At 31.8% G+C, this 120,027-nt stretch overlaps 2 protein-coding genes across 7 annotated transcripts; both read right to left on the bottom strand.

Annotated features, from left to right (window-relative positions):
- Nucleotides 1–22,173: 22,173 nt before the first annotated feature.
- On the bottom strand, nucleotides 22,174–61,906 carry LOC134686706 (vasorin-like). 6 transcript variants are annotated; one of them, XM_063546396.1, is made up of 9 exons: nucleotides 61,741–61,906; nucleotides 54,701–54,874; nucleotides 51,557–51,621; nucleotides 48,552–48,623; nucleotides 37,467–37,538; nucleotides 36,697–36,768; nucleotides 30,964–31,109; nucleotides 29,288–29,395; nucleotides 22,174–23,071 (listed from the first exon to the last, which is right to left on the bottom strand). In XM_063546396.1, exons 3-9 carry the CDS (start codon nucleotides 51,586–51,588, stop codon nucleotides 22,803–22,805), a joined length of 771 nt encoding a protein of 256 aa, XP_063402466.1. In that variant the 5' UTR covers nucleotides 51,589–51,621; nucleotides 54,701–54,874; nucleotides 61,741–61,906; the 3' UTR covers nucleotides 22,174–22,802. The 6 variants fall into 6 exon arrangements, 5 of the variants coding, with proteins under 5 accessions (XP_063402466.1, XP_063402468.1, XP_063402467.1 ...); XM_063546398.1 differs by lacking the exon at nucleotides 51,557–51,621 and adding an exon at nucleotides 28,213–28,309; XM_063546397.1 differs by lacking the exon at nucleotides 51,557–51,621 and adding an exon at nucleotides 28,218–28,309.
- A 43,370-nt stretch (nucleotides 61,907–105,276) lies between these two features.
- On the bottom strand, nucleotides 105,277–116,651 carry LOC134686487 (uncharacterized). Its single transcript, XM_063546152.1, has 9 exons — nucleotides 116,630–116,651; nucleotides 115,436–115,480; nucleotides 112,683–112,759; nucleotides 110,503–110,574; nucleotides 109,633–109,729; nucleotides 109,108–109,202; nucleotides 108,684–108,752; nucleotides 106,757–106,958; nucleotides 105,277–105,473 (listed from the first exon to the last, which is right to left on the bottom strand). Exons 1-9 carry the CDS (start codon nucleotides 116,640–116,642, stop codon nucleotides 105,277–105,279), a joined length of 867 nt encoding a protein of 288 aa, XP_063402222.1. The 5' UTR covers nucleotides 116,643–116,651.
- Between the last annotated feature and the right edge of the window lie 3,376 nt (nucleotides 116,652–120,027).

Genomic DNA, 120,027 nt, shown 5'->3' with positions numbered 1-120,027 from the left:
ATGTGTTCTATTCTTTTTTTATTGGTGTTTGTTGATTCCCTTATTTTTCAATTGGATCAGCAAGGTCAAGTTATTTTGTATTGATTTTTGAGAGATTCTGTACTTAGGTTGGCATAAAAAGAATAAAACTACATTATATAAACGGAAGTGATGTGCACATAAAGATTACACATTCCATTCTATTTTTTCGGATTGTTGTCCCTTTAACAAATTCCCCTTTAACATTCTCGGTTGTCTGCTCTTTAGTCAGGTTGTTGTCTCCTTGATACATTCCCCTTTTCTATGCTTACTTGTCTGCTCTTTGGTCGAGTTGTTGTCTCTTTGACACATTCCCCATTTCCATTCTCAATGTTATGATTGATTTTGATTGTTGTTCGAATACAATATTTAGCAAATCGTCCATTATGTGTTATACAAGAATTAATCACTATACTTGTCTGTTTTAATCCTCTTAAAACATGATATAAAAATATTAACACAAGCATGCATATATGATGTCGATTTTAAGATTAAACAAAGAAATGCATTCTCGTGCTGTTCATTACGTATTTATATGTATATGTTGGGATATATATCAATTAATAATTATGTATTGTTAAACATTATTAATTTGTAAATTCAAGCGCACTTTTAACCTTCGTAATCAGTACCTTATAGTCTCTTAAAACTGTGCTTGTTATCGTTTGTAGTTTTCGTTAGTTGCTTTTGCAATCTGTGCTGATCTTAGTGATTAAACAAACGCATCATACACCATTCATTGTCTCCAGGACTGTCCGAGTCGTGTTCGAGACGATACGACATATCTCTTCGGGTTTGTCAGAGTTATTTTGTTCACTGAACTGACGGGTTTTCGTTTTTGCGGAGTTCTCAGTTTTAATAAAACTTGATTGATAAGAGAGAACTAGAACGATTTGAATGTGTTTGTAAATAGGAGGTATTATTGTTATTTGCAAGATATTTACTTGACTAGCACTCAACATTAGCATAGTTATAGATTTCTCACTTACTACGTTTGAATAAAAAGAAGGAATTGTTATTTATTGTAAATTCCCAAAAAGATACGACCGATATGTTTTGATAGTTTGAACCAAATATGTCCTCTAGTTGATAGAGATCAATTGAAAATTTCAATCATTTAAAAAAAAAATTGACACCAAAATATACTCTAGCTTTTGCTATCTTTAATGGGTGATGGATAGAGATATATGTATCTAAAGTATAAATCAAAAATAGTGTAGAAAACATCCCGTTTAAAGGAAGTATAAATAAATGTTAGAAACTCATCCTCTTTGTTTCTATTCAAAAGAGAATGACAGTTACAGAGAAAAAGTACAAAACACTTGACTTCAAGTAATAGGGAATAAAACCCATAGCTCTCATAGAAACGTATTCTCTTTTTATCAAATTAATGAAGTAAGTCAATGTTACAGTTGTCTGTTGTTGAATTATAAAGAAACGTATTCTATTTTTATCAAATTTACATAGAATAATTGAAAAATATTTTTACCTGTTTTGAATACGAGGTAGAGTAAGTCAATGATACAGTTCTCCTCTGTACTGTAACAAAGACATTTGTTTGATTCGGATTTTGCACTGTGATGTTGATCAAAAACAAGAATTTAAAGCTGAATTACAACAGTTATGCACAAAAAAGTCAATTAAGCCAAGTCATTGTTTTTTTAGCTTTTTTATATCTTGATGTTTAGCTATCTGTAACTAGGACATCGACAATTAACAAGACGTAAACATTGAGTGATGATCAGGATTTTTTTCGGGTAAAATCACTGATTAAGCTGATTTCCATTTAAAACTAAAGAAAAACAACTAGAACTCTTTATTTGAAAAGGTGGAAAATGGCAAACTTGGTTATTTGGATATTTTACACCTGTGATATAGCTTTAAAAAGTTAAGTGAACGTGTAGGAACACCATTACGGACTTTTGTATCAGATAAGATTTCTGAGAAAGATGTGATTGAGTAAAAGAGGGAAGAAATATACCAATTGAACAGTCAAACTCATCAATCGAAAATAAACTGACAACGTCATGGCTTAAAATGAAAAAGAAAAACAGACAAACAATAGTACACATGACACAACATAGAAAACTAAAGATTAAACAACACGAACCCCATCAAAACTAGGGATGCAGATCCTGCTTCACATATGGCATCTGTCGTGTTGCTTATGAGATAACAAATCCGGTAAATAGTCTAATTCGGTAGGTCACATTTATGAAAGGGAAGGAGGTTGCAGTTACGACGTAAGGAATATTTCCGAGATCATTTGTGAAACGGTTATTCCATTATGGTCAACCAACTCTTGATATCGTCCATAACATTTACGGAGAGATGATTTCAACTTCATCAATTGGAACTCTTGATTTAATAGCTTCCTTGTTTTCTTCCATCAATTATTCTGTGTTATAAGCAGTTTCAAATTATAGAATAATGTACTCGGACCTGACTTGATTTAGTTTCAAAGTGTTGAAGAGTATCAGTAAGGGGTAACCCATGTCAAGATCCAGAAAAGTCTCCAAATATTGCAAAATGTATTGCTTTTACTTGTTTTTTCATGCTCACGAGTAAAACCTTCCTATATCATTTTTAAGGATTAAGACTACCTAAATCTTTTTGATGATAACTCTAGAAAGATATTTTCAACTTGTAAGTATTTAGAAGATATAAATTTTATTTGAACGCTATCTGCTTGACTAGCAAACTATGTGTGATGGATTTAAACATTGAATATCTTTTGTAAAAATAAAATGTAGCGGGGACAAAATCCCGTTTAAAGGAAGTAAGAACAATTGATTAACATGGAGAAAAAGAGATGGGCAGTTACTGATAAAAACTGAATTTAGTTTAAAAGGAAAATAATTCACAGTTCTGAAACTAATTTCTATTTTTATCAAGTTTACTTAGAACAATTGAAATATGATGTAAACTTGTTTTAACAATAATTAACGATGACGTGAAGTATGTTAATAAGTCAGTTTTCAGTATTGGTGAATTATAAAGGCATCGTATTGTGTACATTAAATGGCATGTCTCCGGTTTGGGAAGGGTTTGAATTCTGCTTATATGTTTAAACTCGCCAAAGTTCCTTATGTATGTTCCTGTTTAAAGATAGGAGTCTGTAATTAAGTGGTTGCCTTTGGTTGCTGTATATCATATTTTTTTCTTTATTGCGGTGCATTTTATTGCTGAGTATGCTGTATGGACGGTATAAACAAATTCCTGAGAGTAATATTAAAATAAAATAGTATAAAATTTGAACTGATTATATATCTGTGTATCTGAATATTATATATTTGTTCTACTTTTTTTTAATTGGTATTTATTGTTTCCCTTATTTTTCAATTGGCTCAGCAATGTCTAGTTATTTTGTATTGATTTGTGAGAGATTCTGTACTTAGGTTGGCATAAAAAAAATAAAACTACATTATATAAACGAAAGTGGTGTACAAATAAAGAATGAATGTTGTGTCCTTAACTGTACCTCGCTTCATTAAAGACCCATTTGTGGCCTTTGACTTTTTTTTTTTGTTCTTAGGTCGTGTTGTTGTCTCTTTGACTCATTCCATTCTATTTGTTTTCGGATTGTTGTCCCTTTGACAAATTCCCCTTTTCCATTCTCGGTTGTCTGCTCTTTAGTCAGGTTGTTGTCTCCTTGACACATTCCCCTTTTCTATGCTTAGTTGTCTGCTCTTTGGTCGAGTTGGTGTCTCTTTGAAACAATCCCCATTTCCATTCTCAATGTTATGATTGATTCTGATTGCTGTTCGAATACGATATTTAACAAATCGTCCATCATGTGTTATACAAGAAGCAATCACTATACTTGTCTGTTTTAATCCTCTTAAAACGTGGTATAACAGTATTACCACTAGCATGCATATATGGTGTAGGTGATTTTAGGATAGAACAAAGTCATGCATTCTCGTGCTGTTCATTACGTATTTACTTATACACCATTCATTGTCTCCAGGACTATCGGAGTCGTGTTCGAGACGATCCGAAATATCTCTTCGGGTTTGTCAGAGTTTTTTTGTTCACTGAACTGACGGGTTTTCGTTTTTGCGGAGTAATCAGTTTTAATAAATCGTGATTCATAAGCTAGAGAGAACTAGAACGATTTGAATGTGTTTGTAAATAGGAGGTATTATTGTTATTTGCAAGATATTTACTTGACTAGCACTCAACATTAGCAATAGTTATAGATTTCTCACTTACTACGTTTGAATGAAAAGAAGGAATCGTTATGTATTGTAAATTCCCAAAACGATACGACCGATATGTTTTGATAGTTTGAACCAGATATGTCCTCTGGTTGACAGAGATCAATTAAAAATTTCAATCATTTAAAAATAAATTTACTGACACAAAAATATACTCCAGCTTTTGCTATCTTCAATCGGTGATGGATAGAGATATACGTATCGTTAGTATAAATCAAAAATAGTGTCGGAAACATCCCGTTTAAAGGAAGTTTAAATAAATGTTAGAAACGCATCCTCTTTGTTTTTTATTCAAAAGTAAATGACAGTTACAGAGAAAAAGTACAAAACACTTGACTTCAAGTAATACGGAAGAAAAACCATAGTTTCTCAGAGAAACGTCTTCTCTTTTTATCAAATTAATGAAGTAAGTCAATGTTACAGTTGTCTGTGTTATTGAATAATAAAGAAACGTATTCTATTTTTATCAAATTTACTTAGAATAATTGAAAAATATTTGTACCTGTTTTGAAAATGTCGTAGAGTAAGTCAATGGTACAGTTCTCCTCTGTATTGTAACAAAGACATGTGTTTGATTCAGATTTTGCACTGTGGTGTTCATCAAAAACGAGATGTAAAAGCTGAATTACCACAGTTATGCACAAAAAAGTCAATAAAGCCAAGTCATTGTTTTTTAAGATTTTATCTTGATGTTTAGCTGTCTGTAACAAGGACATCAAAAATTAACAAGAAGTAAACATTGAGTGCTGATCAGGGTTTTTTTCAGGTAAAACCACTGATTGGGCTGATAAACATTTAAAACTAAAGAAAAACAACTAGAACTCTTTATTTGAAAAGGTGGAAAATGGCAAACTTGGTTATTTGGATATTTTACACCTGTGATATAGCTTTAAAAAGTTAAGTGTACGTGTAGGTACACCATTACGGACTTTTGTGTTAGAAAAGATTTTTGAGAAAGATGTGATTGAGTAAAAAAGGGACGAAAGATACCAAAGGAACAGTCAAACTCATAAATCGAAAATAAACTGACAACGTCATGGCTACAAATGAAAAAGACAAACAGACAAACAACAGTACACATGACACAACATAGAAAACTAAAGATTAAACAACACGAACCCCATCAAAAACTAGGGTATGCAGATTCTGCTTCACATATGGCACCCGTGGTGTTCCTTATGAGATAACAAATCCGGTAGAAAGTCTCATTCGGTAGGTCACATTTATGAAAGGGAAGGAGATTCTAGTAACGACGTAAGGAATATATTCGATATCATTTGTGAAACGGTTATTCCTTCACGGTCAACCAACTCTTGATGGCGTCCGTAAAATTTACGAAGATATGATTTCAACTTCATCATTTGGAACTCTTGATTTAATAGCTTCCTTGTCTTCTTGCAGCAATTATTCTGTGTTATAAGCAGTTTCAAATTATAGAATAATGTACTCGGACCTGACTTGATTTAGTTTCAAAGTGTTGAAGAGTATCAGTAAGGGGTAACCCATGTCAAGATTCAGAATAGTCTCCAAATATTGCAAAATGTATTGCATTTACTTGTTTTTTCATGCTCACGGGTAAAGCATTCCTATATGATTTTTAACGATTAAGAATTCCTAAATATTTTTTATGATAACTCTAGAAAGATATTTTCAACTTGTAAGTATCTACAAGGCATAAATTTTACTTGAACGCTATCTTATTGACTAGCAAACTATGAAAGTGATGGATTTAGACATGAGTATCTTTTGTAAAACTCAAATGTAGCGGGGACAAAATCCCGTTTAAAGGAAGTAAGAACAATTGATTAACATGGAGAAAAAGAGATGGGCAGTTACTGATAAAAAGTTTGTTTAGTTTACAAGGAAGATAATTTAGTCCTGAAACTAACTTTTACTGTTATCAAGTTGACTAAGAACAATTGAAAAATTTAAAATTGCTCTTTAGTCGGGTTGTTGTCATGTTGCAACATTCCTCATTGCCATTCCCAGTTGTCTGCTCTTTGGTCGGGTTGATGTCTCTTTGACACATTCCCCATTTCCGTTCTCAGTTGTCTGCTCTTAGGTCGGGTTGTTGTCTCTTTGAGATATTCCCCATTTATATTCTCAGTTGTCTGCTCTTCGGTCGGGTTGATGTCTTTTTGACACATTCCCCATTTCCATTCTTAGTTGTCTGCTCTTTGGTCGGGTTGTTGCTTCTTTGACATGTCCCCCATTTTATTCTCAGTTGTCTGCTCTTTGGTCGGGTTGTTGTGTCTTTGACACATTTCCCATTTCCATTCTCAGTTGTCTGCTCTTTGGTTGGATTATTGTCTCTTTGACACATTCCCGATTTTTATTTTTAATGTAAGAATTCATTGTTATTACTGTTCGAATACGATATTAAAAAAAACCGTCCATTATGTGTTGAACAAGAAGCAATCATTATGCTTGCTAATATGGATTCTGTTTTAATCCTCTTAAAACACGGTATAAAAGTATTGACACTTATAGGACTATATAATGTCCATGATATTAAGATAGCATAAAGTCATGCATTCTCGTTCTGTACATAACGTATATACACTTAATTGTTGGGATATGTACTGATTGATAATTTAGTGGTGTTAAACATGATTAATTTGTAAATTGTACGTTAGTTATCAGTACCTTATAGTCTCTTAGAACTGTGTTTTTGTTATTCGTTTGTAGTTTCGTTGATTTTGTAATCTGTGTTGATCAGATCAGACGAACCATTCTAAGTGATGAAATAAACTCATCATGGTTTAACTTATGGTACATTATCTGCAGGACTGTCCGAGTCGTGTCTCTGATAGACCATTCGATATCACTCTACAGGGCTGCCAGAGTTGTTTTGTTAACTGAACTACTTGTTTTTTTATGTTTTTTGGGGACAGATCAGTTTTATTGAATCTTTATTGATGAGAGAACTAGAACGATTGGAATGTTTTTGTAAGTAGGAGGTTTTATTGCAAGATTTTGACTAGCACTAAACATTAGTATCGTTATAGATTACTCACTTACTACGTTTGAATATGCCTGTACCAAGTCAGGAATATGCCAATTGTTGTCCATTTGTTTTTTATGTGTTTTGTCATTTGATATCCCAATGTGAGTAGGGACTTTCCGATTTGATTTTCCTGTGAGGTCAGTATTTTTTGTGATTTTACTTTTTACTACATTTGAATAAAATGAAAGGAGGAATTGTTATGTGTTGTAAATTCCAAAAAAGACTCATTTGTTTTGATAGTTTGAAGCCGATACAATGTATGCCATCTGATTGAAAATGTAAATCATTAAATAAATTTTACTGACACCATAAAATAATCTTGCATTTTCTATCTTTAAATGGTGAGGGATGGAGATATACGTATCAGTATTGTACTTAATCAGGAATATGACAGTTGTTTTGAATTTTCCTCGCAGTTCGATAATTTTGTGATTTTACTTTTAAATAAACATAAAAAATAGACACCATGTTTAAAGGAAGTGTAAATAAATGTTCGAAACTCATCCTCTTTGTTTCTATTCAAAACAGATGGACAGTGACAGATAAAGAGTACACAACACTTGACTTAAAATAATAAGGAAGGAAACCCACAGTCCTGATAGAAACTTATTCTATTTTTATCTAGTTTATCTAGTAATAATGAAAAAATGTTTTTCTTGTTTTGAATATGACGTAGAGTAAGTCATGATACAGTTCTTTGTATTGTTGAATGATAAAGACATATGCTGATATATTTGTGCATCTGTTTGAATCGGATTTTGCACTGTCATGTCGATCAAAAACGAAAAGTTAGATCTAAATCACCGGAGTAGAATATTGACAAAGAGACAACTCTCCACAAGAAGCCAAATGACACAGAAATTAATAATTATAGGTCACCGTACGGCTTTCAATAATGAGCAAAGCCTAAACAATATAGTCAGCTATTAATAGCCCCAAAATGACAAATGTTAAACACCTTAAACGAGAAAAATTAACGGCCTTACTTAATTACAAAAAATGAACGAAGAAACAATTTGAACAAAAGAAAACTCATGATTTTAATCATGATTTTATAAATAGCTTTCAAGTAGCAAGGTCGATCTAAGAACTTCCCTTTTACACGAAAATACATATCAATAGCCTATGTTCTCGATAACCCGGATGACTACGTTGACAAACCTGACAGTAATATTCAATTAAAATAATGAAGCATTTGAAGTTTGTTTAAAAGGATCAGATGTTTTCATATCAAACTTTTCATTGATTATTTTCACACTGATATCTTAAATAGTGTTAATCCACTCTTTGTTTAAATTAACTAATTTCTATTAAGTTATTTGTGTTCAAATGCCAGAGATTCTTTAAGTTTGTATGAATCTAAAAATTAAATGAGAATGCATTATAAAAAACTTTTTCAAGTGATTATTTATCATCGTCCAATTAGTCGGTCTTATAAAAGATTTTGTATTAAAAAAAAAAGACATTTGAATAATTTTTAAGATCGTCAGCGGCGGCCATAGTAAACGGTTTACACTTATTTTGAAAAAATCTGTTATCCGTAACCGTACCCGATTTTGATATCTGCCACTATAATTTTCAGCATGAAACCAGAACAAATATGTTGAGTGTGTTATATAAGAAGCAATAGTCATCCAATTTTTTAACTTTCTAGCAAGTCAAAGATTACTAAATATGTGTTATGTTTAACAGATATGAACGCTACTTGGACTTTATTATTTCAATGTCTGCATTTTTATAATGCGCTAAATCAGGCTCCTCTTAGGTTGTTTATAATACTTAACCTTACTTCCATAAAAAGGGTACTGTTTGTTCTTTAAGTCTAATTCAACACGATGTATTTGTGTATTATAGTAAGATTTGAACTATACATAAATATTTATCTAACCTCCTATAAATTTATAGAGATATAATTAGCTAAAGGACTAGACGTTTTCTTAAAAAATATTGGGTTAGTTATCATACATGGGAAGTTACCATATGGGGTTAGGAAGGAGTTACCTCCCTTTCAAAATAAAAAAAATGTCACAACCTTTATACAAACATCACGGGGTTCAGGAAAAATCTGAAATGGTTCAACAGACGAAGAAATCGATGATAAAAGGTTGAAATAAGTTCATAAAACATAATCGAAGCTAACAAGTTGAGGAAAAAATGATAGATGCAATGAAAGATTGAAATGAATTTATAAAACAAATTTAAAGCTAAAAGGTGCTATTTTTTGCGTTTGTTTTCTGTATAGAAAAAAATAAATCTTAATACTAAGTATTAAAGACTTGGTCAATTTGATTGATCGCTAGGCAAAATACCACATGTGAAGATAGTCGGAAGATAAATTCGTTACACGATGTGCTAGTGACCTAATACGATATATATAGGGTCAGTAAATTCCATATGGGGATTCGAGCTTCGCTCTCATCCAATTTGGAATTTACTGACCCCATATATATCGTATTAGCTCACTAACACACCATGTAAATAATAATATAGGATTCTTTAAGATCCGGGTTTTTTATTCATTTTGCGGTGGTTGCATTCTGCGATGATCAAATGAGTCGTGTCTTTTTTAAGTATTATTTTTTTTAGTTTTTATAGATGTAACACAACTGATACATATCATGATGTTTCCTTCTTCAAAAACAAAAAAGGTAAACATCGCGATATTCTCAAGTGCCTGTAATTCAGTGGTTGTTGTTCATAGCTGTATGCAATATTCATTTTATTTTGTACTCATTTAAGTATAACTAGAGGCTCTAAAGAGCCTGTGTCGCTCACCTTGGCATATGTGAATTAAACAAAGGAAGCAGACAGTTCATGACCAAATGGTGTTTAGGTGATTGTGATGTGTTTGTACATCTTCCTTTACTGAACATTCTTGCTGCTTACAATTATCTCTATCTATAATGAACTTGTCCGTGTAGTTTCAGTGGAAAATTTTGGTGAAAATTTTATGAAAATTGTTAAAAATTGATTATAAAGGACAATAACTTCTTAGGGCGTCCATTGACCATTTTGGTCATTTTGACTTATTTTTGAGTCTTAAATTGCTGTACATTATTGCTGTTTACAGTTTATCTCTATCTATAATAATATTCAAGATAATAACCCAAAACAGCAAAATTTCCTTAAAATTACAAATTTAGGGGGAGCAACCTAACAACGAGTTGTTCGATTCATCTTAAAATTTCAGGGCAGATATATCTTGACCTGATAAACAATTTTACCCCTTGTCAGATTTGCTCTAAATGCTTTGGTTTTTGAGTTATAAGCCAAAAACTGCATTTTACCCCTATGTTCTATTTTAAGCCGTAGCGGCCATCTTGGTTGGTTTGCCCGGTCACAAAGCACAATTTGTAAACTATATAGCCTAATAATGATTCTGGCTATGTTTGGTAAAATTTGGCCCAGTAGTTTCAGAGGAGAAGATTTTTGTAAAAGATTTACGAAAAATGGATACAAATTGACTATAAAGGGCAATAACTCCTAAAGGGGTCAACTGACCATTTTGGTCCTCTGACTTATTTTTAAATCTTACTTTGTTGAACATTTTTGCTGTTTACAGTTTATCTCTATCCATAATAATATTCCAGATAATATCCAAAAACAGCAAAATTTCCTTAAAATCACCAATTCAGGGGCAGCAACCCAATAACGGGTTGTCCCATTCATCTTAAAATTTCAGGGCAGATAGATCTTGACCAGATAAACAATTTTACCCCGTGTCAGATTTGCTCTAAATGCTTTGGTTTTCGAGTAATAACAAAAAATTGCATTTAACCTCCATGTTCTATTTTTAGCCGTGGCGGCCATGTTTAAATAAAAACGAGTCCTTAACCAATCCAAATATCTCAATACATTTCCTAAGACACAATTCTCCTTTTCTTGTAACAGCATAAATCTTCAGAGATGTTGAAATAAGAACGAGTCCTTAAGCAATCCAAACATCTCAATATTATCTCTAGGACACACTCTTCTATTTTTGTAACAGTATATATCTTCAGAAAATCAGTGACCTATCGTATCATTAAATACATATATAGTTTATTTTCATGTATTTAAATATTTGAAATAGTCGGTCAATATTACTATTAGTTTCGTTTTGAACTAAACTATGAAGGCAAGTATCTATTTATTATTACTTCAATATTAAAATCATACACGCATATATACGCATATATATTCAATGGTAAGAAATAATTGATTTCATGATGTAATTTCACCTGGTGTTTCGGTTTAGGTTTTATATAACCTAGGCATTATCCTCATCAGGTAACCTAGCCTTACAGCAACATGATAAAAATAAACGATAATTCTGGGGCACGACACTCGGTGAATCATCTTTCTGTTTTCTTTATATTAAATTGCGAATGTTGTGATATAGCTTAATCTACTACATTCTTTTTAAGTGTAGAAGATGTTAAATATTCTTTCAAGTTCTTGTGTTTCTGGTATGCAATAATTGGCGATTTCATCACGAGACTTGATGTGTCTGTTTTACATAGACATTATCTTAAGGTTCTGACGTTAATCTGTTTACGTTTAGTAGTAAGTTCAAATTGACCTGTTAGCAGGCAATATAATGAATATTAAGTGGATTCTGTATTACTGATCACTGTCTCTGTTGAAGAGATAAGTGTTGCAGTATGTGTTACAATAATTAAACTCTATTGGAGAGATTAATATGTAATTTAGTTGACTGGATAATTACTTAATAAACTTCGGGCCCGGTGAGCAAAAAAGGTAAATTCATATTTCACGTAGATGTTTCAAATGATTGAAGACCGATCGGCCTACGTTGTATTTATTGACCAATGAACGGTCTAAGTTGTCTCAAGGGATCTCATCAAATCGATCAAAAATTACATAATCTAAAACTTTCGGAGTTAATTTTCGGTTAAACAGCTAGATATTTTTTCACAGATGTTCAAATTTGTTTTTTTTTTAAATACTGTTGAAAAGGTCTAACTCAAAATTCAAAAAATATGTTGTCAATAAGAAACTACATCATACTGATCACGTGTTCCCCTGTGTAGCATGTTTTACCCTTTTGTTCACTTTTAACCAAATTTGCCTTATGGTATTCCAAAGTAATGATATCGAATGCTATCATTTTTATGATGAAAGGCATTGCAGATTATTTCTATTTGGCGATTTGCAATTTTACTTGAGTAATGGTGGTATACAAGGTTTAATTTTAAAGTTTTGATAGAAATAATTTCAGAAAAAAACAAGATTTGAAATGTATCAATAAGTTTTTTTGGATTTTTTCAGAATCCACATATGGTTAATACCATCAAGCGAGTAAACAGTTTCACAGTATTTCTGAAGACCCTCTTTTACTGCGGACAGAATGTTATTCGATATAGTAAACAATTATTTAGTTGAACATGCAGAAGAGCCGGAAATGTACCACTGCTTGTACGGAATTTTGTGAAGCTTAGATATCCAATACAAGCAAGGTAAGACCCCCGATTTGTTGTTCAATGTTACGGGTGCTATAAAAGACCTATGATTCTCCAAAATAGTATCCGTTTAGGAGACATTCGTAATAATACGATTTACATACACAAACAATTTTATTTGAAGCTATCTCGGCAGGAACAGCAACATACTTATTATGAAGAGACGAATGACATTTCACAGCTTCTTTGTCCCTGCAAACGGACTTTATTCGATCATCAACTGTTTTTCAACTTATGACGTTACGTTTCATCAGAGACCTGATTGTTTTAACCCATTTTGACAAAGTGTTCAGTTACATTTTTTCTCGTTTAGCCAATGCTCTGGTGTAGTCCTCAATGAAATCCATAATTATTTTGAGGTTTTAAAAAAAATCAAGATGTGGTATTCTGAAAAATCCAAAGAACTTATTGATACATTTCAAATCTTGTTAATCATGTTAATATGAAGATTAAAACGAAAATAAACGGAATTTTTCGGAGACCGCTTTGGTGACAGTGGAAAATCCTCTTGTGGTACCATCTGTATGTATGTACGTAGTTTTCAAAGGTATCAGGATTATAATTTAGTACGCCAGACGCGCGTTTCGTCTACATAAGACTCATCAGTGACGTTCATACCAATATATTTATAAAGCCAAACAAGTACAAAATTGAATGCATTGCGGATCCAAAATTCGAAAATATTGTGCAAAATACGGTTAAGGTAATCTATCCCTGGGATGAGAAAATCCTTAAGTTACGAAAAGTTTTGTAAACTGAAAATTTAATCGATCCAGTGGTGTAAATGGTTATCAAAAGTACTAGGATTATAATTAAATACACCAGACGGGCGTTCCGTCTACATACGACTCATCAGTGACGCCCAAATCAATATATTTATGAAGCAAAACAAGTACAAAGTTAAAGAGTATTAAGATCCCAAATTTCGAAATATTGTGCAAAATACGGCTTAGGTAAATAGACTAATCATAGATACCAGGACTTAATTGAGTATGTACGCCAGACGCGCGTTTCGTCTACAAATGATTCATCAGTGACGCTCGAATCCGAAAAAGTTAAAAAGGCCAAATAAAGTACGAAGTTGAAGAGCATTGAGAACCAAAATTCCTAAAATTTGTGCCAAATACAGCTAAGGTATTCCATGTCTGGTATAAGAACATCATTAGTTTTCGAAAAATTCACAGTTTTGTTAACAGCAAATTTATAAAAATGACCACATTAATGATATTCATGTCAACCCAAAAGTCTTGACTACTGAGGTTGTGATACCCTCGGGTTCGAAACGTCAACCATCAGTGGCATCGACCTGGAGGAGTAAAAAGTTATCAAAGGTACCAAGGATTATAACTTAGTACGCCAGATGCGCGTTTCGTCTCCATAAAAGAGGGACGAAAGATACCAAAGGGACAGTCAAACTCGTAGATCTAAAACAAACTGACAACGCCATGGCTACAAATGAAAAAGACAAACAGAAAAACAATAGTACACATGACACAACATAGAAAACTAAAGAATAAACAACACGAACCCCACCAAAAACCAGGGGATGCTCAGATCAATATATTTATAAAGCCAAACAAGTACAAAGTTGAAAAGCCTTGAGGATCCAATAAGAGCAACAGTATAGCGCTGTTCAAAACTCGTAAATCCATTGACAAAAAAATAAATCAGGGTAACACACTAAAACTTAGGGAAACGCTTAAAATATAAAAGGAGAACAACGACACAACATAATAATGTAACACACACAGAAACAGACTACGCATTAGACAAAATCAGATGAGAATAACAAATATAACAGCAAAACCAAATACACGAATTTGGGATAGAAAAGTACCGTGACACGTCTTATAGTAAAATAAATTAACACTCAAACACCAGAGAAAACAAACGACACAACGGAAACACAACATTAAAATGTAACACACAGAGAAAAGAACTTTAATATAACATTGGCCATATTCCTGACTTGGTACAGGACATTTTGTAAGAAACAAATGCTGTGTTGAATCTGGTTTCGTGGCATGCCAAAACTTGCACCTTATTGACTATGTTAAATATAACATCAAAACGACAACATAATATTACAGGAATACAATACAAACAAAAAGGAGAACATGTTAGACAAAGAAACAAACGAATAATATCTAACAAAAGGCATTAGGTTTAAAATTCAATATGCCAAAAACACGCCGTCCAAAATTCCCATAATATTGTGACAAATATACGGCTAAAGTTATCTATGCATGAGTTATTAAATTCCTGAGTTTTTCGAAAAATTCAAAGTTTTGTAAACAGGAAATTTATAAAAAAATAAACGATATATTGTCTAAAATTTCATCGAATTTGATGAATATTCCTTAACCAGTGGTGTTTGTCTCACAGTCATTCAAGACTACTGTCGGTTTTCTCTATATATTTAGAATATCAAACTGTCACTTTTGGCCCGCCGTAAACATAGAAGACAACAATTTATTCAAATTCATGTTAGTCTGGTTTGTATCTTTATATTACCTTGCTACCCGCATAATATTAGGACGATTGAGAGATCAGAGGTGTCTAAATAGCATTTAAGTTTGTCTCCTGTATGTTTTCACTATATATTTCGTTTTAAATTGGCTTTCCATAGTAATAAAATTGATCGTGTTTTTTAGAGTTTCTGGAAATGTAATACAAGTATATCGTTGATGTCGTTCTATTGATAAAAATCTGTATTTTATATAGACAAATGTGAAGTTTACAGAAGGGTTGATGTACAACAAAAATTTGAATTTTTTAACTTGAAAGGGTAAAGAAACGATTTTCGAACTATGAGTATCTTGCTTTTAATGCATACGAATATTTCAGTATTGATGATTTTCAAATGAAATCGAAAATTGTACATTGAATAACGAAGTTGCTGCTTACTTAACATTCATGTAATAAACGGAAAACAGGACATACGTTTTTACACAATTGCCTTCTAGATACTAGCTGTTGATCATAAACAAACTCTGTCGAAGTTTGGTAGAAATCCATGATTGTTAAATAGTTATTATTTTTTTTTTTTAATGTAGTGTTAACTGGCAGTAATACTAATATAAAAATATGTGGTATGATTGTCATTGAGATCACTCTCTACAGGAGACCAAAGGACACAGAAATTAACAATTATAGTTCACCGTAAGGCCTTTTTATTATAAGCAATACTTTGAGTGCACTGCTCTCTTAATTATGTTGTATAATTAATTTCATTAAATTTGTTATAGGCAATTGTGATATCCTATGTCTGATACAGATGGAAATGGAACAGAAAATCAATTCCCAAAATGACAATGTAAAACAATTCAGACAAAATTAACTACATTGGCATTATTTATGCCCGCATGTATGGAACAAAATGAATCTAAATCGGATGTAAGTACACACAACAAGGAAAACACATTTATACTCAAGCATGATACATGTACCAGTTACCCATTTTTTGTCCACTTATTTATTTTAAAGTTGCCTTTGTATATTTGGCTTACTTACTACATGTTTCTTATAATACCACTATACAAAACCAGTTACAGTTTAAATCGGACTATTTGGAATATACAAAACAAAGAGGATAAAACAACATGAAAAAAGGAGAATTTTGAACATGGTTTTGCAAAGTGATGTCTGTCATTTCGCTTCTTGTGTTTTTTTGAAATCTCATTTGCTATCTGCAAATTAACAAAACACATGAGAAATAATGTATATTAACAATACAATGCTAATTGTCCTTCTGCTGCATGTGCGTTCATCCTTTTGATATTTATATTGTTTATTTTGTTCAGTCTTTAACTATTGTATGCTGTATTTCGTGGTCTTGATCCTCCTTTTGTTGTTTATTGCCATGGGTTGATAAGCCTTTTGTTGACTTATCAGCGTTTAAGTTTTTGCCTTTGATTATCGAAAGGGTATAATTATTACAAAATTACCATGTATAGTGACTGAGTTTATGAAATAAAGAAAAAATTCAAACTTCTAACCGCTGACATTTGTACTCAAATTGTATATGCTGTTGTCAATCATCAAATAGAATGAACAGAGCATATCTTTTAGTCAACGGGAAAACTAGTAGTGGTTTGAATGTACAACCTTTACAGTCAGAGAGTCCAAACGTGATAAGATCAGTAGTAGGGGTATAATTTCAATAAAGAATCAATTAGTTGTAGAAGTTATACATTTATTATATGTCCAAAACAAATCAATTAATATTATCATTATAGGTAGTAAAATTATATACATGGTGAGAAAAACTACAATAAAAAAACAAAATTTGAACTGATTACAGTTGCTTATTTATATACATTTAAACTCTCATCTAGTTATTATGTAATTACACGATATATCAAGTTCAACGTAAATACACTGATCGAAAGTCACGCATAACACACCAACACATAAATGCAATAGCATCACTTACTACATAATTATAAAAGAACATACAAAATTATGTGAAACTAGTAACAGTATTTTTCGGACTGGTAAATAAACTCATCAAAGATACACATTGTGACTTGTATTACAGTATTATTCGGACTATAGGGGTTTCTATATTGCATTGACATTCAAGGTTGATATACATTCTACATTGGAAATGTGATGTCGGTTTTTTGAACTACGTATGGTTTTTATTGTCTTGTTGCTACCTTCAATTTAACAGAAACATTTGAAATATGAAGTTATGCATTAAGCACCTGAAGTCAAGATTGAAATATGAAAATATATATATTAATAAGCATTAAGATAACATGTTTATAGAAATAAGGAGATATAGAATGAGTGCCATTTAGACAAATTGCTATCCAGGTCACAATGTGGAAACTAGTATAGGTCAAATTACGTCTTTCAACATAGAGCCTTGGCTTACACCGAACAGCAATCACTAAGAAAACAAAAACGAGATATAATTATGAACGACAGGTTGCTGACTGAGGGCAGATGCAAAAAAAAATCAATTAGCGGGTTTAAACGTTTAAACAAGCGCCAACCTTAACTAACCTTAAACAGGCGTACAACATTACAACGCAAACGAACACACTATAACATATTAATTGAAATGGCTTAACTCGATAAGTTAAAGGGAAGAACAAAAAATTTGCGAAAGCAAATTTGTAGATCTAACATTGTTGGGTTCATGTTTAGACGAGTTATATATACATATATATATATATATATAAGTGCCTATAAATAGCAGCACATGACATACAAATCTATGGGAGTGTGGATTAATCAGTACATAGATTAATTCAATTACACAAATAAAATTATAGATTGCCTAACAATGTAATTTTAACACACTATTTAATATGTAAATATAAGAATGTTTAAAACATTTACAAAATGATGAAAATAAACGCAATATTTCGCTAGACCAACTAGCTTTATCAAGCGTGCATCTATCCAGGTGAAATCGGATGTAGATGATAAGAAACTTTTGCAGCTCAATGTATATGTTGAACTTAGCTGCCTTGAAAATAAGAAAAAATTTTAAGAAAATTTTGCAGCTCAATGTCTATGTTGAATTTGGATTGAGCTGCCTTAAAAATAAAAAAATAAATAAATTTTTGCAGCTCCATGTATATGTTGCTCTTAGATTTAGCTGCCTTAAAAATACATAATTGGAAGTTGAAATTAGCAACGTCCATTGGCCGATATTACGGGATAAAAAGGACGATGCTTTGTTTTTAAATTATTCTTTATCTTTCCTGTATCTTTTCTCGTCTTTTTCGTTAAGACCATCAGGTTCTAAAGTGTGGAGTTGGTGGATCCAAAAGTTTTCTCTTCTCCTTCTCGCCGTGGTGTCCCACTCGGTGTTGACTTCTATAATTTGGAAAGTGACATTTTCAAAAGGATGTTTCGTAGAACGAAGATGTCTTGTGAGAGGACAGTTTTTGTTGGTTTTGTACGATGAACGATGGTTATTAAGCCGAATATTAAATTTGTCCATTGTTTCTCCCACATACTGAATGCCACAAGTGTCACATGTTAATATATAAATTGAGTTCTCCGTTTTGCAGTTGGAATTTGAGTAGATGGTATAATTTTGTTTAGTAACGGAGCTGATGAAAGAACTGCTTGTATTGGCAGCTTTACAACGCAAACAATTCCTTCGACCACATTGTTTGTAGCAACCGGGCGATGGAGTAGGCTGCTTTACTAATACAGAAGTCACTAATTTGTCACGGATGTTTTTAGGTCTTCTGAAGGCCATGACTGGTGGTGATGAAAATACCTTTTTTAGATTTAAATCATTTTCTATAATTTTCCAATGCTTCTGAACAATGGATGACACATTTTTAAAATCAGGATGGTAAGTGAGTACAAGGGGTGTTCTGTTAGCTGCTTTATTCTTATCTTTGTACTCAAGAAGTTCTTGGCGACTAGTTTTGTTTGCTCTTTCGAAAGCGCTATCAATGATGTTGTTATTGTATTATTGTGACAAATGGACAGATTCACAAGAACATCTTAATGAATTTCTAGAACACTGTAACTCTTTCCACCATTCAATAAAATTTACATCTGAATTCTCTATGGAGAAAATTAACTTCCTCGATACTACGAGTTACATCAAGAACGGAACCATTATAACGGACCTTCATACCAAACAAACGGACAAACATCAATTCCTTTCTCCAAAAAGTTGCCATCCTAAACATTGCTCCCGTGGTATCCCATTCAGCCAGGCATTACGAATCAAGAGAATATGCTCTAATGAAAATACGAAAGATGCTAGACTTGGACAACTTCGTAAACATCTAGTTGTTCGAGGATACAATAACAACATCATTGATAGCGCTTTCGAAAGAGCAAACAAAACTAGTCGCCAAGAACTTCTTGAGTACAAAGATAAGAATAAAGCAGCTAACAGAACACCCCTTGTACTCACTTACCATCCTGATTTTAAAAATGTGTCATCCATTGTTCAGAAGCATTGGAAAATTATAGAAAATGATTTAAATCTAAAAAAGGTATTTTCATCACCACCAGTCATGGCCTTCAGAAGACCTAAAAACATCCGTGACAAATTAGTGACTTCTGTATTAGTAAAGCAGCCTACTCCATCGCCCGGTTGCTACAAACAATGTGGTCGAAGGAATTGTTTGTGTTGTAAAGCTGCCAATACAAGCAGTTCTTTCATCAGCTCCGTTACTAAACAAAATTATACCATCTACTCAAATTCCAACTGCAAAACGGAGAACTCAATTTATATATTAACATGTGACACTTGTGGCATTCAGTATGTGGGAGAAACAATGGACAAATTTAATATTCGGCTTAATAACCATCGTTCATCGTACAAAACCAACAAAAACTGTCCTCTCACAAGACATCTTCGTTCTACGAAACATCCTTTTGAAAATGTCACTTTCCAAATTATAGAAGTCAACACCGAGTGGGACACCACGGCGAGAAGGAGAAGAGAAAACTTTTGGATCCACCAACTCCACACTTTAGAACCTGATGGTCTTAACGAAAAAGACGAGAAAAGATACAGGAAAGATAAAGAATAATTTAAAAACAAAGCATCGTCCTTTTTATCCCGTAATATCGGCCAATGGACGTTGCTAATTTCAACTTCCAATTATGTATTTTTAAGGCAGCTAAATCTAAGAGCAACATATACATGGAGCTGCAAAAATTTATTTATTTTTTTATTTTTAAGGCAGCTCAATCCAAATTCAACATAGACATTGAGCTGCAAAATTTTCTTAAATTTTTTTCTTATTTTCAAGGCAGCTAAGTTCAACATATACATTGAGCTGCAAAAGTTTCTTATCATCTACATCCGATTTCACCTGGATAGATGCACGCTTGATAAAGCTAGTTGGTCTAGCGAAATATTGCGTTTATTTTCATCATTTTGTAAATGTTTTAAACATTCTTATATTTACATATTAAATAGTGTGTTAAAATTACATTGTTAGGCAATCTATATATATATATATATATATATATATAAGCCTCAAATATATGTCCGGCCTCAAATCTATGTCCTTTCCGCTAATCTATGTCCATTTTAATATTGCGTCATAGACGTTCCAAATCTATGTCCTTTATTGTCTCAAATCTATGTCCAATATTGTTTCACATCTATGTCCTTTATTTACTCAAATCTATTGCCATTTTTGGCTTAAATCTATGTCCTTTCATCGACGTAAAACATAACAAAACGTTATCAAGTAAACAATGAAAAGTTAACAATTACAGGTGTAAGAACGGCCTTCAACACGGAGCATTAACTCAAACCAAACAAACATTGTACAAGTGGTTTATATGACAAAAGCAAGGTTAACATTACATAGTAAGACCGTGCTTGAAACAATATCATAAATACCAGCTAAATAATTTAGCCGGATTTTCTTAAACGTATACTTTACTTCGGCTCTTGCACATACATGATGAACACATACCAACTTAATATTAAATTATGGTAAATTACTTAATAAAATAAAAAACCTATAAGGCCGAATTTATTAGACAGGCATAAACTTGCGCATTTTAAATTAACACAGATTTGAGACCATATCTTTTTCATAACGGACACAGATTTGCGAATGATGTCGCGATTGAAAATCGGACACAGATTTGAGGGCGAATCATTTTTTTTACATAGATTAGCAATTGACGTCTCGATTGGGCATAGATTTGAAAAACGGACACAGATTTGAGGTCGTACACAGATCTGATGTTTACATATATATATATACTGTGGGTTCATTTATTTTCGTGGGTACAAATTTTCGTGGATTAAAGAAAACTCGCATGTTCGTGGATATTTTATTTCGTGGTTTTGCCGAAGTCTGCATACAAGCCTATTGAAAATTTGTTATTCGTTGAAAATTTAATTTCGTGGTTAGACTCCTTCCACGAAAGCCACGAAAATTGGTATCCAACGAATAATAATGAATCCACAGTATACACGAGTCTAAATTGAAAACTACGTTCAAACCTATGATTGCGTTGGATAAAAACCGCAACTATTATAGGTGTGCATGTAAAACAAATTTCGTTGTAGAAGGGTCTAAAAACAGCACAAACAACATTTTCCAAAAGACCAAAAGTGAAAAAGTATATTCAAACAAAACGCATTCGACTAACAGGTCGAACAACTGATGTTCTTTAACCCTGCTGACTGCCATTGGCGATTGCCAAATAAAATTGATCACAAGATGTAACAAAATGGACCTTAATTTAAATTTAATACTAAACAGAAATTGTTTTCAACTTGTGGCCAAGATGTTATGCCACAAACATACGGTGTGAATATTTTTTAGTACACCAGATCCGAATTTCGACAATAAATGTCTCTTCAGTGATGTTATGGATCGAAACGGTATTTGGAAGGCCATATAAAAAGTACCCTCATTTTTAGATAAGACTCTTGAATTTTAAGAGTCAATATAGGATGAACGGATCATATAAACCGGAGGGAAAATATGATACAAGCCCAAACGAGTCTAAATATATTTATACGACTGAACGAATACATTTGATCTATAATACAATGGCAATACAGTATTTAAATCCAGTATGCAAAACAAAAAGATAAACAAAACCTTGGACAAAATGGCATCAAATAAAATAATGTACATAGCTTATAATATGTCATATCGGAGAGTGTTTTTACAATTTCTTCATGAACTATTCAAATATTTTACATTTCTGTTTAAAAAAATCTTACTTATTGAAATTCAACCTTGACATGCCTTAAGTAAACACATATCGTACTGATTTTGACATGATTGATCTGTCTTTTCGATGTGTTTCTCATCATTTTGTCCGGAGCAGGTTTTATGATTTGATCGTTTTTTACTGCCGATTGGTTCCTCTATAACTTCAAAATAGTGTATACTGGTACAGTTTGCAAATTGTTTTCAAACTGTTGATTTGACCGTAGAGGTTGATATAAATTGGTATATGCTTTGTTCTCTTCTCTTCTTCGGAATTCTTGTTAACGTTCAAGGGCTGCTGCAAATGAGGCATCAATGATTGATATTGGTTCAGATAGACATCGGTCGGGAGTCGAATTCTATCAGACGAAACATTTGAGTTGTCGTTATTAAACATATGTATTGACAATCAACTTAAATCTGGCATCTCAAGTTCGTCAATTTCGGCATCATCTTGACCATTTCCCCTGGATGTCGCAATGTTGGGGCTCATTTGAGCGTCTCTTTCAACCTCAGTTCCGTTATTTATATTTATAAATTGATTTCGTCCCGATTTTTTATTTATTTGTGCGCTTTGATATTTTTTGCCTACATGAAAAGAAGCTATACTGCAGCTGAGAATGAGAAAAAAGCAAACTCCACACGATATATAAACGATATTTTGAGTTTGTTGTATACCTACAAAACAGTAACAATGTTAAATAATACAATTTGACTAACATCGATAGTTTACTGGGCAACTTTTAATTCATTACTGACGTGGCCAAAGGTCACAATTCTCCCCTAGGAGGGTCATGGGTCAGATCCAATCAAATCTGTGACTTACAAAAAGAAATATGCGTACCATTGGCTATTAAACCCATTGATTAGTAATATGTTGAATATGTATATGAATATAGTGCAGCAAAGCTATGTTCTTACCTTCCAATTCTCATGCATTACTGTCAAGTTCAATTTTTTTATTCATTATAAATCGTAAATTGATCCAATCAATATAAAGGTTGATAAATGTATCTATTTTGTCAACCTAGGGTAGAGGTTAGTATTTTATATTTAGAGTCCAAATAATTTCTTGAAATTATACAAAATTTAAAAATAACCCCTAATGGACAGGTTGAATGTTGATAACTTGCAAAGGCATATGTTATAAGTATATATATGACATATGACATGAGACAGATACATACATAGAGTATGTGGCGAGGTTAAACATGTTAGCGGGATCCCAACCCTCCCCCTAACCTTGGGCAGTACAACATAAGAACGAACTATATAAAGCAGTTGAACAAGGCTTAACTGACCAGATTGATAAAAACACAAATACTACAAATACTACAAATACAAGTATACGTGGCAGGGTGCATCAAAACAAAATCAATTGTTTATCCCAACAAAATGACACTAAGTACAGATCTGAGAGTACTCGCAGTTACTGACGGCTAGTTCAAAGCCACTAATTATATATAAATATACTAAATAAATAAATGATTTGGAAAATACGTTGAAGGTATAAAAAGTCTTGAGAATTCCGAATGTAATAAGGTTCTATCCGGGCACTCTGGTTCTTAACCCTGGTTCCATCTGGGTTGTTTGGTTCTGAACCTTGGTTCTTTGGTTCAAAACCATGGTAACTGGTTCAACATCCGGGTTGTTTGGTTATAGCAACCCGAATTCCTGGTTCCATCTGGGTTCTTTTCTAGATTATTCTAATGTTCCCGTTGAACTTGAAGAAGATAACCACAAGTATCCGAATACAAAGGTAAAGTAGGTCAAAGACGCTAAAATTGTTTTATAACATTAAACATTTCAGGATCGACGGTAAAAGAAGCTGTAAGGTATTTATTTTCTCATTCTAATGATTAGGAAACTAGATAAAAATAAAGCATCGCTTAGATTTTAAAAATGAATCGAAATGGTACATTATATCGAACATTGTTTTGTTTAATTCAGCCGTTCTGTTTTATTTATTTCCGTTAATATTTATACATTTTAAACAACAAAATTTGAGACCTGTCGTTCAATTAGCCAACGATATATGCATCTAGCCACTTCACCAGTTGACGACTTGCATATATATTTAAATGCACATTTAAAGTTCGAATGCATTGTATTAAATAGCTGCTTTGTAATAATGTCAGATTTGACGGAATCTTAAAAGTCATATAAAAAGAAAGTGATGATCAATTTAATTTTAATTGAAAAAAAAAGTTATAAATATAACACAAATGTATATGTACAATAATGGAAAAGGTATAAAAAGGGCCGTTTTTGGCCCCCCTTTTTCCAGAATTTTTAAACTTTAAAGTTGAAACCCCTCACGTGTATGTGTAATGAACTTCAGTATCTGTTCGTCCCTGTCAAATTTGATACTACTTGTGAAATTAAGGCATGCATAATAATCATTATAGGCTAAAAAGAATCAAATCAAAATGGAGATTGAATATTTTTATAATAAAATTGTGTGTATGTGTGTTAATGACAGTGCTGGTGGAATGCGTAGCACCAGCACACTAGTCAGAACTTCTGTGTTGGTACCACAGAAAAGGGGCATAAACTGCGGAGTTACTCTAGTCCGTTCGTCCCAAACGTCAAAAAAAAGGTTCCGTTGTTTTAACTTTAGTTGCCTCAACCAAATACTACAAAACTTATACACAAAATAATAAGAAGATGTGTCATGAGTGCCAATGAGAACACTCCACAAAAGACTAAATGACACAGAAATTAACAGCTATAAGTCACCCTACGGCCTTCGACAATGAGCAAAGTCCGTACCGCATAGTCAGTTATAAAAAGCACCGAGAAAAGAAACGGACAAATTATGTACAAAAAATGAACAAAAACAAATATGTTGCACATAAATAAACCACAATTCATGAATTAGAGTCTCCTGATTTGTGACAGGTACATACAAACAGAATGCGGCGGATTAAACATGCTAGCAGTATCCCCGCCCTTCACCTCATGTGGCATGAGCGCCAATGAAGAACTCTCAACAAGAGACCAGGTAACACAGAAATTAAAACCTAAATGTCACCATACGGTCTTCAACAATGAGCAAATAGGTATAGAAGATGTTGTATGAGTGCCAATGAGACAAATCTCTATCCAAATAACATTTTATAAAAGTAAACCATTATAGGTCAATTTACGGCTTTCATACGGAGCCTTGGCTTTCATCGAACCACAAGCTATAAAGGACCCCAAAACTACTAGTGTAAAACAATTCAATCGAGAAAACCAACGGTCTAATCTAAATAAAAAAACGAGTAACGAGAAAAACGTATAAATTACACAAACAAACGATAACTACTCATCAGATTCCTGACTTAGGACAGATGCAAACATTTGCAGCTGGATGAAACAATATTATATCATCACAACATAGAAAAAAACACGATAAAACGAAATTCAAACGAGGAAAGAAATGGACAAATGTATAGGCCACTGACTTGCGACAGGCACATGCATACTAAATAGGGCGGGGTTGAACATGTTAACGTGGTCTTCACCATCTCCCTAACCTGGGACAATGGTTATTTCCACATACAAAAAAAATGAATTTAAAATTTGGTAGCGTCACTTTTACCGTTCAAGAGTTATCATGTTCCTTTAAAAACATAGAAAATGCTGAATTTGCGTTTTCATTTTTTTTTTAATAAGTTTGACTCATTCAAATTTTTGAACCTTATACGTAATGCTTATTACCCCATAACACAGTTCTATTAAGTTCGATATTGGGTGGTGTTTCTGTTCAAGAGTTATAAGATATAAGAAGTTGGTACTAGTACTAATGATTCAAATATCAACACGTAGACTAAAGATAGGAAAGATGCTAAATCTGTTGTTTCTGTTCTTTAACTTTAGTTTGCCTCAACCAAATGTTTTGAAACTTATACACAATGCTTATATAAATGGTCACTTAACAGTCAAAATTACGTGAATCTTGTTTCTATATGTGGAGTTTACTTGTGTTTTCTTTTCACAAGCAGGGGTATCTGTGGCCCATAGACATATTGTACATTTATTTCAGTAAACGGTTTATTTACTTCCTTTGGATTCTACTTCTATTAGAATTAACTTGCATATATTTTAGGATTGCGGTGCAGTTTGATAACAGACAGTGACCAGCATAAAACAGTGTTTCACTAGATTGAGCTCTTTGTCTAAGTGTACTTTAAAGGTTCTTCGCACTGAGTTCAGTTTATTGATATGCGTATACATTCATGTGATTTTTAAGATGCTTAAACAGACTATCCATATCAACATGTCCATCATATGAAATCCAAGGTAAAATGATTGAACCATTTTGAATTATCAATCTAACACAACTTGCAGTACATTGTGCTACTAGAGCAGTAAATATTCTTTCTAATTTTCACGGAAATTAAAAGATTTAGTTTTCATTTGATCAAAACATTCTTCATATCAAAAATTGAGAATGGAAATGAAATGTGTTTAAGAGACAGTAACATGACAAAAAAGCAAAAAGCAGTCAAAGGTCACCAATGGGTTTTAACAAAGTGAGAAAATCCCTCACCCGGCGGCGGACTTCAGATGGCCCCTTAACAAAATGTGTACAAGTTCATACTCCAATACATAAAATCGATCTTACAATTAAAAATATACAAATATATCTAAATATTTAATATAGATATAAAGATATGGGATATGAGTGCAATCAGACGATTCTCCATATACTTCAAACAAAATATACAAGTTGTACAATGACGGCAAATGTCAAGATCATATAAAGTTTCTCGTGCCACAAGACTCGCCATTTTATGACAATACATCTTCATTCTACATATTCAGAAGCAAGGTCAATTTAGAATTATACTTTAGGTCAGGGTAATATACAAAGGAACACACTGTATCATGATGACACACCCACAGTGCATAGGTCAAGAGTCAAAAAGTCAAAGTCTGGTCAGAAGTTCCATGCCAAAAAAACAAAAGCAGTCCTGCACGAAAGTTCATTACGTACCAATGTATCATGGCATGATGCACTACACATGCCGAATACAGAAAACATGGGTTAGGGACAGAAACAGAAGACATGTATCTGAACTCAATGGAACAGTACTTGTATTTCTGGTCACTATATGCACGTTTCTTCAACATAGAACATAAACTCTCGCAACAATTCAAAGTTAAAACCGTCTTTTACAAAAGTTTACGCAGAATTTTTTCCAACGATTACTTTGCCACCGTTAATTGAAAATCGGATCGTGCAGTTATGTCAATAAACTAAAACGGTAAATAAGACATTAAAACACTTAAGGTGGTATGGGAGTCTAAAATAAAAATGATAGAATTTGTTTGTACTTTGCCAAAACGTGGTATCTTATTAATATATCTTGAAAGAAAAACATAAAAATGATAGGTCACCGCACATTTTCTCAAGCTACAGGACGCGACAAAATGAGACATTTTGTAAGATTTATATAGGAAAAAACACCATTTTGTGGTTTACAACTAAACAAAATGATAGAATTGTTAAATACTTAAGGAAAAGATAGCTTTCAGACAATGCGTTGAGAATCTCAAAAGAAAAGATAGGGTCACCGTGAGTTTTTTCCAGTTAAAATACAAAATAGGAAAATTCCATGTAGAATCCTTTAGAAAATGCACTATTTTAGAGTTACATCCCCTTAAATAGTAATTTAAAAACAAATAAAAAACAAACAAAAATAATCAATTTTTGCAAAAATATTAGTATTTATAAGTAACATTCTTATGAATTGGTTCTTTTAAATGAAAATTCCAATTAAATATCTGCATTCCTGCATCAAATTTTGCTAACTTGATTAATTTCTAACCTTACCATGTGATATCACTATGGTTAACTGATGGAAACACTTGATGCAATCATGAAATCGAATATTTGCAATAGTACGACGAGAACAATACAAGAAACTGAAAGAGTAAGAAACAAATGAAAGTAATTACATAAAAAGTATACATACGAACTTTTTATCACAATGCACAAACTATGAACCGTAGTTTTCATTCATTTTATTCATTTAAAATGTACGCTCACGTTAAACAATGGAAATTAACGCTGTATATTTATATAAACGATCAATCTTGTAACTTATAAACAAATCATACATCTAAGACTAAACTGTCACTCAAAGTTTCAAGCAATTCATTTTACTTTATAGAAACATAAAAAACATGAATATCAAGTTAGATAAAAGTAAAAATATAAGAAGACAATTTGCGCAAAAGACCAAAGGTCCTATACTACAGGTTATCGTATTGACCATATTATCTATCCTTTAGTGTGTATTTAGTTTTACATCTAGATTTGTAAAATATAACAAAAAATAACAAATAAACTGAACAACATTGTATAATCTGATAATGTTAATTCAAAAAGGACGAATTCGGAAAAACTGATATTAAAATCAAACGATATTGATCAACGGATCAAATAAAAAGAAAGTCATATTCCTGACTTGGTACTTGAGATTTCCGCAGACAGTAGTGTTAGTTCTATTTTTATATCTTGTTAAACCTCATACTACTAAGATTGCGATATATATTTTGAAACAAGTCATTTCATACGCAATTGATGACAATTTTAATTTTTTTGAACGGCTTGCAGTATTGTGAATAGCTGCTTGCCACTGTCAGCAGTATCAGCAGTATATAATTTCTAATAAACATGATCATCATAGTGGTTTACTTCTTAAATTGTGATTTGTCGCATTGGCACTCACACCACATCTTCCTCTATCTATGATAACAAACTTATATCTGTTTTTTTTATATATATACTGTTTTTATTATTTATCAACGTTGGATTAAATTATCTTTTATCGTGTGTTCCATTTTTCGTAATGAGTATATATTCCTCTTACTCGTTAATTACACAAGGATCGGTCTTACCTGTAGTACTCTTCGTTGTACTGGCTTGATTACCTGTAATGCTCTCAGTTGTACTTTCTGGGTTATCTTTTCCAGCAGAAGATGGAAATGCTTCTGTCGTTATTGTTTCTGACAAAAAATGTAAAATTCAAAGTTTTATACCAAGACCAAACCATAAATGTGTTAATAGTAACTAATAACAACATATTGACGGCAAAAATAAGTTAAATGCACCTAATGACAACCACAACAAATACCAATTTCAGTAAAATTGTAACTTCAAAATATTTTTACAGAAGAACATCAAATTAAAAATTGTTGGTGCTGAGTAGTAGTTTAAACTGCTGCTGGACTCTTCTCTGAATGGTTCGAAATTTAAAAGAAAATTAAACCTAACGCGAGTATAACTAGAACATATTCAAGTGAATCATAAAGAATAGGAAGTCCATTCTTTCATCAATTTATTTGTTTTACTTATATATCTTTGTTCAAGGCAAGAACATTGACCTTTGTTTATATCCTCAATCTTCACCGTATAATAAGACGCATACTTTAACTCATTGTTTAGTTTTGGTCTGATGTTGCTCCCAACAGGAGAGCTATTACTAAGGAGACACTACAACGGTTTTTATTAAACAGAACACACCAAAGAAAACAATAGAAAAAGCAAGGGCAAACCAACAAAATAACAAAACATAACAAGCACAACTCTTTGGACAGGCTACATGCAGCAGTTAATTTTCATCATATGTCATCCGTTGGGTTTCTCTTGCCACAGGATGGATATGTATCCATTCTGTTGGTAACTAACAACACCACGTTGATAATTCGTTATTGTTGAACTGTAGATAATGCCTATGTTCATAGTAATAGCCTTTTAGGCAAAAAAAAAATGTCTTCAGACCTGTAATTATGTGGTAACAATTTAATGTTGTCTGCTCTATAGTCGGTTTGTTGTCACTTTGACACATTCCCCGTTTCCTTTCTCAATTTTAACAATGGCAATTTTAACAATGGTACAAAAAATTCCAGTTCTTTCCTGTTACCAAAGTGAATCAATTTTGAAAAGTTTCTAATGGGAATAGGGAATAAGTTTAAGACACTATTTGTGGTTTACTAGTATATCCTGCAATAGTTCATCAAATGCCAATTATCGATTTTAGCATTTGCAATAAAATAGGTTTATAAATATACTAAAATATAGTCAGATATGTCGGTAACATGAAAGAATCTTGAATAACAGGACAACGGTAACAGGACAGAGTTGGTAACAGAAAGGCTGTTTACTTAATTTAGATATTCTTTGAATGATCTAATTTTAAGAAAATAACAGGGGACACCATGGTTTTTTGGGGGATTTGAACATTTAAATCATAATATTTTATAATTAGAAGAAATATTAAAAAGAATGTTTAATTGGGTGCAGTTGGTGCATTATATACTCTACTTAATACTTAAACTTAAAATTTTCAAAAAAGATGCCTGAAAAAACAAATAATTGCTGGTGAAAGGTGGGACATGGAAATTATACTTTTTCAGATATTGTCTCATATATAAACAAAGATAATCTTTAAGTTCATGTACATTGTTAATGTCTCTAGCATTGTTTGAGAGGGGAATTCATGTTGATTACTTTTTTATTCAACAGGGACATTATTTTTGTTTCTTTATTTCAAAGATTGTCTGCATTATATTACCTTTGCAGTTATTGAAGTTGTGATAAATTAAGGGCCTGCCATCGCACGATGCACCGCCAACAAATACACGCTTAGTAGTAAGCAAAAAAGCCTTAAACTTTTTTAATTCGCATTTGGAACAGTCCAGAGTATTTTCTTCTAAGTACCTGTTATAAAATAAAAATTGAGGTAATTTTAAAGCAAAAAAAGCAATCGTTCATTTATGCCATATAAACAGTAAAACAAAATGTCATTTTGATTACTATATCGACTGTTAAATTATTACTTAGTGTTGTTTGCTTTTTTTTTATTTTCCCTTGCCTTTGTGCAAAATCCCTTCCGATGTGCATAACTATGTTAATTTGTAATTAATTTTATTTAACGTTAAAGTAGTTTCGGTAACTGAAAGTACTCTTAATAGTTTGAGTCTTTTTTCTTTTGTTAGTTTTTTGTTTCTTGTAAATCTTAGAAGTCAATCCATTTTGCAGTTTGGTCCCATTTTTACACAACTGTTTATCGGGGGAATGCTTACTGAATTTTAAAATGCGTCATAGTATACAAGTAGCATTCAAAGATATACACTTGTGATCAGGTAGCTGACTATGAGGTATGGGATTTGTTCATTGTTGAAGACCGTGTGGTGACCTATACATGTAAGTGTAAAATTTCTGTGTTATTTGGAATCTTGTAAAGGGTTTCTTATTGGCAATCATATCGCATCGTTTTTTTATATACATGGGGTAAGCTTAAATAAGTTGAAATTCATTCTTTCTTGGGTTTTTTTTTGGGGGGGGGGACGTGGGGTATAAAATATTCATATATATTTTGTTTTGTTAATCTACTGGTTCCAACATATGTTCTCTATGAAACAGCAAATACGGAACCTTCAATTCAAATTTTAATTTTCTCAAGCCTAAGCTTTGACATATCGTTATGCGTAAAATATATTTCATTGTATTAATTTTTTGGTAAACTAGAATAACATGAACAGAGTTTAAATCCTGTTCCGTGTTTTGTAACGTCTAAAAACGGAAATATTTCACAGCTTTTTTTAGAAAAACTTTCGATTATTATCACTGTTTTATTTCAAACGCAGATGATTCAATAGAGCAACTTTTTGATTTGCTGTCCCCAGCTACTTTATATTTTCTAGATAAAATAAAGTGTAATAGCATAGATTAAGTACAAAGACAAGAAATCACGATACACACCAATGTTGACAAAAAGTCTATTGTGACTGTAAAACATTTGTTAAAAGACAAGTTTAGATTTGAATTCATATATCTTCTTCACGGTAGGTTCTTTGTTTTTTATCAAAGAATTTAATTCTTTAAATAAAATTGTTATGCACTGGCTATTACTGTATTGACCCTCTTATAAATTCTCGAATTTATAACAGGGCCAATACAGAAACTGTCAGTTAATAACATTATCTTATCAATTCAACATACATATACTACCAAAATTTACCAAAAAGAACTTACGTTAACTTAATTTTAGATAAACAACAGTAGTTGTATTTTCTAGATTCAGACAATTTATTGTGTAAAGGGAAACTCCATTCTTAAATTTACGACAAACGAGACGATTTTTCATTCCCAATTGTTAACTTTCCTTTTAAAACGGCGATGTTACGTTGACTTCATCATACGGTGTTTATATATCCCAACTCGTTCGTTATGCCCGTGTGAAGTGATGACATAGATTTAAACGAACGTAATCAATGCAATACTGTTCAATTATTTGGTCAGGGATTTCGTTCCATAAATAACTTAAAACTTTTACTAAATTCTTTCATAGATACACAGATTTGATTGGTAAATAGGGCTCTACCTGTAAAAAAACTTATTTAAAATGGTATTTCACATTCTAAATTTTACGGTAATATTGTACGAAAGGCGCGGAAATCACTATGTAATCCGTATATACTCATTGCACCTTTACACTTATTTATTAGTAAAGGTTATCTTACCAATGTTGCAATAAGATCTTTGAATATATTCTGCATTGGCACATATATCGATTTTGTCATCAGCATATAAAACATAACTCAATTTATATTCTTTTCAAACGGGATGTAAAAAGATACACACACGTTCATATTATCTATACAGAGGTTAGCTCCCAACTATCCTAGTGCCTGTCGATACATTTATTTTTGACATTGCACAAGTTATTTCTTCTGTGACTGTTCACGACCTTAAAATACTAAATCCCTGGGATGTGTTTTAGTTGATTTAAGTCTCTGATGCATGATTTTGTTTTATTATTAACTGTTTTGGCTTCTTACTAGCTGTCAGTAACTGCGAGTGCTCTCGAATCGTACGTTCTTGTTAATTTGACCTATTGATACTATTTGTAATGCTTTTGTGTTATATAATAGATATAGGAAGATGTGGTGTGAGTGCCAATGAGACAACTCTCCATCCAAATAACAATTTAAAAAGTAAACCATTATAAGTACGGCCTTCAACACGGAGCCTTGGCTCACACCGAACAACAAGCTATAAAGGGCCCCAAAATGTAAACTTATAGCTGGTATTTATACTAGCTTTGATAATTGTTTGTAATTGCTGTCAATGTTCAATTCTTTGTACTATGAACATCAAATTATTTCCTCTCTCCTTTTATACTGTATATACATCACAAAAAAATGTCTTCGTGTTCCTAAACAATATATTATAAAGAGACAAGAAGAATTATACTTAATAACAAAATTATTTTCTCTTACCTGTCTAAAATTTTGATAATGCAAATGCCGTAAAAATGATGCTTTTCTGGAACTGTTTAGCATTTCACAGCGGTATAATACATTTGTACTTATAATTTAATCATTCATCCCTTATTTTTATTTACTTTGTATTCGCATTGTATTATAGATCAAATTTATTCGTTCAGTGTATGTTCATTTGTGTTACTACTTCTTTTGATTGAGTTAAGCTATTCGAAATGCTATTTTATAGTGTTTCTTTCTATTTTGTGATGTAACACTATTGTTTGAAATAAGGGTAAAAGTTTGGTACCTTTCAAACATTTAAACCCGCTGCCATTGTTTGCACCTGTCCTAAGTCTGGAATCAGATGTTCAGTAGTTGTCATTTGTAAATATGGTTCATAAGTGTTTCTCGTTTCTCGTGTTTTTTTATACATAGATTAGACCATTGGTTTTCCCGTTTGAATGGTTTTACACTAGTATTTATTTGGCACCCTTCATAGCCTGCTGTTCGGTGTGAGCCAATGCTCCGTGGTAAAGACCGTACCTTGGCTTATAATGGTTTACTTTTATAAATTGTGACTTGGATGGAGAATTGTCTCATTGGCACTCATACCACATCTTCCAATATCTATGTAATGTTATTTTCATTTTTCAAAAGAACAAAAGTAGTATATTTTGCACATTATACATACAAAATTCAAATATTCATATCACGGAAAATTGAAAAAAAGTGGCGAAAACTATCTGAAAAAGACAAAATATATTTGTCTAAGGGTCATTTTAAGTAGTCCCCAGTTAACAACATGGTCATCAAACGATACAAGATACCTGTTTTAAAGAGGCACTAGCTACGAGATATATAAAAAATCTAGTTTGATTTTTTTTTCTGTTCAATCAATAATGAAAGTGAAATAGTGAAATAACAATTCGCTTTTAGCAGCCAAAAAGTTTAAATTTTGTCAAATTACGCTTTGAAACAGTGATAATTAGTAATTCACTTGCAAGTGAATGAGTCAACCTCTTTAATCCGTATTCATGTGAACTTCAATTTATCCCCTAGCTAGAGATTGACAACGCATGCATTGTACGTGTACTGGTTACATTTGTATTTAAAGAAAAAGAATGTCAACAATGAAAGTGAAACTACGGTAAATCATTTGATTACTAATTCGATGCACATCAAATTATTCTTATACGGTTAAAAACAATGAGATACATCTATTTTTAATCTATAAAATAAAATCAAACAGACCTATAAAAATCCAATTGCACGTGTTGGTTTAATCTATTCATATCTTTATTTATGTTTACATCGCTTTTATGGTCATCTAAGGTCAAATCGATAGGTTATTAGATGGCGTCTGGATTAAAATACATACCAAACGAACCTATATATTATCTACCCTATGCTCTGTAAACTGTTTATTTTAGACTTTTGATAGTTTGGATAAATGTTTTACATTGTTATAAATCAAATATGATAATTTGAGTCAAATCGGTGACCATGAATTTGACAGCTAGTGCCCCTTTAACAAAATTCAGATAACGTGAGGTTTACAACGAAATCAAATTACCTGCATAAGTCTAGAAAAATTAACTTGGCAGTAGCTGTCCAATTCATGTTCACCGAATTGACAAAAATTCTCATACATTTGAACTTGTTTATTAACAATGTAAAACATTTATCCAAATTCTAAAAAGTCTAAAATCAACAGTTTACAAAACATGGGCATAATAAAATGTAGCTTCGCTTCGTGTTTATTTTAGTCTAGACGCCTTCTAAATACTGTCGATTTGACCTCCCAAGTACCAGCGATGCCCAAATAAGCGATATAAACATAAATACAGATATAAACAGATAGCGGAACTCATGGAATTAGATTCTCCTAGGTCTATTTAATTTCATTTATAGATTGAAAGTACATGTTTATCGTCATTTTTACCTGTATAAGAATGATTTTTTTAGGATCGAATCACTTATTCATATGATTTACCTTTGTTTCACTTAAAATCGCCAAACACGCACATAATTCATGCGACATCTATCTATAGCGAAGGGGTTAAAATGAAGTTAACATGAATACGGATTAAATGAGGTCGAATCATTCACTTGCAAGTGAATAATTCATCATAAAGCTTAATTTGATAAACATGGATAAACACTGGCTGCTAAAAGCGAATTATTATGCCGCTATTTCACTTTCATTATAGTTGATTGGCACACAATTAATTACCAAACGAATGTCGACAATTTGTTGATAAAGACTACCTACAAATTCAACAAATATATTGTCAACAAGAACCTCCAGTATCCTGATCACTTGTTTTTATGTGTAGCATGTATTATCCTTTTGTTCACTATCAACAAAATATACTTTGTGGTATCCCAAAGTAATAAACTTGTAGCGTATGACACCATTTATTATGTTGAAAAAAAATGTAGACTATTTCATTTATGCAATTTTTGTCACATTAGGGATGGTGTATACAGGGTTCAAAAATCAAAAGTTTGAATAGAATAATTTTCAGAGAAAGGTGAAAATATTTAAAATTATCCAGAAATTCCTTATAGTTTTAAGGTAAGCGTCTCCTGCTTGATTGAGTCAAAAGCCGTGCTTATTCACAATCAATTCAAAAATAGAGTCAAACGGAAAAGATACAGATAAGACGATAATTTTAATATTTATATATTCCCCATGTAAATAGGGATACGGATACATTTAATGTGCTGAATGTGTCATAAATGAAATACATGATTGACGGCTTCATTACAAGTTACATCTATATGAATACAAAACGATTTATATCTTAGTTAAGGTTTCAAAGTGAGCGCGATACTTATTTATTATAAAACAAATTTCATCAATTTGTAAGGAAGTTTAAATTTACTTTTCACAAAGCTAAACGCAATTGGTTTAGATATCAACGTTCACATAATTTACATTCACATGAACAATTTAGTATTAGTAGTGTATATGTGTATGATACAAAAGCAAACCAGTTGCACTTGGTCATATAAACATGTATGTATATACTTACAAATGTGTTAAAGCCGACAATCCGTCGAATGAGTGTCCATCTATTATGGTAATGTTATTGCCGTGTATATACCTACAAAGAACATTTCAAATTCTTTGTTGCATAACATTTATCTGGAGAAATAATAGGCAGCTGGTAGTGGCGTAAGTCCAGTTTGTTAGAAATCTGGTTTAAAACTTAACACATTGTAATTTATGAATATGTAAACACAAAGATTTATCTGTTTGACGGTATTATGCAATAGCTGGACAATTTTCAGTCAATGCAAGTGGTGGCATGCATTGAGAATATCTGACAATTACCTGCCATTTATATTTGCATAAGTTCTCCTGTGAAGTCCATTTAAACTCTTATGCGAATATGACAATGGATGCAAAAGAACAGATCCAATACAGAAAAGACAATTATTTCAGTTTATCAAATAACATGCCGCTTGTTAATCGAGACACATATACATAAAGTGTGCTTATTGGATTGGTGTCATGTGTCAACGACATACATGATTGACTGCTTAATAACATGTTTCATTTCTATGAATATACAATGATTTACATTTTGCGTAAAGTTCCAAAGTAAACGTGCTACTAAATTATTATAACAAACATTTCTGTAGTAGGTAGAGAAATTAAATTTCACTTTCCAAAAATCTAAACAAATGGCCATAGATATACCTTTCACAACATATTCATTCGCATGAGTAATTTATCATTAAGAGTGCTACTTACAGAAGCAAACAAGTAGCACATGGTCAAATGTATATATGTACTTACAAATGTGTTAGAGCCGATAATCCGTCAAATGAGTGTTCATTTATCCGGGTAATTTTATTGTCGTTAATATACCTACAAAGAACAGTTTAAAATTTTATTTTTGCATACCATTTATTTGTAGAAATCATAAGCAATTGGAAGTGGCGTAGTTAATGATACACTTATCCGGGAATTACATTTAGTTGCAACTTGTTTTAACTAATACCGAAATACTAATCATAGCTGTCGTGTTTTGTATGTCTTTCATGTATAAGTTACTCCTGAAAAAAAAACTTCAAATAGAAACCAGCTCTTGTTCGTGCTATTTTCGACGACCTTTATCAAGATGAAAATTTTAACATTATTTTATTATATCTTTCTATAAAAAAATGTCCACACTCACAGAAATAAAAAAAAAAAAAAGGTATGTACTAATTATTTCTGGCCAGTCTTTTTATAGATAAAATGTTCATCATCATAGTGCATGTAGTATGCCGAAACATTTGAGCATATTATAGTAAATTTGGAATAAAGAAGGTTACTCATGTCAAAATAATCAAATCTAAATGATTAAAGATAAATTAGAAACATTTAGATAACTTTTATCCTGCAATTGTGTGTCTAACTATACATATACAGCCCTACAGATATCGCTATGCTGTATCTGTATACTATACTTAAAAGCTCCAACCACTGCCGGACTACGTTTTTGTATTGCTGTTGACGAGTGTTGTTTGAACCTGCGTGACCTCCGAATGTGTATTGACGTATTGTTTGACCTTGTGCGAATAAACGATTACTTTTATACGTTCGGTTTGTTTTCAAACATTTCTTTAGAACAATAAGAATTAAACCAATTTTCTGATAATAGACAAACATGAACAACAGTATTTTCTACGACGACAATCTCATCGATTGCAAAACTTGAATGTGAACATGTGTAGAAAAAGTAACCAAGTCAATTTTTGCATGCATGTTAAGTGACTGTCAAGTTCAGTTCATTATTATGAAGCGTAGGACAACTCGTACACTTCTGTTTCAAATCGGCAAATAAAAATAAAAAGATAAACAGACAAATAATAGTACAGAACACCGCTATAAACGTACAATGACACCGCTTTATCAGTACAGAATATAACAGAAAAAGGATTAATAGTAAATATTTTTTTTATGTACGGCTGACTAAGTTTATAAAGTGAAAGATAGAATCACCAGATACCAATTTGATTTGAATCGTCTTCAAATAAAAAAAGATATATTTACGATAAAATAAATATTAGTTGAAAAATCTTACTTTTTGTTAAGGGACTTACTAGCTAGTTGGTTTGATGACTGAGTTAAACAGAAACATATTCGAAAATATTCTTTATAACGGGGCACATCATTTCAATCTGGAGTCTATATTAAGGTATATAAACTCATCATTAACGGATGTTTTACTTACCATCACGATGTTGTTTACTATAATGGAATGTTTATTTCAAAAATGTTTATAAACTAGCTTCAATTGTCGTGCATTGGTCGTATACATGTATGTACTGCATTGTTTTCAATTTGCACAACTTTTACCATCGATTTTAAAACAGCAAAAATCTGTCATGGATTAAGAAATTACAAAACTTGACATAGACTAGGATATTAAAAAATCTGCCAAAGAATTAGAATGGCATGACGTCACATTCGACATAGATTGGGACTTAAAATCATCTGCCATAGATTTGGAATGGCATTTTAAAATAACACAATAATTGAATGTATAAGTACACAACCACGACATATATATCAAAGAAATACCAAAAAGCATATTATCAAACGAAAGACTATAATACGAGAATCATCATAGAACAATGACGGGATGTACAAGTACCGATCCACGTCATATGCATATCAATAAAAAAAAAAAAAACAGCAAAAGTAGTATTCATAAAGTATAATAAAAGATCTAGATAGTATAACACATTATTGAGATGTTAAACATCGTCAGTACCCAGAACTTAACTTCAAGACTACCGTGTATTTTGTGAAGTTGATACGAAATATTTATCAACAAGGTCTTTGAATCTTCCGATGAACTTTTTTTAGAATAATATCGAGACGTTCTTTGGCATACCACTGGTCGTAGTTCTTTGGTTATTCATGCATAATTGTCATTTTGATTATTTTCTCTTATTATCTATTCCGATTGTAAATAGTTATCAAAGGTACCAGGATTATAATTTAGTACGCCAGCCGCGCGTTTCGTCTACATAAGACTCATCAGTAACGCTCATATCAAAATATTCATAAAGCCAAATATTTATAAAGCCAAACAAGTACGAAGTTGAAGTTGAAGTTGATATCGAACACTCGGATTTCATTTATACTGAGTTTTAAATATGCGTATTGATGTGTCTTATTTTCTACATTGGCTAGAGGTATAAAGGGAGTGGTGAGATGTCACAAAACATGTTTAACCCCGCATTACTTTTGCGATGGTCCCAAGTCAGGAACCTCTGGCCTGTATAAGTATTGTATGATTGTTAATTTTAGTTCATTTATATGTGATGGAGTTTAGTATGACGTTCATTTTTACTGACCTAGTACATATTTTTGTTAAGGTTTTCCATTCTTAGTTTCATAAAATTACTATCACTGTCTAACATCGTGTTTTAAACATTTAAACTTTCTCCCAAAGGTTATATAATGAAAACTAAATATACTGTGCGTTTCAAAAAAAAATATAACAAGTGTCAAGTAAATATTCTGTGCTCTAATATAAATCTTACGTACTATATAATTGCCCTGGTGGTAAAAAAAACCTGCCTTCCTGCAAATGCTTTGCAAAATCATCCATAATGTTAATTTATAAGGCATTAGTAGATGTAGCAGTCGGATGACCGTTCTGGAATATCCGTTTCACATTTGATATCGTGATATTTTCCTTATGTCGTTACTACAATTTCGTTCCTTTTGCACGAATGTGAACTACCGAATTAGACTATTTGCCTGATTTATTATATAAACTGATAATTGATTCATATCTAGGTTAACAAATTACCAGGATTTTGTGGGAGAAATAAATGTATAGAAAAGTTTACATTTTAAGCAAAGCTGATTGGGAAAGAAAACTCCATCATATTAAAGAACTTAACTTCGGAATCGGTAACAATCCATAGAGACAAAATCGCGCAATGTTTTAAAATAAAGCACCACGTATACCCATTGATGCCAAACAACCAAAAGAAAGTTTGACCCCGCCACATTATTTATGTATGTGCCTGTCCCAAGTCAGGAGCCTGTAATTCAGTGGTTGTCGTTTGTTTTAGTGTTGTTTTTCGTTCATTTTTTACATAAATAAGGCCGTTAGTTTTCTCGTTTGAATTGTTTTACATTGTCTTATCGGGGCCTTTTATAGCTGACTATGCGGTATATGCTTTGCTCATTGTTGAAAGCCGTACGGTGACCTATAATTGTTAATGTTTGTGTCATTTTGGTCTTTTGTGGATTGTTGTCTCATTGGCAATCATACCACATCTTCTTTTTTAATATGTAGACATTGTGGATATGCGATAGCTCATAGAAGAAATAGAAGATTTCTTGTATAAATATATTCCTTCAACAATTGATGTGTTCACAAGATTTGTTTGGTTGGGACTATTGTCTAATAAGAGCTTAAAAAAGTGGCTACTAAGCTTTGTGAGATAAACGCTGAATTTGAAGACCCAAACATATGACAAAGTGACCTTGATTCAGATATTAAATGATTTGTTACACGCCTCTGCAAATATATGAACATCAAATTGATTTACAGTTCAAGAAACCATCCACAAAGTCAGGAGAACATAGAAAGATCTCGTGGAACCTGGAAAAACAAAATTCGTTTTCATTTTATTAATTCACAATTCAGGAGCTACTGTGATTTGGTGACGAATCTCCCCAGTTTACAAAGTATTTAAGTTAACGTGGTTCACTCATTTTTAGGAATATCACCTTATATAGATATAGGAAGATGTAGTATGAGTGTAAATCAGACTACTCTCCATCCTGGACATAATTTGTAAAAGTCAACCATTATAGGTCAAAATTCGGTCTTCGGCACGGAGCCTTAGCTCAATCCGAACAGCAAGCTAAGGGGAGCTCGACAAAGTGACTAGTGTAAAACCATTCAAACTTGAAAACCAACGGTCTCATCTATTAAAAAAAAAACGAGAAACGAGAAACATTTATGAACCCCATCAAAAACGACAACCACTGAACATTCATTACAACCCAGTTACATATTGAAATGGTCTATATCCGTACTCGACTGTACTGATTTTTACTCGACCAGTCTTAACTGGTCTGAATTTCACTTGAGATTACTCCACCCCAGTCTGAACTGGTCTGAATTACACTTGACATTACTCGACTCCAGTCTTAAGCGTACTCGACTGTACTGATTTGTACTTGACCCTTATCTTTGACATTGAAAATAGTCTGAAGTATTACTCGACCAGTTTTGAACAGTGTAAACCCGTTCTGGACCTATTTGTTTTAGTCTTAACCCTACTTGACCAAAGGTTTGAACAAAACTCGACCTGTCTGAACCAAACTTCGCAAATTAACCTGTACTTGTTTTTAAATTTTAACTGTTCAAATAAATTTCTTTTTAACTGACATGACTACAATCACAATAAAACAAAGATATACATATATCCGTCGGATCACCAGCAGTGGTGGTGATACATGACTGTGTACATTATGTATATACAACTCGGCGTAACATCAACCAAACAAAGTTAGATCTGTAAATTTGCTTTCGTAAATTTTTTGTTCTTCTCTCGCGGGATTCGAACCCATGCTACTGAGATATCATATATATATACAGATCTTTACATCCTTTCACGATTCTCAGATTCAGAAATAGAGAAAGTTAAATCACTATCTTTTATAACATTTTTTTTTATTGAGAGTTTAGATAAACAAAAGATTTTAACCTACAAACTACATTTATACTGAGGGTAATAAAACCTTATTACGCTTCTTGTTTGGCATGTTTTTTTATCTTAATTTTCGAAAATATCTAAATAAAAGTACATAGGTTTCATGCTTCCATACAAAATCACTTAGATTGTTCAACCTTATATAAGAAATATATCTTTTATTATAATTTGGAATATATTATATGCAATATATATTAAATTAAAGAAAGAAGAAAGCAATTAAAAAAAAAAAAATTGTTTTTCCGATTAGTGTATAAATTATTACCGCCTGCTTGGAGCAAACTCATTAAACAGATCACACCTGGTCAGAGTATTAAATTCTAAATAACACTCATTCAAAATTGCAACATCCTGTACAACTTAAATAGCAAGGCTTTTTTGAAATTGCTACTGTAGATAAGTAATACACTAGTTTTAGCATATTAATCTATTGTCATAAAAATCATTATAGCTAATAAAATTTGTAGATTTAGCTAACAAAGTTGTAGATTTAGCTAACAAAGTCCTTATATTTGAATAAAGTAACATTCGGTTATAATGGAAAATTGTTTTAATTGCTTAACGTCGTCCAGTGACAAATATTTCATGCATATTCAGGACGAGAACAAGTTCACAAAAAATACAATAGGTCCTGTCATAATTGAGGACATTTGGGATGATGGTCGGGGAAATTTGGACTGCCACTGGAAAATGAAGGTGTATTGGATAGGGACAGAAATTTTGCCTTGCGACAAGCCAACGTCGGGACCTCAAAGAGTTGTTGCAAGGGTTATTAACGTGCAAAGAGCCTGGCACTGTCTTTTACACGAGACATCGGATTTAACGTCCCCATTCTGACCGGACATGACTGCGAACTTAATACATCCCGCACAGCCAACCGGACGCCCCACTTCGGAAAGCGTTTTACTGCCGGTCGGGAGAAGACCAAGTGATTATATTCCGTGTCCCCAGTCACCCTTGGTTGGTAATATTAACAAACCTGCACCCTTACCCGAAACAATAGTGTTACATCACAACATAAAAACACACACTATAGAATACTAATTGAAATGGCTTAACTCTATCAAAAGACATAAACAAAAAATGTCTAGTGAATATACATTGAATGAAGCAATTTGATATATAGTACACAGTGTAAATACAAAATCAATAAAATAATGGTTGAAATAATAAATAATTTCAGAAAGTCAACCATATCCTTGAACAAAATACCATACACATGGAATAACGATATAATTTTAAATGTTTATTGAGAATCAAACCAAATTTTGTGACACAAAAATGTAATTTCACAAAAACAAACAAAGACGAAAAACCTATTGAATTTACAAACGGTTCGAATATGACATTGAATCCGAGAGAAGACTAAGCAGATACAATAATGCAAATTAGGAGGTAAAACGTCAGACATTTAAAATTTCCAAAAAAAGCCAGCACAAATATGCAGAAACAGGGTAGACAAATTTCTACCATCCGAATATGAAATTGGCGATACAGTTTTTGTTAAATGTATAGGCAGAGACAAAAGAGTGTATAGAGGAGGGGTATATGTCGCAGAGCTATAAGTCTTGGCAGGAATATTCATTGCTACAAATAAAAGTCTCCCTATATATAAGGTTACATATACAACGCAGGAACAAACGATTGTCAGTGATTGGTTAAGGGTTGATATGTTCACTTCTTAAATAGCAAGTCAAGATAGAGAAAAACAACAGAGAGCAAATGAAAAAAAGGAGAAACCCAAACGTGCGAGATGTAAATTGACTCTTCATGATTTATATGATAACATTACTGAAAATAGAGTTAATACAACGTCATACAATGAAGCCTTGCATGATAAAATTATCGGACTTCAACAGAATGCAGTAAAAAAAGATTATCATGTCGACAAAGATATTCCATCGGATGGTAAATGTATGTTTCATTCGCTGTCCTTGCAACTTTAACGAGTAGGTGGTCCACATTTCTTATATATGATAACGTCACATATAAATAAATGTTTTACGTAATAATCCTGTTCTTGTTTTTTTTTTTTGGAACAGTTGGTTTTCGTGATTTTACAATGTAGACTGGCATGTTTTTTTTTGACAGGATGGATCTGAATGGAGAATGAGGCGATTATACCGGGCTTGAATTTCTCGTTACATTGAAGACCTGTTGGTGACCTTCTGCTGTTGTTTTTCTATGGTCGAGTTGTTGTCTCTTTGATACATTCCCCATTTCCATTCTCAATTTTATTTTATTGATGCTGCAGCATGTATGTGCCACATTTTAATTATAATCTGACCTTGTTTACCAAACCCTCAATAAATAAGAATAATACCACGAGATGTTGCACTAGTACTGGAGCAATATTTATACTTAAGACATGTAGCTGAATTTCATTATATAAAGTTGATACCCGATCAAGCACAGAGCATTGACAAACACTCTATTTATGCAGACCATACTCTTTTGTGCGAACTTTGCGGAACCTTCAATTATACATGCAAAACGTATAAATGTTATTTTCTTTCAGAACACTATGTCAATCTTTTGAAAAATTAATCCGGTCAAAACCATGTTTTATGTGCTTCAATGCATATAACATGACCGTCGGAAGGGGTGCGTCGGGTGCGATCACACACCCTCTTTCCAATTTTATTTTTTAAATTCAGGCATAGATGAGCACTTGCATGTCCTCCACGCTAACAGGTTACCGTAATCTTTCTGTTACAGAATAGGACACCTATGATACAGTTTGAGAGATCGTCTTTAGTATGACGTCCATTATCACTTAAATAGCATTATATATATAAATATATGTTTAGGGGCCATCTAAAGGACTCTTCTGGGTGCGGAAATTTCTCGCTGCATCGACCACATATGGGTGGCCTCCTGTTGTTATCTGCTCTATGGTCTGGTTGTTGTCTCTGTGACATATTCCCAATTTCCATTCTCAATTTTATTATCTATATTCATTGCTGTCTACAGTGAAGATCTCCCCTCTCCAGTTCTTGTAGAAGAGGAATACCAACGATACAAGGATGGTATTCTTCAAAATGAACTTGATTCTGAAAGTGTTATCCAAGATGCATGTGCAACAGCTATCAAGAACTGTGATGCATTGCCGTACCCGAATATCTACAAGTTACTTAAATTGGCTTAGTAAACTCCATCCGAGAAATATGGAATTGAAAAACATTATTTTTCAGAAGTGATTTGGTTTGTTTATTTAATTTGATTTGTTTAATATATATAAAAAGATAGTTGTAAATTGTAATGCAGGTGATTCTATATCATTGAGGTCTACATGTCTAAAACTTATATGAAGACATTCAAATTCCCCTATCTACTATCTATACCACTATGGTTTTGATCATTCTTATGAAAAAATCATCAACTCGTTTAGTAAACTCCATCCGAGAAATATGGAATTGAAAAACATTATTTTTCAGAAGTGATTTGGTTTGTTTATTTAATTTGATTTGTTTAATATATATAAAAAGATAGTTGTAAATTGTAATGCAGGTGATTCTATTTCATTGAGGTCTACATGTCCAAAACTTATATGAAGACATTCAAATTCCCCTATCTACTAAATGTAACACAACAAAGTAATTTAGAACTAGCAACGTAAACTATCTCGCAAAAAGAACATGAACTTATTACTTACAGCTCTGTATGTCAAATAAAACAATGACAGTTAAACCCAAAAGGTTATTAGTTATCAAAAGTAACCGGATTATAATTTAGTGCGCCAGACGCGCGTTTTGTCTACATAAGACTCATCAGTGACGCTCATATCAAAATAGTTATAAAACAAAACAAGTACGAAGTTAAAGCACAGCATAATTTCCCAAAATATTATTAAAAACGCTTCTTGTATCGTTGGTATTCATCTATCAAAACTTATAAAAATCAAATGCTTCGCCAATGACTAAAATGCTCCTGACTTGGGACATGCGCATATAAATGCTACCGAGGAGGTTGTTAAAATGAGATTTGTAGGATTAGAATCACCCCTAGCCAAGCTTATCATATATCCGTCAAAGGACAAAATCTTCAATTGAGAAATTTTCAGAGAGAATCAACTATGTTTTTTTGAGGATTTTAATAGACTCTTAAAGTATTCATGTTATTCAGCTGCTTGTTTTTTTTTATAATTCATCATATTGTAATAAGATACATTTACGTTATTCACAGAATTCTTCTTATTAAGTTTACTTTAGTATGATCATAATAAAAGTAAACTTAAAAGACATATGAAGTCATGTTGTCTTTAAATTTAAAATCTCTAAATAGATCATGATAAAATGCAGGTTTATGTGTATATAAGAATACTAGTAAGAATACTAGTAATATATTTCATCCGACATAATTGCGGAACAAAAGTAATGTGTGCATTGTTTATATCATATATATATATAATTTTATTTTGATAGGTATCACTGTTATATTGATTTAATATAATATTGAAATAAAAAGTACTTTCAGTGCATCAATGGTTTATACATTTTCTTCAATTAAATATCAGTCTATTAACCGTTTATTAGGCTATTGGATCAGTATGGAAAATCATGTATTTAACGTTCGAAAAACGCATAAAACCCTAAAATTGGCTTACCCATTTAAAAAAAAATATAACCTGTAGGAGGGCAGTGCCCCTCCGACACCCAACTCCTTTCGCACCCCCTCTGGACAAAACCTTCCTACGGTCATGTAGAATAATGAACTTCGTTAGATTTTTACTTTAAGATTTAATTCGTGTGATAGTTTGTTGTTGCCGCTGGGTTTTTTTTTTTAAAGGTTTTGAAAATATCGTCATTGGCCCGCATTATGAATTAAGAAACACATAATTTGATTTATATTCTTTTGAATATCACCCACTTACCTCTCAATTGAGTTGGATGAGGGGAGGGTATAGAAATAATTCAAGAGACCTGAATATCTGTTTAAAAATTATCATCGTTCAAATAAAGATTATTCTAAAGATTTCATTAGATTCGATAAATATCATTTCAATCAACAACATATCATCCATAAACTAAATTGGTACGATAAATTACTTTATAGTGACTTGCATTTTTCATAAACCGTTATCGGCTGGTAACTATTCCATTGTGTCTTACTTATGTAGTTACAGTGATGTTTTTATTGTACATAGATAATGATTTCTAAGGTCTAGGGCGTATTCAAAACTAACCGCATTAAAAAAGTGTGGTCGGTGAAATTGTATGCTTATTCTGCAAATCTTTGGAGAAAAAAATATCTTATGACGGTATACAAGTCAGATTATCTAGTAATTTAATAACTCCCGTTTATGGATTAAAATGACAACTCTTCTCATAAATGTCATATATGGCTTTAATTTTCAGTGGACCTTATATTGTTACCTCACTAATGACTATGCCAATCACACATGAATATCTAATATTTATAGTAATTGTTTAATTACCTCCCACTTGTGGAGCTTACCCCTTCCGGAAAATGATCAAACATTATATAACCTTTGTTTTGGATAAAGGTATACACATCGATCGTCGCATTATATATGACGTGAAAGTAAAGTACTTTGTATATAAGAATTATGTTGTCAACACGACTTTATAATGGAAAAGCTTTTAGAATTAAGGATGTGAACAGTTTGCACCGAATATATGAATTAGATATATATGTGACTCGTTTATTATATGCAAACTGCTCACATATTTTATACATATTTTTAAGATTAAGGGGAAACACATGAAAGATCGTAGCTACTGGCCGCTTTTCCCTGCTTCACATATTTTTCTTTCAGATTAATTACCAGGATAAGAGTAAATATGATGTGGACACGATCTTCACGGATGGCTCCCTAAATGTGTTTCTGATTATTATTATGTTCAAATTTTAAACATGTTATGCCTATCTATCGTGTTAAGATCATAAACATCAAATGTCTATCTTGTTTAGATCATAAAAGTAAACTGTCTATTTCCCTATGTTTTTTTACCATGATTCATCGATCTTGATTAGATGGCGCTGCTTATAAATAACATTTGAAATCAAACCAAAAAAAATAGGTCTTGATGGCATATATTGATGCCGATACCAATGGGACAGAGGAATCTAGTAAATTTCGTCATAATTATTCACTTTTGAATATATGTATTAAAATACTCACATAATTTTAAGAGCCGACAATCCAGCAAATGCGTAATCATCTTTCAGGGTAATCTTATTTTGGCTAATATACCTACAAAGGACATTAAAAAAAGCATTTTTACATAAATTTAATGTGAAGAAATCATATGCCACTAGCAATGGTGAACGTATAGATGTTTGAAAACATGTTAAAGTTATACGAGCATATAGTTGTAATACAAAAAAAAAGATATGCACTCAAACCTGAATAAACTGAACCCTGAATTAACCGATTTCCATTCCGGCAAACATTTGAAGTCCCGTTTTTTCCTTCAAATATAAAAAAGATGTGGTGTGATTGTCAAGAGACAACTGTCAACAAGAGACCAAAATGACACAGACATTAACAAGTTTAGGTCACCTCACGGGCTTCAACAATGAGCAAAAGTCTTTCTGGTATATATATATGGTGGTCGTGTGGTCTAGCGGGACGGCTGCAGTGCAGGCGATTTGGTGTCACGATATCACAGTAGCATGGGTTCGAATCCCGGCGAGGGAAGAACCAAAAATTTGCGAAAGCAAATTTACAGATCTAACATTGTTGGGTTGATGTTTAGACGAGTTGTATATACATTATGTACACAGCCATGTATCACCATCATTGATGGCGATCCGATGGATACATCTGTTGTAGGGTTGTCACTGACTCAGACGTACTTATGAATATAATTATTTTCTGTGACTGTATCTTACATTAATTTGTAGGATCCTTTACTATAGATAATTTAGCTGATCTGTAACCATAACATCTTCATGCCTTATATATCATGTACTGTAGTACGCCGCTAGATTAAAACTGACGTGGAAAGGTAACATATGGCCACCGAAAGCTCTTTTTTGAGAGCCCAGGTGGTCGTGTGGTCTAGCGGGACGGCTGCAGTGCAGGCGATTTGGTGTCACGATATCACAGTAGCATGGGTTCGAATCCCGGCGAGGGAAGAACCAAAAATTTGCGAAAGCAAATTTACAGATCTAACATTGTTGGGTTGATGTTTAGACGAGTTGTATATACATTATGTACACAGCCATGTATCACCATCATTGATGACGATCCGATGGATACATCTGTTGTAGGGTTGTCACTGACTCAGACGTACTTATGAATATAATTATTTTCTGTGACTGTATCTCACATTGTAGGATCCTTTACTATAGATAATTTAGCTGATCTGTAACAATAACATCTTCATGCCTTATATATCATGTACTGTAGTACGCCGCTAGATTAAAACTGACGTGGAAAGGTAACATATGGCCACCAAAAGCTCTTTTTTTGAGAGCCCAGGTGGTCGTGTGGTCTAGCGGGACGGCTGCAGTGCAGGCGATTTGGTGTCACGATATCACAGTAGCATGGGTTCGAATCCCGGCGAGGGAAGAACCAAAAATTTGCAAAAGCAAATTTACAGATCTAACATTGTTGGGTTGATGTTTAGACGAGTTGTATATATATATATAACTTGTATATATATATATAAACGAGTCTAAATTGAAAACTACGTTCAAACCTATGATTGCGTTGGATAAAAACCGCAATTTTTATACGTGTGCATGTTAAACAAATTTCGTTGTAGAAGGGTCTAAAAACAGCACAAACAACATTTTCCAAAAGACCAAAAAAGTGAAAAAGTGTATTTAAACTAAACGCATTTGACTAACAGGTCGAACAACTGATGTTCTTTAACCCTGCTGACTGCCATTGGCGATTGCCAAATAAAATTGATCACAAGATGTAACAAAATGGATCTAAATATAACTCGTCTAAACATCGACCCAACAATGTTAGATCTGTAAATTTGCTTTCGCAAGTTTTTGGTTCTTCCCTCGCCGGGATTCGAACCCATGCTACTGTGATATCGAGACACCAAATCGTCTGCACTGCAGCCGTCCCGCTAGACCACACGACCACATCGGCTCTACTAAAATAAAGTGGCCGTGTGTTACCTTTCCTCGTCAGTTTTAATCTAGCGGCGTACTACAGTACATGATATATAACGCATGAAGATGGTATTGTTATATATATATACGTTAGTCTGATAAACTATATATATATACGTTAGTCTGATAAACTATATATATATACGTTAGTCTGATAAACTATATATATATACGTTAGTCTGATAAACTATATATATATACGTTAGTCTGATAAACTATATATATATACGTTAGTCTGATAAACTGTTGTAAATACAGGGGTACATAGAAGAATATAGACATTTTTATTGTTTATACAGAATGGCTTTTAATAATAATCAATTAACAAGCTGTATTATTGAACACTATAATAGTTTCAACTGAACTATAAGATAAACCGGTTATATCTCTTATAGAACTTTCCTTGTAAGTTGGATATTTTTTTCAAATCGCAGTATAAGAAATTTACATTGTGTTTTTGAAAATCTAGGTTCAATTTTGCGAACCCCTTAACCAACGAACCTGATAACACCGAGATGAAGACGATTTATGAGTGTGGACACTGTACTACAATGTTTCGATCGCGATTTAATTTTGATAAATAAAATTATGGTGTTTATTTTACTTACGTAGATATAAATGTTTATTTCGGTATATTAGATGGGACTGCCGATAGAGATAATCGTGCATCTACATGTTAAGTTATGGCTTGCTGTTCTTAAAATGTTAATTGCCAACCGAGAATTATCTCCCTAGACTGTTTAAGTTATCTTTCCTATCTATAGGTATTGATCGTTATTCCAATTATAATATAATTATAAATGCGGCAGTAATATAATTTGCAATAACCAAGTGCAGTGTAACCTGTCGATGGACAATATTCAAATCACTTATTTAATTTAAATATCTTATGACTTCAAAGGCTTTAACATTAACATCCTTGTATTTATAATTTCTTCAAACAGCAACCAATACACTGTATTCTGTACGCATTCAACTTTATTAGAAAAACCATTAGTAGCAATATTGTTAACTGGTTCAAAATGATAAAATAAATAGTAACAGATTTACCTCAACAAAATAATAAAGCCTGGAAATCTCATCAGGCTAAACTGAATTGAAAACCAATTGTTCACCTAAAAAAAACATGCATTTTGATTTCAAAATATTGTAATAGAGTTTAAACAGACATCTACCTGTGAACTGATTGAAACAAATGTATGGTTCCTATACAATTTCTTTTGTAAATAAGGGAGATAATTTGTTACTTGAAAAATGTAACTTTCATTTTCATGTGATAGTTTAGACACTGATTCCAAAAATAAATGGTTTTATATCATGTATATACTTTTCTATTCAAAAAGTACAAAAAATAGCTACTTCCGGTTTACAAAGGGACCCTCTCGGTTCCTTTTTCAAGATCATATGGCTTGCAACTTAATGCACAAAGTCCCATAGTTGATCATGCATATATAATGATAAAAAGAAAAGGTCAAAATCTAGACCATCAAATCACCTATGATTCTGACCTTACTTTTAAGATCATAACCAAGGACATCAATCCAAAGGACCCTAGATCTTTATTATACATGGCTATTGAATTATATTACTATATGAATAAGAGGGGCTTAAACTGCAATCTATTAGTCTACATGCCCTTTTAACCGAAAGTTATGAGTTACAACATACGCATCTAACAATTCTGTTAATTTATTTTGTAAATATTCTGTACGGTTTCTTACAAAATTAAAATTAGCCAAAATCAAACTTTAGAACATGACCTAAGAGGGGTCAAACCTTTTACTGTATTCGCAAAAAGCAATACAAACGGCATGAACAGAGGCTATTTGAAATGAGGCAAAGATGAAAATCAAGTCTATTGCACTATATTCTATTTAAAACAATCCAATAAAGCAGTTGTAATGTAAGTTTTGCTGAAAAAAAACAGGAAGATTGCTCAGTTAATGGCAATCAATTGTTAGTTTTACATTCTTTGTCATCTAAGATTACTAAATACAGAATTAATTTGCTGGAAAACATTACATTCATCGATTAGACTTTGTATAACAAATATATCATACTTCCTAGTATATTGAATTAGTATTCCCCTTTTCATAATAACCTGTCCTTTTTGGGGGTTAATACATCTCCATATATCGATTTACTAATATTTCCTTTTGATTGTTTTGAACTATTTACAGATTAACTACACGTTTGTGTGCTTTCTTTTTCTGTCATACTTTCATTTATATTCCCTCCGAGTATCACAATACCTTTTATTTTGTTTTTAAAAAAAAACATTTCTATTTCTTTGTTTATCATTGATATTGTTATATTTATAAATTAACTGTTTACAAAATTTTGAATTTGTTTTAATAATAAGGCTTTTCTACCTCAGGCATAAATTACCTTAACTGTATTTGGCAAATATTTTAGGAGTTTTGGTCCTCAACGCTCTTCAACTTCTTACTTTATATGGCCTTTTTAACTTTTTTGGATTCGAGCGTCACTGATGAGGCTTTTGTAGACGAAACGCGCGTCTGGCGTATATTTAAAATTTTGTCCTGGTATCTATGATGAGTTTATTTGTTTATTTTGTGAATAAACATTCACTTAAGAGAACATTTTTCCTCAAGTTCAACCTTAATTAGAAAACAAACATACCCTCTTCATTTATTATTTTGTTTTTTAAAAAAGGGACGAAAGATACCAAAGGGACGGTCAAACTCATAGATCTAAAATAAACTGACAACGCCATGGATAAAAAAAGAAATAAAGACAAACAGACAAATAACAGCACATAAGAAAACTAAAGACTTAGCAACACGAACTCTACCAAAATCCGAAGGGTGATCTCAGGTGCTCCGTAAAAGGTTGGTAGACACTGCTCCCAATGTGACACCCTTCGTATTGCTCAAATTATTACAAACCCGGTAAACAGTCGAATTCGATAGGTCACATTCGTGAAAAGGGAAGTTGTAGTTACGACATAAGAAACATATCCGTTATTACCTTTGAAACGGTTATTCCATAAATGTCAACCAACGCGTGATGGCTCCCGTAAAATTTATGAAGGGATAATTTCAATTTCACTTTTTTTTACTGTGGAGTAGGATCTGCTTACCCTTCCGGAGCACCCGAGGTCGCCCCAGGTTTTTGGTCGGGTTTATGTTGTGTGTTCGTTGGTGTTCTGTGTTGTGTCATGTGTATTATTGTTTGTCTGTTTGTCTTTTTCATTTCAGCCATGGCGTTGCCGGTTTGTTTTGGATTTGTGATTTTGACTGTCCCTGTGGTGTCTTTCGTCTCTCTGAAACAACCCAATGCAATCTTGTAGATGGTATTGTGTGTTTAGGTTCAATTACATCAGATTGGTACCAGATAAAGCAAAATTAGTCTTAGTAAAATGTTGGGTGACATTGACAAATGATTGCCGGAAGTGATCTTGAGTAACTGGAAGTAATATTTTTTTAACTGATGTCATTGAAAAGTACTTAGAGTCAATACATATTTTTCAATGGGCATACATAAACCTATCATTTGAGACCAATAGTTATATTCTATAAACAGAAGAAACATATTATCTGTCTTATTACAGACATAAGTAAAAACAAAAGGTATATTTTGGGAAACGGTGTGAATACAGCTATCTTATGATACCAGAAATGCCGTTTTCTCAACCGGACGTAGCCCATTTTCTCCCTTTTTACAGTTTAAAGGATATAAAATCAGTATTGGTACATCAATCATATGAGATCGGAAATGATGATTTCATAACCGGAAATTTGCAATTTTCTCCCTTAAATCAGACAAAAGAATGTAGTAATTATATACTTGGTATAATCAGTAGGACAAGACCTATGATAGTACAACAAAGTAACTTGAGAAAACCGGCGGAAATTTTCATTTTCATTTTCAAAATTTTAGTGGAGGGAACTTCAAATGTTCTGTGAACAATTAGTTTAATTTAATTATTTATATTTTTATTAAGAGTAAATATTTGTTTTATGAAAAAGCTGTATTCCGTGAACTTATCTCGGCATTGTTGTTAATCACTGTGTACTGCGGCGGTAATTAGTAACAATGTATTACTCACACAACAATAGGTCAACAATTTCATTACGTTTAATCTCGACATCAAACGAAGGACTTTGTGTGCACTAAAATATTATTATTAGATTCGTTTTAGTTAAAAAGAAATTTGCAAACAATACTCACAATAAAGTGGTTGAATTCGGTATATTAGACGGGACTGTCGTTAGAGATTTTCCGCTGCAATACACCACATTCGTGCTCGTGCATCTACATAAGGAAGGGCATCCATTGACGGTACATCCATAGATAGTGCATGCTATTATGAAAATTGTATTGTATATTTTCTCCATACTACGCCTGAAAAATATCGGAAACACTGTAAAAGAACATCTGTTGCATGAAATTATAATTTTGAATATTGTATTAAATACTACAACATGATATTTGCATTCAAGAAATTGTAAATCAACAGAAATTATAAGTCATCTGGAGCAGGATCTGTGTACCCTTCCGGAGCACTTAGATCACCTCAAGTTTTTGGTGGAGTTCGTGTTGCTTAGTCTTGAATTAATTTTCTGTGTTGTGTCTTGTGTACTATTATTTGTCTGTTTGTCTTTAATTTTTTTAGCCATGGCGTGTTCAGTTTATTTTCAATGTATGAGTATGACTGACCTTCTGGTATCTTTCGTCCCTCTTTTATGAACGGTGAACTAGTTTGATAACTAGTTTGGTATATTATATAATACAGTCATCTAGAAAAAAATTTAATCACATTCTCCATATATTCATTTTATTATTATCGGGTCCATGAAAACTGACAAAAACTGATATTGAATGAAATCAAAAAAGTTCTACTTCTCCGATATAAAGAAACACCACACCATGTCTTTGCTGCTCTGGTAATAGATAATATTTTTACCTGATTTTAAGTCATTGTTGGCTTTTTTGAGAAAAAATGGTTCCAAAGGACCTTCAGTACCCCAAAAATGTCTAGAAAGAAATAGAATATCACCAAAACAGCTGTTAAAAACGAATATTTGATAGTTGAAAAAGTTGCATTGGAATGGAGACATACTGGTTTTCATATAAACATAAATTCCATGACACTGAATTAGTGAAAAACTGGTGGTTTTGGAAAATTCAAATGCCTCTGTTTCCATAGCAACTATATAAAATTGGTGGGAATTTGTTTTCTTATTTTTATTTCTTTATAACCTGTTATTGAGGTGATTTCTTTAAGTTTTCATCAAAATCTGACACAATCATATTTTTTGTCACTGCAAGCCTGAATACAAAAACTTTAGTTCAGCTCAGATACTATATGGACCGTAGTTTTCCCCTTCAAATAACAACACTGTATTTGTGCTTCTTATTAAAAAATATTATAACATAAACTTCTCTCAAATTAATTGCAAGTAAGATTCTACACCGACACTAATTGAGACTAAACTACAACAATTGGCAACAGTAATCAGGAATGCTCGAGGTCACAATAATTTAATGTCCATAATATAATACAAATATTAAAAAGCGTATCAAACTTACAAGGTCCTATTTTCAAGTGTAGCCAAGTCGGAACGAGGAATCAAAAGGAATATGTTGGTACACGTCCATGAAATAAAGGCAACAGTAGAGTTTACTGCAGTTTCGAAATCATAAAACGATTGAGGGAAAACAAATTCCGGTTACTAAACCAGAGGGAAACACATTAACAATGAGAGTGAAACAAAGGAAAAACAGAAACACTGAAGTGCAACAAAATTAAACATACATAGAACAACTACAATTTGAATCATCGATTCAATGACAACATTTATTTAAAGACATATGTGGTTCCTTCGTCATGTTCTATGGATTATGTAGAATGTAAAAGGAAAGGTATATTCTTAATCGCGAGTTGTTTTTTTTAATTTTATAAAGTGTGTATTCTAAATCTTATAAAGCTTACGTCGTTATACATGTTATATTAACTGTGTGAACAAATTAGGTAGAAACTATAAAAATAAATCTCATTTTGTAATCTACCTTAAAAAAAAAATGCATAACCATCCGTTAAGTTAAGCAAAATAACCCATTACTGTTTTATTCACTTCTTTCAATGTATGTCCGATTTTATACAAAGGATAAGAACTTTTCTCTATAATAGTCATATATATAGGCCAGTGATTCGAATGTTTAACTTCAGTCAATTCATGTAAAATACTAATACTTGTAATAATATTTATTCACTTCAGTAAATGTATGCTCGACTTGATTACCGGTGATTCGAATGTTGCACTTAGCCAATTCATATAAGATACTCTCGGATGTTATCAAGCTGTTTACAACAGTATGAAACGAAGAAACACTCCTTTTATCAGCAACAAAAATACCAGTAAGAATCAAAGTTTGCGATAAATTGAAACAAAAGCATTTATACATTGGTTTGTATATTTCTAATATCAAAAGCTTATCAAACAAATATGAATAATAAAATAAAAGAAAATAATAACTTACAATTTGATATAAACTGACACTTTTAGTTAACTTATCGGAGTATTTGCCAATCTTGACCTCCTATGATTGAGTGTTTCCGTCACCAATTGATACTTCCTTATATTATTGTACATTCTATTTTCATCTGTATTTATATTCATTTTTCCATTTGAACAGTTTTCAAATTAAAGATTTGAAAAATGTGATAAAAGAAGAAAAGATAATTGTGGGATGGATTTGAAGTAAGCAGCCGGTTCTTTATTCGATATTCAATATCCAACCGGCTGCTAGTTGTCTTATATTGATGATAATACTAAACACAAGGTGTTCGACCTGATAGTCAAATGCGTTTTTCTCACTTTTTTGGTCTTTTGAAAAATGATGTTTGTGCTGTATTTAGACCCTTCAACAACGAAAGTTGTTTTACATGCACACGTATACAAATTAGGTTTTTTATCCAACCAAATCATAGGTAAGGCGGGTTTGAACTTAGTTTTCAATTTAGACTCGTTTATATTTTTTCGTTTAGGCTTGTATCATATTTTCCCTCCGGTTTATATGATCCGTTCATCCTATATTGACTCTTAAAATTCAAGAGTCTATCCTAAATTGAGGATAAATTATATGGCATTCCAAATACCGTTTCGATTCCTAACATCACTGATGAGACATATATTGCCGAAATCTAGATCTGGTGTTCACCAATATTGACACCATGTGTATGTGGCATAACATCTTAGCCACAAGTTTATCTTTTTCTGTTTAGTATTAAATTTATATTAAGATCCATTTTGTTACATCTCGTGATCAATTTTATTTGGCAATCGCCCATGGCAGTCAGCAGTTTTGATTCAGTTTTGATTGCTACGGCCCTTTGAAAGTATTGAATTTTGATGATTTTCCTATTTTTCATAAATTTTGACATATTTTGGGGCTTTAATAATGAACAAAAATCACAATTCTACAATTAAACTTTTTGTCATACTTTCTTTAATAAATTGAAGACGAAAAATCTATAGGTAAGTGTTTATATTAGAAAGTTTATCATATTTTGATGTTTTTTAAATGTGTCAAATTTTATTTCGAAATGTTATTAATTTTGTAAATTTGTGATTTTTCTCAGTTTTAATTAAAAATTGCATATTTTTTAACTTCTTTGTTATAAATGATTGAAAAAATACATATCTATAAAAATTGAAAAGAAATAAGGAATGTGAGTGTTATTTACATGTTTCTGGTACAATCACTTTTTGTATTTCTCACCTATTTTCTCAAGATTTTGGTTAAAAAAAACTTACTTGATGGGTAATAAAATCTAAAAATTGAATACTCAAAAACTAATCATTTGAAAAACCCATTTTTCACAGAGTTAAGTTTGATTATGCTTTTTATCAAATTAATTGCTGTTTTCCATTTGTGACTAATGTTTTAGAAATAATAACAGAACGAGATTTCAATGAGACTGAATGAGACTGAAACGTCAGAATAATACATCCTTAATGATGCTATCTCCAGATGTATTTGTGCATTGAATGGTAAAAAAAACATATTTATATAGCAGAACCATTCTACTTTCTAATGAAAAACTGAAAGTGTACATTTAAACAATTTTGTAAAACTGCTATATTTTGGGGCCAAAAGAGAGTCTTATTGGATCTTCATATTTAGGGGTTCTCATGTTGACACATGATTCGATCCAGTTGAAACGGAAAATCAAGTTTGAACATTAATATATTTTTTAACATGGTCATCCAACTCCGTATACATGATGAAAACAACCTACTTGATATACACGGAAACAATAATTAACTATTCAATAACCTGTGTTTGAAGCTGACAAAAATATCAGAAGATTTCTACTGTTTTCGTAATGTAACACAATAAATAAAAAAGATAACTGATTAAAATATTTTCAAGTATATAGGAAAGAAGTTTAAGAGAATTGTATATTAGGTATGACGCTATCTTCATTGTACGAATGTTGCACTTAGGTCAAATTCATATAAGATACTGTCGAAAGTGATCCAATTCTTTACAACAGTATTAAACAAAGAAGCAATGCATCAACACTTCTTTCATCATCAGCATAAATACCAGTTAGAATCAAAGTTTGCGATGAATTGAAACAAAAGCATTACTACTATTATTTGTATAGTTCTAATATCAAAAGCTTATCAAACAAATATGAATAGTTAAATAAAAAGAAGATAATAACTTACAATTTACTATAAACTTATCGGAGTATTTGCCAACGTTGACTTCCTAGTATATAGTGTTTCCGTCACCAATTGATACTTCCTTATTGTACGTTCTATTTTAATCTGTATTTATATTTATTGTTCAACTTGAACAGTTTTCAAATTAAAAAATTGACAAATATGACAAAAAGGAAAAGGTTTATTGTCGGATGTATTAATCACCAAAAATAAAAATAACAACTCATACGTTATATGCGCATGCATTTCTTGATATCTTGGTATATTATCCTGGCACCCTGTGCCTATCATACTTGGTTGATAGTTGTACTGTACGCGTTTAGCAATCAGTGAGCCAGGACCCCAAGCTCGATGGTATATAAGAATAAGAATAAAAATTAAAAAAAGGATATATATATAATAATAGATTTTTCTGTTTACAAATATTTGTCCGTTCCTCTGTTGCGATTCGAATTCACATCTTTGATACACTACAGAACCAATCGCTTAGCTCCATTTTTTAGCGCTCTAGACCACTCGACCATATCCGCTATATGAAAATATAACTTCAATAGTCGTAGTGTTACCTTGTCGCGGAAGGCGAATCTAGAGATAGACATAAGACATGTGTTGTAAGCGTGTGAAGATGTTATCTTATTACTTTATACACAATGCATTTTTATTTGCCAGCAATCTAACTCAATAATTATTATATACCGTGTGGTATAATGTACCAATTCATTATACTGTCACTAGAAATAAGTATAGCATAAAACAACTCTAAACAAGTGACAACCATACCATATATATGCCCACTGGATCTCAGTGTATTAAAGATAAATGGTCAATAACAATATTTATATAAGTCTTAAAATTACACCCAACAGTGTTAGAATTAGATTTTTTTTGCGGGATTCGAACTCACACTTACCGCCAAAAATGGAAAGTTGATTTCATCACGTGAACATCAGTATACTTCTGTTGTCTTTATATCTCACATATTCTAATTTGAAGTCGTCCATTTGTGTAGAAATTTAGGAAGATATAAAAAAAAGACGCATACCTTCTACTTCCAGAAGTACATGTACCCTAAATATCCTAAATTACTGGTTTATAGCAGATGAAAGCATTGAAATGTAGGTTATTGTTACTTCACATAGCTTGCTTCTAGGCTTAATTCTTATGACCCATTATACTCCAATTTCCTGCTATTACATACAGCCTGTTTTTAGACATAGTTAGATTATTTTTGTTTTTAGTTGACTCTTGATTTATGTTTACAATTCTTTAAGACGTAATATTAAGATTGCAGATTTACAGTGTATTTACATTTAGAATAGGTAAAAGGTGTATATCAGGTAAATAGCTAGTATTTTGCAAAAGGATGTTAGAAACAAATATAACAAACGTGCATATCATTTTGTCGAAAATAGTGATAAAATCAAATAATAAATATTAAAATCACTATCCCCTGACATTACGATGACTCAAAAACCTTTCCTGCCACATTAGATTGTCCGATTTCATTAGGTTATGATTGCTTTGTTATCTTTATAAAGACCCTGAACACTTGCTTGATTTTATGAAAGTAAATAATTTGGACTGAATAAGTGAAAGTTAAACAAAGTTAATTGGCATAGTGTAAGTAAAGTGTCTATTTATATTTACGGCATGTACTATTCGATTAATGAAGCAATTCCATTTTGTAATCACCACTATACAGAACCGATATAACAGCCTAACAACACTAGTCAATATTTTTATAAAATACTTTTATTTTAAACTAGCAAATGCAATGAGGTCAACTTTTTTCCTGTTATAATTCATTATAATTATATGACCTCGCATGTACTCTGTATGACAATCTTAAACACGATCCGATTACCATTCTTTGCAACTGATATTTATTCTTTTCCAATTTCTTTTAACGGTAAACCGTGTTTTCAGAACATAGTACCATAACGTTCAAAATACAAAGGAATAGGTACAGTTAGACCCCTTTTTGGCCTAAAAATATAGCAGTTTTACGAAAAAAAACTTTAGTTGGAAAGAAGAATGCTTCTGCTACATTAATATGGGCTGTTTTTGACAATACAATAAAATTTAGAATGGAAATGGGGAATGTGCATTTATCAGGTACTAGCATCATTAAGTCATGCTAAATTACTGAAATCTTAAAATTTTAGCATTTTAGTTAAATTTTAGAGGGTATCCGTCTTAAATGAAAATGGCTGCATTCGTGTTTATTCTTAATATTGAAATGTAAGTTGTATTTGATGATAATACATAAGATAAATAAAGATTGAGGATGAACACGGATGCGGCTACTTTCATTTTTAACCAAAAACTTCTCAAAAGTGACATTTTTGGGCATATTTGATACATTTTTCATATTAAAGCTTCAATCGGAGCGTTGATAATGACTGAATCAGTTAAAATCTTTCACATAAACTAATTGAATCAACTGTAATTTTTACATGTGTAATTATATTCATACTTGCTCATATAACATCAAAATATATCACTAAAAATCTCATAAAATGTGTTCACTACCTCAATTTGTCGATGCATAAATCCAAAACAGGTATATGACAGAATAGTGAAAATAATCAACCACATTTTAATGTTATTGAAGTCTTATCCAGATATGTTCTAGAGAATGTTTCTCCAATATATAACAGCCTGCTTGTAGTATTCAATCGTTTATTTATTACGTCTGTATCAGTTTGATTGATATAAGTATGCATGTATATCATTAGTGAAGTTATAAATAGTACACCTTCAATATCTTGCCAACAGTTTTTGTATTATGCATCCTAATTACGTGGAAAGTGTTCTTTATTTGTTTTTGTAAAACATAGATGTTTACTGTTAGGTTCACTGTTTGATAATATCCTTTAGTCGTGGATCTTTAGTTTCATATCCCGCCATTCTGTTGTTTTGCTGTGGTCATTTTTTGTATTAACGTGTATCGTTGTAGCGTTTGTAATTTATCTATATGCATTTGTTTTTCTTCCAACATATTTGTTTGTTTTTATAGTGATTGAGATAATAACACAATGTCGACTGCTGTACTTCTATTTTCCACTTGTTTACCTATTAGTTTTGTTTGTTTTGATTACAGATTGTTGCCGATTTAATGGAATTATATGCGACTGTCATACAAGTGATAGGTTTAACTTACTTTGAAACCAGGATTAGTTCAACATGTTTTACAAAGAGAAATGCCTGCATAAAGTCAGGAATATGACAGGTATTAGATTAGTTTAATTTCTTTAGTTATTGATATTTGCCAATTGTTAAGGACTTTTCTTTTTTAATTGTCTTTTTTGTTTTGTATTTTTTATGTTTAATTTTTAAAACACTTACCCATTTGGATAAAACATCATGGTACAATTTATTATGAATATCTTTTTATATTTCTTACAAGAGATTTCTAAGAAACTTACCTGTTCGAATTCATAATCCTTCTCCTGTCACAATTATTTTGATATGACTTTATCTATGTCAACAAGCAAATTGTTTATTAGGTAAATCATAATTTCTCAATTTTCTGACTGTTAACTGAGGATAGGTAGATTGACAATCATATAAATACTGCATCTTTGACTGCTGATATTAATATATCCATTGGTAAACAGCAGTTTACTTGGAGTGGTATCGGCATTGTGTTACAATAATAAAGACCCTGAACACTTGCTTGATTTTATGAAAGTATCATTGGGACTGAATATGTGAAAGATAAACAAAGTTGATAGATGTTTTTTTCAAAGTTAAGACTAAAAAATGGCTACTCTGGCAAGTTTTTCAAATATAAAGAAAGAAAAATGTAAATGTCATACAGGCATTATATCAACATTACACAAGTAAATAATGTTTACTACTTGTTCTCATTTGGCTTATGATCATAGTAAGATGTGTCCCAAGCCTTTAAAATGAAACTTGCGATGAATGCTTACACTTCTTTTAAGACGTAATATTCTTGATAACCTAGATGATCTTTATATTAAGAATAAGAAAGAATTGTGTTGAGCTCTGGAAATAGAGGATTTTTTTTTAATTTTGGTAAACATGCAGCAAAAAATGACGTTTTTACCTTAATTCACGAACATTTGATAAATGAGTTATTTCTGAAAACAAAAATGCATATTTTTTTAGAATACTTATAAAATACAGAAATTACCGATTATTTAACAAAAAACAATTTATGTTTATCTTTTATAACAAAAAAAATATGTCTTTCTTTCGAAAAAGAAACTACGACCACAAATCTGAATTTTGAGCAAATATAAAAAAAAAATCGACCTCTTTTTACTCAAAAAGTAGCACATAAAGGTATATTTTTTATTACATATTTGATTTGATCTGTCTACTAATCGGGGTTTTTTTTGCCATGATATTGACTGTTTGTTTTCTCAATGTTTTTTCCCTTTTCGGTCAAGATATTGACTGTTTATCTTCTCAGTCTTTTGTTTTCTTTGGCCATGATATTGACTGTTCATTTTTTCGACCATGTATTGACTGTATTTTTTCCACATTATTTTCCCTCTTTAATATCTTCTTCTTCACTTGTACAAATGTAACAAGATTCAGAGTGTTCTCATCATTCACCATATTTTTGATATCGTTAAATAACAATATATATATATAAATTATATTCATTTTGCTCTTTGGTCGGTTTGTTGTCTCTTTGACACATTACCCAACTTCAATTCTCATTTTTGTTATAGAAATGTCTACAAAATTCCACAAAATACTAAGTAAAGGCATATATAAAATATTGTGAGTAGTAGTCGAAAGACAATAAGTATGCTGGTATTGCGCAAATCATTCCGTCTTAAATTATGTTATTGCCCATCATATTTCTTAAGAAATAAGACGAAAACAAGATTTGGTGCCATGCCCAAACAAAACTATACACAGATTTTCATCATTTATTTGTAACTTGTGAGTAGCGTTTTACAAGATGAATAATCAAATCGATATTGACTAAAACATAACACGATATAAAAAAAATCAAAACAACGTTTTTTTAGTTATGTTCTTACTCGGATACTATTAAACCACTAACAATTTTCTATTTGATAAGATATTCATTGTAAACGTTATAATTCTACTTTAAAAAATTGAGAAATAATAATAACAAACAGCTTTATTTTAATTAACAAAGTTATGCATCAGAACGATTCCGTTTGACAAATTAGACTCTGGCAATGTTACAATTGTAGTGATACATCTTATACGTATGAAATATCGGTGAAAAAATTAACAACACAATGGGTGTTTTAGTGTCGTTTCTACACAATGTCAACAAAAGAACCAGTACAAAAATCAGGACCCACCAGAACTAGTCAAGACCAAATAAGCAGCACAGAACACATTTGCTAGCCGTGATTTTATTCAGTCCTACCACATTGCTTGCTGCTTTGTCAGACGAAACAATTCGTAGGGTTATGTTGTTTTTTATAAGTCTTTCAGTCACTCAGTCTGTCCGTCAGTCCGTCAGTCCGTCCACCTATCAATAAAGGCAACAGTAGTATACATGTACCGCTGTTCAAACTTATATATCCATGGACAAAAAAACTAAATCGGGGAAACAAGCTAAAAACGAGGGAAACGCATTTAATATCAGAGGAAAACAACGACACGACACAAAAATGTAACACACACAGAAACGGACCAAGCATCAGACAAAATCCCACGAGAATAGCAAACATAACTATATAATAACTATAAGTCTGTCAATCCATCAGTACGTACGTTCGTCTATATATTAATTCAGAAACTGTACAACAAGATTTCTTTAAACTTTGTAAGGACACAGTATCAAGACGTGCCTCTCGAAATAAGAAAAATAATTGGAAAATAAAATAATATTCGTACAGTTATACGTCTTTCAACCTAGAAATAATTTTATTTAAATGCGATTTTTACTACTGTAGAAGTTCAAACCATACAACGGATTTTCATAAAACTTTGTAAACAGTAGCAATGTTGATGTGTATATTGACAAAAATTTGTGATTCAATTATTTCCTTAGGAGTTATACCCCTTTGAACATAAGATTTTGGCCAAAATTAGTACTAAACAGTTTTTCATTGGTGGACTTCGGCTGTTGTCTGCTCTAACGTCGGGTTGTTGTTGCATTGACACATTTCCCATTTCCTTTCTCAATTTTATTACATCGTAACTCATTTGAAGCCACAGAACAAAATTTGATAAAATTTATAGATAGTTAGAACATGATGAATATAAGGTGTGCTTATCAACAAGATTTTGTTTTGTCTTGGAACTTAGAAATTAGGTGCAAATTTTGTTCGCCCTTTGTTGGAAGTGAGCGTGTGATAATGAAGCTTGCTAACAAAAGTACTTTTCATTAAACGTTGGTATCATACTTGATTTTCCTGAACTATTCGAATAAATATTCACTAAAAACGAAATTGTATCACATCAGTAATCAAACATTCGTAGTTTACTTATAAATAGCCATCCCTGTATTCATGAACATTGACATCTTGCACTGAAATCTTAAACAGAGATGTTTTTCTCGTTTAAATTGTTTTACATTGTCATTTCGGTGCCTTTTATAACTGACTATGCAGTATGGATGTGCTCATTGTTGAAGGCCGTACAGTGACCTATAGTTATTTTAAATGTCTGTGTCATTTTTGTCTCATTGACAATCACACCACATTTTCCTTTTTTATATATATGGTATTCATTTTTCTATTTAAAACCTTTTTCGAGGAATATATTGTTTTCACCTGAGTTTGGAACTATATATATAATGTACTATGCACTTTTTTCTTCAATTTTTTTTTGTATTTCTTTAACAATTTTTCCAAAAACATTCTTCAACAAAAATTATAGATATTCAAATTCTAGTACTTATTTAAACTTTTTGATTCTTATCATGAGAACGGAATAGAAAAAGGAATTTTGTTGCTCTCTGGATCAAATTAACAGTATTGTTTTTTTAATTGGTTTTGGCATATCGTTCTTTATAGTTCTTTGTATATTCATTTTTTTTTAATTTCTTTTGGTATAACATTCTTTCATTTGGGTTGGTGAAACGTTCTACGTTTTAAATCTGCATTTAGATGTTGATTGTACATTTTTGAATATGAGTGTGTTGAGATATTTTGTATATTTCTTTATTTGAAAGTAATTGTTACCCATTGTTGGTTAACAGTTTTACAGAAATAATGCTATCTTGTAATCACATGATCAGATTTTAGTTAACGTACACTTATTACATATGAGTGAAATGTCCTAATCAGAGCGTAATGATCACGGCCTCATAAAAACGTAGGCTCTAGTTTCATGATACTTTTATTGTTCATGTTATCGAAAAACAACTGAAGTGTAGCACGTCTCAAAATAGAATTGTGGAAGATGAACATGAAAAATTACAAATGCTTTGATATAAACTTAACCTAAGCAGGAAGTAAATCTATGTTAGGTCTTTCGAACAATAGTTCAGTTTGGTAACACATTTTTGTGCTTATAAAGAAATCTATGAGATAGAATTTTGAAATAAAGTGTAAGAAGATATGGCTTTATTATAAATGTTATATGTTTTATATTGAAAATTCGTATGGCGTTCATTATCACTGAACTAGTATATATTTGTTTAGGGGCCAGCTGAAGGACGCCTCCGAATGCGGGAATCTTTCGCTACATTGAAGACCTGTTGGTGACCTTCTGCTGTTGTTTTTTCATATGGTCGGATTGTTGTATCTTTTACATATTCCCCATTTCCATTCTCAATTTTATTTAAGATGCTAAACAGAAAAAAAATGTTGTCACTGAAATAGTAAAAATTTTAATTTCCCTATCGGTCCAGTATAATTTTTCCAAAAAATTGTTTACAATAAAAATCCAAGGAGGGTGATCATGAGTCGATGAAAAGTAAAAAAAAAATAACGTTGTCAACCAACGGTGCAAGTTAAAACAACCTGCAATATCACTAACTTAGAGATGACTTAAAAATTAAATGCGATGAGCAACTTTTCGATTTTGTCGATACGTTAACGATTGTTGTAAATTATAGTGACACCTGTGTATCGATGTTCCAATCTAGTAAAAAATTATTAAAAACTGTGCCATATGAGCGTTTTAACAAAACATAAAAAGCAACCAATAACCCGATTCAAAAAATTAACACTGACAGGATTTCAATAAATCTGGATAACTATGAAAATAAATAGTCCGTGTGTCAGAAAATACACTAGCACAGAACATGTGTTTTACTTGAAAATGTACAGAATATTTTTTGAATGTTGGATTTTGTTTATTATAACCTAATGTTGATCGTGAAAAACTTTCAACACATTATTTCGATCATAAGAGAAATGTATAACCAAACCAGAATGTAAAGGTTTGGTCAATTGCTGAAAATCAAACAGTGACACGCAGTTGCTTCATCTACGTCATAAGATTACAATATTTATTTGGAGAAATTAATCGTGTTTGTTTCGCCTTCACAAGTAAGTGGATGCGTCACTACATACAAATTTTTGAGTTCTCATTCGTTTTGGTCTTTTTACTTTGAAATAGGTTTTTTGTAAGCTTTTTATATGTCAGTTTACAATGGTTTGATTGAAACTGCTATTGTTAAGTTGAATGTTTGTGATTTTTGTAATGTAATTGGTTAAGCATTGGTTAAATTTCATTTCCATTGATACTACTATTATCCTGCATCTTCAGTTGCCGTTAACTGTCATCGACTGTTTTGCATTGTTTACTTTAACAAATGGTGGCATGACACATTTCAAAACTTTCGTTACACTATCAGAATAACATAAATGCATAAATTTTATCATCGGATCAAGGATATTATTTATACAAAAAAGTCAATATGCAGACATCTTTCACGTTCGGGCATTTCACATCAAATATTTTATGATAATATACTGTAAAAAGCACAGAAATGTCGGTATTCACCTCATGACATAACCAAACCTTTTAACACACTCATTCGGAAAGGATATAGTTACGATACTGATAAAAGGTCATTAAGGATTGAATATATTGGTAGCAATATTGATTGACTCATAGGTTCTTTGCCTTGAATATAAACACATTTATTCTAAATCATATTATTGGCATGATACGGTTTGTGTTCTTCTCTTATATTTTATGATGAGAGATACTTAGATGAAGTTATAATCTTTCAATCAGTTTGATTCTGGTCTGGAGCTAGCATGACATTAAATTCCAGTAGTGCTTTGTTTATGTAGGTATCATCTTTGTTATTTTGATTAGTTTCTTTTGTTACCATTTCTGACATCTGACTTGGACGTGTTTTAAAGTGAACATATTGCTGTGTCTTTGTTTTTTCTATATTAGCTTCAAATAAAGGGGGAGAGATGAGATCTTACAAAACACCAAAGTACTTCTTTTAAATTGGTTTAACTGTGCATATTGATATGTGTTTCTTTAGATTACATTGGCTAGAAGTAAATGGGATGTGTTGAGATCTCACAAAACATGTTTCACCCCGCCGGAACCGCTGGCTGTTTTGTTTCTTAGCTAGTTTTATATGTATTTTTTGTTCCTTTCTATGTTTTTTTTTAAGTTCAGTTGACGTCAATTTTCTCTGAATTAGAACACAATTTTATTTAAGGTTCAGCTAAAGACCACCTTCAGGTGTGGGGTTTTCTCGCTTTGTTGAAGACCTATTGAAGGCCTTCGGCTGGTGTCTGCTCTTTGGTAAGGTTTTTGTTTCGTTGTCATATTTAATTCTCAATGTTCAAGGTATATCGCTGCTAAATAGTCATAATCGATAGACAGAAAACAAATGCGGTTTACAAATTAAAACCAAGGTAAACTCATCAAATATAAGAGGAAAAACAGAAACACTAAATCGCATCAAAACAACCAACAACATACATGAAACAAACTGCCAGTTACCTTTATGGAACACGAAAAAATGGTGGGTTAAACTTGGTTTTATTGCTAGCCAAACCTCCCAAATATAGAGCAATGTTAAGTATATAGCTAAAATGGCACAACTACATGACAGAAAAAATCCAAAACAAACGCGTAGACAATCAGAACAGATAAACTATAATATTAGTTTCCACTAGAAACTTGCAAAATAACAAAGAACATCTTGTATTAGCAACACACACAGTGACGTATTGTTGAAACAAATATATAACGTTGAAATCCATACAATTATTTTCACAATACTAGTCCAAACAATTCTCATGAGTATGATATTATTTAAAGACATTTTTGGGACTAACACGATATTTTATCCATGGAAAACGGCGATAAAATACAGATACACGATTTATATCAATGAACAGTCATATCAGCAAACAGTCATATTCGGGAATAGTCACCAAAAGAGGCATTACTTGTGATACCGCTGTATTTTCAAAATGCAACCTAGTGCCAATGTATATGGGACAACATCCCTAATGCGCCTTGAAATGAGGAACTCAAAAGTCATGGGTAAACAAAAATTCGCTGTGTAGTGATATTTGACAATTTTCTATGATAAACAAGTGACTGAGCCTAACCGTTTGAATTAATTTAGAAAGTAGGGGAACACAGAATAAATGTGTAAAATCTTTGGAGCTATTAAATGTGTTTAAAGTATTAAATTTTCAAAGAACTTATTGTGTTAAAAATTGGATTATTTACCATGAGGAGCCGCATCACAAAAGGATACTCGGGGTTTGCTAATTTACGGAAAAAGTAATCTCACTTCGTACCTCGAAAATTTAACCACATATGTCAAAATATATGAGCTTCGAAACGAGCCATCACACATATCCAAGTTAACGATATGGACTGAGCAACAGAAGAAAACGTTACCATTACCACCTATGGAGAAACTAATGCGCATCTGTAACCATATCATCCTTGCATCTCTAACATGGACAGTATGTGCTGCAGTTATTATCAGTCTTGTAATCAGTTCTTATCGCTTATGACTTGATTTGTAAGAAAAACTTTAAAAAAAAAGGAAGGCTATGCAGTATTGAAATATTATAAACCTGTGTGGCTTACTGTAGCACATCTTTACTCTTCCTCTAAGGTCTAATTGGTCAAATAGATCGTCAAGAACTTAACATACTTAGTTTGTACAGTCAGATATTTTGACGTAATTATTAAACTATCCAAATGGAACCTGGTATTTATAGTTGAACCAAGTAAAAAGTAGTTCGTTCTTTTGTTGTACTGTTATACCACTGTCCCAGTTTAGGGGGAGGGGGTTGGAATCCCGCTAACATGTTTAACCCGCCACATTATTCATGTATGTGTCTGTCCCAAGTAATCAGGAGCCTGTTATTCAGTGGTTGTCGTTGGTTTATGTGTTACATATTTGTTTTTTGTTCATTTTTTTATACAAAAAAGGCCGTTAGTTTTCCCGTTGTCTACATTATTTACATTGTCTTATTGGGGCCTTTTATAGCTTACTATACGGCATCGGCTTGCTCATTGTTGAAGGCCGTACGGTGAACTATATTTGTTAATGTCTGTGTCATTTTGGTCTTTTGTGGATAGTTGTCTCATTGACAATGATACCACATCTTCTTTTTTATAAAATAAATTTTGTTTGAGGTATTGCAATATGTTTTTCTATTTCTCAATTCATTAGACGAACAGTTAAACAACGTATGTAACCCGTTGTGTAAGTGACAAATCCCGTACAACTAGGCAAATGATGCTAGAAAATAATTCAACAGCTGTATACAAATAGAGCAAGTGAATAAGAATAGAATACGTTATATTTTCCATTCACTTTTCCTCCTTTTTTACACACAAATAGATTGAAAAACAAAAAAACAAAATAATTTACTTATTTTTGAATAACACTTAATTAACGCTCTCTCTATACTCGCAAAATATCAGCAAGATGTTCTTATTTAACACAATGCAGTAGCACATCGGATAGCAATACCCATGCGGTCAGAACCATTAAATAAGGAAACGGTGCTCCGGCCAAAAAAAAAAGATTTATAATGACAACAAAAACATCACATATTTAATCTATAAAGGCATTTACAATTTTATAAGATATTACTTTTAATTCAAATTCCAATATCAAATACCTGTCAAAATGCATATGTCATGTCTTATACCTTTTGACAGTATACTTGTACCTATATATATGATCTCCTTTGTGTGTTGGTACATTATACATATATATTTTACACATAAAACATTACACATATATACATTATACATTATACATTACTAGTATACCTATATACACAATACCTATATACATATTAAAGTAATGCCTATATACACTTTACATATATATTGTTATCATTTAAGCAACAAGACGGGTGCATCATGTGGAGCACGATCTGCTTACCCTTCTGGAGCAACTGAGATCACCCCTAGTTTTTTGTGGGGTTCGTGTTGCTTATTCTTTAGTTTTCAATGTTGTGTCATGTGTCCTATTGTTTTTCTGTTTGTCTTTTTTTTTGGTAGCCATGGCGTTGTCAGTTTATTTTAGATTTATGAGTTTCACTGTCCCTTTGGTATCTGTCGTCGCTCTTCTATATATTATACATTTTATATATATATACACTATACCTATATACGTTATAGAGATATACATTATACCAATAGACATTAAACATATATGCATTAAAACTATATAGTGTTTTTATTTTAAAAAAAAAGATTTTGATTGTCATTTTTCCAACAAATCGGGATGCATATCATTCAAGTAAATTAAAGGTAAAAAGATAATGTGTGAAACAAATCAAAAGATGAATAATTTCAGATGGATCTCTTTTAAACATCAATGTATATGACATTAATAGCGGATCCAGAGAGGATAACATTTGTAAAAAATCAAAATCTTATACAAGTACGAACGTCAAAGAGCTGATTTAATCTGGCATGATCTAAAGTGAAGAAAGTTCTGGACACCAATTCAGAGATTTTTCGTGATGAAAATGAGGTCTTTATTCTAAATGATTTTTTAAAATTGTATAAGAGCATAATAAAACGATTGCCGTATATTTTCATGCCAGTACTGAAGTTCTCACTACTGGGCTAATATAATAGTCCAAGGCAAACTGCTATGAAAAACGTGGCTTAAATGATTTTAAAACAGTAGATTTTTCATTAAGCAATATCTGTTGGTTTTCATATCAGTACCGATTTATATTAAATACATGTATCTAAAACCGATGATTTGGATTTAATGAATAGACGGGAAAACACGTCAATCCTTCTCAAATGATTTATTTATTACAAAAACAAAGCAATAACATATTTGCAACATATAAAGTGTACTTAATCAAATATTTTATAAGCCATTCCAGCTGGGTACCCATATCCGTCAAGATCTCCATTACCATTTATCCATAAACCAAAACGAACATTTTGGCTATGTTCAATATGATGAAATCCTGTTGATATGGACATACTAAAAGTGCTGAAATTATTTAATTCTTCAGAAATGCTAAAAACACTTCGAATATTGGAAGGATTGCCATCCAGCAAAAAGCCACCAATAAATAGCATCGCTCTGTACCGTTATGCTTATATAGCTGTCAAACCCAGTTGGAACTACGAAATCATATTCATAAAGGTATTGATTTACACCCGGAATTGTCATCATAAAAGGATCTCCTTTGTGTTTTGGTAAACCATGAGGGTACGACATGACGAGTATATCCTCAGAGGCAAAAATTAAAGAAATTGTGTTGTAATAAAAATCAAAGGAATCTCTTGCCCTTAATGTTAAAGACTTTTTCTCGTTTCCAATTTTAATTGTCAAACTAGTGTTATGTATCGACTGTAAACGAACAGTGTTATTCAAACGTGTAGCTACATGCGGAGTGATAAACAGTTTATCGTGTTGATTAGTGGGTAATACTGATTCAATAAATGATTGACAACCACCTGCAGGATTGTTTCGTACTGCCCTACTTCAGCTATTACCACTTACAACAATAACTGGTTTTGATGATGTGACCATGGTTCCTGACAGGTCAGAGGTATGTGATAACTGAAACGTGTGATATCTGTTCATCACAATTCTAAGTGTGTCTTTGTTACCGTATTGTTTGTTGTCATATGTTATAGAACCGGATTGAAATTTTAAATCTATACTGATTACAGTATTTTGATCAACTGCAGTTACCGCGAATAATCTGCCATAGCCATATGGTAAGGTTGATATTATGTATTCTGTAGAGGCGAATCGTACAGGCATTAACAAGAATCCTTCGGAATGCAACCCGTCATACAAAAGGCCATACATATTTAATCTGACATCTGAATGAACTTCTATCCCTGTAGAATGTATACCATCTGACGGAAACACACTAGTATTAAGATTTTTTTCTGCATTAGCTTTGTCAATGATGATAGACTGATTTTTAGTGGCGCTGAAATAAAATACTGAAAGACGTGCCGTAATTTCTGATGCTACCAACAGTTTCGGTTTAAGGTCTCCAATCAATCCTCCCAGAAAAACTGCCAGGAAACTTGTGCCTTTCCCATCTATGATTGATAAATATAATTTGTGAAATTCAAGTTATAATAAAACAGAAAAGTACAAAAGCTAGAGTTATATATAGATTCTACCACTGCATCGAGTGTGATACGATATTTATCCACTCGAGACAGTTACATTTTCAAATTTAAAACGAGAGGCTTGCAGAGCCTTTTAAATATTTAAAATTTAACTGTTGAGAGTAGATACATATCGTATTACACGAGATTTGGTGGAAGAATCTGTTTTTCTGATGATTTTGAAACAATATGCAGGCAAACGTATTCTTTATTTTCGAATGATCTGCTAAACGATGTTTTCTATCTTTCTGACGTCATCAGACATGGTCGCCTTTTTTATGCCGTCACAACCGGAAATTCAGAGAAAAGCAAGAAAATTTGACGTCATATTCGGATTTTAACCAATGAAGAACCGAGATCAAACGAACCACAATTGATAAATTTTTTTATTATATATACTATCAATTTACTTTGGTTAGTTTAATAGTATAGAGGGTGCTCACAAATGACAGACATTGTGACCATTTATACTTTTAATATATAGATATACAAATGCAGGTATCGGTACTCATGCTGTCTTTATTGGTCGTCCAAATTGTGGTAACACATTTGATAATAAAATAGGTCACTCATTACACGCGACTGTTCTGATATATCATCTCTCGATTTTATTGAAGTTTATACACATTTTGCACTTCAGCATAAGATAAAATTATATATCAACTTTACTTTGGTTGGAACGATTTGCTATAAATATTGGGCTAGTGTGAGAGCTCATTTCTTTAACTAATACAGTACTTATGCATATTCATTGTTACAATTTTTTCTTGTAGTAATGTATATAATATAATTATTTTACCTTGGGCTCTTTAACATCATACAACGCTGGAAGTATGTCTTACACAATATAACATTAATTACGTCGATTTTTTTGTTTGGGAGAGGAGAACATGACTAAAAACGGAAAGGTTTATGAAGTAAGGTCTTCGATCTTTCATTTGACCTCATAATAAAAACTGTGAAAAATTTACACACCTCCAAACCAAAGAATCTTAACAATCTTAAAAATCGCACAGTAGTTTCCGAACCTTTGAGTTATTTGGTTTGGGGTTTTTTTGTAACCTTTTGGATATACTGCTTCTATGGGCTTAGGTATTTATACATCATTCACTATACATTTTATGAGTTTTTACGTTCCCGATGAAGACCAATCCTACTCAGCCTAAAATTTATGAAGTGTGATATTTTAAATAGTTACTTGTTAATATATTCTGCTGCCGATGGATGTTAAGTCTATTAGCTTATTAGTAAGTGTTTTGGTACTGACATGATTTATAACTGTTATTTTTCAAATCACCGTGAATAATTAGAGAATTATGAAAAACGTCATAAATCTGTTCGTGTCTTTACGAATTACAATATTGATTTAAATATTTTTTGGTTCGAACATAAGAAATAAAGTTCAATCCAAAATAACGTTTTGAACGGACCAAATTTATTATCTGTTATATCCTATTTCATATCTTACCTGAATGTTTACAGTTTTTACCGAAGAATCCCGCTGCACATACGCATCGGTTATAATCATTTAACCTCTGCCAGCTTTCACCATTGTAACACCTTGCATTCTTGTCTGTAATAAATTAGATATCACAAGTTGGTTGACGGTTATGGAATAACCGTTTGTCAGATGATATCGGATATGTTTCTTATGTCTAAACTACAATTCATTACCCTTTTCACCACTTATTTTGACTATTTACCGTATTTCTAATAACATGAGCAAAACGACAGCAGGATCTGCTGTCCCGTCCAGAGCACCTGAGATCACCCCCAGTTTTTGGTTGGATTCGTGTTGCTTAGTCCTAAGGTTTTCATGTTGTGTCATGTTTTCTATTATATGTTTGTTTGGGTTTTTTTTTAGCCATGGCGTTGTCTGTTTATTTTCGATCTATGCGTTTGACTGTCCCTCTGGTATCTTTCGCTCCCTTTTTTTGATAGAGAGATAAATTCATAATATATATCAATATTTAAATGTTATTCGCTAGATAAGCGCGTTGTCCAAAACAGGTCTATAAGAGTCGAAAGACCCGAAACAAGTTAAAATGTCAAATAGTAAACAAAATAAAGTATTAAAAAATTACCGAACTCTCAGATTATTCCAAAAACGTCAAGAACATGAAAAAAGACAATCATTCAGGACCCTGGATCTTTTATAGGCATCGAATTTAGACGCATCAAAAACAAAATATGTAAATGTCATCAATATGAATAATAGTTACCTGTATTGTCGATGTGAACATACATTTTAGAACAAAACAATTATAAACATTTTCTCCGGTGCAACAACAACAATACTTCTATCAACATATACCGGTAAACATGTCCTCCTATGCATTCTTTTCAATATAACATTTCTTTGTAATGTTCGATACGTTAATCTTAATGAGATTAAATGAGATGTTAACAACTGCCTGAAATGTTGAAGCATGTCATGAAGATGGCTGTAAGAAAAACCACACATATTTGGTTCACACGTTATTATTTGTCTTTTACAGACGGTTTCTCAGGAATTCAGTGATAAACATACAAGAAAACGTTGATCAGCAAAGACATGCGTTAATCTTTTAACACAATACTAGCTGTCTTTTGTGATATCACTTACCCGATGAACATCTTTAAACATGATTTAAAAAAGCACAGGATGTCTGGATGACTCTGAATACGGTGTTATAAAACAAACCGAAATTAACAAAAAAAGAAGCCATTCAAGCAAGAAAAGGCATATTTATGGACTTTCTAATTATATTTTTCTCTAAGTTCAGTATTTTTGTGATTTTACTTTTTATTGATTTACTATGTTGAATCATATATACCTAAATTTGTGACCATACTGTTTTCTGCTTTCTGGAGTTTCGTCTCATTTTTTTTCTCAATGACTGCCAACTTCACATTAATTTCTGCCAATTTCTGCTGTAGCTGAGCTAAAATTAAAAAATAAACAACACTTTTGAAAACAGGGAAAATGTGTTACAATAAAAAGTAACTATGCATTTATCGTTATAATAACATATACTGTAAACTAGATAATCATCTATTAGTATTGGTTAAAATACATATTGTGGCGATCACCATGGAATAAATTCTAATATCTTTCTGAATAATTGTTTCTTTTTTCTATTATTGTTTGTAGACGTCAATAAATTATCAAACAACTGTCGAACTTTTAAAAATGAAGATATGTTGTATAATTGCACATGAAAACAACTTTCATGAATATTTAATTGAACAGCTTCGGGGTCACCAAACAGCTTTCGATAACGATAAAAATCTAAACTGTATAGTCCATATGTCCATACCGTTTTCAAATTACTTTCCGGTGCAACATTTATATGTTAATTGTTATGCAATCGGTAAGTTTCTGAATAATCTACTTTTTTATTATCAGCTCTAGAAATGTGTGATAGTGGTATCTTGTGATTTTTTTTGGGAAAAGTAAATTAAGGTTAAATGGTGACACATTCTTTTTTTCTTTTGAATTTGTGTATAATTTCATAAGTACCTAGTATTGAGTTTGTGTATATTATCGACATCACTAATTTTAGATAAAATTAAAAAAAAAATTAAAAACCTTATCGAATAATTCTAACACAAATATTATCATGTGTTTCAAAACTAATACTTTTTTAGAGAAGAAATATTTGTTATTCATTATGAATTAAAGAAATTTATTTATCTATACATTCAATCGAAGAGCTTTACATTTAGCTTCTTTTGGTTGAGTTAAGTAATAAAAAAGGGCAATCGATGCTATGCCAAGAAAAAGTACATTGTTTTACTTTTAGACCAGAGCTTTTAGCGGGAATCATATTATTTAATTTTTTGCGTTTTTCCTTTTTAACTTATAAGTATTACAGTAATTGGGGAGATTTTGTAATAGAACTTGAAGTTACATTACAAAAAAATTGATTGTGAGTAATCATGAATTAACTAACACTCGTACGTATCGTAGTGAACACATCGATACAAAAGTACGGATTTATTAGCAGATTGTATGTTGTCTCTGGCTTTTTGGAAATACGTACCCATAGAAACTATCTAAAGTTTAAGTTAATTTAAAATATCCCATGGACATAATGCATAAGTATTGTATCGGTAAAACAATAAACGTATTTTTTTAATTGCGTCCTCAGATACTCCAATATGCATTTTCCTCTCTTCGTGTAGATCCATCCACCGAGTTTTCTTTCAAATATTTTTGATTGGAGATATTAGAAGATCATTGTATTTTGACTAATTCTTTAAGCTTTTGTTTATTCTGCAAAAACATAGAGAATGGAAATGCTATTTATTTCTGTCTTACCTATTACAGTAAAATATATAACAGTGAGTATTAATCCAGTTGTCAACATATATAAGGTTGGTGCCAAACAGTTCCTTTTAATCCATTTTTTCCACGACGGACCTTCCTCTATTTTGACTTTTTTGTCGTCCATCTTTAAAACATCGTATCTATGGTCATCATCCCCTCTTCTGATTTCATCATAATCCTGCATTTGTATTTCAGCCATCTTTATTTACCTACGAATTTTACACTTGACATTTAATTGGTTAATGACTACTAATTTCGATAGTCCTATTAATTTATAATACATAAGAGGAAGTATTATACGGAAGCAAATGACCACGTGACAATCACTCGTCAAATTGGAGGCTAATATGCTGAATTCGTTAACTTGTCAAGGTTACTGTCTATTATTATGATTTAACTGTTGTCAGAACAGCAGTTTATTCAAGCAATATTTTGAAGTTATGAACTCTACGATGTTTTTTTCATAAGATTTCTTACTTCTATTAAATTGCAGCAGGATGGTTTTTTTTTATATCTGTTTTAATTCTTCAAAAAAATGTCTTCTGATATATGTGAAAGCTTAGTTAAAAAATGGCATCTTGAATTTCTAATAAGTAACCTGAATTTAAAGCGCCTGGTAGATTAGAGCATCTGAGAGAAACTCGTTATTTATTGTTAACAGGGTGAATTACAGCAGTTTCACAGGTTTAGTACTAAAGTCTATTTTATTTGGTTCTTTTAAATTAACTTCCTTTTGAATTAATGTCTTGAAACCGCCAAGGTTTAGTTCTATAGGGTGACAATATCGTATTTGAAAAAAATACATATTCGATGTTTCCAGTATTCACACCAAATGACCCGACTATAATTTTAAACAACCGAAAAGTGACATATTAATTAGTGTCTGTGATAATGCTGTTTGTGTTGATAGCGGCATGAAATGTATTTCGTTTTGTTCACTCTTTTAGCATTTAAAAGGTTTTTGGTCGTTTGCAAGATTTTGACCTTGCCTCTGGAATTTTCTTGTTGTTGAAGGCCGAAAAGACTGTATAGTCGCTTTTGACGTCCGCGTTGTGTCAATAGATGGTCCAAGTTGTTTTAAAAAAATAATCAAATAATAAAACATCCATTTTCTGCATTATTGGCGAAGTTGTGTCTCATATAGACAATCTGACACGCATTACAGATACAATTGGACAAAAAGAGCTATTTCTTAATATTGAAAAGTCCTTTTTTTTACATTGAAAAATACTGTACTTTTTAATGATAAAAAGTGATTTTGTAATATTAGAAAATGATTTCTTAATATTAGGTAAGAAAATCATTTACTTATATTAGAAAATCATTTTCTAATATTAAAAATAGCTCTTTTCGTCCACTTTGCCATAGACACGTCTCTACAGTTTGATTTGTCTGCTCCTAGAAAGTTTTGATTTTATTTAAAAGATATTTACTTGACTAGCAAACTATGATGTGAATGAATATTTATAGTATGGATATAAGTATCTTTAGTTAAAATCAAATGTAGCGAGCGGGGGAAATCTACCGTTTGACGGATGTAGGAACAATTGTCAAACACTCCCCGTTCTATGTTTCTTTTGCAAAATTAGATAAACAGTTACTGATATAAAGTGCAAAACACTTCCCTTAACTTAACAAGGAAAATAACTCACAGTCCTGAAACTTATTTCTATTTTTTATTATGTTTCCCTAAAACAATTGAAGTATATTGTAAACTTTTTTTAAATATATTATTCGTTGACGTGGTGTAATTCAGTATAGTTTTGTGTATTGATGAATCATAAAGGCATGGACATCTTAATCGGATTTAATACTCTGATGTTGATCAATAAACGGGAGGCTAGAACTGAATTATAAAAGTAGGATATTAGCAAAGGCGATTCACAGAATTTATATGTTAGATAAGCCGTGTCATTTTTATTAGAAAGGTATTTTTAATACTTTAATGTTAATCTGTCTGTAACAAGGACACAAAAGCTCAGATACATGGATGAACTAAATACTTATATCAAAAACAATGTGAACAAGAGAAAATTCCTAATTTCAATCACATTTAATGAATGGCTATTATCTATTTTGAATTTATTGAACCATAAAACTTTTTTTTTACTCTTCACATTGAATAATCAGCGAAGCGAATTATGTAAAATGTGAAGAGTCAAAAATTAGTTTTATGGTTCAATAAAATCAAAATAAGTTATTGCCATTCACTATAAATAAATTTCTATCAAAAATAATATTCAAAGAACTTTTTATATTATCTATATTAACAATAACAACGTACACACATGTTGGCGTATGAATACACAACGTCAGAGTGGGCGTGTCGCCATCAAAATTGACAACATTGAAAATAAAACTAATAATTTTAACCAACCAGAAGACAGTAAAAACACCAAATTTATTTATTTTTACATATTACTCTCAATGGACAAGTAGCATTCCTAATCAACGAACTTCCCTTCTATTAACATGTGTAGATCAATGACCTGGATTCTGGACAAACCGAATAATGCCCTCAACAATTCTGAAAGTAATATTAAATTAAGTTAGTATAAAATTTGAACTGATTAGATATTTGTTCAGAATATTATATATTTGTCCTACTATTTTTGTATTGGTAGAAATAATTTCTTATCATGATGTTTCTTGCTACCCCTTTTTAGCTGTTGGCTTAGAAATGTTCAGTTATTTTGTATTGCTTTGTCAAAGATTCTGTAATTAGGTTAACATAAAAAAAAAAAACACAAAACTACCTTATAGAAATAAATTAATTCATTTGTCATAGACCGATTATGACTGTCCTTTTGTCTCGGTTTTTAAAAAGACATTTAAATGAATATTAATGAAATAACAGACCTTTAGGGTTGGCCGTGGTGTATGTACTAAATTGATAGTAAATGATTTACAAAACAGCAGTTTTATTCACTGAACTAACTGGGTTGTTTTTGTTTTTTTAGTACTGATCAGTTTTATTGAATTTTTATTGATGAGAGAAATAGAACGATTGGAACGTGTTTGTAAATAGGTATTATTGCTATTTGCAAGATATTGACTTGACTAACACTCACCATTAGCATTGTTATAGATTACTCACTTACTACGTTTGAATAAAATGAAAGGAGGAATTGGTATGTATTGTAAATTTCCAAAAAGGTACGATCAATGAATTTTGATAGTTTTATCAATATTTGCTCTTTGATCATGTGGATTGATAGAAATAAATTCAAAAATTGAATCATTAAATAAATTTACTAACGTAAAAATATACTCTAGCTTTTGCTATCTTCAATCGGTGATGAATAGAGATATATGTATCTTTATTAGAAATCAAAATAGTGTCGAAACATCACGTTTAAAGGAAGTAGAAATGAATGTTACAAGCCCTCTTTGTTTCTATTGAAAAGAGATGGACAGTTACAGATTAAAAGTACAAAACACTTGACCTCACAAACAACTTGACTTCACAAAACACTTGACTTCAAGTAATAGGGAAAAAAATCTATAGTCCTGATAGAAACGTATTTTATTTTTTATCAAATTTACATAGAAATAATTGAAAAATATTTTTACTTGTTTGAATATGCCGTTAAGTAAGTCGATGATACAGTTCTCTGTATTGGTGAATAATAAAGACATGTGTTTGATTCGGATTTTGCACTCTGATGTTGATCAAAAACGACCAGAGTAGAATATGAGCAACTGCAATGCACAAACAAGTCAATTAAGCCAAGTCCTTGTTTTTGTAAGCTTTGTTTATATTTTGATGTGCAGTTGTCTGTTACAAGGACACCGAAAATTAACATAAAGTAAACGTTGAATGCAGATCAGAGTGTTTTCGGGTAAAATTACTGATCGGGCTGATATACATTAAAACTATAGAAAAAACTGGAACCCATTTTTTGAATAGGTGAAATTTGCAAAGTTGGTTATTAGGATATTTTACACCTGTTGTATGGCTTTTTAAAGTTAAATGTACATTTAGGTACAACAATACGGACTTTTGCATCAGATACGATTGTGAGGAAGATTAAGTATCTGAGTTTGACTGAGAGATTACATACATTTGATGCTTGCTAAACTGTTTAGCTAAACATACTAAATTATGTTATTAAAAACAATTTGAACAAGAGAAAAAAAATATTATTTCAATGATATTTACAAATGACTTAAAAGCAGCAAGCTCGATCAACGAACTTCCCTTTTACACGACAATACCCATCCATAGCTTATGTTCTCGATAACCCGGATGACGTCGTTGAAAAAACTGACAATAAGATTCAATTAAAATAGGGAAGAGTTTGATGTTTGTATACAAGAATCAGATTTTTTCATATCAAACTTTTCACTGAATATTTTCACACTGGTATTTTGAATAGTGTTTATTCAACTCTTTGTTTTAATTAGCTAAGACTCTGTAAGTTGGTATGACTTCAAAAAATAAAATGAGACTGCATTATCCAAACGAATAAACATTTTTTTAACAGATTATTTATCATCGTCCAATTGTCACAGTCTTATGTTTGTTTTTGTATTAAACAAAGACATTTGAATGAATTTTAAGATCGTCAGCAGCGGCCATAGTAAATTAGTAATACTTATTTTTCAAGTATGTATAATCTATTTTCCGTAACCGTACCTGATCTTGATATTTGCCTGAATAAAATATTCAACAATGAAACCAGAACCAATATGTTGAGTCTATTTTATATAAGACGCAACAGTCATCTCATTCCAACTGATTAATGTTGGTTCTATTTTTTAACAAGTTAAAGATGACTAAATATGTGATGATATACAGGTATGAATACTAATTGGACTTTATGATTTTAATGTTTGAATTTTAGGATAGCGAACAATCATGCTTCTCTTAGGATGTTTATAATATTAAACCTTACTACTCTATGCATTGAAAGGGTACTATTTTATATTTAAGTCAAATTTAATACGATGTATGTGTGTATTGTAGTAAGATTTGAACTATATATATATGAATATATGTAATATTCTTTTTGATTGGTTCTTTTCGTTGCTTTTTGTTAGCTGCTTTCTGCGGTGATCAAATTAGTCGTGTCTGTTTTTACCCTAAAAAAATGTTTATAGTTTTTTACAGATGTTACACAACTTATACATATCAAGATAATGTTATATGCTTTGAGAAATGTTTGACACAACCATGTTCGCAAGTGCCAGAAATTCAGTTGTTGTCGTTGATAGCTCTATGTAATGTTCATTTTATTTTGTACTTGCTTAAGTATAAATAGATTACTATATGTCATACCGGGGCCTTCAGATGTTTCTAATTGGTGAAGACCGAACGGACTGCGTTGTCTTATTATCCGCCACAGTTGTGTCAATGAAAGTATAATTTGTCGATGTATCTCTTCAAAACAATCAACTGATATGTACAAGACACTTTACTGGCAAACGAAATAACTATCGTTATAGATAAAGTACTCTCTGCTTTCGAATAACAGTAATCTCTGCTTTCGAATAACAGTAATGACAAAGGACAGAAAGTGCAATGTAAATGTCCAACAATGCTTCGACCCTCAAATTCTCCCACATCATTTGGAAATTATACTGATAAAAAAATACCATTATGTTTACTATGATAATAACGGATTAAGATATGTGTATCTATTGTATAAATAAAAAATTGTGAGGAAAAAAATCCCATTTAATAGAGTCTTAAAAATAATTAAATTTTCCCCCTTTTTTCTATTTAAAAGAAATGGCGAACCATTTCAAATCACTTGTCTTAAGTTAACATCAATAAACGAAAGAACTGAACTGACCTAAACGAGCAGATATATGCAAATTAAATGCATAGAAAATATTAGTTATAATACTATATACTATAGTAAATTTATGTTTATAGGGAAAGGAGTTGTAAATAGTTATCAAAAGTACCAGGATTATAATTTTATACGCCAGACGTGCGTTTCGTCTACATAAGACTTATCAGTGACGTTCAGATCAAAATAGTTAAAAAGCCTTATTGCAAGGATTGTAACACAACAAATTCTTTTAAAAAAATGGCCAAGTTATAAATTTTGATTGTTTACTCTGGTTTCGGAGATAACATTTAAAGTTTCTATATCTTGTATACAGGCTAATGTTCAAAATATAGTATACGGTAAAACTCCGAAAACTAAAAACAAAAATATTCACAAAATAGTGAATTATGGTAGATCTTTAAGAATTATCAGATTTCATCTGACCGAAAAAAATAAGTAAAAGATCAATATTGATCTCAAATAAGGCTAGCATAGATTTTCATCTGTATTTGTAGTGTATATTTTCAAAAAGTCATGACCATTGCAAACACTCATTGCTAAAAACAAATTTCGGCTACACTAGTTCAAGTTCGCGTGTTAGCGTATTGTAAAAAATGATTGATGTTTAAAAATAGATTCAGATTCTATTTCTTAAAAGATATAAAAACTCCATTCAGGCTATAAGTAATAAAACAACGTAATCAGAATTCTTCGTTTTTTTCGATGAATCTTAATGACATGGTAAACTTTTGCACGAAACTAAACGCTATAAGACACATACGCGTATTCTTCTTTCCTTAACCCTTCATCATAATTCTTAGAAAAGTTCACCATCGGCATATATCTCTGTCTTCTCAATATTTCCAAACTCTTAATATTCCCGATCAATCTTTTTTTGTGCAATGAAATAATGTTCTCACGTATATGCTAGTGTACTGTGCAGTTCTCGATTACTACATACAAGTGCAGGTAGCCCATGTATTGTTAGACTGAATAACAAAAATGTAACACAACCTTTTGAAACTACCGATGATAAAAGCAACGATCAATACTCATACTGCACATCAATTCCTATACCTTGCTATGACTTGTATGCCTTGATTTATCAGCAGAAATAATAATATATTTACTAGTGTGAATTAAAAATCATTTTCAAAATCTTTCGTTTATTAAATGTGTTCTTACGTGTCGTTTTTTAGATAGCAAAATAAAATTGAGAATGGAAATGGGGAATGTGTCAAAGAGACAACAACCCGACCATATAAAAAAAACAACAGCAGAAGGTCACCAGCAGGTCTTCAATGTAGCGAGAAATTCAAACATCGGGAGGCGTCTTTCAGCTGGCCCCTAAATAAATATATACTAGTTCAGTGATAATGAACGCCATACTAATTTACAAATTGTACACACGAACTTAAATTAAAATAATACCAGTCTAACAAAGGCCAGAGGTTCCTGACTTAGGATAGGCACAAAAATGTGGTGGGGTTAAACATGCTTGTGAGATCTCATCCCTCCCCCTACACCTCTTGCCAGTGTAGAAAAGTAAACTCGTAACAATACGCACATTAAAATTCAGTTCAAGAGAAGTCAGAGTCTGATGTCAGAAGATGTAACCAAAGAAAATAAACAAAATGACGATAATACATAAATAACAACAGACTACTAGCAGTTAACTGACATGCCAGCTCCACACTGTAATTAAACTGACTGAAAGATTATGATTTCATCATATGAACATCAGTCACAATCCTTTCCGTTTGGGGTTTAGTATCATACCATCATAACATATATGAGAAGAACATAACCCGTGTCATGCCAACAACTGGATGGCATGTATATCTTTATAACATGTCGACTTACAATATTTCAAGCTCTTGATAGTCCGTTTCGTCTTAAGCAAATGGAAGTCTCTTCTTGAGCAATATGGCATGTTCTAAATCGGCACAAACAGTCTTTCAAGCGATCAACAGGTGTAAATTTCTGTCACTAATTTATTTAGACCGTAGCACAAAAATATTGCTCAAAGAATTTCAAATTCCATAAATATTCATCCAAGGAGCTTAAATTCCTTGATCTTGAAACAGGACTTCGACTATAAAATAAGCTTGGTTGGTTCACAAAACCAAGAACCTATGATGTTACCAAATAAGAAGACTGAATCGTTTCTTGATAGATTCAATAAAACTTAGTTTTAAAGTTTTTTTCTTCTGCTTCTTTCTTCTCGGTTAAGATTTATTTGACCATTGAGTACAATACACAAACACAGATATTCGGTTTTATTATTATTTCACATTGTTTGTGTCATTTTATAGGTGTTGTTTGTCTCATTTACGTTTATACATTAAATAAGGCAAAATTGTTAGGTAAACTAATTTTGGAGATGGGAAGTTAATGAATATGACATTTCATTTTATGATTCTAATGAATTACTAAATGTTTTAAAATATATATATTAAAACGTATTTTGCCAGATACAATTATTGAAAAAAACTGATTTTGATATAAATAATGGCGCTGTAATGAATAACATAACTTTTCATGATAGTGCGCTATGGGTCCGTTGTGTATTTTTATGAAAATTTGATAATTGAGAAAAAATAGAGGACTCCGAGGTGTTTAATCATTAACAAAACAAATCAAATAGTGACAATAAAAAGGAAGAGAAATAAGGTAATCATTCTGTAATGTTTAATTATAACTCAACAACACAATTTCGTTTATGCAAAATATCAGTTTACTTAATTGTAAGCGTTATAAGCCATTCCAGCAGGGTATCCGTAGCCATCAAAAGGATCTCCATTGCCGTAAATCCATAAACCAAACCGAACTTTCTTTTCATGTTCTATACGATGAGGCCCTGTCGATATAGGCAGACTGAAAGTGCTAAAATTGTTCATTCCTTCAGAAATGCTAAAAGCACTACTTTGACTTTTTGAAGAATTTCCATCCAGGAAAAGCTCATCAGTAGCATCGCTCTGCACCGTTATGCTTATGTAGCTGTCAAATCCTGTTGGTACTACGAAGTCATATTCATAAAGGTATTGATTTACACCCGGAATCGTCATCATAAAAGGATCTCCTTTGCTTTTACTTAACCCGTGTGGATATGACGTGACAAGTATGTCTTCAGATGATGAAATAAAAGAGATCGTGTTGTAATAAAAATCAAAGAAATCTCTTGCGTTTAGTGTTTTTGATATTGTCTTGTTACCAGTTTTAATAGTTAGATTAGTTCTATTTACCGCCTGTATACGTACAGTATTATTTAAACGTGTAGATATATACGGAGTTATAAACATATCATCTAGTTGATCAGTAGGTAATACTGATTCTATAAATGGATTACAGTCACCAAGACGAATATTGTCTGGTACTGCAGAATTACACTGATTACCGCTTACAACAATTACTGGTTTAGATGATGTTACCATTGTTCCTGATAAGTCAGATAGAGTTGATAACTGAAATGTGTTATACTTGTTAACCATTATTCTAATCGTATCGTTGTTACTATACTGCTTGTTATTATATGTCATTGAACCACTTCTCAATTTCAAATTTATACTGACAACTGTATTTTGATAACATGGTGTAAGTGCTATCATATTTTGATAACTAATAAATGCAGGTAGAGTTGATATAATGTATTTGGTAGAGGCAAATCTCGTAGGCATTGATGAGTATCCCCCTGAGACATGGTACTCGTAGAAAAATCCGTAAACATTTATTCCTTCATCTGAGTGAAGTTCTACTCCAGCCATATGTATCCCATCAGACGGTAAAACACTTTTACTCAGATTATGTTCTGTATTACTTTTGTCCATAGGGATAGTCTGAATTTTGTTCTCGTTGAAATAACGAATTGAAAGACGTGTTGTATTTTCTGATGCTACCAAAATTTTCGGCATTGCCGGTAATCCAGAAAGTCCTTCTTGAAAAACTACCATGAAACTTGTGTCTTTTCCATCTGTATTGAATATAATAGATAATAACAAATATTTGGTCATACATAAGTCATACTAGTATCTTAAAAGTATCTTTTGGATTTAATAATAATAAAATTTAAATATACTTCAAGTGAACTGGGGTTTTAATTGTGACAAACTGTAAATTTCGTCGTATCAAATTATAATCCTGGTACCTTTTATAACTATAAGGGCATAATTTCTACTATGAAAATCACAATGAAAAACTGGACACTTCCTATGCATGAAAGATTGATCGGTCGTCGCAAATCGTCCCATCGACGAAATTATTTTAAACATACTACCGTAGTATATAGGGAGAATGCACATGTCAATACCATTTGGGAGAGTTAAACGTTGTGAAAGCGCAGACAAGAGAGTTATATATAACACGATTTTGTTCGGCCATTTTTAATAATTTTTGAAAATACGAAGTTTTTTACAGAGGGGCAATTTTCGTAATAAACTGAAATCAAACATATATTAGTTATGCATCGAAATTGAAGCGACATGGCTTTAATAACTCATTTGATTTTCATAAACTTTTGTCATTATCTGGAAATTAGGAAAAAAAAGATTCAAAGGGGTCAATTAATCAAACAAAACCATACTAATGAGATAAAGCACAAATTGAAAACATAAAGAAACAATCTAATTAATACAATGCGATAAATACACCAGCTAGCATGCGAGTTACCCTCAGCCTAGAACCAAATTTTTTTATCAGATTGACTGTGTTTTACTTACAGAATAACAAAATAAAATTGAGAATAGAAATGGGGAATATGTCAAAGTGACAACAATCTAACAAAAGAGTAGACGACAGCCGAAGGTCGCCAATGGGTCTTCAACTCAGCCATGAAATGGATGTAACACTAAACTCCAAAACATATAAATGAACTTAAAAAAAATACAAAACATACAAAATTTATTAAGATTTATGATAAAAGGGATGATTTTTCATTTCCTATCGTTAATTATCCGTTTTTAGATGTTGACGTTCCCTTGTCACCATCTTACGGTGTTTATATATCCCAACTGGTACGATTTGCTCGTGTATGTAACAATGTTTTAGATTTTAACGAGAGAAATTTATGTATTACTGAAAAATTATTACACCAGGGTTTTCGATATCACAAACTAGTCAAAACATTTACTAAATTTTATCATCGGTATAAAGACATCATTCGTAAATATAACTTAACACGCAGACTTCTTATACGTTCGTTCAGGTATTTCACATCCAATTTTTTATGGAAATATTCTTTCTAAAGCACAAAGGTGTCAGTATTCACCTCAGAAACTAACAAAACCTTTGAATAGACTTATTAAGAAGGGATATAGTTACGATACTGTATACTTATAGGGTCTTTGCATCGGAACTAAACACATTTATTCAAACACCAGTTGTTGGCATGACACGGGTTATGTTCTTCTCATATATGTTATGATGGTATGATCGATACTAAACCCCTAACGGGAAGGATTGTGCCTGATGTTCATATGATGAAATCATAATCTTTCAGAGAGTTTAATTGAAGTCTGGAGCTGGCAAGTCAGTTAACTGCTAGTAGTCTGTTGTTATTTATGTATTGTTGTCATTTTGTTTATTTTCTTTGGTTACATCTTCTGACATCAGACTCGGACTTCTCTTGAACTGAATTTTAATGTGCGTATTGTTATGCATTTACGCATATTGGCTACATTGGCTAGAGGTATAGGGGAGGATTGAGATCTCACAAACATGCTTAACCCCGCCGCATTTTTGCGCCTGTCCCAAGTCAGGAGCCACTGGCCTTTGTTAGTCTTGTATTATTTTAATTAAAATTTCTTGTGTACAATTTTGAAATTAGTATGGCGTTTATTATCACTGAACAAGTATAAATTTGTTTAGGGGCCATCTGAAGGACGCCTTGGGCGTGGGAATTTCTCGCTACATTGAAGACCTGGTGATTACCTTCTGCTGTTGTTTTTTCTATGGTCGAGTTGTTGTCTCTTTGACACATTCCCCATTTCCATTCTCAATTTTAAAACTAACAAAGCTCAGAGGCCCCTGACCTGGGATAGGCTAAAAAAACGCGGCGGGGTTAAATATGTTTTGTGAGATTTTCCGTTCGGGATTTAGTATCATACATCCTAAAATAAATGAGAAGAACATAACCCGTATCATTCCAACAACTGGTTTCAGAATTAATACGTTTATTTCAGATGCAAAAACCCTGTGAGTGAATCAATATTAATGCCAAAATATGATCTCCGTAATAACAGTCTATGAAGAAGCGTATCGATAAAAACTTTTCTTATATCAATGAGCGATATTGTCTTATATCAAACTGTAAAAATGCAGACATTCCGTGCGGAAAATGTTGTTTTCGGCAACGAAAAATTACGAAAATACTAACTTTATAACTTATTGTTCAAATATAAACAACAATTGAGTCTAAATATACATTCAGAAGTTAGTTAGAAGCTAAAGTTTATGTCCGTGTAAAATTTGAAGTTCTGTGTTTTTCTTATATACATCAATAAACAATGCAATGCTTTTAAAATATCAATGCGATACTTTTAAAATATCATAGCGGTGTTTTTGTTATATCAATATTAGTACCGATTAGTATAAATATTAGACCGTTGTACCCATATTTTGACAATTTTATCTATTATGCCTGTTTTGTTCACGCATAGTTGTAAACATGACAAAATTTGATGGGCCTGTCATACACATGAGAGATTAAGCGCTATAAAACCAGGTTCAATCCACCATTTTCAAAACTTGAAAATACCAGTACTGAGTCAGAAATATGACAGTTGTTATCTATTCGTTTGGTGTGTTTTATCATTTGATTTTACCATTTAATAAGGGACTATCTGTTTTGAATTTTCCTCGGATTGGTGTTCAGTATTTTTGTGATTTTACTTTTTAGTAGTATTGTATGTAAATTATCAGTTTTAAGAGCATTGCTTAAATTCAAATTGTTTTTAATTACTTTGATTGAAATTTGTCTCACTCGAACTCATGCACCATCCTCTTATATCTATAAATTTTTTAAATTTCCCTTTATATATAACTGCTTTCAAATCCTCCAACTGAACGATCTAAATGTATGAATATAGCAAAGATATATACACATTTATTACGTCAAAAGGTATTTACATCTTATCTATTTGTGTTCTAAACATTTTTTTAGTACTCATTGAAGAAATGAATTTATAACAAACGATACGGATTTTTATTTTGCACTAAGAAATGTTCGCGTATTTATACGATCGGTTACTAGACAAAAACGAAAGTCAAATCTCTGTGGCAACAATACATCGGATCGAAATAAAATGAAAAATATGAAAACAAAAAACCCAACGGAATATTAGAAACTGCTGAATGGTGGACATAAACAAAAACAACCAAATATACCTATACAAATCTTATATGACTTCTTTAAGGAATTAAACGAGACAACAAGCAACGATGAAAATGGAAACACACAACAAAATGATCGAACGAAATTATTAATGATGTAATTACAGCAGAAGAGATATTTAAATGTATAAAGAAGCTTAAAAACAATAAAGCTAGTGGCGATGACCTTATTAATAATGAATACATAAAATCAACAGGTGACAAAATGATAAATATATATGTGAAATTGTTTAATATAATTTTTAGTACTGGAATTATACCGGAAAGCTGGCTTCTTGGAAATATAAATCCGATGTACAAAAACAAAGGAGATGTGGAGGATCCGAATAACTTTAGACCAATAACGATCTTAAGCTGTTTTGGGAAATTATTCACGTCTGTCTTAAATAAAAGATTATCCACTTTTATTGAAACCTTTTCTATACTTTATAATAACCAGAGCGGATTTAGGAAAAATTACTCCACCGCTGATAATTTATTCATATTACATTGTCTTTTTGAAATGATGAATAATCGGAGAAAAAAACTGTTCTGCGCTTTCATCGACTTCGCAAAGGCATTCGATACTGTCTAGAGAAATGGACTCTGGTATAAATTGAACTTGAATGACATCAATGGTAAAATGTATAATGTGATAGTAAATATGTACAATGGCATTAAATCACGGATAACATATAACAATGAAACTTCAATATTTTTCTCTTGCAATGTTGGCGTTAGACAGGGTGAAAATCTATCACTACTATTATTTTCATTATATATAAATGATTTAACAGATTATTTGAATAGCAAAAATATTAATGGCTTATCGTCAATATCTGAATGTTTGTAAAATGATCTCAATGTGTACCTAAAATTATTTATACTACTTTATGCTGATGACACCGTCATTATGTCAGAGAATAAAGACGATCTTCAAAACCAATTAGATATATTTAGTGAATACTGCGATATTTGGAAATTAAAAGTAAATGTGGCAAAAACAAAAGTTATAATATTTTCAAAGGGAAGACCTCCTAGTAACGTATATTTCTTGTATAAAGGAAACAAACTAGACATAGTAAACAAGTTCAATTATTTGGGTATAAATCTTGCCAGGACAGGAACATTTACAAAGGCAAAGAAAAAAATTGGAGAAAAAGCCACGAAAGCCATGTATGGTGTTATACAAAAAAGCCGTTTATTTAACCTTTCAATTAAATACCAACTTGATCTGTTCGACAAAATAGTGAAACCTATCCTTCTGTATGGATGTGAAGTTTGGGGATCTGAGAAAAATGATGTCATCGAACAAGTTCACCTGAAATTTCTAAAACATATTATGCACCTGAAAAAATCAACACCAAGCATAATTGTGTATAGTGAAACGGACAGATACCCACTTGATATTAGCATAAAATGCCGAACTATTTCGTTCTGGTGCAAACTATGTTCAGACGAAAACAAACTGTCTTCATTAATTTACAAGTCTGCATATAACCAACACTGTGTGAAAAATCAAGGCATTAAATGGATCAAGAATGTTCAAAATATTCTTAACACGAGCGGGTTTTCAAATATTTTTCAACAACAAAACGGACATTTCTCAAAGTGGCTAAATCAGAGCATCAAAATGAGGCTAATCGACCAATATAAGCAGACGTGGTACCAAAATGTATTAACTATCGACTGTTCAAAAAAACATTAGAGTTTGAGAACTTCTTGAATATTCTTGAAGATAAACATTTGTTTACATTATGTAAATTCAGAGCAGGTAACCATTCGTTACCTATAGAAAAGGGAAGATGGCAAAACATTGCCCGAAATGAAAGAACATGTTCGTTGTGTAGTTCCGGTGAGATAGGCGACGAATTTCATTATTTGTTTTGCTGTTCGCATTTAAAGAAGGAAACACAATTATTTCTACAAATCAAGTTTTCAAATAATCCGAATATAATTTCATTTCGCTCATTATTTAATAGTAAAAAACAATGCGTCTTAAGGAAACTGTGTTTATTTATTAAGTGTATTAATAAAGAAAAGTTTGTCCCTCCATTTAAATGTAATCGCATAAGCATCTTACCGATCATTTTTCCTTCTTATATCATTAATTATACATGTTACTAAACATGTATGTCATCATAATTACAGTATTTGTTTACCTTAACTATTGTGTCTATATTTATATTGTATATTTCTCTGTAAACTTGTATCTAGTTTTCAGAGAATAAAGTATCTAAATACCCTCACGGTCATCGCGATTTAAAAGAGCGTCCACGCGGCGAGCTGATTATGTTCATAGAGTTATCGATTTACCAACGGGAAAAGTCTTTGATATCCAAGAAGAACTGTTTTCCTTTTCAATATTTTGTCCATGTTATTAACAAATACATTTTCTGTCTTACAAGATTTTTGATTTTCGTTGTATCTGAAGCTGTCCAATTTATAGTCTTAGGCTACTCAGTTGGTATCTTCAAAGTTCGGGACATCAGCAGTTCTACATTATAATTTGTTTGGATTATTGATTTTACCATTTGACTATTAATTGTAATTTGGAGCTGTATTGGATTGGATTGTTTGAATGAATGTTTCTTTTAAGTAATGATATTTTTTTGTCTATTTCGATATTACCAAGGTGGATAAGGCTATAGCAGTGTGACCAGTATATTATCTTCTAATAGATCGGTAGACGTAATGCAACCGCATTTAAATTCCGCCATTGCAGTTACAGTTACGAAATTTTAGTGATATTGATCCTAAAACATTAAACCGATCATGATCAAAGTTTGTGACTTATGTTTGCAGTTTTCTTGACATGCATTGTGACGTGTCATCGTATTCATTTTATATTAAAAAACTATAGCAGTTATATTAGAAAAGTATCGCATTCATAAATTTTTGATATTAAAAAATCATCGCTATGATATAAGACAAATATCGCATTGATATTTTAGAATATAGCAGTATCGTTGACTTATAGGTGATTTTGGCGTAGCAAACAATTGAATTCATCTCAATTCCATTCCACTGAATTTGCTACATGATATTTATTGAATGTGTACATTTACAAATGATAAATCGTGCATCTATGTTTCATTTATTCAATAATTCAATTTTCTCGTTTAAATACACCTTGCTTGTTATTAAATAAAATAACTCATTAAAATTATACACCAGACGTATGTCGTGTTTAATGTTACCCTGTTTTAAGAAAAGAGTCGTCAGTTTATACCGAGAAATCTGCCTTTCTTCGTACAAATGCTAATATTCGTCTGAAATTTCCCACAATGCACATCTTTGATATAAGACAATATCGCTCATTGATATAAGAAAAGTTTTTATCGTATCGCACCTTCCATAGACTGAATAACTTAACAAGAGTATCGTAACTGTATCCTTTCCGAATAAGTAGGTTTAAAAGTGTATGTTAGCTTTTGAGGTAAATGCTTTGTAAAGCATATTACCATAAAATATTGGATGTGAAAACCCTGAAAGTATAAGATTTGTGTGTTGATTTATATTTACGAATGATGTCCTTGTAATTGAATACGTTGGTACATACACGAGCAAATCAAAGTTGAGATATGAAAACACCATGTGATGCTGACAAGGGAATGTTACCATCAAAAGTTAATAATTGATAATAGAAAATGAAAAATCATCTCTTTTATTATAAATTTTGGTATGAACATGATGAAGCATGGTTTCAAATAGCGACAGAACTGCAGGTATACCAAATATAAACAAACTTTGTAATTATCATGTATTCCATAATGTATACTTAAATAGCTAAATAAAGAAGGTATGACAGCAACTCATACCACAACGACTAATTCGTATGAAGTATTTTTTTTTCTTGAATAATGAAGAATAACTCATTGTACAGGTTTCTGGATACGAAAATAAAAGTCAGCTATTTTCGACGGAAGCAACGACAGAATTGATGTACTTTGTATGTTCAAGTCACGGTAATCGAAAACATACAACACATGTAGTTCTAAAACTTTAAGATTTCAACGTATTTATAGTATTTTCCATGCAATTATTAAAATTCATTTTGCTATTTCAAGAAGCAAAAAAACACAGACGTTATTGAGTTGTTATTCATTTGTGTGATGTGTTTAAGCTTTTGATTTTGTAACTTAAATAACACTTTCATTTTCAATTTTTCCGCTGAGTTCGGGTTTGGACTTTTTTTTTATTTTTATTTTTTTTTTGGTTTGTTATTTTTGCGTAAAACAAAACTTTTGAAAACTCTATTTAAGTAGAATGTGTATGATGCTATCAATTTTAGAAATAATTCTGGTCGAAAATTTGTACAGAACAAATCCCTGACAATTTCATGTTTAAAACTTCTCTTGTCATTTCGTGAACATTAATCACACTAATTACATCCAAGATTCCTAAACCCCAAGAGTATAAACCTTAACCCTACATAACGTCAATTTCAAATTCTCAAAATGCTGTTGTTCATTGTTCAAATACTTATCCTAAGATCATCCCTAATTTTTGGTGGGTTCGTGTTTCTTAGACTTTATTTTTCTATGCTATTTGTGTACTATTGTTAGTCTGTTTGGTGTTTTTTGTTCTTTTGTAGCCATGGCGTCGTCAGTTTATTTTTGATCTATGAGTTTAAATGTCCCTCTGGTTTCTTTAGCCATTCTTTTATATAGTCCGGCTAGTCATGTTATATTTGGGGACTTAAGCATCGTACATAATGATAAACTAAGATAACTGCTTATAAAACTACCGGAAATATCGCATTTCTAGCCCCATCAACCTTAAGACAAACATTATGGATTCAGTTCGTGTCTCTGCTGAAAAATGTTTCGAGTTCCGGGCAAATAAACCTGAACTTGACACTTAATCTGAAAGGATGTATTTTATTCTGGAGCATTCGGAACTTATTAAACGACTTCGACGTAATATCAGAACACGGGTTTCGCACCTTTTCAAAAAGTTCAAGGGTGTTAATTCTTTACTCTCTCTGCTTTCACTAAAGATCTTGGAATTCTCATCAAATTTGGAACTCAAAAAATACCCCTATATACCTTGCACCAAAATTTGGCTTAAAGAAAATCACAAATCCGAGGTTCTGTCCTGTGCTATTAACATGAAATGGACGATCAAGCTCTCCTGCTTGTATACAGGTTTCCTAAACTTCAAATAAATCATTTTAAAGAACGATATATAGCCAAGTCGTCTAGATATTCGACAAAGAAGCTTTCTCGAGTTCTTATCGTCATTCCTACCTCGCTAAAAGATAGCCGTCACAAATATTGTAATTAGATATATTCAACTAGTGGTGTTATTCGAATATGGATTTTATTTCAAATATCTTCAAAACTATGCAAAAATCTTAAATAACAGTCTTTACAATTGTGCTGACAAATCAAAACCTAATAATTGTTTACGCTCTGCACTACTATTCCCTAATCTCATATGAACGATCGACTATTTATGTTCTTTTAACAGTGCTTTTGTACAGAAATCAAAGATGTAGATACAAATTCCTTGCTTAAAAGTCTTTGAAAAATCTTACTATCTGATAATATTGATTCCTTCAACGGATATACAGAAAATAAGGTCATCAAAATGCTGAACTTCTTGATAGTAAGCACTCTGGTAAATTTTATTCCAACAGAAAGTTGAAAGAGGGATGAAAAATACCAAAGGGACAGTCAAACTCATAATTCTAAAACAAATTGACAACGCCATGGTTAAACATGAAAAAGACAAAAAGACAAACAATACTACACATAACACAACATAGAAAACTACAGAATAAACAACACGAACCCCACCGAAAACTAGGGGTGATCTCAGGTGCTCTGAGCAAAGTTGAATTTGTACATGTAGTATGTAAAAGCTATACACTCCTATTTGACGAATTTTGTTTCTTCATTTGAATCGCTGTTCATACAGAAGCTTCTCAAATAAAACGAATAGTCTGTTGCAAAGTTTTTTTGGTTTTACTGATAATGTCCTGTCACTCAATTACTCACATAATTATAAATGATTGCTTGCATCTCGTAAACCCTATGTCATGTATGGACGGGAGGCAACCGACAATCAATGAATCATACATTCACGTGAACTTGAGATTACTACAGAAACTTTAAGAATTGCATCATATCTTGATATGTTCCTTTCTGTTTGATTTCTGTATATGATACTGACATCAAATTGGATGAAACTAATGATGCCTACCATAATTTTACCAACCTTGTCAATGGTATCCATTAATTAATCAATTTAACTTATGTAATATCCACTAGCATAATATTTTGTAAGACAGCCCTAGCACTGGTTTGGGCGAAATTCTGTGCAAAATGATTCAGATAGGTTATTCAAGTCGTAACACAAACAATATCATGACTCAGTTTATATCTCAAAGAGTTGTAAATCTCAACTGATGACAAGAGGACTACCAATAATATTCCCTGATTGAATAGTTCTAATATAATGTGAGCAGATACCATCTATAAAATTTCTTATGAAAATATGTCCTTGCAATGTCGTTTAAACTTTTTAAACCAATAAACATATGAAGGTGCTACTGAAATACTTCTACATGAAAATGTAGACCATCAACGTCACTAAGACTTGAACAACTTGAAACTGACAAAAAAAAGTATGTTCTGTTATGAAATTTTGAATGGACATACCCGTTATATCATCATAATTCTTATATGATTTGCATATTAGGGAATATATTGATACGATTGGTCGAGAGGAAGTCCTGTAGCTGTTCATGACGTTGTTTATTTTTCGATAGACGACGTTGACTTTACTTTTTCGTAACCAATGTAAACAAGATAGCGGCTAAAATAACACAAGTCGGACCGACGTTACCCAAATTTATTTATACTTCGCGTTAATCGTTAAATTAAATAATAAACAGAAAACATTCGTTTGAATGATAATAAAAGTTTTCGTAGTTTATTCTTTATCAGATAGCATATTTCATGGAGTACATATTTTTGCGTTAACCAAAATATATATTCATGCTCCTGGCCTATTAAATGACACAAATATACAATGTACGTGTGATATAGGTTTCTAGTGTGGAAATGTATCTCCAATTTAAAAAAAATATCAGGACGTTAGGTATCAATACACTGTTAGGAGTTTAGTTTCGCATTTTGGCCTCTGTGGATTTTTCAAATAGAAAAGTTATTGTGTAATAAAATTCATTTTTAGACAGCTGAGTGCTAATTTAGCCTTCAAAGATGGTTTATAAGAACATCAAGATTATTTTATATTTTATGGGTTTTTTCTGTTTGACAATCTGTATTTTCATAGCTTGACCGGCAATCGCTCCAGAAATTAATGTAAGGTTTACAAACACTTTTTTTTTTCTACACGAAGTTTTTGACGCAATTTTACAAAAAAAATGCGATGAAAGACATTGGATTTGCTTAATGATATATGTACACAGCTTCAAAACAAGAGGCTCTCAAGAGCCTGAATCGCTCACCTGAATTTTTTTTGTTTAATCTCTCATCAATGATTATTTTGGCTTTTCAATTTATTTAAATGTTCTTTAAATCGTCCAATTTTCTTCAAAAGCAAAACAAAATCATTTTCTCCTATGTTCTATTTTAGCCATAGGAGCTATGTTTCTTGACACACAAGGAAATGAAATGTAAAATTTATACTAGATACTCTGAAACTCTGAAACTCATTTAGCCTAAGTTTGGCTGAAATTGAAACAGCAGTTTCAAAGGAGAAGATTTTTTAAAGTAAGTCAACATGATGAACAAATTGTGAAAAAAGTCTTTAAAGGGCAATAACTCCTTAAGAGGTCAATTGACAATTTTGGTCAAATTGACTTATTTGTAGATCTTACTTTGCTTAACATTTTTGCTATTAATAGTTTATCTGTATCTATAATAATATTCAAGATAATGACCAAAAACTGCAAAATTTCCTTAAAATTACCAATTAAGTGACAGCAACCCAACAATGGGTTGTTTGATTCATCTGAACATTTCAGGGCTGATAAATATTGACCTAATGAATATTTTTACCCCATCTCAGGTTTGCTCTAAATGCTTTCATTTTTGAGATATACTGCATTTGACCCCTATGTTCTATTTTAAGTAACGGCGGCCATGTTTTTTGATGGATCAAAAATCGAATCACACACTTTGTGCAAGAGAATCTAAGGAAAGTTTTATCCAAATCTATTCAGTAGTTTCAGAGGAGAAGATTTTTTAAAGTTAGCAAATATGATGTACAAATTGTGAAAATTGTCATTAAAGGACAATAACCCCTTAAGGGGTCAGTTGTCAATTTTGGTCATATTAACTTATTTGTAGATCTTACTTTGCTGATCATTTTTGTTGTTTACAGTTTATCTTTATCTATAATAATATTCAAGATAATGACCAAAAACTGCAAAATTTCCTTAAAATTACCAATTAAGTGGCAGCAACCCAACAATGGTTTGTTTGATTCATCTGAAAATTTCAGGGCTGATAGATCTTGAGCTAATGAACATTTTTACCCCATCTCAGGTTTGCTCTAAATGCTTTGGTTTTTGAGATATAAGCCAAAAACTGCATTTGACCCCTATGTTCTATTTTAAGTAACGGCGGCCATGTTTTTGGACGGATCAAAAATCAAAGCACACACTTTGTGCAGAATACTCTAAGGAACAATCATGCTAAGTTTCCTTCAAATCCATTCAGTAGTTTCAGAGGGGAAGATGTTTGAAAAATTGTTAACGACGACAGACGACGACGGACGCCAAGTGATGAGAAAAGCTCACATGGCCTTTTAGGCCAGGTGAGCTAAAAAAGGTATTACTTCAAGGGATTGAATATCTACTTTCAGTCAAATTTTGGGGAAATATTTGACATCTCCCCCCCCCCCCCCCCCCTTTTATAACAAATAAATACAGATTGTTGCCATGGATACACCCAAAATAAATTCTACCATTTTATATACTGGATATAAAATATATGGAAGATTCTGATTACATACATATGCCCATATATGACACAAAAAGTAAGCTTGATATTGAAAGAAAGCAATGAAAAGGGGATGGTCAAATTAATAAGGGTAAATTTTAGTATTTTTTCCTATCTATTTATTGTGTTACGGCCAGAAATCGCCTTTAAATTGTAGCCAACAAAAGACACAAATCAATAGTAAAATTTAACAATATTTAATATACAAAAGTTTACAAAAGGTATTACACAAATATTACTGTTAACTTAACTGTCAAAATATGAGTCCAATCTGTTATCTTTATCTGTATCCGGAAATCTTTTAGAATCCAATTTGAATATTATGTTCACTACTAATGTCACAATCCAGTATGATGCTGTTTGTAGAATAAAAGTGTCAATCCAAATGCTGTGAATACTAATGTCTATCAATGTCTATGTCCAAGTTTAATTATGAGAGTTTAACTTTAGTGTCTGTATATATAGTGTTGTCATGGAAAATTCTAGAACACTCTATAATGGAACATTGTGGAAAATCCTGGAAAGTTACAACGGAAGTTTCTGGAATAACGTAGAAGTTTAAATTACGCATCTTTTATAAGGATCATTCTAGAAAGTTCCAATCATTCTGTGAATGTTCCAGTGATTCCTAAACTGCACAGTTATAAGATTATTTGGTAAACAACTATCAGGCCATACAACACAAATTAGGCCAACATAAATAAACATAATAATTACAATATCATAACACCTCCCCCCTTAAAAGAAGTTTTAGTGTAACAAAAACTTATCATGAATAATATGAACAAAAAAAAACATAATATATACAAAGTGATTTAATAAGCTCTAGATAAAGCATCTGCTATTACATTATCTTTACCCTTAATATGTTTTACAATTACATCATATTCTTGTAACAATAAACTCCACCTAGTCAACCTCTGATTCTTGTTTCTCATTTTATGCATGAAGGTGAGAGGATTATGATCAGTATAAACAAGAATAGGATGCACAGTTGGATTCAAATATACATCAAAATGCTGAAGTGCTGACAACATTGCAAAACACTCTTTTTCAATAGTTGAATATTTTTTCTGATGTTTATCTAATTTCTTAGAAAAGTATGATATAGGTTTCTCAACATTGTCATCTGTCTCTTGATATAAAACAGCTCCAATTCCTACATCGCTTGCATCAACTGCAAGTTTAAATTGTTTTTCAAAGTCTGGAGTAATCAGAACTGGGCTATTAATTAAAAGTGATTTGCTATTTTCAAAAGCTTTTTGACAATTTTCACTCCAGATAAACTTAGAATCTTTTCGTAAAAGATGAGTCAATGGTTGAACAACAGTAGCAAAATTTGAAAAAAAAAATTCTGTAAAATCCAATCATGCCTAAATATCTCATAAGTTGTTTTCTATTTGTAGGAGGTAAAAATTTCGAAATAGCTTCCACTTTAGCCATAATAGGTTTTACTTGACCTTGGCAGTGGCCTGACAAAATTCACTTTTACCAAGATTAACAGTCAAATTTGATTTTGACAATCTATCAAAAGTATCATACAAATGTGTTAAATGCTGTTCCCAGCTATCACTACATGCAATAAGATCATCAATATAAGCATAACAACAGTCTAAATCTTTTATAACATTATTGATCATTCTTTGAAATGTAGCTGGAGCACTTTTCATGCCAAACGGCATTACAGTATACTGAAATAAGCCATCTGGTGTAACAAAAGCTGATATTTCACGAGCTCTCTGTGTCAATGGAACTTGCCAATAACCTTTCAATAAATCAAATTTGCTCACAAATTTTGCTTGACCAATATTGTCAATACAATCGTCTATCCTTGGAATCGGATAGGAATTAGATTTTGAGACTGAATTTACTTTTCTGAAATCAGTCACGAAACGAAAAGTTTTATCTGGTTTTGGCACAAGGAGACAAGGAGCGCTCCATTCACTGTTACTCGGCTCAATAATATAATTGTCAAGCATATATTTAATTTCTTTTCTCATAACTTCAAGTTTGAGTGGATTGAGCCTGTAAGGATGTTGCTTAATTGGAGAAGCATCTCCGACATCAACATCATGACAAACAGCAGTGGTTTTGTTTGGCACATCTGGAAAAAGATGTTTAAAAGAAAATACCAAAGTTTTTATTTCTTCTCTACGATCAAAAGACAGATGTGCAACTTTTGAGTCTAAATTTGACAAAATTTCAGAATTTTTCAATCTAACGGTCTCTTCCATAGATTTAGAACTAAAAGGTTGTTCAATGACATCTGGTTTGTCATGATTGTTCTCTAATTGAACCATGCCTAAAGTGGCAACTGGTTTACTATCACATACATTAGTACGCTCAAAATATGGTTTTAACATATTAATATGACACACTCTATTTTGTTTGCGCCGACCTGGAGTTTTTACAATATAATTCAAATCATTAATTTTACTCTCTATTGTATAAGGACCACAATATTTAGCCTGTAAAGGATGTCCAGGGACTGGCAGAAATACAAGTACCTTATCACCAGGCTCAAAAACTCTGTCCCTGGCATCCTTATCATACCATATTTTCATCTTGTTCTGTACATTTTTCAAGTTTTTCTGAGCAATTTGACAAGCAGTATACAGTTTTTCTTTAAATTTAGATACATAGTCTAAAAGATTCAAGTCAGTATCTTCAGTAAGCCACTTTTCCTTAATCAATTTTAACGGTCCCCTTACAGTATGACCAAATACCAATTCAAAGGGACTAAATCCAAGGGATTCTTGAACAGCCTCACGGACTGCAAAAAGTAGAAAGTGAACTCCATCATCCCAGTCTCTGTCAAATTGAAGACAAAAAGTTCTAATCATGTTCTTCAATGTTTGATGAAAACGTTCTAAGGCACCTTGAGATTCTGGATGATAAGCACTTGATCTGTACTGAGCAATCCCTAACTGGTAAACGACTTGCTGAAATAAACCTGACATGAAATTTGATCCCTGGTCGGACTGTATAGACTTAGGAAGTCCTACTAATGTGAAAAAATTTGATCAAAGCTTTGACGATAGTAGGTGTCTTGATATTTCTGAGCGGAATAGCTTCAGGAAAGCGGGTAGATGTACACATGATTGTCAATAAATATGCATTTCCAGTCTTGGTCTTTGGTAAAGGTCCAACACAGTCAATTAGAACTCTGCTGAAAGGTTCGTCAAAGGCTGGAATAGGCAGAAGTGGTGCTGGTGGTATTTTCTGGTTAGGTTTACCAACAACCTGGCATATATGACATGATTTGCAGTATTCTGCAACATCATTTCTAAGTTTAGGCCAGTAAAAATGCTGCAAGATCTTAAGGCAAGTCTTCCTTATACCTAAGTGTCCAGCCAAGGGGGTGTCATGGGCAAGACCAATAATTTCTTGTCTATAAACTTTAGGCACCACCACTTGGTATAGCACTCTCCATTCCTCCTCTGGTGTAGCATCAGGAGGCCTCCACTTCCTCATTAAAATACTGTCCTGATGGTAATAGCATTCGGCCACTTTGTCTGCTTCCTTCTGTGGTTGAGCCCTCTGGCTGAGCTGAAGAACCTCAGGGTCTTTATGTTGTTCTTCGAGTAAATTCTTTCGGTCTAATGAATGGCTGTTTACATCTGGCCATGGCATAATAACATTTTTGTTAACACTAGGTGGTTTTATAATGGCCTTTTCTGAGTTACCCGGATCTTCAATATCAGCTATAAAAGTGTCAGAAAGGTCCATGTAACCAAACTTGTCTTCTTGCAAATTCTCATTTTGTTGTTTTCTAGCCATCGCCCTAGTAACAACACAAGCTGGATACAATTCAGCATCATCTTCAGGTGATTTAACATCCACCACCGGTTCACTGGTAACAATTGGTTCAGCAACCATTTTGTTCCTAGCTAGATCATTTCCTAGCAATAATGTAACACCCTCAACAGGGAGATTAGGACGAACACCTACAACAACTGGTCCAGTTATTAAATCTAACTTCAGATAAATACGATGGAGAGGAACATCTATACAACCCAACTCTACACCTTGTAACAAAACGGAGGCACCAACAGAAGTCTTCTCGGACAAAGGCAATTAAGTCTGAGAAGCTCCAGTGTCCCGTAAAATCTTAATAGGCTGAAGAGTGGTATCATCAACAATAGAAACAAACCCATCAGACATAAAGGGTTTGTATTCCTCCATGTAATCACAAAAACTGGACTTAAAAGCCTGACGCGCAGGGCATTCCAATGTACTGGTAATATAAGGTGTCGTACAAGCACTGGTCTTCGGCTTATTATCTCGTTCATTCTTCTTCTGGAGTCTAAAACAATCAGCCATCAGGTGACCAATCTTCTTACAATAAGCACAAGTCAGTGACTTCTTCTCAAAAGTATCAAATTTTGGACTAGACATATTATAACTGGACTGACTCTTATTCTGTGGAACAGGCTTACTATCAGTATGCTCAGTGCTTTGATTTTTGTAATTTCCACTGGAAGTATTAACATTTTGACCCTTGAAACTTCTTTTATGTGAAAGAGTATAATTATCTGAAATAACAGCTGCATCATGTATTGACTCAACAGTTTTGTCGTCTAAATGTGTTTTAAAGTCTAAATGAACACATTGTTTAAACTCTTCTAATAACATCAATTGTCTTAGGTTATCAAAATTTTTATCTGTTTTCTTTGACGTAAGCCATTTATCAAATAGATCTTCTTTTTCCCGAGCAAATTCCACATATGTTTGTGAATCAAACTTTTTATAAGATCTAAATTTCTGTCTATATGCTTCTGGTACTAGCTCATAAGCTTTCAAAACTTCCTGTTTACCGTGTCATAATCGGAACTTTTTTCTGATGGAAGTGCGGAGTATATTTCAGCGGCCTTCCCCTCAAAAACACTTTGCAGCATCGTAGTCCAATACGGCATAGGCCATTTCAAATTGTTAGCAATTTTCTCAAACTGTGGAAAATATTTATCAACTGTTTTTTCACAAAATTTTGGAACCAAACGTATGTTTTTTGCTGCATCAAAATAATCTGATTTGGAGTGAACTTTAGTGTTGCTTTCTTCTTTGACCATTTCAATTTTCAGTTTCTCCATCTCTAGCCTTTCCTCATTTCCAGTTCTGCCTGTTTTAATTTAAATTCATCTTCTTTTCTTTTCTCCATCTCCTTCATTTCCATTTCTTTTAATTTAAGTTCATGTTCTAATTCAAGCTGTTTTAACTTAAAGGCGTCAACATTTTCAACCTTAAGATCAAGAGCCTCTTCACCTAAAATTTCTTCGTCAACTAATTTGTCTATAACCAAATTTTTTATAATTTGTTTTCTCATAGATACTTTAAAAACTAATTTCAGTTGTTTAGCAAGCAACACTAGTTCCTCTTTCTTTAAATTATCAAAACTCTCCAGGTCTGGCGTTTTCAAAAATTTACCAGCATCAAATGCCATTTTGTAGAATTTTGTTGGCTAGTTATAATAAAAATATTAAACAAATTTTGAATAAAATATGTTCAGTATCCCGGACGAGCCCCCAATTTCTGTTACGGCCAGAAATCGCCTTTAAATTGTAGCCAACAAAAGACACAAATCAATAGTAAAATTTAACAATATTTAATATACAAAAGTTTACAAAAGGTATTACACAAATATTACTGTTAACTTAACTGTCAAAATATGAGTCCAATCTGTTATCTTTATCTGTATCCGGAAATCTTTCAGAATCCAATTTGAATATTATGTTCACTACTAATGTCACAATCCAGTATGATGCTGTTTGTAGAATAAAAGTGTCAATCCAAATGCTGTGAATACTAATGTCTATCAATGTCTATGTCCAAGTTTAATTATGAGAGTTTAACTTTAGTGTCTGTATATATAGTGTTGTCATGGAAAATTCTAGAACACTCTATAATGGAACATTGTGGAAAATCCTGGAAAGTTACAACGGAAGTTTCTGGAATAACGTAGAAGTTTAAGTTACGCATCTTTTATAAGGATCATTCTAGAAAGTTCCAATCATTCTGTGAATGTTCCAGTGATTCCTAAACTGCACAGTTATAAGATTATTTGGTAAACAACTATCAGGCCATACAACACAAATTAGGCCAACATAAATAAACATAATAATTACAATATCATAACAATTGCTACCTCACACACCATAAAGGTCTTTGGACTTTCATTTGTTTGTGAGTGAATTGGTCGATTTCATACACCAATGAATTCCTTTAAAAAGCGTTTAATTCTACAATAACACGTTTCAATAGACTAGTTTATATTTATTATACCTGAATATTCGCACTGTTTACCGAGGTACCCCGCAGCACAGTTACATCTGTAACTATCATTGAAAGACTGGCATGTTCCACCGTTGTAACACGGACGATTTATTATACAAACATCTGTAAAAAGGTAAAAATCATTTGTTTTAAAACAAAACTTACATTTGTAGATTTGAAATGATTGAATAAAACGAATCTGTACTAATATAAACAAACAATGAACACATCCTCTCATAAAATATTTAGAGTTTTCATTTTGATAGTAGAAGGTAGTGACAAATATTCTTGCATTAAATTACCTGGTGAATAAGTCGTTGTATCTAATGTGGTTATGCCATCGGAGGTTGATAACTTGCTTAATAAAGTCGTTGTCTTTTTAAAACCAAAACCGTCATTGTTACACAAACTCTGACCGCAGCATGTCATGTGTGTAGTTGACCTCTTAAGTACAAGGTCACGTCGCCCAATTATTGGAAACGATATCAACTGAGATTCACAAATCTGTTACAATTAAAAACGAGTAATAGTATATATGAAAACATTATCCTATAAAGCAAGTATTATTTTTTTTTAAATAGCGTCTAATTCTATTTCATCACACCCAGTATTTCTGTTGCATAATAGCCATTCGGACATCTATAAAAAAAAAAAAAAAAAAAAAAAAAAAGTATTCTGTAGAACGTGTAAAAATTTTGTTATAAGCTCATACAGTGCATGAATGTTAAAGCCCCTAACCCTAGACATATCTTTAGAAACATATTTTTTCCGCTAGATGATGTTCAAAAAATGCAGATTTGTTAATATGCTTTTATGTCACTCTTCATACACTAAACTGAGATAGCAACCTTTAATACGTTTTGACAATGTTTTCCTCATACTTAATGTCAGATTGAAAGAAAATTCTGAAATAAACTCCAAAATAAATTACCAACATTAACACAAAATAACATAATCAAACATACAACCATCATTTATAGGAGGATGGAATAAATATACTATTTTCGCATTTTCTTGACCCGTGCTATATTGTATCTATATTCATAGTGTCACTGGGCATAATTTTCGATTATATACAAACATCGTTTATAATTTTAGAATAACTAATCGAGGAATTCAAATAGAGAACAATATTTAACGAGTGACAGAACAACACATTAATTCGAGAATGCACATAGCGCATGATTATATTATCAGTGTTGTTCGGTCACGGGTTATGTTTTTTTATTATTACACTGGAAAATGGCTTTTTGTAATGAAATTAAAGTAGAAAAATGTAACGATCTATATCTATTTCTAAGAATTAACAATTTGTTTTGATCCGACGTTATCGACGTCTAGACAACGCCTATTGATGTATGACGTTAAAGTAGTGAAATAACCACGTTTATTTCACATGTGATATCATCAGTTTTATTTCACTGGAAACTCTATGTAGTTCATTGCAACCAATGTATTACTACCGATATCAAACACTTGTATTTTAGTTTCCTTTCATTAAAATGCACTATTGGTTATGATCTTTGAATTGTTTAGCGAATGATGAGTTCATAGCAAGCGATGCTTACCTTATCGACACCCCTGGTATCAATTCAAGGTTCATCTGATTTCTACGAATTTTCCCTTGTTTTTATCTGTTTAATATCAGAACTTGAGAGAATATTCGAACATTAATATATGGTCGAATTACTATATGCATAGTATGCAGTCAACCATGATTTGCATAGTGACTTAAGTGCACAGGGGGTTCTTTATTACACACAGAAATATAGTTCGTAAAGATATTAGTATAAATAAACAGACATGTATAGTCTGAATGAATATATGTCGATGACTTTAATAGTTATACGGCAAATTAAATGATTCTTAATAACATTTACTACAGCACTGTGTTTGGTTACCTTAAATTATTAAGTTAAAGTGTAAAGTAAAAAAACTGTGAATACGGAAAAGCTGTGGGAAATAGTACTTAAGCCAAATTGAATTGAACTTTCTTTTCATTTCATAGTTTCCCTGATTTGGGGTATTCAAGCCTAGCTTAAATATGTATACGATACTTTGAATCAGATTACATTATGGAAACCAGAGTAAAACACACACACATACACATTTCAACTTTGAAAAAAACCTACAGTTGGGTTTATATCTTCCAATAGGTTAACATGTTTTATTTGATCTTTGATTTGAGAGTGGTATTCAACTATAAATAGAAATAGAACTAAGTCTTACGTGCTTTTCCCTGCATCCACTTTGGTAGAACTTTTCACCAAAGTGTGTTTTTTCTTCAAGGTAACACAGCTGTGACAAAAAAAAATAGAATGATGAAAGATTAATTTGTGTTGATAAACCTGCTAGCCATTTTTTTCTCGGAGATTTTTATTAGAAAAAAATTTTAAAAAAAGAAAGCATAGCGATTCCTGACTAAATGAAATTAACAGGTTGCCAGCCTAACTTTTAATGAATTTACATTTATTTCATCATACATCTGTATATGTAGTGTACGTCTTCTTATATATTAGCTTATTAAATAATCGGATTAACTCTTCAACAAAACTATTCTTTAAATAATAAAAAAAAAAATATATATCGTTCAGTCCTTGGAGATAAGTCTTTCCTACAGTTTTAAAATCAGCACAGAATGTCAATAAGATACCTCGGATTCTGCACAAAAGGAAACCGACCGGCAAGCATTCGGATCAAGTAAACCAAGACAACTGTAACACACTTTGTCGTTGACCATGCTTAAACCTACAACGGAAAAGAGAAAACGTATACTATAACAGTGACAATCCTATATCAACATGCTCTAGGTATGACAAAATATTTCTTTAACCTAAAATATGTGAACACATAATTTTATTGGATGTTGTTTTTTTTTTTCATGTTGTATCACGAAAAAGGTTTGTTTTCCTCTCAATTGACAGTCGGCATTGCGATTTGAACAAACTACTGCCAAGCTCTTATTCACCTTAAATTGTTCCTTTGCTCTTATGTGAAACATTTGAATTGCGCTATTTTTGATTTTAGAAAGCAGCTGAAATTATTCTTAATGTGTACGTTACTGAATGTAAAAAAAATCATCGTCTGGTCACAGCTATCGCATATAGCTCACCATAGATAATGATATATATGTAATTTTTTTATAAATTGTACTAATTGTAATAATTCATTTAAATACCAGGTTCTCCACATCCGTCGATATTGCATAAGTCTGTAGAGCAACAGTGAAAACATTTCTGTCTACCATCAACTGTTGAAGGGTTGGTGTTGCAGGTCTGTTAAGAGATTGAATAACGATGAAAAGTTAAAACTGATTATGAACTTAATAGCATGGTTGTTCAACAGAGAGAATATACATATGGAAATGCTGGAAAGTTATTTGGAGGAAACATTATCAATTGCACATCTTGCAATTGTTTAATACATTCGTGCCTTGTTCACAATTTTTGTCGTTTTTGCCATAGCGTTGTCAGTTTATTCTCAACCAATGCATTGGATATCACTTTGGTATTTTGTGCCTGTACGTTGCACTTTGTAAATACATCTGTTTCTCAAAACACGCATCTTTTGGGGAGATCTTGAATATTCATAAATTAATTTTGTTTACATACTGGTTCCAAGTTATGCTCTCTGTGTTCCATCTTACAGAGACATAACTTGGGAATGTTACCAGTAAATTTACATGTGCATATTGTTGACAATGAAATCTGTGGTAACCATTCATTCAAATTAGGGTTAATTAAGAAAATTAGTGTTAGTTTAAACTCTGAAAAGAGCCCTATATTTTGGTGCATATGAACTTTCAAATCTAGGATAAGATTTTTTTCAAAACTTCATAGTAAAAGTGGTACAGTTTTAGCCGTAAAAGGAGTTTCTATGGGAAATTGCATTGTCAATATTTACAGAAATACAAATTCTATACGACATTTATAACCGTTGTACAGTTAAAATAAATTAAAGGTCGTATTTCACTCGTTAAAAATTATAAAGCCCTATTTTAATATTGGCTAATAGATTGAAAATATGATAAATATTACTTCACACATACGTTTTGAGATAAACATCCAAGGCTGAAAATCACTGCTCCATTGCTTTCCGCTTGACGTTCAAGTCCACAAACCTAATAAGAAATATAAAGTTGACTTTGAAAGTTATTTGTCATATTCATTGTTCACAGTAAAGTAATTTATGCATTCAATAACATAAACAACTACAGTTAAAACTTTTAATTTTGATTTTTTTTATGTTAAGTCATCAAAATATTAGTGTCATTACTGCAGATAGATATACTTCTAAGGGCACTAGGCTTCGCGAGTGTGCACCATATTGGGTTCAAATATCTAGGAATGTTTAGAAAAGCATTTCCCATATCACTCTACAAGTGCGTGTGAAGAGTAATCATCTCCTGTTTTACTTGCATTACTCGTCATTTGCAACCACAATTATACAGTAAAGCCAATTAATCATGGTTAGAAATATATCAGTACTAATGATTAGGTCATATTGATTATATTAGTGAATAGATTGATTGATTGATTGGTAGATTTTTTTGTGCTCACTTTAAAAACTAGAGGCTCTAAAGAGCCTGTGTCGCTCACCTTGGTATATGTGAATTAAACAAAGGAAGCAGACAGTTCATGACAAAATTGTGTTTAGGTGATTGAGATGTGTTTGTACATCTTACTTTACTGAACATTCTTGCTGCTTACAATTATCTCTATCTATAATGATTTTGTCCGTGTAGTTTCAGTGGAAAATGTTAGTAAAAATTTACAAATTTTATGAATATTGTTAAAAATTGATTATAAAGGACAATAACGTCTTAGGTGGTCAATTGACCATTTGGTCACTTTGACTTATTTTTGAGTCTTAAATTGCTGTACATTTTTGCTGTTTACAGTTTATCTCTGTCTATAATAATATTCAAGATAATAACCCAAAACAGCAAAATTTCCTTATAGGGCAGATAGATCTTGACCAGATAAACAATTTTACCCCTTGTCAGATTTGCTCTAAATGCTTTGGTTTTTGAGTAATAACCAAATACTGCATTTAACCTCCATGTTCTATTTTTAGCCGTGGTGGCATCATGGTTGGTTGGCCGGGTCAAAAAACACAATTTTTAAACTAGATAAATTAATGATGATTGTGGCCAAGTTTGGATTAATTTGGCCCGGTAGTTTCAGAGAAGAAGATTTTTGTAAAAGATCATGGAGATTTACGAAAAATGGTTAAAAATTGACTATAAAGGGCAATAACTCCTAAAAAGGGTCAACTGTCCATTTTGGTCATGTTGACTTATTTGTAAATCTTACTTTGCTGAACATTATTGCTGTTTACAGTTTATCTTCATCTATAATAATATTCAAGATAATAATCAAAACCAGTAAAATTTCCTTAAAATTACCAATTTAGGGGCAGCAACCCAACAATGGAATGTCTGATTCATCTGAAAATGTCAGGGCAGATAGATCTTGACCTGATAAACAATTTTACCCATTGTCAGATTTGCTCTAAATGCTTTGATTTTTGAGTTATAAGCCAAAAAATGCATTTTACCCCTATGTTCTATTTTTAGCCATGGCGGCCATCTTGGTTGGTTGGGCGGGTCAAAAAACAAAAATTTTAAACAAGATACATCAATGATGATTGTGACCAAGTTTGGTTTAATTTGGCCCAGTAGTTTCAGAGGAGAAGATTTTTGTGAAAGTTAACGACGCCGGACGACAGACGACGGACGACGGACGACGGACGCCGGACGCCGGACGCCAAGTGATGAGAAAAGCTCACTTGGCCTTTAAGACCAGGTGAGCTAACTAGACCCATGCTTGTAATTTTTGGAGAACGGTAAATCACAGCCAATTACGATTTAAGGATTCAACTTCACAGACTCAGTTTTGGTAGGCTTTTTATTCAGTAGATGAACAACTTATATGACTAAGAAAGAGGCGGAAGAATTACAGAAGTAGAATCAAAACTCATAGGTTGAAATGAGGTGGACACTCATACCACATCTTCCTATATCTACAGTTATCCAAAAAACGAAAAAAAATACGTACAAAACCGACTACAGTTTAGAAAGCACTAAAACAAAAATAATGACAGAGCAACACCAACAAGCAATATTTGCCAAAAATAACACATTGGTGGCGAATAATGCCATATTACTACCAAGTCATTAAACAAAGGCGTAAATTATAAGTAACAGATGGATTACAATTTGCCTACCTGTCCGTCTAAACAGTCTTTTACATATTCGCAAAACCTCGGGTGTCTAATTCCTGGACAATTGAAGCAAGTTAACGCTGGAAGTAGATTAGTAGTACATGTTTAATTATTTTTTTATATATATATATACATATATATTCATTAAATAAAATAATAAAATAAGTAAAAAGTTAACAGTTCCATTCTATCGATAGAATGGAACTGTTAACTTTTTACTTATTTTATTATTTTATTTAATGAATATATACATCTGCACATGTGAAATTTATTTTTTACGCCTATACATATATATATACGAGTCTAAATTGAAAACTACGTTCAAACCTATGATTGCGTTGGATAAAAACCGCAATTTTTATACGTGTGCATGTCAAACAAATTTCGTTGTAGAAGGGTCTAAAAACAGCACAAACAACATTTTCCAAAAGACCAAAAAAGTGACAAAGTATATTCAAACAAAACGCATTTGACTAACAGGTCGAACAACTGATGTTCTTTAACCCTGCTGACTGCCATTGACGATTGCCAAATAAAATTGATCACAAGATGTAACAAACTGGATCTAAATATAAATTTAATACGTCACAGAAAAAAAAATTTGTTAACTTGTGGCTACGATGTTGTGCCACAAACATTCGGTGTCAATATTTCTTTAGTACACCAGATCTAGATATATGATCCGTTCATCCTATATTGTCTCTTAAAATTCAAGAGTCAATCTTAAATTGAGAGTAAATTATATGGCCTTCCAAATACCGTTTCGATCCCTAACATCACTGAAGAGACATATATTGTCGAAATCTAGATCTGGTGTACTAAAGAAATATTGACACCGAATGTTTGTGGCACAACATCGTAGCCACAAGTTAACAAAAAAAAAATTATGTGACGTATTAAATTTATATTCAGGTCCAGTTTGTTACATCTTGTGATCAATTTTATTTGGCAATCGTCAATGGCAGTCAGCAGGGTTAAAGAACATCAGTTGTTCGACCTGTTAGTCAAATGCGTTTTGTTTGAATATACTTTTTCACTTTTTTGGTCTTTTGGAAAATGTTGTTTGTGCTGTTTTTAGACCCTTCTACATATATATATATATATATATATATATATATAGAAACTAAGTACCAGCAGAAACATAAATTTTGGAGGATGTGGTATGATTGTCAATAAGATTATTTTCATCCAGATATCTAATGACGTAGATGATAACAAAGATAGGTCAGCGGACAGATGGCAAGAATGAGAAAACTTATACCTAATATTGAATCCCTTAAGGGCATACGATACAGATTAGATCCTGTATTGAATTTTTAAAGAAAATTTGCATAAAAGCTAATTTTTACCTGATTAAATCAAATATGGAATAAAAAAATATACCATCATGTGCTACTTTTTGAGTAAACTGAGGTCGACAAATCATATATTTCCTCAAACTTCAGATTTGCGGCCGTATTTTTAAGCTTTTTTTTGGCTAAATTATTTGTAATTTCTGTTTTATATAAATTTTCTATAATTTGTACATTTAATTTCTACATATAACTCATTTTTATCAAATGTTCAAGAATGTAGAAAAACGTAATTTTTGTTGTATATTTATAAAATTTAAAAATAAATGCTCTATTGACATTTTCATGAAAATTGGTACACATAATCTCCATAAGTGATCAAACCACATGTGATTTAAAAAAAGAGGGGTCCATGAACTCGTTTTCAAGTTAGATCAGTTTGACTGATAAAAATTAGTCAAAAACTGAATTTTTCCCCAGAAGTCACTGTTTGACGTCCCAATAATAACAATTTACATTAGCAACGTTATCACCGCCCCTGTAACTTATCGTTTATAAATTCAACAAACAAAAATAATACCGGGTTTACTGATTAGAAACACACATTAAAATATATCGCTGCATTATGTTTGTCTAGCTATATGGATTTCAAATCAGCATTTTAACAATTGGTTCATTGTTTGTAATTTTGATGAGAAACATTGGCTTAGAAGTCAAGAAAAGAAACTGCGAGCCGAGATACCGATACGAAAAAAGGCCTATAATAGAAAAATACAGTTATGAAAACTCATTGTCAACTTTATCTGTGGAAATTACAATCTTATCTTTAGCACAATTGCAATATTATATGAACCGCATCATTTAAGTCATGTATGTACTTGATTGGCTTTATAACTATTTTGATCTGAGCGTCACTGATGAGTTTTATGTAGACGAAACGCGCGTCTGGTACCTTGGATAACTATAGACCAGAAACTGACTATTTTGCGGATGGTATGAGTGTCCTATACTAACATATTTTGCGTTTCAAGTTTAGGATGTAAGACGGATCGATATTCAAAACAATTAGAAACTTGTAATAATTAAAAAAAACAAATGTGTTCATTATAACAAAGTAAGGAAATGTTGGATATTTGGCAATTACCAAACTTTCCACCAGAGTAAAACAATTTGATTTAGGCATTGGTGGGTCACCAAAAACAACTTTAAACATTAGCGAAACCATTGTCATATTGTCAGCCATGACAGAATGTGATACAATTCAAACGAGAAAATCAATGTCAACATATGTATAGTTGGCTGTTAATTTTAAACATGCATATAAAGGACTGTGATGGGTTAAACTAATGTATGTTTACATTCATGAAACATATGACAGTGTTATAAAAGGACAAATAGAACAAACTGAAAGTCTATTGGACATGATTGATTCATCAGATTCAATGAAATAATATGTTTACTTACCAGATGAATTCTTTAAAAATAAGCATCCATAAAGTAGGAATAAACCTAGACGAAAATATACATTAAAGTAACGTTTTAATAAGATCTATACATAAAATAGAGGCGATAGATACAAAATTGATATACAAATTCACAAGTCGAAAACTTAGTCACAACGTCATGTACAAAAAGAAAAATAACAGAATGCTTCACAAAACATAGAAAATTAAAAACTGTGCAACATAGACCACTCCACTCCATAAACTGGGGTTAATCTCAGGTGCTCCGGAAGGGTTTGTTTCGTAGATCATATTCCAGGAAAAAGGGATATAAATACTGTGCTTTTACAATCGGAGCATATCAGACGTCAACACTCAAAATAATATTCCAACTTCACTACTTAGAACTTTTCGTTCAACATGGTCCTTGTAAGCAGCAATTCTTTATCATGGAAATCATCTTAGGAAAGTCAAGCTCTGGAATAAGGTATCAAACAAAAAAATAGTACATACTGCATGCGCATATGCAGGCACTTTTTTTACTTTGCTAAATAGAAGTTGAAAGTTCACAATTGGGAAACTGATATTATCTCTTTTTTAATTTAACAAAGTACGATTTATCCCTCCCTGGGACAGATACCTGTATCTATATTGGCCATTCTTTTAGTCTTTTTCCTTTTAGTTTGTAATAGAGAATACCTGAGTAATGGGAAGAACAGTCAAATGTTTTAAAAATATTAATAGTATTGCAAAAGATTAAGATCGTATGTACTGTATAACAGATAACAATTACGCGTCTTAAAGCTTTGGAATGAACATGTCTGTATGCACCTATATATCGGATAAATATTTGACTTTATCATCTGCAGACTGTCCGATTGTGTGACCCCTTGTCAAAATTGAAATGGTCAGATTTCAAAATTATATGTATATCTCTTATGTATAATTTGCTTTTTATGTAATCAAAATTGTTTGAGTTAAGTATATCTGTTATGGTGCGGTGTTAATTTTACAATATTATATACATTTAGATATCGAAAAATGTAATGGGTGTACTTCCAGATATACACTCACTTTACAATTTGTAAAATGAGAATATTGATAAACAGTTTTCATGTAATATAAATGAGTTGTAAAAGCCTATTTAATTGATAAAAAAAAAACGATTCATGCTCAATATGTAAAAAAGTGCCTACAGCTAGACATTAACGCTTACCTATTCTCGACATGGCATACACGCAAAATACTGTTATCTATAATGCCGTTTACAGATCAACAATCTTACTACATAGAAAGTGAAAAAAATGGGCCGATGCCGGTTACATTTGGTGACTAGCCCACGCGTTCAAAATTATATTAAATGTTCTTGAATTTTTAAAGGGAAACGTGTGTTATGTTATCGGTCATCTGATTCATTGTTTTTATTCAATTAAAAGGCATCTATTAGTTACACAGTGTACAATTGTCCTAATACGAGAATTTATTGGCTCAATAAAATTCACCGGTTTTCCCTGTGTTCAAGCTTCAGTTACCATGTATCATCAAGTTTCCAAATAATCTATATTCAACAAATAAAAAAGGATGAAAACATTCAAGATATATGTTTTTATATGCAGCTTTTTTACTGCAATGAAATGTAGGATCAAGTCCCAACGACTGTCAACCTCAAAGTTGGATTTCTTTAAATATCGACAATGCAATTCCCTATCGGAAATCCTTTTACTCATAAAATTGTACCACTTTTACTTTGAAGTTTTGATAAACTTGTATCCTAGGATGGAAAATTCATACGCACTACTATTTTTTTCACAGGTCAAAATATATGGTTGTGCGGCACATTTTCAATGTTTATATGTTTTTATGCATTTATAAAGTGCAATAGTTTTGGTCGAGCCTTTTTTGTATGCAACCAGATGTGACGTACTTTGATTTGGTTTTATTACACATGTGAAACCTGCCAGGTAGACATGTACAGCTTACAATTATTCAATAAACCATATAGTATGGCGCTATTACTTATACAAAATCCATCAATTGGAAATACAACTTTAAAATTTTGATGGATTCAGTCGAGGATTATGCAAGCAATGAGCTACGCATGAGAAGGAAGACGAAGACACTCTTTCCGAATGGATTAATGCAGTGAGGTCGTTGATACAAATCAGAATTAAGAAACTGAATGAGTCTATCCCCACTAAACACATAACGTTTAAAGAACGTTGTGGATTGGTTCCTGTAAGGTTATTTCGGACCTAAACGTTACACGAACGTTGTAAAAACGTTAAAATGAAACGTTACAAATCAACGTTCTAAGAACGTTTTGTTTTAACGTTGTGTGGAAGTTTCAGTTTGGCTATGTTAGAAGTAATACGTTGTAGAAACGTTTTATATTAGTTACTTTTTAACGTTACTTTACTTACATTCTTAAAACGTTCGAATAATGTTCCTAAATTTTTTTGAAAAAATTATCTTTCCAAAAAAAAATAAAAAAATTATCAAATTGATAGAAAAAATGCAAGTAATATGTTTGCCGTCTTGCATGTTAATCAAACCTTTATTTTGCTTCAGAAAGTCAATGCTGAGAGTTTTTAAAACTAAAAAAACAACACTGTATTAAGAACAAAATAATTTCCTATTCCTTCAACATATAGATTGCTCGATTAAAAATTAAAATTCATTATTCTCATTAATTATAATAACTTTTTTCATTCAACTTTAATTTGTGAAACATGATTATCAATCATATACAAAATGATATTTGATACAGCCATTATGTTAATGAAGCATATTCTGATAAGGTTGACCTTCTATTATAAGAATGATGTTGACCAGATGTTAGACAAATTTCAAAGATAGTTGCTATGGTAATTAAGGTTATAGGAAATCTAAGTGTAATGGGATAGTCACTTTTGAGACTATTTCCTGTCGTGTATTTGTAAGAAAGCAGTGATAACAAAGAAAACAAAAGAGAAAATCGCATCATCTAAAGAGAAAGAATCATGTAAGTTGATTGTTACTTTAAAAATTCTTATATACGTATATGATTATGAATGACAAATAATACATTTATAACCCTTATCAATGGAAAAGTGTATTTTCGAATTTTCCTTGTTACATGTGTTACATACTGTTTCAGAATGTTGTTTAATTATTTTTAGTTCATACAAATTTAAAAGAATGCCACATCAGATTCGAAGATTGCAAATATATATGCATAATTGAAATGTTAAATATTATAATACCGATAATGCTGTTGTATTTAGATTTGACTTCATATTTTTTTCACTAGAATTATTCATTTAGTTCGAACATTTTTTATAGGGTTCTGTTTCCTGTATCCATATCTACCCTCAATTTTCCGGCTAAACTTAGCTAGCACAGTGAAGTCTAACAATCTAAATAAATGTTGGAAGATGTGGTATGAGTGCCTTATCCCTATGGAATCGCCTTGTATAGTCTAGTTTTAAACAAGAGTCTTTTATGATTTATTATTTTCAAAAGAAGTATACATTGAGTACTCATTTGTTTCATTTCTTTATTACAGGGGCAGTGAAATAATTTTTATGAAGATATGCTACACTGGACTAGAATTAAACAAAAGACGGATTCAGAAAAAGTGCCAAAAGAAAGGGTAGCAGAAAACAAAAGAAACACTCTTGTGAATACAACCCATGTTAGATATGAAATAACTGTATAAATCTAATAAAGTGAAATTACAGAACTAGGAAGTACATATAAGTGTATGAACCTGATGAAGTGAAATTACAGAAATAGGAAATAACTGTATGAACCTGGTGAAGTGAAATTACAAACTAGGAATTTACTGTATGAACCTGATGAAGTGAATTATATAACTAGTAAATAATTGTATGAACCTGATGAAGTGAAATTACAGAACTAGGAAATAATTGTATGAATCTGTTGAAGTGAATTACAGAACTAGGAAGTAATTATAATTGTATGAACATGGTGAAGTGAAACTATAGAACTAGGATATGAATGTATAAACCTAATGTCAGAAGTGAATTACAGAACTAGGAAATAACTGTATGAACCTGATGAAGTAAATCACATTGACAGAATTGAAATATCATGGATATACTTTATAATTTTCATTCTAGATCTGATGTTGCAACGTGTATTTACATAAAATAAAAGTTTTAAGAATTTGCTCCTTGTAAAATTAAATAAATTATGTATTGGTATTCATATTTTTGTATTAATTATTTAAGAAAAATAGGTAACATGGATGTGTTGATTTAATACATTCAAATATGGGTACAATTCCTTATTGATTGTTATTTGCTAAAACGTCCATTGGCAAAATGTTCATGCATGTTCAGGAAGATGGAGAGAAAAACAACGTTGGGCCAATGAATGTTGATACGTTGGGCCATTGTTGTGCCAACATACAAATTTGGGACTAGGCTTAATTTGGGATCCAGATTGGTAACACATAATTATATTTAGGTTCCAGATTGGTTACACAAGGTTCTATAAAGGTTCCAGATTGGTTATACAAGGTTCTATCAAGGTTCTATAAAGGTTCCAGTTTGGTTACACAAGGTTCCATTTAGGTTCCATGTTGGTTTTCCATAACGTTATATCATAACG

This window comes from Mytilus trossulus, chromosome 10, assembly GCF_036588685.1.
Source record: "Mytilus trossulus isolate FHL-02 chromosome 10, PNRI_Mtr1.1.1.hap1, whole genome shotgun sequence".
Taxonomy (NCBI): domain Eukaryota; kingdom Metazoa; phylum Mollusca; class Bivalvia; order Mytilida; family Mytilidae; genus Mytilus; species Mytilus trossulus.
This window is presented reverse-complemented; position numbering and strand designations above follow the sequence as displayed.

Bases quoted from the DNA above. Each gene is read 5' to 3' on its own strand.
- LOC134686706 (XM_063546394.1), bottom strand. From the start codon at position 54,867: ATGGAGAAAATATACAATACAATTTTCATAATAGCATGCACTATCTAT. The intron at 48,624-54,700 runs GTGAGTATTGTT...TGTCCTTTGTAG, and splicing joins CCGAATTCAACCACTTTATT to GTATATTAGCCAAAATAAGA. The intron at 31,110-36,696 runs GTAAGTATATAC...ATTTTATAACAG, and splicing joins TTGTCGGCTTTAACACATTT to GTACTTAGAAGAAAATACTC.
- LOC134686487 (XM_063546152.1), bottom strand. The intron at 109,203-109,632 runs GTATTTAAATGA...TTTCCGTTGTAG, and splicing joins CGACGGATGTGGAGAACCTG to GTTTAAGCATGGTCAACGAC. The intron at 108,753-109,107 runs GTATCTTATTGA...TTTTTGTCACAG, and splicing joins CCTTTTGTGCAGAATCCGAG to CTGTGTTACCTTGAAGAAAA.